Source organism: Girardinichthys multiradiatus, chromosome 5 (assembly GCF_021462225.1).
Source record: "Girardinichthys multiradiatus isolate DD_20200921_A chromosome 5, DD_fGirMul_XY1, whole genome shotgun sequence".
Taxonomy (NCBI): domain Eukaryota; kingdom Metazoa; phylum Chordata; class Actinopteri; order Cyprinodontiformes; family Goodeidae; genus Girardinichthys; species Girardinichthys multiradiatus.
In genome coordinates, this window is record NC_061798.1 from 34,478,736 (window position 1) to 34,622,914 (window position 144,179).

A 144,179-nucleotide genomic window follows, 5' to 3' on the forward strand; every position below is an offset into this window, starting at 1 on the left:
AAATATTTTGCACTAAATGTGCAGAGTGATGCACTCACAGCACCAGAGTTGGGATTTGATTACAGACTATCCGGGATTGTCACTTGGAAGTTACATGGAGGCAACCATTGCAATTTAAGTCTCTAGAAATCAAGGATTTGCTTCAAAAGACTACATTTTATGACAATGACAATGAATTTTTAGGATTATTAGTTTTTAAAGCATTAGAAGCTTAATTATTAATATATTTAATAAATTCTTTAAAACCCTTATACAGATACTTTTTAAAGTGGTGCGTTACTGGCTTCAGCTAGATATTTATGTGTTTTCTACTGTCAAATAGAATAGAAAAACAACATTTCATACACACACACAAAGAGTTCTTCAACACTTGATCAGTTCTGTGAGTCAGCTTCAGTGGCTAAAAGGTCATTATTAAATCAGAATGCAAATTCTCATCTTTTGAATCCACAATCTGTGAATTTATGGTCAGAGTCAATTTGGAGCTCTGAATCAGCACAGCATCATGGTTCCTGTTTAAGAGATTGGATCACATAAAATGCACCTAAAAAGGTCAAACCCGTGGGGAATTTCATTGATTTGCTCATTTACTCAGTCACTGGTTAACTGTACAACAGCAGCACATTTCCACCTTCAGTTACTCACACTTGATTACCAATATTGGAGAATCCCGGTATATATATATATATATATATATATATATAATACACTGTGTGGCTGAAAGTTGTTTGAGAGGTTTTTTGTTTTTTTTGAGAAACAGTTTGGTTTTTTTGTTGTTTTTGTTTTTTTCTATAGTAGCTTAACATGAATTAAGAATTTTTTGCAAGAATTTTTAAAAGGTTCAGGACTTCCAACGATCACAGACCACATTCACTCTCACAAAGCACACACAGCTTGCACAAAAACAAACATAAGCTCGCATATACTTAGTTTCCTCTTGATATTCAAGAAACGTAGACTTACATTTTAAACTGCCACGATGAGGTGAAATAACTTTGAAGAGCCGAATCCCAGACAGAAAACGACAGATCATGAATTCAGTAACAGGGGAATCTCGTCATTATTTTTTTTTTATCTCCTTAAGGAGATCCTATCTGCACAGCCACACCAGTGCGCGTTTATGCAGGGCACAGTGAAACTTTACCTGCTCAATCTCTTTTTTTACTTCATTTATCCATCTTAGACGCATGCATGTCACCTGCCCTTAACATTTTCCAGAATACCCAGCATCCAAAAGAGACTTTTGGATGCAACTATCAAAGCCATCCACATCCCCTTCACCCCCAACTCACCATTAGTAAACTATGGATTAATCCAAGCAGCCACCCGAGACAACCGATCAGTCACTCATCAGTCGCGCTCATCCAACATGCCACCCATCTTGAGTGGCACATCAGCTCACTTTGCGGGAGTGATTTCGCGCCACCCGCCAGTAAGAGGGGTCTTACCTTGAGCGCTTCAATATCCAAAGACGTGGAGCGGTCCATGACTGACTCTGTAGAGCTGCAAATCAAACAGAAAGTCCCAAAGGCGAAGATGATCAGAGGAAAACAGATTAGAAATGGAACCAGGGGGAAAAAAAGTTGTGGAAGCTCGCTAGAGTCCCAAACTCTGCTGCTGCAGCAGCAACATCCCCCCCCACCCCCCCCGGGTCACTGTCAGGACTAGGTTGTTGATATTCCAGTAGGGCGACGGATTTTCTCTGTTTCAAGACTCCAGGTGGGTTGCTTGGCAAAAATCGGGACTTCACATCATGGAAGTCCCCACCACCACACACATACACATTCCAACCTCCAGGTCTGTCCGTGCAGTGAACAGTGGGGACAAAAAAATGAATTGGAAGAAAGCGCAGCCCTGTGCGTAAAAATGTTCTCAAGCAACGGCTTTTGCGCACTTGGCGATCCCTGCTTTCAGTGGTTGTTATATCTGAATGAGAAACATTACCCCCCTCCCCTGCTTTCTCTGCTGGAATGATACCGGGATTCTGGTTCTCCCTTTTACAGTCTTTCAGCGGATAGATGCCGTTACATCCCGGCGCGTATCCCGGCTCATGTGACGTTGAGTCTGCTGTTGATGCCGCGGAATGGCAAATGGAGAAAGGACTGTCCGAGTCAGAGAGAGATGATTCAGTCTAGCCTGGGCGACTTCCATGCGGCAAACCGCCAGAGATATGAGCTCTCCCCCGAAAGAGAAGAGGAAGAGAGGGAAAGAGAGATGGAGAGAGAGAGCGAGAGAGAAAGAGAGAGAGGGGGGATAAACCTGATGAGAGAAATGCTGAAGCGATGAGAGCTGGTGGGAAACGGAAGCAGCGTGGCAAGGAAGGTTGTTGTATATTATTTCAATGACTGACTTACCAGTGTGTGTGTGTGAGAGAGAGAGAGAGTGCGTGTGTGAGTGTGTGTGTCTAAAAGCGAGAGAGAGAATAGAAAGACTCGGAGGGAGTGCGCTCTAATCAAGTAGATGAATCGACAATGCTGCTTTGCCACTAAAGTAAAGAGAGATTTAAATCCAGTCTGTTGGAAGAGGGTTGATGCAGAAAGTCAGATCTTACTTTAAAGCCTGCGTTGGTACAAAAAAAACTAATAAAAAAATAAAAAAAACCTGTAAATTACTGTTTTCCAAAACACGCAGTTTAGGCTGTAAAATGTATTTTTCACTGTGACCAAGTACTAATATTTTTGAAACAGAAAAGCAGGCAAGTAGATTGGTTATATTTATGAATATAAACTTCTCAATGTTTCATTCTTTTATCTCTGTCTGGGTGTAAACTGTCCCGATTCCTTAGCTGCATAATAAAGTGTCGCCGCCTGCCGACCATCAGGATTTTACGTTATCTTTAACACCTACTAATTGTGCGTGCAGGGGAAACAAGTTTGTACAATGAGTGACAAGCAAATAAGACCGATTGGAGCGGAAGGGGAAAATGAGTTGCAGGAAAATGGTGTGAGGAGGTAAATGCTGACAAAGGAAGCTGTGGAATACATTGCAAGAGGACAGCAGGTGTTTTAATGAGTGGGGGAGAAAGAAGGAGGGAGAATATCAAGAGAAGGAACAGGAGAGTGGAAACGAGAAAATGAGAACTGGGGTTGGTTAAAAAAAAGTATCTCTAGAAGGAGGTATTAGCTTCATTATACTTAAATATTTTGTACAGCACTTTGGTCAGCTGGTCAGCTGTAATGTTGTTTAAGTTCTTTAGAAAAAAAAAAGGGTATGGTATGCTATGGTATGATTCATGGCCCAGCCAACATGTGTATGTGGGCCACATGCAGGTCCTGTGGTTTTCTAAAGGGTTTTTAGTAATTTAGACAACATTGTGTAACACATTAAGGATCCACATGGGTCACACTTACTAACCTGCATTGTCCTGCATTAAACAAATATGGGCAAAGAACATGAGCCTATTATATATATTAATATATATATATATATATAATATATATATATATTATATATATATATATATATATATATATATTTTTTTTTTTTTTTTTTTGCTTTTTTGTTTTGTTTGTTTTTTTGTTGTTTTATGTTTAACTGATTTCACAATGTGCTTTAAAATGAGAATTAAGTTTACAGTTTGGAAGGGTACAACAGAACAGGATTTTATGCCACATGAGCGAGAGACCCTAATGAAGCATGGTCACAACTCATTGGTGGTTATTAATTTTATTTAAATTGCCAGTTAAAATAAGGACATTTTAAATATATTTTTTATCTACTCTGTGGTGTGCCTTTAATTATTTTTTTAGTAATTCCAAGAAACCTGATGCATGACCTAGAGAAGTATCCAGAAGTATCAAAAGTGCACCTATTTAAGACTGTAACAAGGACCTGGCAGTTGTTCCAGATGCATTGTCCTCTACATAAAAAAGTGCATTTTAGGATGGTCTTCATTAATTCTATTCATTCATTTGGATTCATTTTTTCCACATATCTCAAATGTGTTACTATAAATAGAACTGCAGTGGGCTACCATTAAAACAGGCCTAAACTGCATTAATATGGTTAAAACAAATGAAACTTTTAAAAGATTAAAATAATTGTATTTTAATTATTAGTAAATCCTCTGTCATCAATCATAAGGATACATTAAATTAACAGCATTATTTGGGGAACTTTTTAATTTTAGTTTTCAAATTTGCAATCTTAATTGAAATTTAGTAGTTCTGGGTCAGTAATGGTTAGTGTTACTAAATATGAAAAAGGAGCCCGCAGTAATTCACCCTTGCTATAGATCCCCATCCCAATATGTATAATTCTGGTATTGCGGCACAATTAACAAGTTGCATGTCAGATTCTTCTTTAATTTGAATATGCTTCTGATACAGATATCTACAGAAATCCATTTTGTTAAAATTATACAATAGGCTGAATTGTGAGAGGCCCCATAGGTTTGTTTCAGTTCAGACTACACGACATGAAGTAATAACTTTCCAGGACCAATATCTAGATTTGCCATTCAATTGTGCTAGTCTGTGTTCCATTTCCCCCATTTTAGATTATTTTTATAAATTACATAACCAAAATATTTAAAGTTACTATTGTCGTGTAATTTGATTTATCATCATGCAACAAAGATTGTGAGGAAATATCGACTCATTGATTTTTAGATATTTCCATTTTACTTCATAGATAATGTCACACCAACAGTCGTAATAATTCTCCAAACATGGGAGGGAGATCTTTGGATAGTTGCAGGGTTTTATATAGTAACATATTTAAATTTAGTTTTGAGGTCATGGACACCTATGTAACCATTTTATTGCACCTTTTAATTTCATTATACCCCCCACCCCCTTGTGTAGCCTTATTGTAAGGTCTGTCAAATCAGCCGTGCTTCCCATGATTATGTAGGGCATGATGCATATTTGCATTAAAAACATTTTTTAAATTTGTGTTGCATAGTAATCTAAGGGTGTATTCACACCAGGAAAGTCCTTTGGTCCGCTTGTTTGGTCCGGACCAAAAGCAAACTTTATTTTTTTCATTTGGTGGGGTTTGTTTTCACATTGTACTTTTTGCAAGTGAACTATTACTTTTAAACATAGCCACGCGGATGACGATCATTGTTCCCATTGGACAGAAATGACGGGGTTGGGACAGAGCACAGACCCAGAAATTGAGGAAAACAGCTGTAGACGTGCTGCGTGCAGCACCTCTGTTCTGCACATTTATGCCGTTATTAAAGCTGCAATATTATTGTGAGGGTGAAGAGCAGCTCATTCAACACATACTTTGAGACGTTCCATTTATAATGTTGGAACCCCGTCGGAGAATGCGTGCTGAACGCCAACGTTCTCTACGTGCCTTGTCCCACAACAAGCCAGTAGCGTTGCTAAGCAACACACAGCTTATCAGGTATGATTACCTTACAACACACACCTTTGCTACCGGCTGCGGTGGCTTTTTATGTCCAAAGAGACGTTTGTTTTTTGTAGTTGGTTCGGATCGGGGCCGGTTTGCATTCAGACCATAAGCCAACCGCACCAGAGTCCGTTTGGAAGCAGACCGAGACCACTTCAAAAAGTGGGTCTCAGTCCGGTTGTTTGGTCCGGACCAGGGTTCGCTTGAGTGTATTCACACCTGCACAAAAGGTCCGGCCCAACGGGGGAAACGAACTCTGGTCCGTTTAAAGCGGACCAAAAGTGGCAAGTCTGAATACACCCTAAGTTTCTGGGTAACTGAATTCTGATTTGGTTCAATTAGCTGTTAACCAAATCAAATAAATGTTTACAGAAATAAATACTTTAAATACGTCTCCTGTGTAAATAATCTATAAATTTGTTTTCTTTCTGAACTTAATTCCTGAAACAACCTAACTTTATGATGATATTCTAATCTGTACACTAATGTGTACACTACATATCAACAGAAATAAGAAAGGGGCTTCACTTAGGTTTCTGTTCTTCTTTGAAAATTTCAAAACGTGTTTTTGTTTGTTTATGTCCAACTACAGCTTTCATTGACAACTGTTGTTGCCTGAGTACAGGTCTTCAGCATCACCATAATGTCATGATGTTTGGGACTTGTTTTTGTGTTTTTATTACGAATCAGAAAAAGGCGGACCCAAGATTCAGCCAGACACAGTATTGAAAGTTTAAAAGGTTTATTCAGCCACAGGAAAACGTCACACAGGTAACACTCCTCACAGCTTCCAGGAATCACTGCTTTTGTCTTGAGTGGAACTTGAAACCCAGTGGGGAAACCTCAGTGGGCGGCAGGCGGTGATCTCCACAGCACAGGTAAGAAGTGACTCCAGGCTGAATAATCCGAGGGCTAGGCTGGCTCAATAATCCAAGGACAGAAACAGGGTCAACGATCGGAACAAGAGGTGTCAGGCAAGGGGCAAGCAGAGGCATACACTTTCACCCATCCATTAATCCATCCATCTATCCTTTCTGCTATGTCCTTGCAGGGTTGTAGAGGAGCCTGGTACAAATCAGAGGTCAATGGGTAAAATGCAAAACACAAATAATTACAATGAGGCTTTAATTTCCCAGTATAATACATAGACATGATGTTTGCTCAAATGGGTATTCATTCATTCAGTTGTTTTACATACTGGTTTAAGCTGCCTTCAGTCAACAGGGACCATGCTGTTTATACCCTGTCCAAGTCTTCCAGTCATTCACAGGACAAACACATTCATGGCCAATTGATGTAAACATCTAACTTGTGCAGATGTTTGCCTGAAACTATTTTCATATGCGGCCGAGTACTTTATATCCCCTTGTATGTTTGAGAATTGTGAATGTCTAAAGATTTTAGGCACTTGTTGTGTTTATACCTTGATAATTTTGTCTGTGAGTATTTGCGTTAACAAGTTTCTACTGCAGATAGCTTGGATATTCAAGCAGCACATTCTCAAAAGTAAACTACAAAAAAAACTAAAGCTATCTTTCTTTCTTTCTTTCTTTCTTTCTTTCTTTCTTTCTTTCTTTCTTTCTTTCTTTCTTTCTTTCTTTCTTTCTTAGACACAGACACAATTTGAGTCATACACCCTAACACACTGGAGAGTGCAGGAACATTTGTTGACACAGTTTTAATGAGTACTCCATTCTCTGCTCCTCCTTCCTCTTTTTGTCTAAGACTTTTCTTTCTTGCTTCTTGGTGCACAGCTCTTTCTCACATCTCTGCATTTGTTTCTTCACCTCTAATCTCCCTCTTCCATGATTTCCACTTCTTCCATTTCTCTTTGAGTCTACCCCACAAAACTGCACTGTTTTCCTGCTTCCTTCTCTTCTGTCAACCATGGCCCCATATTCCCCCTCCATCTCATCTATAAACCTTGTAGTGGTTATTTTTAATAAGGGATTGCATGACCTCAGAAATGGGCACACTGTACTGTGCTAGCAGGAAATTAAATCATCCATAAATTCTCTTTTTTCTGTTACAATATCATTATATTATATATTAACATCTGAAATGCTTTCTAGCCATAAAGAAATATAATTTTATGATGCTGTCTCATGACAACAAAATACTTTAACATGTTTCTTCATCTTTCTGTGTCTCCTTCTACTTTCTCTTAACTTCTTGAAGTCTTCCTATGGGCTGCTCTAATGCTAGGTGTACTAATTCTGAATTCAGACATCCCCAAGACTGCTTTCACACCATTATCTAACTTATCATGTAAGTTTCAAATCTAAAAATCATTGCATGTGGTTATCTAGGGATAAAAAATTCAATGCTCTATACACCTTCTGAGACCTCACCGAAGTGGTCAAACAAGTATTAGCTTAATTTATCAGAAGAGCATTTCTCATGTCGAGACCAGTGAATTTCCTGGTTAACAGCAGCTCAGATTAGAGAACAGGTCAATGCACACAGAGTTCTAGCAGCAGACACATCTCTAGAACAACTGTTAAGAGGAGACTGTGTGAATCAGGCCTTCATGGTAAAATAGCTGCTAGGAAACCACTGCTGAGGACAGGCAACAAGCAGAAGAGACTTGTTTGGGCTAAAGAACACAAGGAATGGACATTAGACCAGTGGAAATCTGTGCTTTGGTCTGATGAGTCCAAGTTTGAGATCTTTGGTTCCAACCACTGTGTCTTTGTGCGGCGCAGAAGAGGTGAACGGATGGACTCTACATGCCTGGTTGCCACCGTGAAGCATGAAGGAGGTGTGATGGTGCGGGGGTGCTTTGCTGGTGACACTGTTGGGGATTTATTCAAAATTGAAGGCATACTAAACCAGCATGGCTACCACAGCATCTTGCAGCAGCATGCTATTCCATCCGGTTTGCGTTTAGTTGGACCATCATTTATTTTTCAACAGGACAATGACCCCAAACACACCTCCAGGCTGTGTAAGGGCTATTTGACCGAGAAGGAGAATGATGGGGTGCTGCGCCAGATGACCTGGCCTCCACAGTCACCGGACCTGAACCCAATCGAGATGGTTTGGGTTGAGCTGGACCGCAGAGTGAAGGCAAAAGGGCCAACAAGTGCTAAGCATCCTTAGGAACTCCTTCAAGACTGTTGGAAAACCATTTCAGGTGACTACCTCTTGAAGCTCATCAACAGAATGCCAAGAGTCTGCGGAGTAGTAATCAAAGCAAAAGGTGGCTACTTTGAAGAACCTAGAATATAAGACATATTTTCAGTTGTTTCACACTTTGTTGTTCAGTATATAATTCCACATGTGTTAATTCATAGTTTTGATGCCTTCAGTGTGAAGCTACAATATTCATAGTCATGAAAATAAAAAAAAAACTCTTTGAATGAGAAGGTGTGTCCAAACCTTTGGTCTGTACTGTACATCTGCTTAGCTTGTTAGCTTCCACTGTTCCAAAGATATGCTTAGTATTGCAAAAAGCTCAACGTGATATGACACCTTACTACTATGGGTAAGAGAACTTTTACCATAAAAACCTTACAGAACTTCATTTCCAAAAAATCCGAATTAACCCTTTAAGTGCATTTTGTAGAGGTGGCACATTTTTTATGCCATTTCTAAGTTGCATCACTCGTGTCTCGAAATATTTTGACGTATCCATAAAAATCTGTGGCAACTCTTTTTAACTGGAGATCAACTTACGTGTGAAAAATTATCAGCTGCTTAAAAAGGCAATGCAGGAGTTTTATTAGCTTAAAACTCCATGATTGTGCAACATTGAAATGCAAGATATATATGCAATTGTGTGACAGGGATATGAGGAAAATATTTAAATAAATAATTAAAATAAAATAATAAATAAATAAAAGAACAAGGACTGAGTTGGGGCTTTGGAGAGCAGACAAAGAGTTCCCATCAAATCATTCCTTCAAATTTTTATCTGAACGTCCACTTTGATATTATAACTCACTGAACCTCTTTTTATTCAGCTGTTTGGTTCTAAATTTTTTTTGTTGTCTTTGAAATGATTGTCCTGTTTTAAGTGATAATTTGAACCACGTTCAGCTGTTAGCCAGATGGCCCCACATTTGCCCATAGAAGGTGTTGATGGCTGACTTGGTGACTTCCAGATGTCTAGGTCCTGTAGCAGCCAGTAAAAACAACAATGAATCAACACTTCTTCCACCACTCTGCTTGACAGTCTGTTTAAATAGTTTGTGTTGAGATGCTGTGCTTAGATTTTGGCAAACACATTGCTCTGCATTATAACTATCTTGATCTTATTTGTCATTAGGATGGATAAGACTATGAGTCTACAAATGCAAATTTGCAAACCACAAGCCATACTGTCAGGTTCAATTTAGGAAGAGAGGCTTTGTACTTTCCAATCTTTTAAAACAAGCTGAACTTGTTTAATTAAATTAGCCTGTGCTGATGCCGTGAACTCTCAGATTACTGTCTGACCTTGCTGGGATTTCTCATTTTGGCCCTTTAAGATCATTGCTAATATTTTTCCTCTGTACTACTGTCTTTGTTTTTAAGAGGTAGTCTTGTTTGTCAATAATCAGTTAGTCAAAGCCTTATAATTAGCAGCTCCTTGCTGCTTAACCTCCACAGCTGAACCACAGGATGACTGTGATTCAGTAGTACTTTTCCAATCAAAGGACTGGTGGTTTGATCTCTAACCATGCCACACGTTGAAGTGTCTTTGGGCAAGATACTGGATATACTATTGCCCCTGACAAGCTTGCAGTTGATTACTTGTAACATTGCTCCAATTAAAACTAAACTATATAATAGAAAGTGCTAAATGAGTGAGGGTGAATGAGAAATATAGTGTAAAGAGCTATTTTGAACCTTAATAACATTACAATCCACTGTAGGAATGGGGAATATTCTGCTGATTTCAACTTCTGGTTTTAGTATTCAGTATGACTGAATACTAAAACCAACAGAACTACATGTTAAAATGAAAGGACAAATGTATTTGATACATACTGCATTTGATACGTATCTATATGCACGAGACAACTAAAATTATTTTTATGAGTTTACATGTCTGTCTACAACAACAAGGTCTTCCAAAACTATTTATACCCCTTGAACTTTTAGTTTTTTTACTTTGACTTGGCCATTCTAACACATTTGATGTAAACTTTATTGTAGCACTGGCTGTTTGTTTAAGGTCGATGTCCTGCTGGAGTGTGAACTTCCACCCAGGTCTCAAGTCTTTTGCAGCTGCTACAAGGTCTTCTTCCAGAACTCTACAGTATTTAGCTCAGTCATTTTCCCAGGATCTCAGCCTCCATGTACCTGTTGTAGAAAACTATCCCCACAACATGATGCTGCTGCCACCATCTTTCAACTGTCCAGGTGGTGCATTCAGGATAATGTGAAGTATTGGTTGCCACACACAACTTTTGGCTTGTATGTGAGAAAGTTACGTTTTAGTCTCATCTGACCGGAACACCTTCTTGGCATATGGCAGGCTTCAAAATTGACTCCTTATGGCTTTTTTCTTTCTTCTTGCAAATCTTCCATGAGCCCAGATTAGTAGGGTTCACCACTCATAGAATCCCTGTCAGCAGATTCTCCCACCTGAGCTGTGGATCTCCACTGTTCCTCTAGATTACCATGTGTGTTTTGTTGCTTTCCTTGTTAATGATTTCCTTGCTCAGACTGTGGGTTTAGGTGGATGACCATGTCTTTGAGAGTTTGCAGTTGTGAACCTCTTCCAGTTCTGGATAATGGATTAAACAGTGCTCTGTGGTACTTTGAAAGCTTGAGATGTTGTTTTATAACCCAGCTCTGCCTAAAGGTTTCCACTGATTTATCTTTGACCTGTCCTGTTTGTTCCTTGATCTTATTGATACGTGCTTGTTCACTAACAATGTTTTAGGCAGTCAGGAAACAGCTGTTTTATTACTGAGATTAAATTACTTACAGGTGGATTTTATTCACAGCTTTAGTGACTTCTGGGGGCATATGATTGCATTAGATTTTAATTAGGGGTAATAGGGTAAGAGGGACTGAATGTAGAAGTGCACCCTACTTTTCAGATGTTTAGATATAATTTTTATTGAAAACTATGTATCATTTTCCTTCACATTCACAACTTTATGGTACTTGTTGCTGGTTTATCTCAGAAATTGTCAACAAAATTTAGGTTTTTGGTTGTGATATGATGAAATATAGAAACGTTCAAGCGATATGATTATTTTTGCCAGGACCTGTATAATTTAAATGTACAAAAACCCTTCAGTATTTACCTATTACTGTTTTCTCTTTATTGACAGCAAAAGTAGGTGCAGTCTGCAGTGCACCTTATATAACCATAAAACAATAAAAGAAACTTGAGCTGTACATTACAATAATGCAAGGCAAGCCCATTGGAATGATTTTACAGCAGGCCCAGAAACTCTGAGAATGTTTCCATTATTGAGCTGAGTGTATGCGGGTGAGTGAATGAACTGTGGTTTAACAAGACTGCAATATGTGGTGATTGTTTCACGGTGCGTTGCCTTTAATATTCCAGCATAGGTTTCATTTCATCAGTAACCATGGTGTGTGTGTGTTGTGAGATCTATGCAGAAGTGAAAGTGAAGGAGGGGGAGGCTGATGCTGAAAAGCACACAAATAAAAGCTTGTTTTACACAACAGGGAATGAATAAATATTAACTAGACATGACTAACTTTTTTGCCTTAAGAAATTGCTTAAAAATTTGAGAAAAAGACGATAGGATTTATGTTCAATGTAAATTAATTTAATTTAAAAGGCATATATTTACCATCTATAAACTTAATTTTTTTCACTATTGCAGAGCTAATGCACTACATTACATTAGTCAAAACGCGTGGGAGGGATTTTATCATGGGACTGGGTTCACATGTTACCACTACTGATTTCATATAATTCATTTCCTCTGCCCATTATCTCTGGTGTATGTGTCTGCAACACTAGTCAGCCTACCTATAAAACTTAATAGACGCAGCCCTACTGTCCTTGCTCCTGACACCTTATGCTTTCACATTTTTTGAGTTATTTTAACCTTGTTTTGCGAAATAGATTTTGTCTATTTGTGCGCTGACTCTGTTAAATCTGTGAGGAGATTACTCGAAGACTATCAAAACAAAAAAACTACAAAACCCATAAACTTCCGTAATCCAAGAATTTGGCGCCTATTGGTCGACTCGACACCCAATCATTTGGCGGAGACGTGTCTCGCAGTCAGCATCCTTCTGTCATGGCGTCTACTTGGTCTAACCTAGTTGTTAACCTGCACCTTCTGACTGTTTTATTCCTGCTGGCGTTATGTCTGCCTACCGGAGGAGGACAGAAGAAGAAAGAGGTAATGTTTAAACCGTCCAGGCATGTTTTACTAGCGAGTTTCCTCGTGTTGTTTGAATGGGATCTGCACTGGTGTAACCCTCCGCTGGTGTTAAGCTAGCAATCATTAGAATGCGCGTAGGAAGAGCTGGTGGTTGGTTTGTCTTTTAGAAACTAAATCACATTTGTGATATGAATGAAAGTAGCTCTACAGAAATGTGTTTCGAGCTACGTTTTGAAAAGCCAAATGAGACAAATAGGCTCAGCAAGCAGCCACAGTCAGTTAGGGCTATGTATGTGGATTTGCTAAAGCAGGCAACAATTCTTTAACTCATTTTGTCCGAAAGCAATACAAAATATGTACTAACTAAATGCAGATATTGTGTTCTCATTTGAAGTCTCCTTGGGCTCCATCAAACAAATGGAAAGACGAGTTTTACTTTGTAATCCGCGAATGCGGAAGAGGACTATAGGTAAGCGAAGTGCTCGGTCTCATTCAGGTCATTGTTGTTCAGCAAAAGAGACATTATTTTGGTTCTACCGCGTAGTGACAATAGGGCGATTTCATTGAAAATGAAAATAATAGAGGTTATTCATCCTTTATTTGCCACTGTTTCAAGAAGGTGTTCATCAACTGTGTTATTAATAATCTTAAGCTAAAAATATATATGTTTTTGCTGTGTAGTTAGTATTTGCCTGTTTGTTCTTAATCATATACACAGATGAGCTTGCTTTATTAAAGATAACAGCAACATTGGTCAATCAAATTTTAAATAAAAAGCAAACAAAGAACATTCACTCATCCTCATAACGCTTAAGCTGCAACTTGCAATAACTGAAATGATTATCCTTATTAATCAGTACTTTTTGTATTAATCTTGTCATTCCTTTGAAAGCACGAGATTTGCATGGTAGAATAATCTTCAGTAAACGTACCACAGTTTCATGGTATCATAGTTTTATGCCGAAATTTTAATTATTAGATCTAATATCTTTTATTCAAAAGAGAAAAGCAACAGTTATTCCTACTTTTGCTAATATATTGATTGTTACACTTTTAATAATATCTAGCATTTATTATTTTTTATGTTAGATAGGTAATAGAATTGGACTATAAAGACTGCTTCAATTCAAGTCAGTTTATTTATATAGCGCCAATTCACAAAACATGTCCTCTCAAGGCACTTCACAAAAGTCAGGTACATACATTCCAATTAATCCTAACCATTGAACAGTGCAGTCAGATTCAGTTATTTATTCAAATTGGATAAGACGTTTTTCTGTCTAAGGAAACACAGCAGATTGCATCGAGTCAGAGACTTGTAGCATTCACTCCTCTGGGATGAGCATGTAGAGACAGTGGACAGTCACTGGCATTGACTTTGCAGCAATCCCTCATACTGAGCATGCATGTAGCAACAGTGGAGTAGAAAAACTCCCTTTTAACAGGAAGAAACCTCCAGCAGAACCAGGCTCAGTGTGAGCGGCCATCTGCCACGACCGACTGGGGGTTTGAGAGATCAGAGCAGAGACACAAAGAGATGAAGCACTGAACCAGGAGTCCTTTCTATGGGAAGGAAAAGTAAATGTTAATGGATGGAGCTCCTTTAGTCGTTTCACCTAGAAAGAAAGAACAGATAAACTCTGAGCCAGTTTTCAAGGTTAGTCTGCAAGAGAGCACATATAGTTAGTCACAGTAAAAGCTCACTCAATTGCCATGTCTAGGAGAGAGAAAGAAACACTGAAAGACAGGGCCACGTGGATCATCGGTAGAGGGTGAGCATTAAGTTGTGGCCAGCAGAAGCTTGGACGATACCCCTCTCCAGAAAGGTGTCACAGGTAGACACAGAGTCAGGCCAGGTGTAGCTTCTAGGAAGAGAAAAGAGAGAGAACAAAGTTAAAAGTTGAAATAACATGAAATAATGCAGAATTAGAGAATAGTGTGAGAATGTAGCGAAGAGGGTGAAAGTGGTCATTATGTCCTCCAGCCGCCTAAGCCTATAGAAGCATAACTACAGAGATAGCTCAGGATAACCTAAGCCACTCTAACTATAAGCTTTATCAAAAAGGAAAGTTCTAGCCTCCTGAATAATTACCTTTTTCTTCAAGGGGGCTGCATTGTCTAATGCACCACGCAATGATGAAGTAACAGTATGAACAAGAGAATCAATTTGTGAAGGGGGCAGAAACAAAATTATTGCCCTCCACTGTGCTTTTCTGTGATAATGAAATCAAAAGTGGAACAGATTCTTTAAAGGTTATTACAGCATTGTCTGATAATGGTGTACTATAATGAAATTTTCTTTTAGGTGTGGAGGACTCTGTTAAATTAAACTCAAAGGTTATTAAAAAATGGTCAGACAGGGTTATGTGAAAATATTATGTCTTTACACTCAATGCCATATGTCAGCACAAGGTCCAGAGAATGAAGACAAAGGTGGGTGGGTTTTTTAATGTTTTGAGCAACGTTAATTGAGTCTAAGATAGCATTAAAGGCTATATTTAAGCTATCACTTTCAGTGTCAACATGAATGTTAAAATCCCCCACTATAATAACCTTATCTGTATTTAACACTAAATCAGATAAAAGGTCTGAAAACTGATCTAAAAATTGAGAGTAAGGGCCTGGTGGGCGGTACAAAACAACAAACAGAAGTGGTTTTAGTGCTTTGCAATTTGGATGAGGAAAACTAAGGATTAAATATTCAAAAGAGTTGTAGCTATTGATTGGTCTGGGACTAGTCAATAAATTGGACTGAAAGATGGTTGCTACTCCTCCTCGCCCAGTATTTCGAGGAATGTGAAAATTTAAATAATTAGTAGGAGTTGACTCATTTATAGTAACATCCTCTAGCTGCAGCCAGGTTTCTGTGAGGCAAAGTAAATCAATCTGATTGTCACAAATCAGGTCACTAACTAGCAAAGTCTTTGAAGAGAGAAATCTGATGTTCAGTAAGCCACATGTAATTGTTTTGTTTGTCTTTTTAGTCTGATTTGTGTTTATTTTTATTAGATTTTCCTGATTTCCTCGTTTGAGATTATTTTTTAATCAATTCAATTTTGGCCGTGGGCGAGACACTGTCTTAATAGGGTAATGGGTGGGTAGCAGTGTACAAGCTGCAGAGAGGAGTGTTAATCTACGACCCTGCTTCCTGGTCTGAACCCTGGGTTGTCAGAGGTTTGGAGAACTAATAAATATGGCCAGATTCCTAGAAAGAAGAGCTGCTCCATCCAAAGTGGGATGGATGCCGTCTCTCCGGATCAGACCAGGTTTTCCCCAAAATGTTCGCCAATTATCAATGTAGCCCACATTGTTTTCTGGACACCACCTAGACAACCAGCGGTTGAATGACAGCATGCGGCTAAACATGTTGTCGCTGGTCAGATCGGGGAGGGGACCAGAGAAAATTATGAAGTTCGACATTCTTTTGGCAAACTTACACACCAAAGCAACACTAACTTTGGTGACCTCTGATTGACGTAACCGGGTGTCATTACCGCCAGCGTGAATAACAGTCTTACTGTATTTACGCTTTTCCTTTGCCAGGAGTTTCAGGTAGGACTTGATGTCGCCCGTTCTGGCCCCTGGCAGACATTTGACTATGGTCGCTGGTGTCTCTAGTGCCACGTTTCTGACTATGGAGGTGCCTATTACCAGAGTTGGCTTCTCAGCGGGTGTGTCGCTGAGCGGGGAAAATCTGTTAGAAACGCAGACGGGTTGGTGGTGACCTGTGGGCTGGGATCTAGGACTATGCTTTCTACGTACCGTCACCCGGCCGTCCTGAGGCCCCGGCTGCGCGGGCTCTGCTGAAGGACTGCTATGGGGAGCTACCCTCGGTGGCTCCACGCTGACTAAGAGGCCTCGGCTATCTGCTGGTTTTTCAACAGCGCGGAGCCGGGCCTCCAATTCCGACACCCTCGCCTCCAAAGCTACAAAAATGCTACATTTATTACACGTTCCATTATTACTAAAGGAGGCAGAGGAGTAACTGAACATCTGACAGAGAGAGCAGGAGAGAGGAGGAGACTCAGAGAGAGAAACAGCGGAACGGGTAGCCATGGTGGAGCTAAAGCTAACGCTAAGCTAACGACCCTTTACCACTGCTAGAAAAAAACGTGTAAAACACGGAGAGTCTCCAAACATTAAAAGCAGCAACAGAAAGTATGTGTTTTAATGTGCTTATGTATTAGAACAAGTAAGAGGTACCACAGTAGAGAGAAATCAGATCAAACGAGAGAGCCTTCACACACCAAACAATCCACCAAGTGCAACAACGAAAACAGGAAGTGACGAATATGCCTTACCACGCCTGTCCAGCAGAGGAGCTGCGAGAGGACTGTGTTGTGCGAATTTGGTTCCCCCGAAATATTGTGTTCCCCTGGTCAAACAGCACTGGTGTTACACCATGGGGGCAGTACATCTATTTCACCATATAGTATTTTCACAGAGTTCTTAAAGGTTTAGGAATGAGCACTGTGAGGTTAGGGTGAGTTGATAGCAGACTGGTGAGGAGAATCCGCTAGTAGGAGGCAAAGACACCGTGATCACAGAGGAGAAACAGATTAATTCAGGGGAACTGAATTTTGCACAACGGCATCCCAAGTTCTCCTTTTCTTTATATTTATTGTGAGGCACATGAATGCTGCAAGAACAAGGGATGCATTCTTCATTGTGTGTTTGTTGTGGATGTGTCAGGTGGCACTGATAGATGGCGCATGCTGATGACATATCCTTTTGCCATACTTCATAACCGATTTAGTAGTAAATGACACTGTACAATGTGCACACATCAAACTTGATGTCGTACCAACGTTTATTAAATCCACGTCGCATAGTTATGGAATAGCCTTATAAGGTTTCTGAAATTGCGCACTGCAAGAAAGCCATAAAGCACAAATATAGACTCACACTAATTTAAAATTTGTTTATCCCAAATATTACACTTTTTGCTGTTCTGCTCTTTACAGAGTAAATTGAGTACAAGTTGATATTAGCTGGTTAATAAGTGTTCAGGTAGCCAGCCTGGAGTCACCTTTACTTCATTAAGAAAGATGGGTGGTACTCTTTTAGCTTACTCCCCATGAGTGTTAGTGCTTTTATCCACTGGAAATAGTTCCAGTACAAAACTTTTCTTTCTTTATGTACTGTTAAGTGTGGCATTAAAAACCTTTTAATGACTGACATATTAGGGCAATCAGTCTGTAATGCTTACCCACCACCAATTTCTTTCTTATTATTGGCTGTTAGCAGTAAATATAAAATAGTATAACACCGTGGAACTGTTATTTTAGCAACATCAATGCAGAAATAAGTTTGTTTATATTGGGCAAGGCAGAGTGAAACTTTTAGGAAACCTGCTGTGACTACCACTGACTGCTTGCATTCTGAATCCTGATAATCCTCATACATTATGCATGTTCTGCCCATTCTCATTTTCATTACAGACACGATAACCATTTTTCTTTGACACACTGTTTTTCTAAACAATGTCTGCTACTTTAGTGATTTTCCCCAGTTTCTAACTGTTGTGAGCGACTGCTGTTTAATGCTGCATTTCTGTTTGCTTTCTGTCTATCTTGTTTCCTGAGATCTGCAAAGCCTGACAGCATAAGTAAGTGATTGTGTTGAAGGTTTAGTCCCCTGAGTCTGTTGTGTGCTCAGCTTTAAAGCTTAATGCGCAAGCTTTCTACTGATACCAAAATATTCTGGGTGGAATTTACAATCTAGATTTTGGAATACCTGAGTGCAGCCGTAGACTTTCATTGTTTGAAACAAATACATTTTCATACAGAGCTCTTATAGTGGCTGCACACCATTTGTCAGCTGGCAAGCAGAGGGTTGCGCCAGGTATTTGGAGTTTGCACTTTGCATTTTAATCTGCACATCAGCTGGTTCATACCTTGGACGCCTTTTCATTTGGTTCGCGAGAGTGGCATACACCAACTTAAACGATGAGGCTGATGTAAACTTGCGAGACAGCCAAGTTCTCTTTGGACTCCAGAGTCAGTTCTGGGCCCATTATTGTTTTCTTTTTACGTTCTTCCATTGGCTGGCATTATCTTTTTCTGATGTCTCCTATCACATCCATGCACATGACATGCAACTGTATGTATCTTTTAAACCTTTCCAGCTGGATAGTCTGTCCATCTTTGTTTAATGTTTATCTTGGATCAACGACTGGCTCTTCCATAATTTTCTGGTTTAAAATATAGACACTTGCATTCTAAAATTAATCGGACACTTGCCTCTTTTTGCCCAGCAATCAAATCCAATGAAAAACATAGGAGTTACATTTCACTTCTCGTTTGGGTTTGACTCACACATTAGATCCATTTCTTGATGCTGTGTCTTTTATTTAAGAAACATTTTTTAAATACAAGACGTGGTTTTTCGAGCAGATCTAGAGTACATCATTCATGCACTTGTGTTACTGCAGTGCTCTTTTTATCAGACTGGACAAATCATACATTTTGTGTCTGCAAACTATTCAGAACGCAGCAGCCAGGCATCTTACTAGATCTGGTAAACACTCTCATATCACCCCGGTCTTATACCCTCTACACTGGCTCCCAGTGGATTTTAGAATCCGGTTTACAGTTCTGGTTCTCACCTACAGGGCTCTAAATGACTCCTGATTATTTGTCAGCTTTTAACAAAACACTCTGCTCCTTTTAGCCTTCAATTTCATGGCCAGAATCTCCTGTAACATTTTTAAAAACCAACTGAAAACTGTTTTGTTCTGCCAGGCTTATATATCATGAACGTGCTTTGTAAATGCTGGTTTTTATACTTCAAGAAGTATACTTATACAATACTTAAGTGTTACTCAATGGGTTTTATGTTGTACAGTGCTTTGTGACTTTGTTCATCCGTCCGTCCATCGTCTGCTGCCTTCAGCTAATTCGAGATGGGGCTACGGATGCAACAGGTGCAGTAGGGAACCCCAGACATCCCTCCCACAGTAACAGCGTCTTGCTCATTCTGGACTATCCCATAGTGTTCCCTGGCCAAATGGGATCTATAGTCCCTCCAGCGAGTTCTGGGTCTTCCTGGGGTCTCCGATCAGTGAGACGTGCCCAGAAAATCTCCAAAGAGAGGCACTCCGGGGGGCCTCCTGATCAGATGCCGAACCTCCTCAAATGACTTCTTTCGATTCAGAGAAGCTGTGGCAAATAGTTATGTAACAAGATCAGTTTACTCTGATAGACCATTCTTGCCCTCCTTCAGTTGAAAAATGCATTGCCCTCTTTTTTTTCTTTTTGTTTTCTATTTTCTCTTTACTTGTCTTGTTGTGGCGTTTCAGGCATACCATTTGAAGAAGCTGGTTGCATATGTAAGAATTATTATTATTGATTAGTTAATATTTATCAAGAATTATAATTTAAAATCATAATTTGAAAAATATTAATTTCTTAACCAGAAATCATTACTTACGAATCGAAATAAGAGATGACCTCTGGCATTGTAATTATGGGTCAAGGCACTTGATAATTACAATTATTAAATTCTCAGTAATGATAACTATTACAAGATGTCACTGTTTAATCAACCGTTTCACCGAATGTGTGGAACTTTGACCTTATTTTGACAGACAAATCACTCTTTCTCAAAATAAACACAACACTCTTTATCTACCTGAATATCTATTAAATCAACAGCACTGATACACCACGCTATTCCGATTCAATAATTTTCACCTAATCAAACATGCCAAATTCTACACAAAAGGGGTAAAGTATCTAACTAAACAGAATAAAACAGCATTGAGTGTGTATGACATCAAACCAGCAGTTATGGCAAAAGAAGACAGAATATGGTGCTGAACAAAGCTTTGGGTGCGGCCCCCTCCAGGCGCAAAGTGTCATAAAACCCCCAAAGTTGGGAGCTCAGTGAGCACACAAAGAGTCAAAACCTTTGGCAGCAACCAGTACAAACACGAAGGTGAAGACAAAGAAAATGGTTGAGTTTCACCATGAGGTTATTATAGCAGTTCGGTTTTACAGTGCGCCTGCGCTCAGGTTTTCACACAGTAAAACACAACTTGCGAAGCTCTGTGGCTTCAGGGTCCAGCAATAATCAAAATTCAATAACACATGGCATACACATACACTTCGAACACATTGGACTATAAGTGGCAATTCTAAATCGCCCTAAAATCCTACTCTATCCTGCCCAAGCTATTTTAATAGAAATAAAAAAAAACAGAACAGAATTATTTGGTGTTGTCTCCTCTGGAGCAGAGGGAGGGAAGGAGAGAGAGGGGGGAGTTGCTGCGTGTTCGCAATTAACTCCAAGAAGCGGTCAGCGTCGTCCTTGGCCTCCTTTGGAAAAAGGGAACAATATGACGGACAACAATCGACTGGAACAGAAACAAGGATGGCGATTCCGTCTCCTTGAAACCTCCGTGGGGTTTTTTGTCACGTGTTGAAATCCCGTCTTCGATCGGTAAAGTGAAGTTTCTGGCCTTCCTATTCCAGAAACTTCTTTCATGAATTTTTCTTCTCATTGGCCAACGGGGGAGAATGAATGAAAGTCCACGTGGGATTTTCTTCTCCAGAATGATGCGCCTCAGATGCTGGTCCGGTTTCCAGCGTGAAAGCGAGGATTAGAGAAACCTCAGATCACTATATAGTCCACTGTGACATCAGAGCTGCAACGCCCCCTTCTTATCAGCCGCGATGCATGGTGGGAGTTGTAGTAGCAGACTATCCTGGGGTACAAAATGGCCGATGACGCTGGAAAGCATAGTGACGTACAAATGGTCCAACACATACATATGCCAGGGCAGCTTTACTCCACCAAAAAGCTGTCTGGATATGGTGTCCTAATTGCTTGATTGACTTAATAAAATCAGGATTACGTCTGGTATCAAAGTAGACAGGTTACATTAATTAAATATGAATTTGTTTTTATGACCATCAGCCTTTTGAATCTTTTGTATGGGTGCAGTTGTGTGAATGTGTGTAGATAGAGTAGGTGTGTTTGTGTAGTTTGTGAGTGTTCTAGTTTGTCACCCGGAAATTGCGATTTTTTTACAGTTGTGAGAAGAGTTGAAACCTCGTAGCACTCAGCGCCCCCTAGCAGCAAGGGACAGAAAGCCTCGGCTCACGGAGGCTGCAGCTGTCCCAGGCAGACAAACACCCGGCACCGCCACAGAGTAGCCATACACTCGGCACAGAGGCAGGTCAACAGCCCTTATATCTTCCTATGAACACAAAACAGGAAAAATCACTGTAAGACCTCAAAGTGAAAAAAAATAAACAAAAAAAAACTCCTACTACCAGCTACACAAAATGATTTAGATGCTTTGAATTATTTGCATATTCCTGACCTATTGCAGTGTGATGGATCAAGCTGGTTGGGGTGAATAGAAGTTGTTTTTATCCCAAATCTTCCCCTAAAATCCACATAGGGGTCTTAAGAGGTCAGGTGAACAGAGCTGAACTTCACCATAGGACTGCAACTAATTATTTTGCTAGTCAAGTAAGCAAATGGTGCTTAATAGGAGATATTTTACAGAATTTAAACCAAATGATTTGGCTTTATTACTGCTCTGAGTGGGTTGTTCTTTCAGCAAATTACATGTTTTAGAGTCTGAACACTCCACTAATTATTACTCTTATTACTATGAGTTGAACATTATTTCAATAATTGATTAATCCAGTTAATCTTTTCAATTAGACCGATATTGTCTGTTTATTAGACAACTTACTGAACATTTACGCCATAACTCCATGTCAGTTGAAGCAAGGTTGCAGGTGGATCTGACTGTAAGAATGCTACACTGCTTAAAAGTGGAAAGATGACACTAAGATACTGTTGTTTTGGAACCACTTATTTGAATAAAGTCAGATGGATGTTTTTTGATGTACCATCTAAACAGCACCATTTTCCTTTGCTGACTGTGCAGATGGTGGGAGAGTATTTGAACAGATTATGAAGTGAGTTGAAAAAGGAATGTATGAAACAATGGCTGACAGGTCGACAGGCATATAAATGAGCAAAGAATTAGATATGTCAACAGAACAAAAAGCTGACTGAGTGAATGTATAAATGGGGAATAAATAGGCAGATTAACCACTGATGGAAAAGCATATAAATGGGAGAGCAAATGTATAAATAATTGAGAATGGCATGTTTGTCCTGCTTTATAGTGTTCAGCAATGGCACAAGAATTGGGTTTCTTAAATACTCAACCATATGACATGAGTGACAATTAGCATAGCAGTGTGATCTGGCATATAAGACAGAGTTAAGTGAAGTGGATTTTGCAGTTTAATATAAGCCATTGTTTGTCATTTTTATCTAACTTTGTCTTTGAAGCGGTTTTGGTCTGGAATTGTTTTTAAAGCACGCAGTTTTACTTTATGAGTAAGTCAGAATAATGCTTATTAAATGTAGGATTAGACATTAAAAGTTTAAAGTTCAGGGGAAATTATACATCTAAGAGATAACTCGGAGAAAGCTGTGAGTTATTACAAGTGGGACTTACAGAGAAAGAGACAGAAAGAGAAGATAGGAGGTCAATTTGAAATTACAGCTCATAGCATGCAGTGATGTATTGTTACTTTTAGTCACAAAGATAGTTTAACACTTTCTAGATTATCTATTGACACAAGTAGTTATCTGGAGCGATGCTTTCTATTATATTAACTGCAGAGTAAAGCTACACATTATAACTATGGTCCCGACCGTCATAGGTCAACTCGGGTATACCTGCGCATTACGTAATGGTTGACAGAAAATTTTTTAATCTCTTACCCAACTGAATCTGTATCTAGTTATGTGCTTCTCCAATAGCACTAAATAGAGGAAAGAAAGATGCCACACTCACCCCTTCACCTACAGATAAACATACTTTCAGTGAGGCATAGGGGAGATATTGAAGGGTTATAATGGGAGGAAATCTACTCTCACAGTTGCCTGCCTAGGGCCATGACAGAAAGGTGGAGGAGGCAGGGGAAGATCTTATTTAGCAGGAAATGGACAAAATGGTGATGCAGCACTTTGTATTCATCTCACCAATTTTTCATCTCTGCCCTTTTTGTCTGGTGCTGGCTAGTATATGCTTTAAGGCTAGTATATGCTTTAACTGTGTATATGTGTATACAATAATCTGAGATTGCTTCAGAAAGAGCTATTTCACCATTTTGGTACCCTTGATAATACTTAAGTCAAACCTGACCTTATTCATTCTACATTGGACAAACTGGAGATTGTATTTGAAATTTGCAATTTCTGTCCTCTTTTTTTCTTGCATTAGAAATGTGTTAAAATATAAAAAACAAATAATACAGACAGGAAGGCTCTGCTTAGGGGGGTAAAGGCTGCACAGAGGACTGTAGGGAGTCTTCCCACCACCTCTGACCTCCGCATCACAAAGCACTCCACCCATCCCGCACACAGACTGTTTCAGCCCCTCCCCTCAGTCAGGCGGCTGAGGAGCATTCAGAGTGAGACCACCAGGCTCAGAAACTGTTGAACTCGAGCTACACTCTGACCTGATGAAAATTTAACATTCATATATTTTAGATTTATTGCACACTAACTGAAATATTTCAGGTCTGTTATTGTCTTAATACGGATGATTGTGGCATACAGCTCATGAAAACCCAAAATTCCTATCTCACAAAATTAGCATATTTCATCCGACCAATAAAAGAAAAGTGTTTTTAATACAAATAACGTCAACCTTCAAATAATCATGTACAGTTATGCACTCAATACTTGGTCGGGAATCCTTTGGCAGAAATGACTGCTTCAATGCGGCGTGGCATGGAGGCAATCAGCCTGTGGCACTGCTGAGGTCTTATGGAGGCCCAGGATGCTTCAATAGCGGCCTTTAGCTCATCCAGAGTGTTGGGTCTTGAGTCTCTCAACGTTCTCTTCACAATATCCCACAGATTCTCTATGGGGTTCAGGTCAGGAGAGTTGGCAGGCCAATTGAGCACAGTGATACCATGGTCAGTAAACCATTTACCAGTGGTTTTGGCACTGTGAGCAGGTGCCAGGTTGTGCTGAAAAATGAAATCTTCATCTCCATAAAGCTTTTCAGCAAATGGAAGCATGAAGTGCTCCAAAATCTCCTGATAGCAGCTGCATTGACCCTGCCCTTGATAAAACACAGTGGACCAACACCAGCAGCTGACACGGCAACCCAGACCATCACTGACTGTGGGTACTTGACACTGGACTTCTGGCATTTTGGCATTTCCTTCTCCCCAGTCTTCCTCCAGACTCTGGCACCTTGATTTCCGAATGACATGCAGAATTTGCTTTCATCCGAAAAAAGTACTTTGGACCACTGAGCAACAGTCCAGTGCTGCTTCTCTGTAGCCCAGGTCAGGGGCTTCTGCCGCTGTTTCTGGTTCAAAAGTGGCTTGACCTGGGGAATGTGGCACCTGTAGCCCATTTCCTGCACACGCCTGTGCACGGTGGCTCTGGATGTTTCTACTCCAGACTCAGTCCACTGCTTCCGCAGGTCCCCCAAGGTCTGGAATCGGCCCTTCTCCACAATCTTCCTCAGGGTCCGGTCACCTCTTCTCGTTGTGCAGCGTTTTCTGCCACACTTTTTCCTTCCCACAGATTTCCCACTGAGGTGCCTTGATACAGCACTCTGGGAACAGCCTATTCGTTCCGAAATTTCTTTCTGCGTCTTACCCTCTTGCTTGAGGGTGTCAATAGTGGCCTTCTGGACAGCAGTCAGGTCGGCAGTCTTACCCATGATTGGGGTTTTGAGTGATGAACCAGGCTGGGAGTTTTAAAGGCCTCAGGAATCTTTTGCAGGTGTTTAGAGTTAACTCGTTGATTCAGATGATTAAGTTCATATCTTGTTTAGAGACCCTTTTAATGATATGCTAATTTTGTGAGATAGGAATTTGGGGTTTTCATGAGCTGTATGCCAAAATCATCCGTATTAAGACAAAAAAAGACCTGAAATATTTCAGTTAGTGTGCAATGAATCTAAAATACATGAATGTTAAATTTTCATCATGACATTATGGAAAATAATGAACTTTATCACAATATGCTAATATTTTGAGAAGGACCTGTATTCTAGGTTCTTCAAAGTACCTGTGTGTATATATATACACATATATATATATATATATATATATATATATATATATATATATATATATATATATATATATATATCCCAATGTGCTGCACTTATAGTCAAGATGTTGATGAATACAATCATAGGCTTATCCTAGGTTTTCAAAAGGATTTTCGTGGTGTTTTACAATGTTTACTTAATTTTAAAAAAAATTTGGCGAGGCTGAAAAAATTTGAGTTTTGTTTTGTTTTTGTTTAATCACAAATAAATCAGACATAGTAACATAGTTGGAATAGTGGTTCCAATGGAGCCACTATTGCAATTTTTATGTCTTACCTTTATATAGGTACCAAAAGTTTGCAATTAATTTAGTTTGTGTATTCCTGGTGGAAATTGCTTCTGAAACCCTATGGGCTTAAGAGATTAATGCGCCCCATTAACATGCATTTATGCATGTTGACGCAATGATTTCTCTTGCAGTGCCATACCAAAAATCAACATGGGCATCAACAGGGGCTTTGGCCTTGATCTTGATGCCCTGCAATTTTGTGTTGACTGCCTGAATCTTTTTCTACCTTTTTAGATTTTAAGATGCACTTCAAATGTTAAAATAAGTTATTTTCAAAACATAATCATTTAGTTTAAAGTATAATTTTAAAGTTTCTTTTCTATTCAAATAAGCTTAAATTGTAGAGCTTTAAGGTCTTTTTCCGGCCATCCCCTCTTTTTCAACTATATATGACTCAGGTCTGTGAAGATGCTAAATACAATTTAAAGACCTATTGCACTTTTGGAAAACTTACAAATTTGCATAGTATAAAGAACTTTATTTTTTTTTGGTGTACTTTTAATCAAAGTTCAAAAGGAATAAAGGTATTAAGAGTTTATTATTCAGATAGACCCTCATTCATCACCTCAGCTCAGCTAGAAATTGTAGGCACTGGTGTGTTTTTTTTGTCTCAAGGCTGACCACAGCACATAGAAAGGGGCAGTGTAAGCAATTCCTATACCTCAGCATGCAGAGTCAGGGGGGGGGGGCAAAAAGAGGAAACAAAGTTCTGGACTTTGATTCTGAAGCAGGGACAGTAATATCTGGAGAGCTATATATCCAGAGAGAGAGAGATTGCAAAGCAGTGTTCTTGGTACCACCCAGGGACCAGTCCAATAAGTGGATCGGAATAATAAAAGCCTGCTACCTCTGCACACGGAGGGCCAATAAACGTCTGTGGTTGACCCTTCAGGGCATAACCAAAGCTACTTGCAGACTTTAAACTGGAGCCTCTTAAGATGAACACTGTGTAAGCAGTTTTGGCTCTTGGTTGTTGCTCTGACAACTTCATGAGAGAAAAATCTACTGCTTAACAGTTTTTACTTTCTTAATATGCCTTTCAAACACTGGATTTTATGAAATAGATGGAAAGCTGTGATTTTGCTTTCTGAAAAAATATGACTTTGTAATATCCTTTTGATCATATTGGGTATAGTGAAAGTATGTATAGTAGTTTTGTCATATATCATATATATCTGTTCATTCATTTGCTTTACCTACTTCATACTTGCATGATTGCAAGGTTGGTACCTATCTCCAGGTTAGGGATGAAATTGTTACCAGCTTGAAATGTTACTATGGTACAATTTCTGATAGATTGTTGGTTTCACATTTTAAAATTTTAATTTGATGAAAACCCAATTTGACTACTATGCATTTAATACCTCTGACTGTCTAACAGATGCATGTTCACAAAGGCAAGCAAAAGGCAGTGAAAGTATACTTTAGTTCAGAATAATATGCAAGTTTGCCTAGTTGTTCTGTGCTGACTCTACTCCCTCTACTGCATATTTTAATGATGAAACAACAGTGAAAATATAATTTAAACAGCATAAGTAACAGCACCAGTCATACTCTCAGTTTATTATTATCACTGGGTGATTAATTACAATTACGGCATTTTTTTTCCACTGTAAACATAAATGATATGCGCACCAGTAGATGCCTGATCTGCATAGTATGGTCTATGCATTATCCCCACAGACCCTCATCGAATACTTTCTTGGGAACAATGGGTCCTTCTCTAGTTTTGTCTTTTCCCTGGTGTCTTATGGGAATATGCATGCTAGAGCTCGGTCTGTTTCATGGGTGAAAAGAGATGAATATTGTGCCCTATCCTTTCTTTCCAGCTTGTCAATAAAACCCAGATTGTGGCTAAAAATAGCAGTGTTTCACAATGGGAAGCGTTTCACTCTTCTCCCACTAAATTCAGGGGTGATCTGTTTGGATCTCTCTCATTAACCGTATTTATCTGAATTATTGATGCACGAGTGTCAGGCCTGCTTTCTCTGTGACTGATGGCCTCTGTTTCTGTGTCATTTTCTTCCGCTGTTATTCCTCCTCCGTTTTCCCTCCCCTTTCTATCATGTTTCTAACAAATTTTTTGAGTGGCAACAAGATTGTCATCTCTTTCTGCCTAACCAACCCTTTTTTCTTCATTGTCAGATTTTTTATATTTTTCCCTAGTGCTACCCCTTTCTTTGAACTCCTGTGACATTCTGATAATTATAGGGTGTCTTGAAATCAAGTGTCTTCCATGTTAATGGTACTTTCCTGAACCACTTTTGTAGCTAGATTCTTGGCCAGCCCTGTATAATCTGAGAGGAATGGGGACAGTGTCTTACTGTTGTAAACATTAAATACCCATTGCCATCAATCACAGTTGGATGCACCCTCTAATAATATATTTATTTTAGTTGTTTACTCAACCTGGTTTACCTACTTCTACATTATTGATTAGTTAGAGTAGATTTGAACAGTTTATCCATTATTAAATCTGATGTTACCTGCTCGTTCTCACTAAAAGCCATTCACGCTTTTCAAAATGTATCCTTATTTTACCCTTTGCTCACACAGTGCTAATTACTAAAGTTTAGACCATAGCAGTATAACAGTAATTGGTTTGTTACAATTCTGAAAAAACAACTGTTCATGCCATCTTAACACACCAATGAACACTGAATCATTTAACACATCTGAGAGAAGGCTAATCTGATATAAAGATTGATTTATAATGTTTATCTCAGCTAGGCCTGAACTCAGCAACAGTTTGGGATGCAGTGATGGTTAAATCTAATTCTAAATTGCTTCACTGCCTAAGTCTTTCAGAAAGGAGAACAGGAAAAATGTGGGCAACATATTTAAAATATGAAACCAAAGCTGTATCAGTGGTAAACATTTTCATGACAGGCTCTTTCAAGGAAACGTTACTCTGCAATTTATTCATGTTAGACATGTGGCCATGTTGGTACCTACTTGCAGCAGTCTTCATTCCCAGTTTCCAGTCCTAAACTTGAGAATAGCTGCCAGGCGTGGAGCCTTGGACTATCTAATGTTTGTTTGGGTCTTATGGCGATAGACTAGCTCTCTTGCCTCTGATTCACTTAATGTGTAATGTGATTAGCGTTTGTCGCAATTAATAAAATAAACGGTGTATTTCTGCATTGTCTTTTCCCTGGAATGTTTACATTTCAGTGTTCAACATTTTGATGGTGTTTTTAAATTTTTACTATCAAATTTGAGTTTTTATTTATATTTCTTGAAATGAACATCCCCAGGTAGCTTGGTATCTAATTTAGGTTGTGAACGTGAAGTATCAATGTTAATTTCTGCACTGTTGCATTGTTGAAACTCATCTAACCAGAAGAAATAGCTTATGGTTCTCCAACAAGTGAACTCTGTAATGCCTTTACAGATGATGCGATGCATAGTGTCAACAGCGCACTTTGCAGTGTTGCTTTACAAACAAATGTTTTATATGTCAAACAGGTGCCTGTTTGACATATAAAACAAGCCTTTAGTCTTTCTGCTTCGTTAGTTGACAGCCCAAAGACTGTGTAATCTTTGTGTATCCATATCTATATAGAAATGACTGAAATAATATTGCCATATGATGGTGAAAAGAAGGTGCAACAAAATAACGTAGAAAGAAAAATACAGTTTGCTTTCTGTACCTTTTTTATATATTTATTTTAATCAACAAAAGTTTTTTGCAACATTTCTTGTTGGTTAGACTGTCACCTAAACATAACTGCACTGAGTTATTGAAATATTTCAGCACATAGTCTTTTCAAAGCATTCATTTGTCGAAAGGATGTCAAGAAAAGACATTTCTGTTTGTAAGCATCAGGAAGCATTGGAGTAATATTATACAAGAAGCCAGAGAAAGAGGTGGTAGAGTGGATGGGGGTCAGAGTTTGACTGCAGTGATTATTGCTGTAGGAGAATTCATGTGAAGGTGAGACAGTTGAGAGGAAAAAGATAGAAAATGGCTCATCTTTCTCCAACAGATTGCATTGAGATTTATGAGAAGCTACAATTCTGTCTACGCTTGCATGTCTAACTTTGAGGTTATTTATGGCCCCAAAATAAGTTATATTATAACCACACACACACACACACACACACACACACACACACATATATACACACACACACTCACCAACGCTTTATGCTGAACCGAAGGCATAAAACTGTAGTCAGGATTAATGCTGAATCATCAGGTGTCAAATCTGGTCCATTTCATTCATCCTTACATTTTTTTTTCACATTGAGATTTTAATTTGCTTTCTTTACCTTTTTACATATTCATTTATGGGATTTAAAAAAGAAATCATCACAACAACTCTTGTGTTTTAAAAGGCAATTAGGACTGCAACTAACGATTGCTTTGCTAATCGATTAATCTGTCGACCAATTTTTCGAATAGTCTTTTAATCGGTTAGCAAAAGGTGCTTAGTAGGAGATTTTCAGAAAATGGCAAGTTTTTGATTCTGTATACTCCAGTTAACAATTATTTGATTACTAAATTAGTTGACGATTATTTCAATAGTCGATTAATCACTATCCAGTTAATCCGATTAACTGTTTCGGCCCTAAAGCCAATAGTCTTTTTTTTTTTTTTTTTTTTTATGGAAATTTTCTTTTTTAGTAGCCCAGCTACTACAATGATATTAAAACAGAATATTATTGAAATGTTTACATATTTCAGTAGCTTTTTTCACAAAGTGAAGCATATATAGATTAATTACATACAGACTGATGTTGTCAAGCCTTTATTTCTGTATTTATGATTGTCTGCTTACAACTAATAAAAGCACAATATTTAAGACAATATTAGATCAACCCAATAAAAACATGTTTAATACAGAAATGTGGGCTTAAAGTTTATGTTGTACCTGCTTAAAGGTTATTTTCAAAACATACTTTTAATTTGAACAAAACAAGCCTCTTTGGAATACATATTCTGTATTGAATACGGCTGTGCATGGGAGGTGTTAAAACAATGACAGCCAATCCAGTTTAATCTTCAAAAAGCCAGAGAGAATGAGAGAGAGAGGCTGCAAACCTGAATTGGGAGTACGACTGACATATAATATCTAATGAGGAGTTTGATTTATGTTGATTGTTGTAGCTATTAAATGAACTGTGCAACTAGTGGTCACTCCCTTTCCCAGCTGTTGATATTATCGATGAGCCAATTAGTCCTACCAGCTTAGCTAAGAGCATGATCTTTATGGTGCATCTAGCTCACCAGCTCTCTTGTGAGACTGATGCCAATTTACTGCTAAGGGTCAGACAGCTGGAGCTAACTGGGCTATTGGAAATACTCTTAGTTTTCTATGAAATTAACATGAAAATCAATTGGAAGAACAAGGGAAAGCTTAAACATATGTATTTTCCAGTCAATAAAATGATTGTAAGCATGTCAGTCTTGGATATTTTGACAAATATATTTAATCAAATCAATGGAAATGTGAAGTTGATGAACAATCTATCTGTGGGAGATAAGACATTTTGAGCCACTACCCTAATGTGTCACCTTGTGTCTCACTAAAAGCTCTTAGCCAGTAATAACTTAATTTTAAATTGGACATTTTTTTTAAAATCTGGAAGCTATTTTGTGTCTGCTGTCACTTAAATTGCAAAAAATGTTTTAATGCTACTTTAATTCTAAAAATGTATGAGAAAATACGTTTAAATTTTGTTTGCTTATTAGGCTGGGAAACCAAGTGAAATTGCTCTTGCATACCTGTGTCCGTCACCAAAAGTATCTACAAAATGATCAGCTTTATATGTTTTGTTTAGACCCAGCACCAGGCTGCACTACAGAAACAATGGTAGCTCTTCTGGCAAGCCTGGCATCCTGCCATTTTGCTTTCAAATGTACCACATGTACGTGCTGGCCACTTTATTTGGTACACCTGTTCAATTGCTGTTTAACAACTATAGCAAATCAGTCAATCGCAAGGTAGCATCACATGTCAAAAATGACTTTCTGAACTTTAAAGTGACCATCTGAATTGGAATGAAAGAGTATTTAAATGACTGAATATGGCATGCCCTTTGCCACTTCCAGTAGCAAAGGCATGTTTTCAGTTCACAGTGATACATATGGGATTTTTAGGGACTCATCAATTCACATTCCCTTGAATGTAATTCAAACATGCATCTGTGAGGTATGGTAGACAAACAAATCCCATCCATTAAATTCTTACCAACGAATTGCAGGATTGAAGAGTTTGAGGTTACAGGAGTAATCCGACCTGGGTGTTCTGACCTGCAAACCTGTTCGAAGGATAAGATTGGGATTTATTTTGTTTCAAGCAATATACAGGTCCTTCTCAAAATATTAGCATATCGTGATAAAGTTCATTATTTTCCATAATGTCATGATGAAAATTTAACATTCATATATTTTGGATTCATTGCACACTAACTGAAATATTTCAGGTCTTTTATTGTCTTAATACGGATGATTTTGGCATACAGCTCATGAAAACCCAAAATTCCTATCTCACAAAATTAGCATATTTCATCCGACCAATAAAAGAAAAGTGTTTTTAATACAAAAAACGTCAACCTTCAAATAATCATGTACAGTTATGCACTCAATACTTGGTCGGGAATCCTTTTGCAGAAATGACTGCTTCAATGCGGCGTGGCATGGAGGCAATCAGCCTGTGGCACTGCTGAGGTCTTATGGAGGCCCAGGATGCTTCGAAAGCGGCCTTTAGCTCATCCAGAGTGTTGGCTCTTGAGTCTCTCAACGTTCTCTTCACAATATCCCACAGATTCTCTATGGGGTTCAGGTCAGGAGAGTTGGCAGGCCAATTGAGCACAGTGATACCATGGTCAGTAAACCATTTACCAGTGGTTTTGGCACTGTGAGCAGGTGCCAGGTCGTGCTGAAAAATGAAATCTTCATCTCCATAAAGCTTTTCAGCAGATGGAAGCATGAAGTGCTCCAAAATCTCCTGATAGCTAGCTGCATTGACCCTGCCCTTGATAAAACACAGTGGACCTACACCAGCAGCTGACACGGCACCTCAGACCATCACTGACTGTGGGTACTTGACACTGGACTTCTGGCATTTTGGCATTTCCTTCTCCCCAGTCTTCCTCCAGACTCTGGCACCTTGATTTCCGAATGACATGCAGAATTTGCTTTCATCCGAAAAAAGTACTTTGGACCACTGAGCAACAGTCCAGTGCTGCTTCTCTGTAGCCCAGGTCAGGCGCTTCTGCCGCTGTTTCTGGTTCAAAAGTGGCTTGACCTGAGGAATGCGTCACCTGTAGCCCATTTCCTGCACACGCCTGTGCACGGTGGCTCTGGATGTTTCTACTCCAGACTCAGTCCACTGCTTCCGCAGGTCCTCCAAGGTCTGGAATCGGCCCTTCTCCACAATCTTCCTCTGGGTCCGGTCACCTCTTCTCGTTGTGCAGCGTTTTCTGCCACACTTTTTCCTTCCCACAGACTTCCCACTGAGGTGCCTTGATACAGCACTCTGGGAACAGCCTATTCATTCAGAAATTTCTTTCTGTGTCTTACCCTCTTGCTTGAGGGTGTCAATAGTGGCCTTCTGGACAGCAGTCAGGTCGGCAGTCTTACCCATGATTGGGGTTTTGAGTGATGAACCAGGCTGGGAGTTTTAAAGGCCTCAGGAATCTTTTGCAGGTGTTTAGAGTTAACTCGTTGATTCAGATGATTAGGTTCATAGCTCGTTTAGAGACCCTTTTAATGATATGCTAATTTTGTGAGATAGGAATTTTGGGTTTTCATGAGCTGTATGCCAAAATCATCCGTATTAACACAATAAAAGACCTGAAATATTTCAGTTAGTGTGCAATGAATCAAAAATATATTAATGTTAAATTTTCATCATGACATTATGGAAAATAATGAACTTTATCACAATATGCTAATATTTTGAGAAGGACCTGTATGTATGCTCCCTGCATTGAGGGCTTCCTATGCCTGGCATATTTGTTTACATAGTAGCTTAACTACCTTATGGATGAGGGCATTGGAGTGGAGGTGAATCATGGGAAGAAATCACGGAAATCAGGGCTTATATCAAGTCTCACTCTTGATTTGTTCCAATAAATTGCTTGCCATGCCATTGGAATGAGAGAATAAGGAGCCACTGGAGAGTTGCACACTCTCTCAAAGAGATAATTAGGAGGGTAGAGGCAGAGTGAAAGCAAATCAGATCAATGAATATAGTTTAGTGAACCCCTCAAGGTAGAAGAAAAGTAACACAATGCAATCAAAGTTAAGAATAGGACACCACACGAGCTGTAGCTGCAGTCGCTAATCGTACCCACCATGCTCCTCTTTTTAAACTATGTAGTTGTGCTTCTATGAATAGCAATTTTTTTTTCTTAAGGTAGCTAACAAAAGGCACTTCAGCTGACAATGCTGGAATATGTTTCTTTTCTACTAAAATGTAGGCAGTGGAAAGAAGATCAAGTATCCTTGTGACATTTTTGAAGTTTTCAGAAATATATATAAAGCTGCTGGTCCTGATTATCTAATGGATCTTCTGAGACTAATGGTGCTTACCTAGGCAGATGCACAAAACATATCTAAGTAGTTTATGAGGCTAATTAGGAACAGATTATATGCCCAGTTATTAGGCACTAATGCATTTGTTAGGCTCTGAAGGCTAATGAGGTAGCATACAACTCCAGTTACCTATATGGCTGGTATACTGGCATGTGCAATAAGCTTTTCACGATGATTTTGACTATTAAAAATAATTACTGCTGAAATATTGGTATACTCTGCATGTCTGAGCATTACACTCAGTTGGAGGAGAGAGAAAGAAAATGATAGCTTTGGAGTTATTAAAGGTTATGAAGTACACCTGGGTATTGAGGAAGAGAAAGACCAATTGTCTTGTCTCCAGACATGGTTTCAACTTCATGACCTTTACTATAGCCACACCTTTCACTTCTAAAGTTTTAGATTGTTTTCCAACATGTATAATATTGGAGTTGTTTTTTTTTTGTCTAAATCTGTTATTTTTGTTCTCATTGTCTGCTTGCTCACCAGTTCAATTAACGTGTGTCTTACCACCCACTGTCTACATGTGAATATTATCAAATTCTACATAGTTCAGAAAATAAAGCATAAAAAGGCTAGAACTGAAATACCAAGGAGGGCAGTTAGAGATTGTGCTGAAATGTTGGCCTGACTTTTTCCCATCCCATTGAGCTACAAAGAATGTGTCTACATTTGCCACAAAACTTGCAGCATTCTGGACTAATTGCTGAGTGCTCTAAAAAGACAGTCCACAGCGTTTAACTCCCACTATACCAGCATGTCGAGGTGGTTTGAGCAAACTATCCTGCAGTGCTCATCCAGACCTTTTTCAGGTATCTCTTGGCAAATAATTGTCACCTTAACATCTGAATGAAAATCCTTTTCATAAAGTGGGGGATGCTGGAGAGGAAGCATTTATAAAAAAAACTTTGCTTCTGACTCAAGGGAAGCTTCTTCTGTGACTCCAATGAAAAATAGTCTTGTTTAAACATAGGGAAGATACATAAGTTGGATACAAATGTATTTTTCTTGAGAGCCTAATCATTGACTGCTTGTCAGGAATTCAACCATTATATCCTAAATGATGTGCAATACTTCTCAACTTTGCCCAATTTAACTGACATGTTAAATGTCTGCATACTGTGAAGCCCTTCTAGTGCTGCTGATATAACAGAATTGTGTAGAAAATACCTGAGCAGAAAAAAACAAACTATGCCAAAATGATAATATGGTTCAACATAAATAGATTAAAACCCATCAAATCTGAATATCCTATGTCAAGAATAACACAATTGACATCTCATTGTGGATATTTTGTACAGTATTTTTCTCTTAAATACCTAGCCATTAGATATTGTCTTTGTTGACTAATTATACAACAGTCAATTTTTCACCATGTAGTTTTCACAATATTTTGAGTGGTGTAAAGTTGGTGTGCAAAGGTACGGTGAGCAATTATAAGCAGAGTTTGGTATCTGATTTTCATAATTCTTCTAAAAATTCTGTTTGCAGAACCATCTAAACTGATTAAAAATGTGTGGCCTATTTCCGATCCCCATTTTTGTTGAGCTCTGACCCACTGACACAGATTTTTTTTTGGCTGATTGCAATTTCAATTCAAGAACTATTTTTAACAGAATTCAGTTTTCCTTCTAACCTTCCTCCTATGAGCAGAGGTCAGGTCACACTGAATGTGAGATGTAAGGCATTTCAAAACAAGGTTTTACTATTTTAAAACCAAGACAAAACAATTAGAGATTATATTAAATAGTCTGTAGCCCCTCACATTAGCACCTGGCATTACTAACTGTAAAGGGCAGTTTCTGTATGTATCCTCTGGAGAATTAGACCCATACCTTAAGTCACTTGAGCTTTTTCAGGTGCATATGACTTACTTTCTTTTCTTTTATTTTCTTGTGACAGTATTCTTTTCGGATATGTAAATTTGACCATTGATTGTTTAAAATTCATTAGTGTGTTGATCGTTGTTTTTTCTGCTCTTTTATAGGGGTCAGATGGTGATGATGTTCTTCATTCACTGTAAATCAGTTTAAATGCTTCCACACCTTCGTATGCCTGCATAGCAGCAGTTTGAAGCCTCTAACATCATTCAGTATTCCTTTTTTTTCTATTTTCAAGTATGAACTCAAATCAAGCACGTTTAAATCTTTGTAAACGGATAACAGTACCGTTGTGAAAATGATAGGAATAGGCATATAAATGCCAAGTGTTATGAAGTATTAGAACTTAAATACTGGAATATAATTGTATCTGGAGTTGTAACACTTGTAAAGCTGTGTACTTTGTTTGTTTTGTTTTTTCTTGTTTTGCCTTCCATTTTTGGCCATTAGATGTAATAAGCAAAAGAAGAGTGTGGAACTCTCTTATACAACTTTAAAAACTAAACGCATGAAGCAAAACCAAAGAGCACAAATAATACATACAAACCAGAACTTGAGGACCTCCCACAATCATTAGTCTGCTGTTTGGGAACATGATTGTTTTTCAGTCATACACAACATTGCAGAAAAAAAGGTGGTTGAATTAAAGTTGAGACCGGCATTGCTGAACAAAGATAAGATATGTAGCTGGCTCTATGTTGAACTTAATTTCCCCCTTGAACAGGTATAACTCGACTAAATATACAGGTCCTTCTCAAAATATTAGCATATTGTGATAAAGTTCATTATTTTCCATAATGTCACGATGAAAATTTAACATTCATATATTTTAGATTCATTGCACACTAACTGAAATATTTCAGGTCTTTTATTGTCTTAATACGGATGATTTTGGCATACAGCTCATGAAAACCCAAAATTCCTATCTCACAAAATTAGCATATTTCATCCGACCAATAAAAGAAAAGTGATTTTAATACAAAAAACGTCAACCTTCAAATAATCATGTACAGTTATGCACTCAATACTTGGTCGGGAATCCTTTTGCAGAAATGACTGCTTCAATGCGGCGTGGCATGGAGGCAATCAGCCTGTGGCACTGCTGAGGTCTTATGGAGGCCCAGGATGCTTCGATAGCGGCCTTTAGCTCATCCAGAGTGTTGGGTCTTGAGTCTCTCAACGTTCTCTTCACAATATCCCACAGATTCTCTATGGGGTTCAGGTCAGGAGAGTTGGCAGGCCAATTGAGCACAGTGATACCATGGTCAGTAAACCATTTACCAGTGGTTTTGGCACTGTGAGCAGGTGCCAGGTCGTGCTGAAAAATGAAATCTTCATCTCCATAAAGCTTTTCAGCAGATGGAAGCATGAAGTGCTCCAAAATCTCCTGATAGCTAGCTGCATTGACCCTGCCCTTGATAAAACACAGTGGACCAACACCAGCAGCTGACACGGTACCCCAGACCATCACTGACTGTGGGTACTTGACACTGGACTTCTGGCATTTTGGCATTTCCTTCTCCCCAGTCTTCCTCCAGACTCTGGCACCTTGATTTCCGAATGACATGCAGAATTTGCTTTCATCCGAAAAAAGTACTTTGGACCACTGAGCAACAGTCCAGTGCTGCTTCTCTGTAGCCCAGGTCAGGTGCTTCTGCCGCTGTTTCTGGTACAAAAGTGGCTTGACCTGGGGAATGCGGCACCTGTAGCCCATTTCCTGCACACGCCTGTGCACGGTGGCTCTGGATGTTTCTACTCCAGACTCAGTCCACTGCTTCCGCAGGTCCCCCAAGGTCTGGAATCGGCCCTTCTCCACAATCTTCCTCAGGGTCCGGTCACCTCTTCTCGTTGTGCAGCGTTTTCTGCCACACTTTTTCCTTCCCACAGACTTCCCACTGAGGTGCCTTGATACAGCACTCTGGGAACAGCCTATTCGTACAGAAATGTCTTTCTGTGTCTTACCCTCTTGCTTGAGGGTGTCAATAGTGGCCTTCTGGACAGCAGTCAGGTCGGCAGTCTTACCCATGATTGGGGTTTTGAGTGATGAACCAGGCTGGGAGTTTTAAAGGCCTCAAGAATCTTTTGCAGGTGTTTAGAGTTAACTCGTTGATTCAGATGATTAGGTTCATAGCTCGTTTAGAGACCCTTTTAATGATATGCTAATTTTGTGAGATAGGAATTTTGGGTTTTCATGAGCTGTATGCCAAAATCATCCGTATTAAGACAATAAAAGACCTGAAATATTTCAGTTAGTGTGCAATGAATCTAAAATATATGAATGTTAAATTTTCATCATGACATTATGGAAAATAATGAACTTCATCACAATATGCTAATATTTTGAGAAGGACCTGTAACTGGTGTAAAGAAAAAAACAAAACTTAAGTACAAATCCAGCTGCTTGTGGTGTTCAAGTAGTCCTTTGCTAACAATTCAGCCTATACCAAACCAAACCATACCAAAGCCATAACAAATGCTTTAGGAATCTTTATAGCTGTAGATGTGGAACGTAACTTTGTCAAAGCGCCACATTTTAACACATATAGACAGGTATTAGAATTACATTGTGTTTTGTTTTCATGCTGCTCCTCAATAGATATATTTTCCAGATTATTGAAAAAGCTGTTTTAGCAGTTAAACAACTTCCTAACAATGACCAGCCAATGATGTCTTCCAGTCAGGCTTCCTTGGTCACCACAGTACGCAGACTGCCCTTGTCAAGGTGTTCAATGACATCCGTATAAATGCAGACTGTGGAAGAACCACAGTGTATTACTGGACCTTAGTGCAGCATTTGACACAATTGATCACTCCATTTTATTAGAATGGAGTGATCAATTCTATTAACAATCCAGAATGCTCCTGCCCGCGTCCTCACTAGAGGCTGACATTTTTTAGGGAATCCCACGGGATGGGAGACAGCATTAGTAAAGATCATGTGATCAGTAGGGTACAGGATAAGAAATGAACGGGAACGGGAGCTAAGCAATAGGTGGGTAAACAAACTAGGATCAATTGTCTTTGGAAATGTAAAACTGAAACTTTGTTATAAACTTTAAGAAAAAAAAACTTGGATCGACGCCGCCATTGTGTAGTTTTTTTCCAAGAAGCCTATACTATAATTTGAGTCAAACGAACTACATGACACACAAGCCAATAGTGCTTCTGATCGATGTTTTCCACCTGCGTTCAGAACGCAGCAATGGAGGGAGCAAACGCAGGTGGAGAACTGGACATGGTAAAATTGGATTTGCGATTTAAAGTCAGAAGTAAGGACTTATCTATTAAACTCATAGAGCTGACCGGAAAGTCGCAAATATTACCGAACTTCAGGAGAGTTGAATGTAGCGGTGTTAACACGCAGTCTGCTGCTTGTAAAACGTGTTTAGTCGTAATCAAGTACACCAGTGATTAAGGCACACTTATAAGGCAAATTCTGGATTGAATCAGCCCTGCATCTCTTCATTTGTCAAACCAAAAGTCCCATTACGTGTCAAGTCTCATCTGACCAACAAAATTGCTCACATGTGCACTAAAGATTTAAGAGCCTTTGCCACAGTAGAGGGGAAAGGCTTCATCAAGGGAAGATATTAAATAAATATGTTTTGAAATAAATTAATGGTACATCCAATTTTTTTTCTAATACATCATTAAATATTAAGTGTACCACTAATTACATCATGTCATCTTTAAAATTATACTTAATTATTCAGTGGCACATTTAATTGCATAATAGTCCATTTCATGATATAAAGGTACATTTATTGTTTCTAATGATGTATTAAATAAATAAATGGTACTTTTAATTTAATGCCATATTTAATGTTACATTTCTTTCATGTTACATTTACTTCATTTATGGGACATTCACAACATTTATTTATTTAATGATGATTTTATTGTTTTAATTTTGTCCAGTTTGACCCTCTATTTTTGAAGCCTGTATAGGAGGTCATGTCAGAATTTAAATCAGGTGTGCTGGAGCAGACACACATCTAAAACTTGCAGGGAAGCGGTCCCTGAGGACCAGGGCTGTGAACCATTGAGGTACAGTTTCTAAATTGTGTAGGTAATACCTTTTTGTACTTTTGTTCACCAAGTACAGTTATCTTGCTAGGTGAATTTTTTTTGTTTTTTTGTTTCAGCAATTTGAAACATAAAAGTAATGTCATTGTTCAAAGGAAACAATCACTTAATAATTGAGTAAAATACAACTATGTACATTTTGTTTATTCATCTAAGATAGCATGGTCTGTTTCCTTGTTTGATATTTTATTATTTCTTCATTATTATTCTTTTTACTTTAACTGGCCTTTACTACAGCTAAAAACAGGGACCTAACTGGCCCTTCAAAGAAATTGCCAAAAGACTTAATGAAGAAAACAAAAATGGGAGTGAAACAGGAGTGGGAGTCGTTCTAAATGGGAGTGGGATGGGAGTGGGAGTCAATTTACCAGAAGTGGGATGGGACAGGATTCTTTTTTATGCTGGCCTGGGATTGGGATGGGATAAGACATTTTTCTGTGGGAGCGGGATGGGACAGGAGAGAAAATTCTCTCCCGTGTCACCTTCTAGTCCTCACCAAAACTTAGAAAGTGAAGCACATCACCCCAGTTCTAAAGTCATTACATTGGCTCCCTGTATCTCAAAGAATAGACTTTAAAATACTTCTGTTATTCAATAAATCAATACATGTTCTTGCTCAGGGCTCCATTTATGTTTTTTTTTTTTCTTGTGATTCCCAGTCGTTTCCAACCCTGTTCCAAAAGCATTTTTCTTTGTTTCTGTTGGTACTCTGGAGAGCTTTAGACTGTTTTATTATCTATTACTTGGAGCACAGTTGTAGAACTTTAGTTGTTCTTTTGGGTGCTTTCTAAAGTATAGTGCATTTTATTTGACTGTTTTTTTCTTATTGAAAAAAGCCAATATTAAATTAATCTTTTTAAACCAATAAGCATTGTGTGTGAAGCAGGCCTGCATTTGATAATGTAACATTTTATGAGGCTGAATAAGAAAAAAGGAAATTAATTTTCAATGGTTTAATGCAGGAAAGATGCTTTCCATTAAAATGTAATTATTCAAATTTTGCAGTTTGTTGCTAGTTGCATGCTGCTGGGTTGAAAACATTTGACTGGTGGGTTGGTTGATTTATCCCATACAAGTGATGGCAGAGGAGTATAATTTTTCTTTCATTCTAAGACAAACAAAGCAGGTTATTGCATAATAGCTCTCACTGTCAGCCTTCCTGTCAGCAAATTTCTCTGTCGATATCCCATTGACATTTTGCCACTTTACTAAGTAGCTGTCTTTTTTGCATAGTGTCCCAAAGTTCAGGTAAAACGCAAATGATTGCCCATCTCTTTAATTGCCAACAGTTGTATCTCAATATATCGAATCAGTAGATGGTGTCTTTTCTCCTGAAGGAAAAATGCAAAATTTGTCTGTAGAGATTGAATAACAGAAACAGCAAGAGACGCCAAATGAAATAATTATTAAATGAAATATCAAATCTTGAATAATTTAATATGAGGCTGATGATAAAGAGTAAAGTTTATAATAGTAGTGGAAGTTTTGTGAAGAAGTAAAAACAGAACCAGGTGTTTTATAACCCTATCATGCATTCACTAGTCATGTCATATTGACTGTGCTGAACTGTGGTTTAATCCTGTTTTCACTTTAAATTTAATTGGATTGAAAGGAATTTCGCAGGTGTCTCTAAAGTGATTAGTGAGGAACCAACCCCATCCCCAATTCACGGCAAAGAAATTTAAAAGTTATGTTAACGGAACTCCTGGCTCCCTATTACAACAAGCACGAAATATTTGGTCAGGTGCTTTGAGGAGAGGAAAGGACAGAAATTTTTAAATGTCCTTTTTTTCCTTGGAGGTTTAGAGAGAAGCGGTTATCTGTAAGCAAGACATATTTTAGATAGTCTGCCAGCATTACAGAGAAAGACGACTGTTGGCACTAATGGGCAAAAGATATTAAATTAAATCAGCGGAGAATGACTGACGTAAAGACGCTCAGACAAAGGCAGGAAAAAAATGAATTTATTTCAAATAATTGTTATTTGACAGTTAAGCTGACAAATCCTCTCCTATTCCCTTAAGTGACAACTCTTGATATTTCTGGGCATCGCAGATTATGAGCTGACAGATGCAGACTTGACAGTATGAAACCTTGTTAGTTTGATTCACTGTGAGAGGGAAATAATACACTATCACTCATGGTGTGAGTGTTTAAATGCTGTATGGCCTGTTTAAATTGCCCTACATTGACTTTTCCCTTGCTACCTTTTTCAGAAAGATTGTTTTCCTAAGGATTTCAATGTATGTCAGTATGCATGAGTAAATTGATTCATTAATTTTAATTATTATTATTTTTTTGTTTCTTTGTGGACTTTTGACCCTCTTTGCTGCTCCTTTGTTCCTTTGGTATGAGGTGGTCCGTAGACTCTGGACTTAGACTAAACAGGGCATCTATCCTGGACACTGCTCGATAATGGAAAACATAATCACGATTATTTGGTCAATTTCAAAATAAAAACAACAGAGTTATTGCACCTAGAAAACAGTGAATTGCATTTTCCCTGAAGATAATGAACCTAGCAGTTTTTCAAATCTAGGCTAGTTTCCAAAAATATCAAATAGGGCAAACAATGTATAGTTCTTCCAGGATTTTGCAATGTTTTCACATGATTGTTGTCTAAAATTTCAGACTTTGTGGCACCTTTTTCAAAAATGCATGGTCAAAGTTGCAATTTGTTTCAAGCTTTATTTTTTGCATTTACATGGCCATTACAAAACTGACAGGATTTCGACATTGTTAATATTTAAAGTGCAAATAACATTTTCAGGTATTTTCTTAAAATAGCACCCTTAATAATGTTGGGATTATGAATCTGAGGATATTATTTAATATTAATATTTTATCAAATAATATTTCGGTCTGTTAAGGGTTGTCCTGTGAATACCAGCCCAGTAAGGCGGTGGCATTAGTACAAAATAGAAAGGTGTGAGACGAGCTCTGACATTATTGAACAGCAAAACTCTGCACACACATGGAATGAATTCACACAATTTCTTAAAATACAAGAATTTATTAACAAAAATAAGTCAACTCAAAGTTAAACATATTTCAATCAACAAACTCTTTACTATGCTAAAACAATTCAACTAACTACCAAGCAGTTAAAGAATAGGGAAGACTAATGGGCTATGTGCAATATAAACCAGTTGATTAAAGATGATTGGAAATAATGACCAAAAGGAGTGATGCAACATTACCATGCAATGTTATTTATGTTTGAGAACCAAGAATTATCTTGAAGAATCTGGAAGTGAAGTTAAGTTAGTCTTGGAACCAACTTAGGCAATAATCAGCATACCTCTAGACAGGGCCTGAAATTCACTTTTTAAAACAGGGGGGAATTCCCCCCCTACAAGCTTTGCAATGGGGGGATTTATACACTTTCGGGGGGATGTAACCTATGACCCTGACAAAATGTCCTACTCATACCTCAGATTAATTTGCAGCTTTAATTTGTCACTTTCTCCTTTCTGAGATGTCATCTTAGGTGGCTCTCTCTTGTCTCCACGCTGTTCCCTCTTCAGCTTTATTCATCTCTTTCCCATCTCTTTAGACAGGAGGTAAAGGAAGAAAAATATTTTAAGCATGGAAACTATCCATTCAACTGCTTGTGAGGTTAACTTTAGATCTTAACATTGTTTAGTCTTACCTCACAACGATACTATTCTAACTGTCCCTTTTTAATCTTCTTTACTTATCATCATAGCTTCATCTGTGGCTGTCTCTTATCTTTTGTCTACATTCTGTACTCTTTTCCTGTTTTTGTACTTCTGTCTGCATTTCTCTTCATTGTAACAACTTTGTTGAAATAAAATTTCTCTCATGACTTCTGGCTTAGCTGCTTAGGGGCTTCGGAGATTATCGGAACTATTTACATTTGTTGTAATTTGTTTTATTTTCTTCCACTTTGAGTTGCATCTTTCATCCTTTTGTTGCCTCCTTCTAATCGGTTTCCATTCTCTCTTCTTTCCATGGGCTCTCTCTTTCCAGAAAAAACAAAATATTTCAAAAATCTAAGCTGCAGAAACAGACTTTGGTGACTTGGCATCATAACCTATCCAACTATACACATTGCTCCAACTTTTTTGTTCATCAGCTAAATCAGTGTAATGATTCTTTTTGGTGGCTCATTCCTCCAGGCTCTGCTCGATCCTCTGTCCTCTCTGTTCTCTGTCTTCTCTGCATCATCTCTTTCCATTTGATTATAGCTCTTTTAAAATCAAACTGCTCTTGGGGTGGACCAAGTTCTGAAATCATCATCAGATTGGTGAGGTTTGTGTTATTAAGTGAATTTCTGAATCTTGTTTTTATCCTGTTTTGTGTGCTGATTCCACTTTCGCAAGACACTTGCAATTGGTATGACCAGCGCTATCTTAATTAGCTTCTCCATTTCAGTGAATACACCACTATGTTTACTCAGGACAGCCTCTGCAAACTCTTGAAAGGAAAATGAGGCATAACGGTCACTGGAAACCATAATTTGCTTCAGCAATGCAAACTCGACCCGAGCATCCGTTGCATTTACAATACTTGAGAAGTGTGCCAGTAGGTTGTCAAGTTTATCTGCACCATAGTGAGAAAAATTATCAGACTGTTTTGCCACAATGGTGTTTTTTGGCTCCAGAACTGTGAACCATGACAAAATATCCAGTGTGTCAGAGGGAAATCTTCTGTCAATTTATTTTATCAAGGATCCAACATACCTACTCTTCATGTCATCAAAGGCTGGTTTTTGAGTGTGACAGTCAAAAACTTTGTCTCCTTTAAACTTGTTACCCTGTAGAGACCTGAAGAATCCTGCTTCTGAAGGTCCAGGGTGGACTATTAGTTCTCTCAGTGCTGCTTTGGTACTTTCAACCATTGGCTGGGCTATGGAAAAGTCCAGATCTTCTCTTTGAAAATGTTTTGAGAGAAGGACCACATGCATCAGTATATCCTTCATCACGTGACAAAGGGCCACAAAGTTAAATTGTCTGACAGCTATCAATAGACCTTTGGCTTTGTCAGCATCCTGAGCATCAAAGGCCATGTGCTCCAGTACATCTCTCAGGGATTTCAATGATTTGCACACAACTGAAACAGCACTGTGAATTGACAACCACCTCACTGTATGTGGCTGAGTGAACTTCAGATGGGGTTCATCTAGTTGTTTCTGCAATTCATGCAGCTTGTTGCTTTTGATAGCAGAGTTACTGAAAAACACAAAAACTGATCTCAAATCCTGCTCAAACTTCTTCACCTGTAATTCGTTTTCGGCAATAAAGTAAGCAGTTTTTAGAAGCCCTTTTGTTTCCTCGTCACACTGTGACTGCGCTTCTTCAATAGCTTTAGCCATCACGATTTTTGCTGAATCTGCCTCGTGTTTTCTTTTCACTGCAGCTGTATGAGAAACGGCATCTGAGTGGTGGTGCAAAGTTGATGTTTTATAGCACTGGCTCGTAAAAGGCACAGCACCGCACATTTTACAAATAGAGCAGTTCATTTCACCATTATTATGTTCAAGCCATGGATATATTTGGAGCCAGTCAGCCTGAAACTTGTCTTTGGACGGCTTCATAAAGTTACCAGCGCTACCTGTATGAGAATCCAGAAGTTTTGGGTCACTCCCGACATCACTGGCTTCGGCGCTGCCTCCAGCCGTGAGTTTTTCTTGAGGTGTTTTTTTGGGAGCGGGTTCCCCTTCAGCTGATGTAACATTCGATTTGTCCCAGTCGGGCCAGGCGTGCGCGCCAAGTGACGGTGGTGCAAACGTCCACGTCCTTACATTTAGCTGATTCCATGCGGGAATGTCCCGCATTATAAGACCTATATTTGCGGGAATCAAAAATGTAATGCGCAATACCCGCAATCCTGCTGCAAATTGCAGGCCCTGCTAATTTTGTGAGATAGGAATTTTGGGTTTTCATGAGCTGTATGCCACAATCATCTGTATTAAGACAATAAAAGACCTGAAATATTTCAGTTAGTGTGCAATGAATCTAAAATATATGAATGTTAAATTTTCATCATGACATTATGGAAAATAATGAACTTTATCACAATATGCTAATATTTTGAGAAGGACCTGTATGTTTATGGTTTAACACAATACTGAAAGTCCTGAAAACATAAGGAGGCTGTGCATAACATAATTAACTACATTTAATGTTATTTTTGTTTTCTTTATGAGACGTTGGTGTACGCGTGTGTTTATCTGTCTTCTGGCCTTTATGCACTTTTATGTGAGAGACAAGTTTTTGTTCCTTGTTAAATGAAACCAATTTCCAGTAATCCCCCCTTTGAGAGAGGGGATTGGAGGAAACTATATAGGAGGCTGACAGCCAAAGTCAAGACCCATTCATTTACAATAGACTTGTGTTAAAACCGCCCAGAGGAAAGGATTGCTTATAGGACAAATACCATTGTATTTTTTTTTTTTTTTTTTTTAGAAAGCTTGCAGTTCAAATCCCTGGCTGGTTGTCATCATCCATGATCTACAAGAAACCCCATGGGAAGTTTTTTTCCTCATTTGTTTTGAGCAGGATCGTCTTCTCAGACTTTACACCTTTATTCCTAATTAGTGAATGCCGTATCTATTCAATTGTTAATGTAGTCCTGTTCATGTCTGAAACTGGCCTTCCTCTGCCGAATGTGACAATGGTCAGTGCTAATATCGGAGTAATTCATGAATACTTCAATTTTAAAGAAAAGTTAGGTAAACTGTACAAACGTTATGCAAGTGGAATAGTGTTCACCATCAGCATTATTATGAATGTAAGACTAACAGCAGTTTATGACATCAGATCATCTGAACATATTTAGTGATTTTCTAGTAGGACTTGGTAGCACCTTGCAGTTTTCCTTTACTATAGGGAAATCATTGGGATAAAGAAACATTTAAATTGATTATGTTGTAAACTGAATAAATGATAACAACTTGTATTATGATTGGGATTTTACTGTTTCAGGAGCTATTCTACTGCTTCATGGGAGCATAAAAAAACTGCATTAATGTTTCCAAACATTGTTAAATGCAACTATTGTCTACATGTTAATGGTATAGTTTTTCTGCTTATGTAACTACTGCAGTGGTAGTTTGTACTGTAGACTACAGTACAAAAAAACTACTACTACAATCTGTAGTAGTAGTTTTATAATGTGTTTGATGGTTACTTTTGTTTAAAACTATTGTTGATTGAAGTCTGTCAGATCTCGATTTGTTTTTGTCATGAAACACTCTTCCATTTAAATATCACAACATATTATAGCATGGTGATTTCATATAAAATTGATACTTGATATTTTGCATCATGCAATATGTCTTGTTCATGTGCAGTGCTCAGTCTCAGTGCCGATGCAAATTATTCTGAGTTTACACCCAGTAAGAGCCTTGGCTTTCTAAAAGTGTTGACGCCATGTCTCAGTTTACCTATTGATGCCTATTAAAGGCCACAGCATACGTTTTACCCACTTCCTAAGCATAATAATGGGCCGCAACAAGTACAGAATCCATTGTCTTATAGCCTTCTCTTTAATGTTGTCACGAAGAAGTCCATTTTGGCACATTCTTGACTCTTTTTCCAGGCGCAAAGTTTGGTGGTGTTGGTGCTTCTTAGTTAGTCTGTTAGAAATTGATGTTGCTGTTTCAGATGGGAAAACAAAGTATGTTGACAAATCTTACCTGCATTAGTTTAACAAACTATTATGTGATATTGTTAAAAATGTTTTTATTTCCAACTTTAAGAATCCAATAAAGAGCAGTAGTGAGGAAAAATATGTTTATGCATGGCACAGTGACTTTATGATTGTGTAAGAGGATGGCTAATGAAATGGCTGTCCTTCGACATGCCCTCCATGACCTCCTGCAGTGTACTCATCAGTGAAAGAATCAGTTGCCTTACATCTAATGTATCATCATCCTCCTCCTGGCTACCATTTTTCTCTCTTCCCAATTTACTCTTCTCTCTCTGCTTGTATTGCTCTTATCTGTTTTCTCTTGTATTGTCTTTTTTTTCCCTCTTTTGGTCACTCTTATTTCATTGAACATTTTTCTACTGTTGTTGCTTGAAATACTTAGCATCTGACAATGTTTATTGTTTTTTTGTACAAATGTTACCACATTTTTGTATTTTGACACAATTGTAAGTAATCAACCCATTATACTCTCTTGATATTAACATAAATATGAGAAGGTTTCTGAGAAAGATTATAGGTCCCCAAGCAATTATAGAGAATACTTTGGTAATAGTTGATTTTATAAGAAATTATTATGGACAATAAAAGAGGAAATAAATACAAGAAAAAAGAACAAATAGGGAACTGTTGAGAAATGTCAACGGCAGTTAAGTGCTGTTGATGCATTTTGCCTCCTAGAAATTTACCTTCAATATATGTGTGTGTGTTACAGAGAGGTTATGACATCCATAGAGTGACTAACACAGACCCAGAGGGATAATGCAGGGTATCTGCAGAGCATTTGTGCATCTTACTCACTCTGGCATCCTTACACACAGACATAAAAAGCACACTAAACACACACCTGGATTAGATGTGACTCATTTTAATGCCCTCAGTAGGGTAGGAAATGAATGTTTTTTGATGGTTCTAGATTGTTTGGAGTGTGTGTGCAGTTACGTAATGCAGGGAGCAATTATAGTGATGCGAAGGAGTCTGTTTATCTCAAGGCATTTCCCAAAATCTCTGTTCGGGACTCACCTAAATGTGTTGAAAATACTTAGGTTCATTAAAAAAAAACCTTGTGGATTTCCTTTTAAAATGGTCTAATAACAGGGATCAGGATTGTTTTTCCTTCCGATGACAATCCAAGTCATTCAAGAATAGACGTTGGCTAATTGTGGGTCATAGTCTGATGCTTCATTAAAGACGAGCAGTGTTTCTGCTGCTCTAACATGAGTTGATTCAGACACTGGAATAATGTTCTGACATGTCACCTAAAACATTTTGTTTCATTTTATTTGTTTCCTCTGTAAAACACTTTGTGTTACACATGGCTGTATAAAAAGAGATTTAAAAATAAAGTTTGATAAAATTGATATAGTTAGAGTGGCTTATGTTATCCTGAGCTATATCTAGTAATGCTTTTATAGGCTTAGACTGCTGGAGGACATAATGACCACTTTCACACTCTCTGCTACATTCTTATACTACTCTCCAATTTTGTGTTACTTGTTGTTATTTCAGCTTTTAACTCCATGTTCTCTCTGTTTTTTCTCTTTCTAGAAGCTATGTCTGACATGGCTGTGTGTTTAGTTCCTTCCTAGAGCGTGACATCGGCCAAGCTGCTGCTGCCAACAACTTAATGCTCACCTTTTACAGATGATACATTTGGCCCTGTCTTTCAGTGTATAACCTTGTCTCTCCTAGACATAGCTACTGGCTGAGCTTCTACTGTGACTAACTGTATGTGGTCTCTTTCATACTCTAGACTTGAAAACTGGCTGAGTTCATCTGCCTAGCTGCCTATTTCTGCTAGATAAAGCCACTAAAGGAGCTAAAACCATTAATGTCTTGCTTTTATTCTATAGAAAGTACTCCTGGATCAGTGATTCTGTGTTCTTTCTTTGTCTCTGCTCTGTTCTCTCAAAACCCCAGTTGGTTGTGGTAGATGAGCCTGGTTCTGGTGGAGGTTTCTTACTTTTAAAAGGGAGTTTTCCTCTCCACTGTTTAATTGGAATGTATTTAATTGGAATGTATGTACCTAACTTGAAATCTGTTTGATTCGACTGAATTTACTTTGTAAAGTGTCCTGAGATGACTTGTGTTGTGAATTGGCGCTATATAAAAAAACTGAATTGAATAAAAACTTCGCCTTGCTCCTTCTGACAGTGTATTAATGCAGAGCAGCTTGCTGAAGTGCTAGGCTAATGTTACCATCCTTACTCTTTATTTTGATGTCGCATTCATAATTTAGCCAGTAACAAATTTCAGTTTGGTTCTAGTTAATTGTGTGGACAAAACTTACATAAAATGTTGTCCTGCTTCATAAACTTAGGGATTTGGTTTTTAAGTCGTATAGTTGAGTGATTGTGTTTAGTCTGCACTAAGCGCAGCTCCCTCTTTTATGCCTAGAGCTGTGTGTGTTTACCTAGGCGTAACTGGCAGAGCAGGTCACATGACACAGACAGCGACACAGCTGCAGCCTCCCTCACCATAAGCCTAAATTAGATCACTGAAATCATTAGCCTTAGCTGTGATAGTTTTGCAGGATGTGCATACAAAGTGATTGTTAAAAACTGTCTGTATGAAACATGGACACACTTCTCCCTAGGCATGTGACTGACATAATCACAGAAGTCATTGAGCTTCATCAGTGACTTCCAATATCAAATACTGTGATCAGAACACAAATGCATTAACTTGAACCAACTGGCTGGCCCATCCCCCTTCAGTTTAAATATTTAATAAAACAACCAATTCAATAAGATTAGCTTAAATGTTTCTGCAATAACAAAAGTTGGAATTACTAAACTAAGTTAGTTATTTGTGATTGCCTAAGGTCTGACACAGACACAAGTAGATCGCAGCATGTTTAGACGAACTTGTACCATGAGGTGCTGATTTAGTAGGATTGGGACTTGAAGGACGCTGCTAATCTCCTCCAGCTGTTTGGTGTGCAGAAGCACATTAATGGCTATAGCTGTGGACTTCTCTTCAGACATTACAAGTATGTCAAAGTTCATTAGCTAAACATTTTTACTTAATTTTCCAAGGTCAAGTCCTCCCATGTGTGGACTACATGAGTCCACATGCATTTTGTTAACATTATATGACTGAGCTGAAGAGATCTCTAGGTAGTGCTCTTAATAACTTTTCAGTACCCAAAAAATTATGTTTATTAGCTTCGGTAGATAAATCAACAGTTAATGTCAGTTACGTTTCTTTGAAATAGTGTAGTGCCTAATTGTACGTTTTTTTTTTTTTCACATTTTATCTTGATTTTGGTTTTATTTATAAAGTTGGTTCCGTACCGAGTTTTGTTTGTACATCTGCACTTCAGCCATTTTTTTTTCTGTCGAAGGATTTGTTGTTGACATTGTAGTCGTTACTATGCAGTTACTGCATGGCGTCTGTTGTCTAAAACTGAAATTGTTTGGTCAAAATTAGATTCTAACAGAATGTTAAAAACTTCCTTCCACTCCTTACTTGGCAACTTTAGCCTTCAAGTAAAATACCTCACCTTTTAAACGTGCGTATCAAACCTCATTTCCTTTGACTTTAGTTAAATCTAGAGATAATTTGCCACTAAACTATTGATGCCCTCTTAGAACAATGCAGTAAAATATGGTAAGTTCACTTCAAATTCACTCTAAGATTGAGTTTACTTTCAGGAAACAGTGGGGTGCTTGCACCTAAGTTTGTCTTCAGTTTATGAAATGGATTAAGGCATCTGTTTTAGACTTGATGGTCTTTTTACTATAAACTGTTTAATTTATTTCTGTTTCCACTGACTTTTTAAAGCTTGTATTTTAGTAGTATTGACAAGTGGCCTTTTTGTTTATTTATGGTGTGCAACATTGTTTTACTAGACATTTAACATCATTTGGTATTTTATTTTATTTTTTTAATGTTTTTTCCCCGCGACCCACTATGGAATAAGCGGTAGAAAATGACTGACTGACTGTTTTTTGCTCTTTGTTTGTGAGAAAAGGTATGTGTATAAAGTGTGTGTATGAGAGAGAAAACACAAGTGAGACAGCACATCATTAGGATCTGTAGGATTGGTGTTCAGGACTGACGGGTCCCCCTGTAAGGCAAAAGGCATGAAGGCAAAAACGAGGTAGATAAATTAAAGGCAGAAAAGCAAAAATTTACAGAGTTCTTTGTAATTCACCTGGATGTGGACTCTGGTGTGTAGGGTTTTGAGTTGCACTCTTACATACTGACCTCTTCAGAATCTACTCCCTTGTTTTAAAGATGGCTAATAGGAGTGCACGTTATCCAAAAGACCCAAAAAACACATCATGCTGTTTTACTTCTATTTTCTATTTTCTGCCTTCCTTTGTTCCAAATTCTCCTTCAGCTTTATAGTTTGCCTGAGTTGATCTGGTCTCCAGGCAGTTTCCTGAAGAGATTTAGTGTACACTTCCCTTCAGCAACTCTTAAGGCCTGGTGCCTGCTGTTGACCTGTTTGAAAGTAAGAGTGTTCGATAAGCAGTCGAATGGAGGCACATTGCTGAATTATTTAACTACTGTCCGCTTGAACCAATACTAAAAACGTGTGAGCAAAAGCAGAAGCTGATATACTTTTTTCTTAGGTGATTTGATGCAACAAAAATCTATAAAGGTATTATTGTTTTACCTTCCATTAAACTCTTCTTATGTAGATTTAGGCTTATATTTGTGTGTTAGTTGATAGCAGCTGAGTAAAGAAGCGGTGAATGAAGCATGTCATGCAAGCCTTTACTCTGAGGTGACACTGTATGCAAAACATAATGTTAAGATACAAGGTCTAATTAAGAAGGCATAAAAAGAGCACAGGTATAGCTCTGTCTCATTCAAAAACATTGTCTACTTTTGTAGTTTAAACCCAATGTGTGCCTCCTGTTTCTAAAGGTACAGTTTTATCAAAAGAGGTTGAAAAACAAGTGTTTCATCACAGATCTGACTATTTCATCACTCTTCAGCCCACAAAGTGGAAAAGAGCATGTTGGCTGTATCTGAACAGGCTTCTCTCGAGAACCAGCACTGGCTGCATCATTCAGATTTGGAGATGTAGACTGTATAAGGACACTGAACCCAAGGAGCAGTACATGAATTTATCCCTCAAGTATTTCCTCTTCCAAATCTGTAGCATGAGTCTTTGTTTACATGTTTGCTGTAAGTTGTTTATCTGCAGAGTTGTATTCCAACTCTGATGTTGAACTCTTTTCCAAGATGGGTGGAATTGATTCAGCGGCAGCCCTTAGTATTTCATAAGCTTCTCATGTTCCTTCTTGAAGTTGCTTTCATTTGGGAGTGCTACATCAATACTATGGAGTATTACCATTAAATACTGGTTGGATGCAATATATGGTTGGATGTTATAGTTCAAGTGATGGCAGTTTTAATGCCAGTAATATATTTGGCCTGTTGTGTAGACTTTTACTGCTCTTGATGCCAATGCTTGATATATATTTTTAATAGCTGAGATGTCAAAACTCACAAGGAATGGTGGGGACATTGTGATCAAGAAAATGGAATTGAGTGTCAAACGAATTGGTGGCTGAAATACTATAGCCTATAAAATATTGTATCATAGTAGTCCTCTGTGATTGCAATACCGCACACGCTGTTATTGGAATAACTATTTGCGATTCAGTATATTGTGCAGATCTACTTAAAACGGTTTAATTAGTAAAACGTGCCAAAACAACACCACAAATGAGCAAAAAAGGGACACTTTTTTGTTTGTCTCAAAATATTGCTAAAATTGCAGCTCATCTTACTAGTAAAATTATAGAATCGTGTATAGACTTGACTTGTGAGCTGAGCTTTGCTCATTGTACACCTTGTACCTACCCAACTGCACATACAGTATGTGGGAATCTTAACTAAAAGTATTGTTTGTGTGCTTTTTCTGTGTTTAGAACCTGCTGTCTGAAAAGGTTGAACAGATGATGGAGTGGTCTTCTCGGCGGTCTGTCATCCGGATGAATGGGGACAAGTTCCGCCGTTTCGTCAAGGCCCCACCCAGGAACTACTCTGTTATCGTCATGTTCACCGCTCTGCAGCCTCAAAGGCAGTGTTCTGTTTGCAGGTATGCACGTACAAAAGTGGAGGCAACGCCAGAAACAACTGTCAAATCCCTTATTGTAGCGGCTGTTGCTTTCTTGAACAGTGAATACTGTACATTTTCAAGTGTTTCACACATACCTACAGCTGTGCTGGAAATCTGCTGATATTTGACATACTAATTTTGCACATATGGTAAATTCGTAAAATCATGTATGCCATAGATACTGCAGCAAGTGGCCTTATGTAACATTAACCTGTGGGTTACACTGACATTTTTAACAAAAAGTCTCCAGCTAGTCACACTGCCAAAGGTGAATAAATAAATACCACAAAATAAGGCCATTGAGACAAAGTTTTACCCACTTACATACTGTTGTAGAAAAATTCGTATCCAGAGACTGATGATTGTCACTCAGAATCAGCTTTATTTTAATCTCGCAAGAGAGAAGGATTTTACAGCATTGGAGATGTGCTCAGTAGTGCTGCCAAATCATTCTGACTAGACAAAGCAAAGGTTCTCCTTATAAGCTACAACAGTTTTCCATGTAACTCTCATGAGACCCAGAGAGATGAGGTCCCAGACATAATCTTAACAGTGTGGCATACATATTATCTCACACAGGTGCAAGGAGATGTCTGAGAAACCATTACTCTAAGACTAAATAAGAGAAGAATGGAACAACACTGAGGGGTTCTATTACTTTTGTCAGTTCCTGTAGAGTATCAAAGAGCAAATCAAGCAAGGCACTAAAAATTTCTATAACACTTACACAGAGACTTTAAAACACTTGAAATATGCAATATATGACAGTCTCTAGGTTTTATCTTTGATTTAAATATATTACCTTACCTGCTTTCAAATCTCCCTTTTTCCTGTTTATTATGAGTTGGTGGACTTTCACTCACTGGGCTAACTTAAAGGCACAGATAGCAATACACACTCATTCCAATGATTTAGAATCACCAGTTGACCTAAAATACGTAGAATGTTAAGCTCTCATACAACCTATGCCTTAATAGGGGATTTCATATAATCTGAAAAAAGAAGACTACAGATTTGAGTGGAAAACTATTGTGCTCTTTTCTGCATCAACCAGTGAAAGTGCTATGAGTGGTAAGAATTTAATTTCAGCACAATGGACCGTTCTTGGAGCTGAGAAAGCTCTGCAGCTGTCCAACGTCTTTAAAGCAGCTTCAGTTAACCACTGCCATAATGGAATTATTCAATTATTTTCCTCACATAATTCATTGGGATCTGTGCTCTGTGTCTGCTGGTTATACAATTCCAATGCTAAAATTCATCCTAATTACAGCATTCAATAACATGTATAATATCTAATCAGAGAAAATCACTCAGTCACACACACTAGAGAGTATGTGTTTGTACTAGGAAAAGGCATTTCAATGTGTGCTTAGAAGAAGAAATGGGAATAGCCATTCATAATATATACAATTTCACCTTTATATAAACAGTGCTTATGAGTGATGATTCTCACATCATTTAGGTGGTTCTGAACAAAATTCTAAATCTATGTGAAAATGTCTTTACTGATATGAACTTGATTTTAAAATGGGTTTCTAATCCAACAGTTAATGTGAGCAACTATTTTTAAGACTACTGCTGATTTGGTATTTTTTCTGAAAGAAAAAAACAGCATCTCCAGGATGAAAGCTTGACTTGAAGGTTGTCTATAAACCTCAGTTCTCCCATTGAAAACATCCTTCCTGATGGTGCGGAGTTGGCAGCTATACACATGTAAACCCTTTCATACCTTTTTCATTTTTTACAGCCGAAACTTAATAAAATAGAATGAGAGTTGCAGAAGACCCATTAAGTACAACTTTTTTTTCCAAATCCCCCCCCAAATAAATTCTAAGGACATAGAAAGTATACAGTATATTCATCTTGTCATTGTAGATTATTTTATTTCACAGTTGTCTTGAGATTCAAGTAAGTTTAATAAATAGTGTGTTCCAAATTGTGTCATTTCTTTTAAATTTCCATGTGAAAAGACTCTTGCACAAGGTAAGAATAAATAAATTGTCCTTTTTTTTTTAAATAAATACTTTTTGGATCTAAACTTCAATTTTCTTCTATATTTAATCAGTATAACATAGGTGATTTGATTGTGTTCCATTCACTTACTTACCAGGGATGATCAGGGCACTGTTCCTGTTTTAAAAAGTGTTCAGATAATGCACAGCTTGTGTTTGCACAGTGGGGCAGTGAAACATGCAGAAAAAGCTAACAGAGTTGTTCTCCTGCTTCATAAACTCGGCACATTGCCTTTAATGTTGTAATACATAACAAGTACTACGGGAGCTTTCAGCGCAAGTCTCTGCCGCATGGCTGCTGGTTAAGCATTAAACATGTCACATCAAACAGTTGGGGAGGGGAAGCAGCCTATGGGGTCTGACTTTTTTTTTTTTTTTTTTTTTATTCGAAAGCAAGTAGAAAACCCATAGCTGTTGGACTAATTCACAAAGACTACTTTATTTTGCATTATACAGTAGATTCAGTTTTATTTGTCAAATTCTAACATTCCATCCATGTTTGTCTCATCACTGAAATAATAGAGCCCCAGTATATAGATAAACTAAAAATCCTGGTGCTCTCCAACACAACACTGGGTAAACTGTGTCAATATTTGTTGCATTAAGCAGTGTTGTAGTGTTTGTTGATGCATTTAACGTCAAACATGGAATCACTATCGGAACCGTAGCTGTCTTTAGTGGAGAAACACCGTGGATATGACAGACCACAGGATAATAAATGAATGAAGGGACCAAAAGGAAAAATGTAATAAAAATGAAAACATACAGATATGTTTAGTTTGTTAAAGCCAATGAAACCAGTACAGTGAAGTTTAAAAACCAGAGATCAGATTCAAGTAAGAGGTTACAATGGTTATATATGACGGCAAAAAAATAATACATAAAGCCCAATGTTTAATGGAGATAAAACAAGGGGAAATAAAACAGCACTAACCAATCTGACTGTTTTAGATGGAAAACCAACGAGCCCAAAAGTCATGACATGCATGCTGCTGTTTCAGTTCTCCCGGATCATTACTTGAAAGGAGCATTTTCAAAATAACAGCAGTGTGGAGTTCAATCAGTGAAGTAGTTCATTCTGTCAAGCATTCCTCTCTGAAAAGCCAAGTAAAATGTGTCATTGCAGACTTAGTTCAGAGGAGAAGTGTAGGTAGAATAAAAAGGTATTGGAAAGTAAAAAAAAGGACATAAAGAGCTATAGAATATTACAGGTTCAATGAAAAATCTCAAATGCTTTAAAATGGCAGACAAAACCTAAAAGATGTGGAATAAGAGTCAAACACTGATCAGTCACAGAGTGGTCAAAGAACCTGCAAGTACTGTATTAATTATAGGATGCTTTTTTCAAGCCAAACTATCAAGAAGAAGCCCCTGCAAAGTCCTGTCGTTAAAAGAAAAAAATTGAAACATTTGCTTAAAAAGGAACAATTTGCTAAAGAACACATTGACAGTCCAAAGAAAAATTGTGCAAACGTTTGTGGACTGAAGAAACCAGATTGTTTCTTTTGCACCTAGGGTCCACAGAGAGTTTGTTTGATGACCCCCAAATGCTCGCTTTAAGCCAAAGTGGCTCAGAAATCATAGTATGGGAATTTTTTAATACTATGGTGATAAAAAGGTTTGACACCAACAGAGGTTTTGCCTAATGTAGAAGAGGAGTTCATGTTTATAAATGAGAGTAGTGTGCAGTGTTCCCAATCTATTTGTTTGTTATGCAAATAAAAATTATAATTTTAAGCTTTAATTAAGGATAAAGCTTAAAGGCTTTCAGTTAGTTACTTTTGAAGCTTCTTTAAAATGAAGATCTTTAACTACTTTGAAACAAAAAAATATTGCTCTGCAGTCCACCCTGCAGTAATGCTCCTGTTTAGTCATCTGTGATAAATCCACCTTTGCCACTAAACCTGACTGTTTTGCTGTTAGGATATCTAGCTCAGGTTGAGTGAACATGACAAACACAGAGAATTTATCTTCTTTTCAGGAGTATTATGTATATTTGTGTGTTTTTGTAAAGCAAACTTGCTAAGCACAATCTGGCTATTTAGTGTATACATTATATTTGACCATAGTTGCGTCTCCAAGGAGACATTAAACTAGTTTATGAAATCAGCACTGTTCTTGTCCATTTTGACCTGATTTCCCACTCTAATCAGCCACTCTTGTGCCTCATCAGTCTCTTGATTATATAAGGTATTTATCATGAATCATATAATTCATCATATGTCATCTCTTCTCTCCAGAAAGGTACAACAGGCTTACATGTTGTTAAACATTCTTGTTTCCTAAAGCATTCTTCTTTCCATGTTTGTAGATTTAAAACATTTATAAAATAGCTATTTATATGTAAAAAGGCATTACCTGCATTGTTATAGCAGCTTAAATATTGTTTAGTTTTGCTTGTACGCTATTGTTACTAACACTAAAATATATATTTTTCCCTATTGAAGATTATAAATTGACTTCTTGCATATATAGTTAAAACCAGATATTTACATACACTGTAAAAATCCATCTTTTTTTACTGTCTAACATTGAATCAGACTCTGCACTCACCGGCCACTTTATTAGGTACACCTTGCATGTTCAAGAAACCAGTCTGAGATGATTTGTGCATTATGACATGGCGCGTTATCCTGTTGAAAGTAACCATCAGAAGATGGGTACACTGTGGTCATAAAGGGATGGACATGGTCAGCAACAACACTCAGGTAGGCCATGGCGTTGACACAATGCTCAATTGGTACTAAGGGGCCCAAAGTGTGCCAAGAAAATATCCCGCACACCATTACACCACCACCAACATCAAATTCTGACCCTAACATCCAAATGTCACAGCAGAAATCAAGACTCATCAGACCAGGCAACGTTTTTCCAATCTTCTAATGTCCAATTTTGGTGAGCCTGTGTGAATTGTAGCCTCAGTTTCCTGTTCTTAGCTGACAGGAGTGGCACCTGGTGTGGTCTTCTGCTGCTGTAGCCCATCCGCCTCAAAGTTTGACGTGTTGTGCGTTCAGAGATGTTCTTCTGCAGGTCTTGGTTGTAACGAGTGGTTATTTGAGTTACGGTTGCCTTTCTATTAGCTCGAACCAGTCTGGCCATTCTCCTCTGACCTCTGGCATCAACAAGGCATTTGTGGCCACAGAACTGCCGCTCACTGGATATTTTCTCTCTCTCTCTCTCTGTTTTATATTTGTCACTCATTGGATGTTGTCAACAAAATTGTGAAGTGAAAGAGGAATTTTTAATGGCCCATATAGAGACAAAGGTAAAACTGCACATAAAAATATCTCCAGCAAGAAAATATCGTCTGTCTCTGCAAACGTACTTTGCCCACATTGCTCACATTTCAATTTCAGTTTATAAATGCAACTTGGGTTTGCTCCTCCCATGTTTCTGCATATTTAGATAAATTACAGCCATAGTTTATAGCTTCTCTCAAAGATACAAACCCCTTCCATTAGAGTACAGAAGTATAGCAAAACGTTCATGCAAAACAGATGTAAAATATTGAGGGGCACTATTTTGGTCAAGGCTGTAAAACATTTTTCTTTTTTTTTTTATCAAAGAGATATCTATATAAAAAAACACCCTTCTTTACATAAGTTGCATCTTGTCAGTGGATGACCCCTAAATGTGGCCCATGTGGTTTGCATTGACACTGCTCTTTATCTTTGTGGACTCAATACATTTAACCTAATCCTAAACTTTTCATAACTCGATAAGGTATTTATATCTGATCCAACATTATTGTTTTGCATACCCCTTTTTCACATAAAAAACACAAATGAAATGTTGTTCATTTTCCATATGCTTTGCTGTAATTCTGAATCCTTAGACCTAGCTAAACATGACAAACTAATACTGTGGTACGACAGCTGTCTCATTAGTGGTCTGAATATTTTGTTTTTTGATTTCCACGTGTTCTGTCTGGGATTTGCAAGCATACCATATGGAGAAGATGGATGCCTGAATGTGTCAGGGAAATGTTGCTCTACAAAAAGCACATATTAACATGGTACCCTAACTACATTGATGACTATGAAGTAGAAACTTGAAATTGTTTGACTTTCAGCCATTTGTAGTATGTGTATGTGTGGAGTAGGGTGTGTTCAGATTTGTCAGTTGGTGGTGCCGAGTAGGTAGGCGCCAAGTGTACAAAGGTTTTTACCCTTCTCATTCTAACAACAGCACATGGCAGGTAACCCTAACCTCTGAATGGCTCAGCAGCACCAGGCAGACAGACCAGGCACCCCCACAGGATATCCATATGTCTGACACAGATAGGCCCACACCGTAACACAGGAAGCAGCAAGCCCTAGGCCTAAGAGACACAGGTAGAAATGTTGTTCACCCAGAACCGATGAAGGGACAACTCGCACTCCCCACCCCTGACCTGTAGGGGATGCATCAGAGACTACAGCAGCTTGGACTCAAAATAACTAAAGGAAGGGAGCCACATTGCCATCCCGCCTGGTGAGATAGCCCTAGTAAGGGCAACAGAAAGTAATCCCCACCACAGCCTAGCCTAGTCTCAATGGTCTCCAGTCACCATTAGTTTATGTATGTGTGTCTGTGTTACTGTGTGTCACCTCTGAGGTTTTAAGACAATTTGTTTGACTTATTGAAATTGCTATTTAAGGTATTATATCTCAAACACATCTGGTTGTACTAACGAAGCCCTTGTTGCATCAGGTGTGCCTGAAACCATACCTGATTTTGAAATGCATGAATTTTTAAAACTCTATCCATGGGCTTGAATAATTTTGAGACTGCAGTAGCCATTGAAAGTAGAATTTAGTATTGAATTTGTATAAAGTGCTTGTAATAATAGATTTATTCAATGGTTTAAACAGTTTGAACTTTTTAGAATTTTGTCAATAAACCTAATTTAATTGTAGATACAACTATAAGGGGAGAGGAATTCTGTTGTCCTTCACACTGCTAGCCAGAGTTCTGCTTACATGTATTCTAACTTTTATTATGATTGACACTTCAAAGTGACCACCCTAACATCATCAGCAGCTAAAAGAATATAACATCACACCACGAATTTATGACATTTCCTGACAGACGAGTTCCCACTCAGCAAAGTCATCATGAAAAACTACCAAACTGAAAAGAAAGAACACAGTACATACATTTAGAAAGGAAAGTTTAACAACAATACATGCTTTAAAAGGTTAAAAAGGCATTTCTGATACACAGTGTAGTAATGCTGCCAAAGATGAATAATTTTATCTTGCTTCCTTTATCTTTTCTCATTTATATTTCTCTTTTCTGATCCTGTCCTTGTGTGCCCATTTCCTTTTGCGGTAGCTGTAGACATGGCCGATAATAATCTAAATGGTCTATTCTGTAGAACATGGAGCCTGATAGTAAGAAAAAACTTTAAACACAAAGCAAAACCGGTTTCCCACAAAAGCTTTCAAAGGCAGCAGGAAAATAATTGAGCAGTTTGTAAACAAGGCTCATTTTTTCCATCTGGTTGTGACAGTATTGGCTTCTGAAACAGTACTGGTCCTTTGTCACTAAAATACCCGCTCCCCCTAAAATAGAATAGTGATAGCTGCAAAACAAATTTCCTTGCAGACAAAACTGAAAAGAAGCCTGGAAACACACTAACGGCCATTTAGGATCATAGTTCTAATCCCAACAGCTGCCCCAACTATTGTGAGGAATTACTTACTTATCTGTAATTGTCCTTTTGTTTTCTAGACAAGCAAATGAAGAATACCAGGTACTGGCAAACTCCTGGCGTTATTCATCTGCATTTTCCAACAAGCTCTTCTTCACCGTTGTCGACTACGATGAAGGAGCTGATGTCTTTCAGCAGGTAGGCAGTTTTGTCAGCAGTTTAAATTCTTTGCATCCTAAAAACATTTAAACGGCAAAAGTTGTCTTTGTGTTGTTTTTGAGGCATACAACTAAATTTTGCTTTTGATCTTTCATTTTTTTTATATATTAAACATTTAGAATACTTTTTTCTTAAATACACTGATATTTTCTTCCATATCTTGTAGTGATTTAGATTCAGAGAAATTTTGTGACATGGTTATTTTTTTTGCTCGTTATTTAAGAACCCTTTATTTCCCTTTTCCATTTTAAAAATGTCTTGTTTTTTTGTGATTTCTTTTGTTTTTTTTCTGAAATGAACAAGTTTTTTTTGACACAGACGAGTTTCTATTACAGTTTAAATCAGACATGTGCATGTGTTTCATGTTTTTTCATTTTGTTTATATTCCTTCCTGCTCTTAAATATGTGTGTCTTTACATATTTAATTTTATTCTTTAAAACTTCACTTGAAAAATTACCTGAATTTCTATTGTTTTCACCTGAAACTGAATGTTTATATTAATAGGAATGTATTGAATAGTAGGTTTTGTTTTTTTTTGCCCCAAGTTTTTAAGGTGCGTTTATAAACGTTTGTGTAAATAGTACCTTGAAGAGAAGTTTGTCCAGTATGCTACATAACTTAAAGCCTACATACGGGTACAAATCGGAAAATATAATTGAAAAGTTAAGTTTCAGAAATCCTGCTTAAAGAGTTAAACTCATACAGATTGATTATGCAGAGGAATATATTTCAGACATTTATTTGTGTTAATTTAAAAAAGTTTCTCTAACAGCTTATGAAAACCTATCATACAATCTGTCAGAAAATTAGAGCATTATGTAAGACCACTTAAAGAAAGGCAGAAGACTGTTTACTTAACAGTTGTTCCAGCAGATAGTCGTTGACAACCTCCACTTGGAGGATAAGCCGGAAAAGCTAATTGCTAAAGAACCTGGTGGTTCAGATTGCTGAATCCAGGCATATTATTGGAAAGTTTACTGGAAGTAGAAATGTGATACAAAAAGGTGCTCATGCAGCAAGGACATCCACAGCGATGAGGAAAATATGCAGCAAAGCTGATTCAGAGTTTGGAGGAAATTCACAAGATGTGGACTGTGGCAGAAGTCAGTGCTTCAACACCCATCACACACAGACAGATCCAGGACATGGGCCACAACTGTCACATTTAATTGTGTTAGGCAGCTCCTGAACCACAGTCAAAATCAGAAGCTTCTTACTAGGGCTAAGGAGGAAATGACTGGACTTTTAATAACAGATGCCAAGCAATAGCAATTCCAAGATCAGTTTGACAAAAAACAAAGATCGGTAGTCAAGAACTTTACAACCAGTACATTTATTTAAATGCTTTATTTTTGCTATGTTAGCTATTTTTGTCAAATTAGTTTTTTTAATATCAGATGCTTATTTCCTTTCTTTTTCAGTTGAACATGAATAGTGCTCCAACTTTCATGCATTTCCCTGCAAAGGGAAAACCTAAAAGGGCTGATACGTTTGACCTGCAGAGGATCGGCTTCGCCTCGGAGCAGCTGGCCAAGTGGATTGCTGATCGCACAGATGTTCAGGTATAACCTAATCAATTACTTATACTAAAATTGCATATTCGCAATTGCAAGTAACCATGCTCTAATCTGGATGAAAGTCGTGCGATCCACAGTTTTAAATATTAACTATGGTAAATTCACAAGATCCCTATCTACTTCAAGTTTACATTGATAGTTGCCTAATTAAAAATACATTTTAAAGCAATACTGTCTGTATTGCTTTAAAGTGTCTTTTTAATTAGGTCTCCACATACACAGAAACCAACACAATCTCATTTATTGGTGCTGGTTACAAAAAAACGTTTGACTGAGTTTTATTTTAGAGGGATTTACATTCAGATTAGAGGGTTTAGGCATATTTTTCACTTCCTTAAATATAACTTAATAAATTAATATAATCAAGAATAAAAATATAATCTGGTTGGAATGGTTTCACTTTCTGTCAAAAATATAGGATGGGTAATGGCATAGCACACAACCTAGTGTATGGTCAAAAAGGCTTGATATGTACTAGCAGACTTTGCCCAAACATCTTGCTGACAGCCTGTTGATGAACTTCTTTCACAATTCTGCCACTTTAGTGTAAAATATTAAAAGACCTAACTACTGCTACATTTGATTTTTATTTTGAAGTTATTGCATAAATTAGGAACTGTAAATGTTAACATTGTTGTTATTTTCTCATGGTAGGTTCAGTTTGGAAATCCAAATTTCTACGTTTCACTAGGGGAACTTGTTCAAATCTATATCGTAAGACAACGTTCAGATCGTGTTATTAAACCCTTTCTTTAGGATTATAATTATAGAATAAATGGGATGTTTTATTCTGCATATACGGCTAAAGAAACATTACCATTAACTCACGAAACCTAAGTATGCCAGTTTATTACCCAGAACCGTTATTTATTTATTTTTTTTAGAAAAGGATTATGTTGTCTAACATTTGTTAGATATTGTTAAGCTCAAAATAGCTTTCCTTGAAAAGGTCAGCTAGAAAGCAGCAACATATCAATTATATACAGGTCCTTCTCAAAATATTAGCATATTGTGATCAAGTTTATTATTTTCCATAATGTCATGATGAAAATTTAACATTCATATATTTTAGATTCATTGCACACTAACTGAAATATTTCAGGTCTTTTATTGTCTTAATATGGATGATTTTGGCATACAGCTCATGAAAACCCAAAATTCCTATCTCACAAAATTAGCATATTTCATCCGACCAATAAAAGAAAAGTGTTTTTAATACAAAAAACGTCAACCTTCAAATAATCATGTACAGTTATGCAGTCAATACTTGGTCGGGAATCCTTTGGCAGAAATGACTGCTTCAATGCGGCGTGGCATGGAGGCAATCAGCCTGTGGCACTGCTGAGGTCTTATGGAGGCCCAGGATGCTTCGATAGCGGCCTTTAGCTCATCCAGAGTGTTGGGTCTTGAGTCTCTCAACGTTCTCTTCACAATATCCCACAGATTCTCTATGGGGTTCAGGTCAGGAGAGTTGGCAGGCCAATTGAGCACAGTGATACCATGGTCAGTAAACCATTTACCAGTGGTTTTGGCACTGTGAGCAGGTGCCAGGTCGTGCTGAAAAATGAAATCTTCATCTCCATAAAGCTTTTCAGCAGATGGAAGCATGAAGTGCTCCAAAATCTCCTGATAGCTAGCTGCATTGACCCTGCCCTTGATAAAACACAGTGGACCAACACCAGCAGCTGACACGGCACCCCAGACCATCACTGACTGTGGGTACTTGACACTGGACTTCTGGCATTTTGGCATTTCCTTCTCCCCAGTCTTCCTCCAGACTCTGGCACCTTGATTTCCGAATGACATGCAGAATTTGCTTTCATCCAAAAAAAGTACTTTGGACCACAGAGCAACAGTCCAGTGCTGCTTCTCTGTAGCCCAGGTCAGGCGCTTCTGCCGCTGTTTCTGGTTCAAAAGTGGCTTGACCTGGGGAATGCGGCACCTGTAGGCCATTTCCTGCACACGCCTGTGCACGGTGGCTCTGGATGTTTCTACTCCAGACTCAGTCCACTGCTTCCGCAGGTCCCCCAAGGTCTGGAATCGGCCCTTCTCCACAATCTTCCTCAGGGTCTGGTCAACTCTTCTCGTTGTGCAGCGTTTTCTGCCACACTTTTTCCTTCCCACAGACTTCCCACTGAGGTGCCTTGATACAGCACTCTGGGAACAGCCTATTCGTTCAGAAATTTCTTTCTGTGTCTTACCCTCTTTCTTGAGGGTGTCAATAGTGGCCTTCTGGACAGCAGTCAGGTCGGCAGTCTTACCCATGATTGGGGTTTTGAGTGATGAACCAGGCTGGGAGTTTTAAAGGCCTGAGGAATCTTTTGCAGGTGTTTAGAGTTAACTCGTTGATTCAGATGATTAGGTTCATAGCTCGTTTAGAGACCCTTTTAATGATATGCTAATTTTGTGAGATAGGAATTTTGGGTTTTCATAAGCTGTATGCCAAAATCATCTGTATTAAGACAATAAAAGACCTGAAATATTTCAGTTAGTGTGCAATTAATCTAAAATATATGAATGTTAAATTTTCATCATGACATTATGGAAAATAATGAACTTTATCACAATATGCTAATATTTTGAGAAGGACCTGTATTGATTACTGTCAGTGTCTTTACAGATAGTTACCCATACTGTGTAGAGTAATGCACCTCCAAACCCTAGATGCTGTATTTATAACCAGATCTCGCTCTGTTTTTTATTTTTGTTTCACAATGGGTAACCTATGAGAGGATCCTGTCCTTATATAAATGATAAAACAGCAATCTACTCCACATAGCACTTTCTATATTTGAGTAAAAGTATTTTGTGAATTTCAGTTTTTTTTATATAATGTATGCATTCATGCCACATCACTGGAATTAATTTTAGAAGTAACTTGACGGTTTCAAGAGTAAAACCTGTGCTGAACATTTTTTACTATGGAATTGTGAACATTTAACATTTAGTACATGTTTTAAATTCTCATTTAGCAGTCGGCAAACAAATAATCTATTAAAATAATCTAATGTCTTTCGCAGAGCCACTGTTTTGATTTTTCTCAGTAAGCAAAATGTTTTAATTTCACAAACTCGGTTCCATGTCACCTTTTCTGTTTTTTGAATTGTCACTATTTGAGTTATTGTTTTATTTTTTGATTTTACTGATATGTTAATCTCTTATCTTCCTCTTAGATCCGTGTTTTCCGTCCTCCAAATTATTCTGGGACTATTGCTTTGGCTCTGTTGGTTTCTCTGGTTGGAGGTTTATTGTATCTCAGGAGAAACAACTTGGAATTCATATATAACAAGACTGGATGGGCCATGGCTGCATTGGTATGATAATAGAGCGCACCCACACACACACTAGCTTCAGGTTTAAAGTCTTCTTATGCCCAAGAGAAAGTTAAATGTATACTGTGCAAAATATTACCTTTATTGAAGAAATGATGAAGCGTAATAATACTGTTCCTTATAATAGTTTGACCTCATCTTTAGACAAAGTTCTCATAGATTGTAAAAAGTATTGAATGTTATTTTGTGATTTTTCTGGATAAGTATGAAGATAAGAATACAAGTTATGAAGAAAAATAAATTTCCAGACATTAGTCCTCATTCTATAGTCTAAAAGAAAGTAAAATAGAATTTATGAAAATTTAAGGGCTTCAGATGGATTTGTTTCAAATGACACATTTATCTTTGATATCGCATATCACTTCTTGTTTTTGTCAAACTTATTAATTAGTTTTGTTTTTGAGATGCTGACAGTACCCACAAATAAAACATTCAATTTTGAAAAAGGGGTTTTAACTTATCATGTGCTTCCTGATGTGGTAAGCCATCAAAGCTCACAAATGGTACTTTAAATACTCTGTACTTATTATATAATTCAGTCATAAATCCAGATTTTATAAGTCCGAACATTATTCATTTTGAAATGGAGTTGATCTGGGATACAAAAGTGAAATAGCCTGTTGGTACTCTCCACACTTAGATGTTTATGATTGGGAAACATACTGAAAATAAAATGCCATAAGGTAAAAGTTTTGTACTGAAAAGTCCGTAGTGTTTTAAAAATTGCTGGACAATTTATGGAATTTTAAATAGAAAATTGTTTAGAATTTAAACCTAGAGTTTTTTTTATTTACACAAATAATAGAATTGCCTAATTTCATGTCCTTACTTATCTTAAATTCTCATTAAACCTCACCTCAGACTTGAGCTCTCTCAACAGTTGTTTTTGCTTTTCCTTGTTGTTTTCTGCATGTCTGTAACAGTGTGTGGTTTTTGCAATGACGTCTGGACAGATGTGGAATCACATTCGAGGTCCTCCCTACGCCCACAAAAATCCTCAGAATGGACAAGTGGTATGAAATAAATAATTCTTAATATAAATAATTTGTAAACCTATTTTAATAGGTTTTCTTCCTTAACCTAATCTTTGGTGCTTCAATCTCGTTCTCTTGCATTTTATCAATATTTATGTTTATAGTATATTTTGGTTTTTTTCTTTCCTCTCTTTCTGTATTTTTGTTTGGTTCTGTTTTGTCCACTGCATATTATTAGGCAAATGTTACTTACTGACAGTGTGTGCAAACCCTCACATAGAAGCGAATTGGCTGGTCATCATTTAAGTTTGTTCACTCATGTGTGAAATTAAAATGAAAATCTGGTGAAAACTGAAGAAAATGATTATTTGCGGGAAGTAGATACAAAGAGGGGGATTGAGGATGGATATTGATGGAGTAATGAGTGGGATGTGTTTAAAGAAAGAATCCTAACCAATACAGAGTGCTTTAGAAACACAACTAAAGGGATAATGTTTTGTCCAGTGCTATTTAGATATTTGCATACTCAGATGCACAAAAGCCCCTCCACTGTCAGTCATGGACAAGGTCAAATACACAAGTGAGCTGTAAAGTTTTTGTGGACACACTTGATGAACTTCACACAGAAACTGAAAGAAATTGGTATTCACAGTCAGCAGAACTCGATACAAACACACAGCAGAGGCATGCGCATACCATACACAAGTTTCAACCTCATTCCTGCCTCTTCACTTTTTCCATCCCAGCACTTCTTTCTTGCACTGTCAAAAGCAGTCTATTTATCAGAGGACGTTGCCTCTATCATTCTTCAAACTTTTTGATGATAGGTTACACAGTTATCCACTGTGGCTTTTAATTTAGCCTTCCCCCATTCTTCTCTTTCCTGTCATTCCTACACCCAGCCAAGTCTGGCTGTTTGCTGCTTTCCTGCTGAACCAGTTTTGTACTGTTTTGTATCATACCAACTTCTGCACTTCAGAGTTATGTATAACCGAAAGGAAATGTGACCATACTTTTAATTCCACATTAAATCAATCAAGTGCAAATACAAGTAGACATTTTTGGTTTTGTTTTATACAGCTGTCATTTTATAAAGATCAAATGTAAACATCTTTACAGTATCTTAACTTTATTTCTTGTTATTTGTATTGCACTGTTGAAACACTTGTAAAATCAAAGATTGGCTACAGCAAAATCATAAGCTAAGAAGGTATTAAAAATATATCTGTGGTTTACTATATAGTCTACAACTTCCTGGATACACAATGGTTGCAACTCCCACATGCTTGTTAACACTTTTTACATTGTGAATTCTGCATATCCTCTCTATTCTTCCTGTCTTTACTTGCTCCCTGAGTCTCTCTTCATCTCTTCTGTTTTTCTTGGTCTCAATTTCCGCTCCCTCTTTTGCATCTCCTGCCATTTTCGCATTATACTGCAATTGTTATACTGAATTGTGTTTTTAGCAGGTCTGAATAATTCTTGCTTGCTTGTCTGTCGTTTTTTATTTTAATTCCATGTTCCTCCCTCCAGATGACTGAACAGGGTGATGATGGCAGCAGTAAAGCTTAGTCAAGTGTTAAAACTGGCTTTTAGATATAAGCAGAAATTAATTCAGTAGTTATAAAAACTATAGCTATATATTTGTTGAATGCTTTGGTCAGCAGGTCATACAAGAATTCTTACCAAGCATGCAGAAACACATTTTGTTCAGACAGGTTTAGAAATGTCTGAATGAGTCTAGGATTACATAAGAACACATAATAAATTAAAGCACGTTATATGCACATTACAACTGTAACAAACATCAAATTATTGTTTAGAACGGCTTTGAAAATATAATATTGCGAAAACATATAGCCAAGTGTTTTCTTTGGGGGAAAAAAATGAATATTCTATAATTCTGTTCAACAAGTTGAACATATATTGGATATGCGGTGATTTTACAGTTAAATACATATTTACATACACTGCATAAAAAGACAAACTTTTCCTCTCACTGTCTAAAATTAAATTGGTCTAAACCTTTGGGTCAGTTGTAAAGCCAAATCCATCTTTCTTTACTAAATACCAGAGTAATCGTCAAACTTTTTACCTTCAAATTCTGAAGTTGCATTCATTTTCTTTGTATTTGGTAGGATCAACATAAAATGTTTATGTAAAATATTTTTTTGTAAGTCCTATATAGTATTCTTATTTGATTGTGTTTTTTTATTAATGTGTACGCCCTGATGATCAAAATTAACAAGCGTTTGAATTATATTATATAACTGTGTTTAATGAATTTATGACCTTGATTGATTCAGATGTTTTGTACTGTATTTCTAAAAATATATAGTTTATTTGGTTAACAGTGATGGGGACACTGAATATCCAACAATCAGAAAATAACCAAAGGAAAGATGAAACAAACCCAATTGAAATCAAAGTTCAATTGAACCTTAGTTTTTGTAGCATCTCTAATGGTATTGTGCATTAATTCAGTATTAAACGTGGACAGTTTTAGCTTGCGGAAGTTTACTGATGAAAGACCCAATTAGTGGATGTGAACTGATAGACTTGTGTCTTGTTTTAAAAGTAAAACTAGTCTGTAAAACTCATCACACTAGTCCCAGCTTTACATTTTGAGTTTCTTCGTCACTGCAGCCACCTTGATGACAGGGAGTGCACTGGTATGGTACATGCTAGCGAACTAAAAAAAAGCTATAGGTTAGCCATATTCAATCATTTCTCTCTTGTTCTGTCTGTCTTCTGATGGTGAATAGCTTCAACTGTGCAGACAATCTTGAAAAGATACTCATCTTATCCTTTCTGTACTCCTCCCTTGGCTTTTTTATATAATTGTCTCTCACCCACTTCTCTAATCCCTTCATCTTCCCAGACAGTGTAATTCCTTTAAAATGACGAGCAAGCGAAACCAGGTAGACTGTATTGAAAGGATTTGTCAACTGACAAATGGCACAACAAAGTAGATAAAACTACTGTGTGTCATGCTGTGCAGCCATGGAAATACCGCTTGCTCATTTTTTGCTTAGACACTCACAAAATGGGACATGGAGAGGTTAGCTGTAACAAAGCTATACACAAATGTGACAGGCAGAAATTTGTTACACAGTCAGCACTCACACACTCATTGGAGGAGGAGAGGAGGAAACAGTTGTGTGTTCTCTATGTGAACTTAACAAAATGATGATGCCACAAAATGTTTTTTGGTACGGATAGGTATTTCTTCAGCCAGCAGCCATTAGGTTGTCACTAACTGTAAATGTATCTGCAAAAAATCATACCCCAAGTCAAAAATGGCTGAAACCATTATTGTGTGGAGAAGCATAACTTACAACCATATGCATAACATTCTATTCATCCTTTTTTGTGTGAACTGCTGAAACTTCTGCTGACCCAAACTGCTGCCATTCTAGACAAAATAATAATTGTTAAAGAGTTTAAACCTCAAGAGGCACAATTAAAAAGTAATGTTGACTTTCCAAAGTAGATGGAGAGTACTTTGCTCTGCAAATGGAGCTGTGGTACTCTGTTTCAACATATTTGAATGTTTGTGTTACAATTCAGCTCAGCCTCAGCTCTGGATTATTGGTGTGAATATTAATGAGAACCAGATAGCAAAACCTGACCGAAGTTGACCTCATTTATTAAGTTTGCTGAAGAGATTAAATAAATGGAGAAGAACATGGCTGCTTTGTTGCAATCTGGTTTAAAAAAAAAACAAAAGGCACAATACATAAATAACAGAGATGCTTAACTATGTTTAAGGAAAATTGACTTAAACCTAAACTGAAGTAAATTTCTGGTCTCGTCTCTAGGTAACAATGTTTTAAAATGTGACGGCACCAAGCTCATATGAAATGTCACTTCTGCAAAGTACAAGTCTAGGAATTTAAGCAGCTGCAGTGACTACCTTGATGGGAAGAATACAGTCCTGACTTGATCCGAGGATTGGACCATCAAACCAGTTGTGAACAACGACCTTCAGTGTGTGAAAAAGTGGACATGGGTGGGCTTGACAGACTTCAGTAGCAGTCCAAATCAGAGAGAGGCAGTGGTACATATCAATTTAAAAATAACATAAGTATATCGGACAGAACATTCCGAATGCAAAAACACACAATCATAACAGTCGCTGTTAAATTGTAGATTTGTGTATCTAATTCTGTGTAAAAATGCATGGATTATATGTGAGTGCAGAAAGTAATTGTGTACCTCAGTAAATTGTGTGATCAAAAAGTTAATTCATTGCAGTGGTCAAATAAAAAGAAAAAAAAAAGAAAAGGGAAACACATAGATTCATAACATTTGTTATACATTCAGCTTCATCTTAAGTTTAATTATGGCCTACAGCTAACTAAAAATAACTTTTTTAGAGAATAATAATATTAAAACCTACTATAATAAAACTATTAAAATTTTTATTAGTTTTTTTTACATAAATGTCAACCCGCACAATCATGGGAAACTACGCTGACTTTCCAGTGAGGCACAGAACCCAAGTTGTTTGAGGTCCCAGTTACAGTCATTGATGATTTTGGGAAACCATGTCATCTACTGTTGTTGGTCCCATACGTTTTGTCAAGTCGAAAGCCAGCACAGAAATCTAGCATGACATTTTAAAGCACTTGCTTCTGTGTGCTGACGGGCTTTATGGAGATAGCTAGTTTCATTTTCCAGCACGACTTGATAACTGCCCACAGTGCCAACAGTACCAATACTGTACCAACCTGCTTGATGACCACGGGCTTGACTGGCAAAAAGTTATTGTATGGAGGAAGAACAGACAACAAATGCAACAGTGAAGGCAAGCTGAAAGACACTATTGGTCAACATTAATTTTTTTAACACCTCAGCAGAGACACTGGCTAATCACCTCCTTGCCATGCTGCACCAGTGCAGTCATTTATTTAAATGCAGCCCTAACCAAATACTAAGCGAATATCATGTACAGTTCAGGACAAACTTTTTCATTATGCTGACATTTCCGTATTAAAAATGTCTTTTTTAAAATCAATCTCTTTTGTAACATTTAAATTTTCTAAGAAACTGAATTTGGAATTTTCATTAACTGTACGCCATAATCGGCGAAAGCTTCAATTTGATTTTCTAATTTATTGAGACGCATATGGAAGGTTTACTCCAAGCCATTCTGAACTTGGCTATAACATCAGCACTGGCTGTGTGGACACTGTATAATGGTAGGTGGTTTTATACCAAGCTGTAACCCTAAGAACTGCGCTTCATATAAGTGTGAGCATGAGCCAAATAAAAATAGTGCTACAGTAAGAGTCCCTGTGTTTACTGGTTTGACTTCTATGTTTTGAGGTATGCTTTTTATTATTATTTTTTTTTTCATGGACTGCAAACATTTGTACATTGCAATTTTGATCACAGCACTGGTAAAGTGCACTTCTTGGTCTATGAGCCTCATTCACTGTCCCACATATGACTATTGTTTGTTTTCCACGATCATAGTTTTTCTAGTAATTTTCTGATAAATGTCATCTTAAAGAATAGTTGAAAAATTGCAGTGTTTTGTTGCTTAAACTCTGGATAGAGGTAGAATGGTCTTCCTTAACTTTAATTTATCAGAGTAACCTTTTAATTAAACCAGCGCTCTAGCTGTGCTAGAAACAATCGAACAATCAAATTTAGTAGTATAACTGAGCCTACTGAGGAAATAGTAGTCATCTCATTTCTCATGAGTGACATCTCAACGGAAATATAGATGAAAAAACACTTCAGACCGACTCCACTGAAATCTTAATAGAAAGCATTGCATTGCATAAACAGTCAGAAGATGATGATATTGTGAAATATCACCTGAATCCCTAAAGTAGACAATATTTTCTTCAAATTTAGTAAACCAACAGTTATTTCCCCTTTTCTTTTTTTTAAAAGAGCAAAATATGAATATTTAGATGTTTCCCTTACCTTTTTCCTTTTTTGCCAAGTAGATCATTCTCTTTGTGATCATAAGTTTTAACTTAACTGACACTCTTGTCCTCGACAACTTGGAAAACTCCGTTCTTATATCTTCCCATCATCATAGACGTTTGAACACAGCCATTATAAATCAACCCTTTGGAATAAATTATGTATGTTTCCACTATGTATTTCTTCTCCATAGTATTTACCCTCTCCTCACCGTTTTTTTCTGCTTTGTTGATTTTTCCATTTATCCCTTTTCCTGTCTGAGTGCTCCTGACCTTTATCAACCAAAACACACACAAAGCACAAATTCGGACACACTTTATACACAAAAACACCATAGAGGATGAATATGGCTTTTGTAAAGGTTATCGGCCCACACTTATACTAACACTGACATTACTATGGGTTGGTTTTAGATAAAAAATAATCAACTAAAAGAAGTAAAGGAGGGCAAATATCCCTTATTGCTAACATACCCTGTGTCAGCTTTGTTGAGTTAGATTTCAGTCTGTTGGAACCATGTAATCCGTGTAGGATGACATTCGTTGGAGCTTATGCTTCTGTCAGTGTGTTTTCATTTAAATGTATCCCGGCAGAATTTGACATACTGTAGGAGTCCCTGACAACCAATTGTCAGAGCTGGTAGGCAAGCTTTGGTAGATAGCTTTAACCTTACTCTTTTAAAAGCTTTTTATACAAACACTTTGGAGCAGTCATCTAATTCCCATTAAATCTTCACAAATGGGTTTCTTGTGTAGTTTTTATAAAAATATTTAAATGTTAGTGTCCTCAGAAAAGACCATGAACACAGAATTTTCAAGGTGCTGATCAAATGTCTGGAAATAAATGTATTCTTGACATTTTTATTTTTGAAACATACTAATAAAATTCTACCTATGCATGTTTTCCTCACAGCAGGTGATTGTGTTAGATTTCTTATGCCAGCTTGGGTCTTGATTAAACTAAGCTCTTAGAATACTAATCATGTTCACAACCGCCTCAAAGCCGCCTGTGAGGTTGTGTTCACCACAAAACCTCACAGCTAACAGGGTTGTCTGTGGGTTGCAAGCAAATCCATGCACATTACCTATGTACTTCAATTTGAGATTTCAAATTTTGAAAACAAATATTGTTCAAACATTTTTGCATATGGTAACTTTTAGATTGACTTTTAGTTGCATACTGGACTTTTTTTTAACATTTGTTTTATCCCAATTAACAAATGTTCTAACCTAAAATGTAAAAGCAGAAAAAGAAAATTATCCATCATATTAACTGGAATGGCTTTAAGGCATAAATGTACCCAACATATCTCTAGTATAGATCTAAGTAATGCCTTTAAACTGTTCTCAGCCTGTCTAAAATGAAGAGGCATCATGTTTCAATCTGTTTAGGAAAGTTCTACCCATTGCTGCATAATAGTTATATAACAAAAAAATGATCACCAAAAATACAGAAGGTTCATATTATCTTATTCTTTATCAAAAATGTCTTTAAGTAACAAACTACAAAACTCAAAAGAAAACACCAGCAAATAACTGATCCATATGGTGACATTCTTACTCGTGATATTATGTTGGTTATATTTCTCATAGCTTTGATTAGGGGGACAGAAGACAAAAACCCAAAATTATGTGTTTCAGAAAATTTGAATATTATGTAAGATCAATAAAAAAAATATTGAAACAGATGTCAGGCTTCTGAAAATTATGTTAATTTCTATGAACTCAATACTTAAGTGGGCCTCCTTAGGCATAAATTACTTCATCAATGCGGCGTAGCTTGGAGCCGATCATCCTGTAGCACTACTAGGGTGTAATGGAAGCCCAGATTGCTTTGGTATGGTATTGTTATAACTATCTGATGCCTGGACACTCTGTTCAGCTGGATAAATATTACATTAGCATGTAAAATGCAAGTTCATAACAATAATACAGAGCGCTGTCTGGTAAAACCTATGCTAAAAGATGGTCTTTTAGCTCATTTATTGTTGTCGCTGGATGTTGGCCATTTCATCCCTACAGCTTTTAAAATTTTTGGTTTTGTACCGGATTTGTTCGAACCCTTCTGCTACAGGATTTTTCACAATGAACATGTGTTAATTTGTAACCGTCAGGGTGACGCTTTACAACTTTAAATCACTGCTTTTGCAAACAGTGATTTATTTATGATCTGCTCAGAAGAAATATGTGTCTATAAATCCTATAAATATCTAATAGCAGGAGGTCTCTTTGACTTATTGTGATGTAATCAGGCAACACAATTTTATATTTCACAAGCCAGCTTTCCCCAATTAGGGATAAGAGCCAAAATAAATTGGAAATAGGATGTAATACATCTTTTCAGGAAATTACATTGTTAATTTTAAACAAGCGTTAGATTTATTATATTAATTTTTAATCTATCTCCTTTACTTTATGGAAATACAAAACACATTGCCACTGTTCAATGATTTTGAATATGTGGGTATGGCATGGTTTGTTTCCGGGACAAAATGAAAGGAGAAATGGGTGAAATGGCTTCATATCAGTATGAAATTGTGCTACAAATTAGTGAAACAGTTACAGGAAAGCTTTAGAAATGGTGATGGGTTTAAATTGCATATAATCTGGTGCTCCATCTTGGTAGATAAATAGAGATTGTAGCTGAAGTTTAATGCAAGACACATGCTAATGGAGCTGCATCAGCTCAAGCATTTACAGGTTTGACTAAAGCACAGAAAAACATAGTATATGGGCCAGATGCATCTTTGACCTTGAACTTTACATTTTGTTGATAATTTTGATTGAGGGCTTTCTTTTGTTTCCACAACGAAACCTTTCCTTCAAGTGGTCATTTTACCCTATCTTCTGATCGATTTGTCAAAGAAGTTGGATGCAGTCTTCATGTTCGTATGTTTTTGTTATTTTACCTTAATGCTATAAACTAATGTCAGTCGAAACCTACTCAGTATGTCTTTAATCTATTTTCAGCACCTACAGTTAAGCCCAAAATTGTTAACACCTGGCAGATACAGATTTAAAGTTTTTGTTCAACCAAGAACTTGTTTGTTTCTCATTGGAAATGCAATAACAATAAATAATGATATAAATTAAATAACAATATGAAAACAATATCAGTTTTGGAAAAAAACAAAAACATTGATTTTGGGAAAAGAAAAATTCACATTGAAACGCTAAAAACCTTATAATTGCTGACAGGATTTTTGTATGCTTCCACTGGTATTTTGATGATTTATCTTTGCTGATGAGATGAACCATTCTAAAACATTATTTCTTTAACACTGCAAACCTGTTGGTAAATTAAAAGATTAGTTTAAACCTAAATCTTCCAGGGATCTGAATAATTTTGGGCCTAACTGTACTTGTTAAAGTTTATTTATTTAAAACTCAATTTGGGATGATATTAATTTATAGAAGATTGTTTTAGTTTAGGTTTTAGTTAAATGTAGGAGCTAGCTGAGGAAACGGTAGCTGTTTTTACTTCCTGAACACCTGAATGTTCAACTTTCTAACTTCACACAGTCGCACGTCCCTCAAGTGAGCAAATCCGTAGCAAACAACAAACTCTATTAAAGCCTTTAGATGCTTATGTAAATACACTGAGACATGTACACTTGGTGCTCTGCACACTAATGAATAAAACTCCTGCGTTCTAATCCATCAGATTAATTGGAAGTGCCCGGCCATGGATTGAGGAATTTTTCATCCCAAAAGCAGAGTGTCTGCTTCCAACATCTCTGTGCATTTTCTATATATATAGGGGTTGGACAATGAAACTGAAACACCTGTCATTTTAGTGTGGGAGGTTTCATGGCTAAATTGGACCAGCCTGGTAGCCAGTCTTCATTGATTGCACATCAGTAAGAGCAGAGTGTGAAGGTTCAATTAGCAGGGTAAGAGCAATGTTTTGCTCAAAATATTGAAATGCACACAACATTATGGATGACATACCAGAGTTCAAAAGAGGACAAATTGTTGGTGCACATCTTGCTGGCGCATCTGTGACCAAGACAGCAAGTCTTTGTGATGTATCAAGAGCCACGGTATCCAGGGTAATGTCAGCATACCACCAAGAAGGACGAACCACATCCAACAGGATTAACTGTGGACGTAAGAGGAAGCTGTCTGAAAGGGATGTCCGGGTGCTAACCCGGATTGTATCCAAAAAATATAAAATCACGGTTGCCCAAATCACGGCAGAATTAAATGTGCACCTCAACTCTCCTGTTTCCACCAGAACCGTCCGTCGGGAGCTCCACAGGGTCAATATACATGGCCGGACATGTGCATCCAATGGTTCAAACATTGTATCCTGAAGGCGGTGCCATGTATCAGGATGACAATGCAGCAATACACACAGCAAGACTGGTGAAAGATTTGTTTGATGAACATGAAAGTGAAGTTGAACATCTCCCATGGCCTGCACAGTCACTACATCTAAATATTATTGAGCCACTTTGGGGTGTTTTGGAGGTGCGAGTCAGGAAACGTTTTCCTCCACCAGTATCACGTAGTGACCTGGCCACTATCCTGCAAGAAGAATGGCTTAAAATCCCTCTGACCACTGTGCAGGACTTGTATATGTCATTTCCAAGACGAATTGAAGAGCACAGGGTGCCAGTGGCGAATTTGCCAATCCTGGTGTTCTCTGGCAAATGCCAAGCGTCCTGCACGGTGTTGGGCTGTGAGCAGAACCCCCAATTGTGAATGTCGGGCCCTCATACCATCCTCATGGAGTTGATTTCTAACCGTTTGTGCAGACACATGCACATTTGTGGCCTGGTGGAGGTCATTTTGCAGGGCTCTGGCAGTGCTCCTCCTGTTCCTCCTTGCACAAAGGCGGAGGTAGCGCTCCTGCTGCTGGGTTGCTGCCCTCCTACGGCCTCCTCCACATCTCCTGGTACACTGGCCTGTCTCCTGGTAGCGCCTCCAGGCTCTGGACACTACGCTGACAGACACAGCAAACCTTCTTGCCACAGCTCGCATTGATGTGCCATCCTGGATGAGCTGCACTATCTGAGCCACTTGTGTGGGTTGTAGAGTCCGTCTCATGCTACCACAAGTGTGAAAGCACCACCAACATTCAAAAGCGACCAAAACATCAGACAGAAAGCATAGGTACTGAGAAGTGGTGTGTGGTACCCACCTGCAGAACCACTCCTTTATCGAGTGTGTCTTGCTAATCGCCAAGATTTCCCCCTGTTGCCTATTCCATTTGCAAAACAGCATGTGAAATTGATTGTCAATCAGTGTTGCTTCCTAAATGGACAGTTTGATTTCACAGAAGTTTGATCTACTTGGAGTTATATTGTGTTGTTTAAGTGTTCCGTTTATTTTTTTGAGCAGTATATATATACAGGGGTTGGACAATGAAACTGAAACACCTGGTTTTAGACCACAATAATTTATTAGTATGGTGTAGGGCCTCCTTTTGCGGCCAATACAGCATCAATTCGTCTTGGGAATGACATATACAAGTCCTGCACAGTGGTCAGAGGGATTTTAAGCCATTCTTCTTGCAGGATAGTGGCCAGGTCACTTCGTGATACTGGTGGAGAAAAAACGTTTCATGACTCGCCTAGATCTGGTGACTGTGCAGGCCATGGGAGATGTTCAACTTCACTTTCATGTTCATCAAACCAATCTTTCACCAGTCTTGCTGTGTGTATTGGTGCATTGTCATCCTGATACAGGGCACTGCCTTCAGGATACAATGTTTGAACCATTGGATGCACATGGTCCTCAAGAATGGTTTGGTAGTCCTTGGCAGTGACGCGCCCATCTAGCACAAGTATTGGGCCAAGGGAATGCCATGATATGGCAGCCCAAACCATCACTGATCCACCCCCATGCTTCACTCTGGACATGCAACAGTCTGTGTGGTACGCTTCTTTGGGACTTCTCCACACCGTAACTCTCCCGGATGTGGGGAAAACAGTAAAGGTGGATTCATCAGAGAACAATACATGTTTCACATTGTCCACAGCCCAAGATTTGCACTCCTTGCACCATTGAAACCGACGTTTGGCATTGGCATGAGTGATCAAAGGTTTGGCTATAGCAGCCCGGCTGTGTATATTGGCCCTGTGGAGCTCCCGACGGACAGTTCTGGTGGAAACAGGAGAGTTGAGGTGCACATTTAATTCTGCCGTGATTTAGTCAGCCGTGGTTTTATGTTTTTTGGATACAATCCGGGTTAGCACCCAAACATCCCTTTCAGACAGCTTCCTCTTGCATCCACAGTTAATCCTGTTGGATGTGGCTCGTCCTTCTTGGTGGTATGCTGACATTACCCTGGATACCGTGGCTCTTGATACATCACAAAGACTTGCTGTCTTGGTCACAGATGCACCAGCAAGACGTGCACCAACAATTTGTCCTCTTTTGAACTCTGGTATGTCATCCATAATGTTGTGTGCATTTCAATATTTTGAGCAAAACTGTGCTCTTACCCTGCTAATTGAACCTTCACACTCTGCTCTTACTAGTGCAATGTGCAATCAATGAAGACTGGCTACCAGGCTGGTCCAATTTAGCTATGAAACCTCCCACATTAAAATGACAGGTGTTCCAGGTATATAGTACAGACCAAACGTTTGGACACACCTCATTCAAAATTGTCTTTATTTTCATGACTATGAATATTGTAGCTTCACACTGAAGGCATCAAAATTATGAATTAGCACATGTGGAATTATATACTGAACAAAAAGTTTGAAACAACTGAAAATATGTCTTATATTCTAGGTTCTTCAAAGTAGCCACCTTTTGCTTTGATTACTACTCCATACACTCTTGGCATTCTTTTGATGAGCTTCAAGAGGTAGTCACCTGAAATGGTTTTCACTTCACAGGTGTGCCCTGTCAGGTTTAATAAGTGGGATTTCAAGCCCTATAAATGGGGTTGGGACCATCAGTTGTGTTGTGCAGGAGGTGTATACAGTACACAGCTGATAGTCCTACTGACTGTTAGAATTTGTATTATGGCAAGAAAAAAGCAGCTAAGTAAAGAAAAACGAGTGGCCATCATTACTTTAAGACATGAAGGTCAGTCAGTCCGAACAATTGGGAAAACTTTGAAAGTGTCCCCAAGTGCAGTCGCAAAAACCATCAAGTGCTACAAAGAAACTGGCTAACATGAGGACCGCCCCAGGAAAGGAAGACCAAGAGTCACCTCTGCTGCGGACAATAAGTTCATCCGAGTCACCAGCCTCAGAAATCGCAGGTTAACAGCAGCTCAGATTAGAGAACAGGTCAATGCCACACAGAGTTCTAGCAGCAGACACATCTCTAGAACAACTGTTAAGAGGAGACTGTGTGAATCAGGACTTCATGGTAAAATAGCTGCTAGGAAACCACTGCTGAGGACAGGCAACAAGCAGAAGAGACTTGTTTGGGCTAAAGAACCCAAGGAATTGGACATTAGACCATTGGAAATCTGTGCTTTGGTCTGATGAGTCCAAGTTTGAGATCTTTGGTTCCAACCAACGTGTCTTTGTGCAGCACAGAAGAGGTGAACGGATGGACTCTACATGCCTGGTTCCCACCGTGAAGCATGAATGAGGAGGTGTGATGGTGTGGGGGTGCTTTGCTGGTGACACTGTTGGGGATTTATTCAAAATTGAAGGCATACTGAACCAGCATGGCTACCACAGCATCTTGCAGCGGCATGCTATTCCATCCAGTTTGCGTTTAGTTGGACCATCATTTATTTTTCAACAGGACAATGACCCCAAACACACCTTCAGGATGTGTAAAGGTTATTTGACCAAGAAGGAGAGTGATGGGGTGCTGCGCCAGATGACCTGGCCTCCACAGTCACCGGACCTGAACCCAATCGAGATGGTTTGGGGTGAGCTGGACTGCAGAGTGAAGGCAAAAGGGCCAACAAGTGCTAAGCATCTCTGCGAACTCCTTCAAGACTGTTGGAAAACCATTTCAGGTGATTACCTCTTGAAGCTCATCAACAATGGCAAGAGTGTGTGGAGCAGTAATCAGAGAAAAAGGTGGCTACTTTGAAGAACCTAGAAAATAAGACATATTTTCAGTTGTTTCAGACTTTTGTTCAGTATATAATTCCACATGTGTTAATTCATAGTTTTGATGCCTTCAGTGTGAAGCTACAATATCCATAATCATGAAAATAAAGAAAACTCTTTGAATGAGACAGTGTGTCCAAACCTTTGGTCTGTACTGTATATATAACTATAGTGTGTACTGGTTTTCTACTCCTATGGACATAGTGTTATTGTCAGTCTAACTTGCTGTGATACCTAGAAACCTAAACATTTGTATTGTAATGTGTGTGTACAGTTGATTCAGCTCTGTCTCAACCTTGCATTCATTTAAACTGATGACATAAAGAGAAGTTGCTGTCTTGCTGCTTTTAAAAATGTATTAAACAGGCATCTCTAGGATTTTATAGTGTTTTATTGGATTTCGTATGACCTTGATAGTTCCGCTATATTTTAGAAGGTAAGGTAAGTTTATTTATATAGCGCTTTTCAGCAACGAGACACTCAAAGCATTGTACATACAATTACAATACAATCACAAAGAAAATAAACACAGATACAGACACAGAAAAACAAATCAAATGATAAAATCAAACAACAGAGGTAATTAACAAAAAAAGTAGAAGTTAGATTGCAACTACCAAAGTGTGAAGAAGGTTCACAGACAGCTAAGTACTGCTTTAGGCAATCTGAATGTACAATTTTTAAGTTATCTTACACCGTCTTGTAATTTTGTGGTCATGTTTGTCCAGAAATGTCACTACAAGGAATATTTTTAAATGGAACAAAATTAAAATGACATTTATTCTGTCAGTTAATGTCATGCATTTTATTTGAGGAATGCCAAAATGATAACCTTGTTAAGCCTTTTTTTGTCGTGATTTGGGATATCAGGATTAAACTCATATCTTACAATTGAATCAGAAAAGCTTTTTCCATATTGCTAGTAAAAGAACCTTTCCTTCTCAATCAGTTATAGACAGCCTTATTACACCCATTTCAATTGCTAGATTAGAGCACCAAGTTTGTTTTGGAAAGAATGATTTGTTTAATGTTTTTGTCTTTGTCTGCTTTCAATTGCAAATGTTCTTTATATCTCTCCACTGAAGCAGGACAGAATGCCTACTTCCTTTGTCGTCTCTATTCTACTCTCCATCCTTAAACTCTGTGGCAGTCAAGTGGAAAACCATACTGCCGTAATCTCAGATGCTAATAATTTTATGTTTGCTTCATTTCATTAACACCTCTGTTTTGTCACCCATGGTATTTCACCATGAATTTCCCCATTGCTTGCTGATGGATGTCTGTCAAATTGGCCCTTAGACTTTCACCAAAAGAGCTCAGTTGTGCAGCTTTAGTCCTAAAAATTGCACGGTATCTAAGGCTACGTTCACACACAAGGCAAATGTGACCCATACCAATTTTTTCATGGCCGTCTAAATGGCCCAATTCTGACTTACTTTTTTTATTTTCACCTCCAAAAAAAGCCGAATTGTGCCTTTTTCTTATACGCTACTAAATTGGATATGTATCAAATGGTTTTCAAAGCGTCCACTGTCTAAACTGTCATGTCGCTTTTCATCTGACTTTTTTTCATTGTCCTGGCTCTGACCACGCATCCACACAGAACTCTCCACAGAAGTAGTAGTCACTCCTCCACAAAAGGCCACTGTTAAGAGTTGTGCTCTTTTTTTTTTTTCTTACCTTTCTTCATCTTGGTATTATGTGGTCATAATATTATTGACTCCCATGTCTCACCAACTTAAACAATGATGCACAGAAATACATTTTAACTTCTGTAGATGGTGAGCTCTTGTGTGACGTCCACATTCTCCTTCTATGCATGTGGGTTGCTTTGGGGTCCTGAACCAATCGGACTGAGGTCTGATGGCGGTCACAGTCTAATCGTAGCTTGAACCACCACAAAACAAAAAAATAGCAAAAACAATAATAATAATCCTTTTTCAGCAAAAAATATGAATTGAGCATCAAGACCTGCTGTTTAAACGTAGCCTAAATCTTAGTGTAAAAATATGCGTCGTCGTCTTCTTCTGCTTTATCCGGGACCGGGTGGCGGGGCAGCAGACTCAGCAGAGACGCCCAGACACCTCCTCCAGCTCCTCCGGGGGGAGCCCAAGGCGTCCGAGAGACCTAGTCCCTCCAGCGTGTAAAAACGTGCTTGAGTCCTAAATAGTATTTTGGCAATGCATGTTTTTTAAATGTAATTACACAGTTGGTTCTTGCAAAGGTTAACAGTCTTGTGCTTAGGGAACCTTTAGCACCATGGTTATTCCAGCTGGTGTTGATCTATATATTTATTGACATTTGCTTTTTATAAAGAGAATGGGCTACCAGCTAAGAAGTGAGTTCAGGGGAGTGAATCTCAACAAATGACTAGAAGTCAGTTTAACTATCTTTTTGTATACTGCAAGCCTTAAAATTCACTATTTAAAAAACATATACGTTGCAAATCTTGCACAGCAAGTCTCTACTAAACAATGGGTGGTAAGTGATTTGATACAGCCTTCTATGTCAGTGTAAGATTCACTATTGAGTTCGGTTGACCTTGCTGCTCTCAGGAAAATTTGTCTTCGCATATCCACATGCACAGATTTATTCATGGACTGACCAATACACAGACTCGACAATAATGCTTCAAGGCATCTAGGTATACAGAAAACAGTCTCAAAGCACCAAGACACTTCCTTAACACTCAATTACATTTTTCTGTTTTCAGAATAGTAAACTAAAAGATATGATCTGAGCCTGAATGCCATTTGGCTGCAACTAAGTTTTCATAATCAGCTTAATTACCAAGTTTGTACAGACAAACAAGGAATTTGTCTCTGCTACACTTCGCTCTTAATAATATAATATCGTTTTAAATGTACATATATACACAATTGACTTTACAATGGAATATAATATGAGATCTGTCCAAGTATGCATGATGTTGTTCTGGAACTCTGACTGTCAAGTGCTAATCAAAGGTATCTTATATGAAGGACTAATTTTGTATTCTAAGCAAAACGGGATATCATTTAGCTTACAGACTACAGAAGTTTCCTAACCATAATGGTATTTAATGAGATTTTTTTTTTTCCATTTATTTTAATTTCTATACTCTGTAAGATTGAACTGCTTCTAAAAGTTAATTTCAATGTTTGTAGGGTTTTTAAACAAAAAACCTTTCATTTCCAAATGGAACGTCTGCCAATGCTCCGTTTGGTGCTTGTAAATTTCTACAGCACATTCATTTTACAAATTTCGCTCTGTAACTGAACAAGGTGCCAGTTGAACATAACACTGCCAAGCCTAACGTCTGTCTCTCTTTTTCTTTTTCTCTTTCCCACAGAGTTATATTCATGGCAGCAGCCAGGCTCAGTTTGTGGCCGAATCTCACATCATCCTTCTTCTGAGTATCCTTTCGTTGGCTTGTTTATTATCCCTGGTCTCCAAAATGCTAATCAGAGAGCAATTTTAAGGTCTCTGAAATATTTGAGGCTCATCTTGGCAATACTTCTTTATTCACCAACAAGTGATACAAAGCACGACAGAAGTTCCCTCTTATTTTATATACCATTCAAATTTTGTTTTTTTTACACAATACTAAAGCATTGCCATCATTGTACATTCTCTAAAAGGACTTCCCTTAACAAATGGACAATTTGCCCATCTTCAGTATTTCCTCTTTAGGTGATTTGTTCCAAAGTCATCAACTTGTGAAACCTCTGTGGGTGTTTGTGGACTTACAGGTCCTTCTCAAAATATTAGCATATTGTGATAAGTTCATTATTTTCCATAATGTCATGATGAAAATTTAACATTCATATATTTTAGATTCATTGCACACTAACTGAAATATTTCAGGTCTTTTATTGTCTTAATACGGATGATTTTGGCCTACAGCTCATGAAAACCCAAAATTCCTATCTCACAAAATTAGCATATTTCATCCGACCAATAAAAGAAAAGTGTTTTTAATACAAAAAACGTCAACCTTCAAATAATCATGTACAGTTATGCACTCAATACTTGGTCGGGAATCCTTTTGCAGAAATGACTGCTTCAATGTGGCGTGGCATGGAGGCTATCAGCCTGTGGCACTGCTGAGGTCTTATGGAGGCCCAGGATGCTTCGATAGCGGCCTTTAGCTCATCCAGAGTGTTGGGTCTTGAGTCTCTCAACGTTCTCTTCACAATATCCCACAGATTCTCTATGGGGTTCAGGTCAGGAGAGTTGGCAGGCCAATTGAGCACAGTGATACCATGGTCAGTAAACCATTTACCAGTGGTTTTGGCACTGTGAGCAGGTGCCAGGTCGTGCTGAAAAATGAAATCTTCATCTCCATAAAGCTTTTCAGCAGATGGAAGCATGAAGTGCTCCAAAATCTCCTGATAGCTAGCTGCATTGACCCTGCCCTTGATAAAACACAGTGGACCAACACCAGCAGCTGACACGGCACCCCAGACCATCACTGACTGTGGGTACTTGACACTGGACTTCTGGCATTTTGGCATTTCCTTCTCCCCAGTCTTCCTCCTGACTCTGGCACCTTGATTTCCGAATGACATGCAGAATTTGCTTTCATCTGAAAAAAGTACTTTGAACCACTGAGCAACAGTCCAGTGCTGCTTCTCTGTAGCCCAGGTCAGGAGCTTCTGCCGCTGTTTCTGGTTCAAAAGTGGCTTGACCTGGGGAATGCGGCACCTGTAGCCCATTTCCTGCACACGGCTGTGCACGGTGGCTCTGGATGTTTCTACTCCAGACTCAGTCCACTGCTTCCGCAGGTCTCCCAAGGTCTGGAATCGGCCCTTCTCCACAATCTTCCTCAGGGTCCGGTCACCTCTTCTCGTTGTGCAGCGTTTTCTGCCACACTTTTTCCTTCCCACAGACTTCCCACTGAGGTGCCTTGATACAGCACTCTGGGAACAGCCTATTCGTTCAGAAATTTCTTTCTGTGTCTTACCCTCTTGCTTGAGGGTGTCAATAGTGGCCTTCTGGACAGCAGTCAGGTCGGCAGTCTTACCCATGATTGGGGTTTTGAGTGATGAACCAGGCTGGGAGTTTTAAAGGCCTCAGGAATCTTTTGCAGGTTTTTAGAGTTAACTCATTGATTCAGATGATTAGGTTCATAGCTCGTTTAGAGACCCTTTTAATGATATGCTAATTTTGTGAGATAGGAATTTTGGGTTTTCATGAGCTGTATGCCAAAATCATCCGTATTAAGACAATAAAAGACCTGAAATATTTCAGTTAGTGTGCAATGAATCTAAAATATATTAATGTAAAATTTTCATCATTACATTATAGAAAATAATTAACTTTATCACAATATGCTAATATTTTGAGAAGGACCTGTATTTGGCAGAATAAATAATTTTTTGTCTGTCTGAATTTTTCTACTTTTTTTTTCTGTTTATATACCCATGTTTTCAAGCTCTGGTGTTTTCTGCTGTTTGTCAGTAATGATACCATTCACTCCTAACTATTGTATTCATCCCAATGGAAATAGCTGGTCTATTGTTGCACCTGCTGCAGGGATATATTTTTTTTCCTCAGGGTTTAGCCTTCTGATCATATCTCGATGGAACAGACATACTTCTACAAATGGTAACACATGTGTTGTAAAGACCATTTAGAGCATTATCTATTGAGAAAAGGCAGTTTTTCTTAAAAATGCTTAGCAACATCATCCATTTAGTCTCTGATTATTTTGTAGTAAATGTTTGCAAATTGGTAAAGATTATGTTACTTGGACAAATAATTTAGTGGACAGACAAGACCAAAGTGCAACTTTCTGGATTCAGTGAGGAGACTTAATTTTTGGATAAGGGAAATGCTGCTCTCAGGAGTCTAATTTCACAAAGGATTAGCCAAGCAAAACAAATGATTTTAGCTGCGCTGGGATTGTTTATCTGAGAAAAATTCTCACACTTCCCTCTCGTGTATGATTTGACAGCAGCTGAAAAGTAGTTCAAATTCTTAAATACAATTTTGACAAAAACATACAATTGCTGTTATTACTCTTATATCATTGATGTGATATGCATTTGCTTTCTAGAGTCCTAGACAGATAAACATTAGAAACTTCATAATTACAAAAGCTTTAACCTTGTATCGATCTTTCATGCCTAGATATGTTTTCTTTAGCCAGATCAAGATGATGCTTTGGTTTTGGAAATAAATATATCTGGATTTGTCTAAAGTTTCATTCACTATAGAAAATTAGTGAAAAAGGTTTTTCACCATAGTCTAACTACATAAAATAAATAAATAAAAAGTCAAACATTTTGGCTTCATGACAGTTTTGGTCTCTTAGGAATAGCATGGGAGCAAATTGTTAATTGTAAGTTGGAAAATAAAGTCTCAATTGTAATAAACATTTAAGGTGACCCTTAAAATTATTTTTATTCAACTAAGTTTCTGATTCTAATTGGCACTGGAATCTCTCAAAAAAATAAAACAATGTAAAAGTAGTATAATTTTGAAAAAAAAAATGTATCTGCTTTATTCTCATTTTCTAAAATAAATGCATGTCAAATGTTTAACATCCTCAATAATCGATGTATTTTGGTTGGTGACCATCTTTTTGCATGTTTCCACTAGTATTTTAATGATTTATCTTTGGTGATGAGCTGCAAGTCTGAGGTTGGAAAGGTTGGTGTCACCCTAATTTTTAGCTTCCTCCACAGATTCTGTATCAGATGCAACTCTGGACCTCAGCTGGGCCACTTTAAAACATTAATATTACTTTCAGTCAGTGAAACAAATTGATTGATTGAACATTCGAAAACTAGCTTAGATCTAAATCTGCTTGGAAAAGGAATAACTGTAGCTTAACTGTAGCCGTTTTTCAGCCAAGTTGTCGTTTTTCTCAAAACTCAAAATTTTAAAAGATGAAATTGGTTGTTGGTCGTTCTTTTTTACTTTATTTGATTTTTTAAATATGCATAGACATCTTAAAACCAGTCATCAGTGTTTTCCAATGTATGGTTAAAGTGAATGTTATTTACTTTTCTATTTCTTTCAGATATGCATTCCATCTGGTTTCATTTCCACCGCATCACTTATCAAAAAGAGTGCAGACCAATGACTGATGGTCTTTTGTGTAATATAACCAAAGGGCTATTTAAACATACTTGCCCTATGCTAAAGACATGGCAGTGTAATGGGGTCCCAACACATATTTTATACAAACTGTTGAAAAAAATCCACCATAGAACGAACCTCAGTCCTACTGCTCATCAGTCCAATAAGGACTTAATATTTTTTAATTTTGATCATTTTAAGCTCTTTTTCTATGCAATCATTTGGGAAGTTTATAAGATGTGATAACTGTGTAACATTTAAGACACATTTCTTTTTAAACCTAGATAACAAAAACATTTTTGTTTTTCTTAAAAATATGGAGATTGAAACAAACTCTGTCTACTGAGTGCACTGTGCTTTTCTTAGTTTATCACTGCAGTGTTGACATTACATTTTTTGTTTTTTGAAAAATGATGAAATTTGGAGTTCTTTGTGACATTTTATTTGTCAGACTGCTCTGCTGAGTACCGCTGCATATTTGTGATTAGTATACAATAGATCTGAAATGGGTTTATCATGCATTTTGCAGCTATACGATATTTTCCTTTCTTGATCAAACAAAAAAAAAAAAGAGATTATTTTCCTACTTCATAACATCCTTTCTGTCACTGGAAATCACAATGGAAAATAATTGCTGGTTTAATTTTTACAGTAAGGTTTATTTCTTAATAATAATAATAATAAATGTGCACCATAGCCTGCAGAAATAATTTACCCCGACCTAGTCTCAATAAATGATGGAGGTTATGCATAAATTCCTTAAAGCAGTTCTTTGAAATTGCTTCATGGTATGCTGTTCCCGTTACTCTGTCCACACCGTTTGTATCTCCTTGGACTTTTTCTAATTAGTTTCAAGGTTTCTTATGCATTTGCATTTATTCGCAAAGCTGTAAGTGCATCCATATGTCTAAATGTTCCTTCTGGGTCATTTTGTTTTTCCAGCTCCGACCTGTCTCATATGTGTCTTGTTTCCTTGACAACATTTTCCCAGATGCTGCTATCACCATGGGAATGGTTCTGCTCAACGAAGCTGCCACCTCTAAGGGAGATGTTGGCAAGAGAAGGAGTAAGTGTTTCTTTTTTTGTTGTTTTTTTTTTTCAACAAATTGGACCTTGGTCTTTCTTTTTTTTTGCCCAATATAATTACTATAAAGGTTTAGTCAGAAATAAAGGTGTGTGTTTGATTACTTGGTTGTTAAAACTAATGAGCAATTTAAAGGTAGGTGACTCATTTTGCAAGACATAATGAACATGTCTCTAAATGCATAAAACTAAATTCCTGATTCTTCAAGATTTTGAAATTATTAAAATGGAGTCATTGTATAAAACATATTCACAGTTTAAATGTTTTATTTATGGAAGGTACAAAGAAAGCAGTACTCTAAAAATTTAAATGTAGGGTACAAATAGAGTAGGGCCATGCAGATTTTTGGCATTTAAGTTTTCAGCTATTTGTGTTCATTACCAAGGTTTCAAAACCTAACTTCCTTTTTATTCATGGCAAAGTCCTAATTATACAAACCCAAACGGACAAATGAAAATACAATCAAATTACACACACATAATCCATTGAGCTCAATGAGCTGGCTAAATTAGATTATTTCTCACAGAACGTCAGGTGTGGGCATTTTCTCCTTTTAAGAGGCAGTTATATTATATTATTATATATCACAGAGCCAGAAAAAAAATTGCTGGGCAGCACCTTTATAGTACAACATGATGGGATATGGGTTAGATTTCCAACCCCAAAAAATGTCAAACTGACTAAAATGTAGCATTAAGATACCTGCTTAAGTCTGTTTAAAACAATAACCCATACGCTGGGTTCCAATTAAAGTAATATTTGAATTGAAATAAATAATTCATACTTGAAACAGAACCGTGTACATTCTTCTTTGTATAACTTTGCTAAAGCAAACATTACTGAAACACAGTTGCAACAAAAGTTAAAAGTAGATTTGAAAATACATCTTCTTAGCCTGTTCATAGTGACTTTTTGACCAGTTCTTTGATCATTGTGTAAATGTTGAACAGAACTACTCCTACTAACTACTTAGCAGTAATCGCCTGTTATCTTAACTGAACTAACTTGTTCAATAGTGTGCGTTAAAGTCAAAACCCAGCCCACTGACCTTAACACTATTACCCAACTACCCAACGTCTGTGGTATCAGCATAAACCCAGTGTTAGATTAGAGAAATTACCCAGCAGTGTTTTGTGTGTACATAATCACTAATAAGTTTATTTTTTTTATGCACGTAATACACTGCTGTTCCCAGTAGTTGGATTTTTGTATTGAAGACTGGGCAAAGTCGTTCAACTGTAGAAAATGTGATGTATCAGGTCAGTTTTATAAAATTATTTATTTTCTTTACGGTTAAAGTCCCATTTTATGCTTCCCCTACGCCCATTTCTGCCATTGTGAAGCGTCACTGCTCTCATGCTTTCAATGCATTTGTACTTTAATTTTGATATGTCAGGAAAAGAGGAAGAACCTACTTAGGGTGTTACTGGTCACTTTTGTGCTGTACGAGTTATGTTGTTGTATTTCAGATAACTAATGTGAGTGAAAACACTTTTATGATGAATCAGTTTGTTTAGGCACTTTTAAGAGCTCTATCAGCGCATTTCGGCCACTTAAAAAAATGCTTTGTGGACACGTGCCCCAAAGGTAAGATTACCCAAGAGTTCTTGTTGAGACGTTAAAACAGGGAAATTAAAATTAACTGCCTCAAGCATTTTTTTTTCTGCAGTATCAGGCAGAACTTGCACAGACTATAAATACGTTTTGGGTGTACAACTTTTCCAAATAATGTATAGTGGACAAATGATTCTTAGTGGTATCAGTCATCAGCCTTTATTAAATACACTTCTAATTATCTCTGCTGATTTTAAAGAAGATGAAAAGAGTGCATGAGTACAACCATGTTGGTGTCTATTGACACTTGCTACAACAAACAGTAGTCCCATAAAGATATGCATGTCCTGAAATTTTATAAGTTTTATAAACGCATGTAGTCCAGAGGAGTGAAATTTAGGACTAATGTTGGTGGGGTTTAAATCCCTGGCATACAGTTTACATACTGCTGAGTGGTGCCATACGACATCATCTGCTGCTACTTGCTCTAATAGTTCACAGGGGAGATACAGCATGTGTTAATGGAGTTGCTTAATTGGTAGATGCAGACTGTTATTAAAGGGGTATGTGGAACACTGGTGGAGAATAAATGGAAAATAGGTTAATTTAAGAAATTATAAGAATGTGAGTGAAAACAAAATCCATCAAGTAAAGGAAGGTGTCTCTCAAATAAATTGGAATATCATCAAAACATTTATTTATTTCAGTCATTTAATCCAAAAGGTGAAACTATTTTAGGTATGTTACACAAGAGTGATATATTTCAATTTTTTTTTTCTTTTGATAATTATGGCCTATAGCTGATAAATCCTGAAGTTCTGCTTTTCAGAAAGTTATATTTATTCGAACCAATAAAAAAGACCCAAAACACCCAAAAATGTCAGCTTACTTAAATTTAATTCAGTCCATGCACTCGATACTTATTAGAGGCTACTTTTACATGAAATACTTCATTAGTGCAGAGTGGCATGGAGGTGTTCAGCCTTTGGCTCTGCTGATCTGCTAAGGGAACCCTGGTTGCTTTAATTACGACCTTTGGTTTGCCTGCATTGTTGAGTATGAGTCTGGTTTCTGGCCACAGTTATCCCAGTTTCTTCTGCACCTTTTTTCATAACCAGGTTCTCCTTCCACTTCACTTTCCAATTACAGGTCCTTCTCAAAATATTAGCATATTGTGATAAAGTTCATTATTTTCCATAATGTCATGATGAAAATTTAACATTCGTATATTTTAGATTCATTGCACACTAACTGAAATATTTCAGGTCTTTTATTGTCTTAATACGGATGATTTTGGCATACAGCTCATGAAAACCCAAAATTCCTATCTCACAAAATTAGCATATTTCATCCGACCAATAAAAGAAAAGTGTTTTTAATACAAAAAACGTCAACCTTCAAATAATCATGTACAGTTATGCACTCAATACTTGGTCGGGAATCCTTTTGCAGAAATGACTGCTTCAATGCGGCGTGGCATGGAGGCAATCAACCTGTGGCACTGCTGAGGTCTTATGGAGGCCCAGGATGCTTCGATAGCGGCCTTTAGCTCATCCAGAGTGTTGGGTCTTGAGTCTCTCAATGTTCTCTTCACAATATCCCACAGATTCTCTTTGGGGTTCAGGTCAGGAGAGTTGGCAGGCCAATTGAGCACAGTGATGGCACCCCAGACCATCACTGACTGTGGGTATTTGACACTGGACTTCTGGCATTTTGGCATTTCCTTCTCCCCAGTCTTCCTCCAGACTCTGGCACCTTGATTTCTGAATGACATGCAGAATTTGCTTTCATCCGAAAAAAGTACTTTGGACCACTGAGCAACAGTCCAGTGCTGCTTCTCTGTAGCCCAGGTCTGGGGAATGTGGCACCTGTAGCCCATTTCCTGCACACGCCTGTGCACGGTGGCTCTGGATGTTTCTACTCCAGACTCAGTCCACTGCTTCCGCAGGTCCCCCAAGGTCTGGAATCGGCCCTTCTCCACAATCTTCCTCAGGGTCCAGTCACCTCTTCTCGTTGTGCAACCTTTTCTGCCACACTTTTTCCTTCCCACAGACTTCCCACTGAGGTGCCTTGATACAGCACTGAGTGCATAACTGTACATGATTATTTGAAGGTTGACGTTTTTTGTATTAAAAACACTTTTCTTTTATTGGTCGGATTAAATATGCTAATTTTGTGAGATAGGAATTTTGGGTTTTCATGAGCTGTATGCCAAAATCATCCGTATTAAGACAATAAAAGACCTGAAATATTTCAGTTAGTGTGCAATGAATCTAAAATATATGAATGTTAAATTTTCATCATGACATTATGGAAAATAATGAACTTTATCACAATATGCTAATATTTTGAGAAGGACCAGTATATACTTGAATTACCACCCAGCCTCTTTAGCAGTGCTCTTTATGAGGTTTACCCTCATTATGGAGGGTGTCGATGACTGTCTGCTTGGACATCTGTCAATTCAGCAGTCTTCCCATCATAATGTAGGTGAAACATTACTGTATATAAAAATCCTTATTTTAAACATTATTTTAAATTGGCCTTCCATAATATTTAAACAGACATTTTGGGTTTTGATTACCTGTAAGCCATAATCATCAAAACTTACAGAAAAACATGCTTGATATGCCTTCCTGTGTAATAAAGCTATATAAGTGTTAGGTTTTTCATTTGAACTACTGAAATACATTTTACTTTTGAGGATGTTCTAATTTATTGATGCAGCTGTAGATAAAAATAGATAACAGCTAAGGAAATACCTGATCGCTCTTCTTTTTGTTTGGCATGTTTTAGTATTTTATTTAGCTGACATGAAAATCTCTTACAGTTGTGTGTTAGGTGCATGTTGAAGGAAAATATGTACTTGAGAATATGTTGTTTAATTGTAATTATTGTGTCAATCAGATTAACCCACATTTTCCAGTGCTTTCTCTTTATTTGCCATTACACAATGACCTCACCCTCTTAGACATTAACCATCTCAGCCACAATGAATGTACAATCAGGTTACAGTTTGCAAAAATGTACACCCTGATATTGCGCTGATTGTTATTCAATATGTTGTGCTGTACTGGTATCTATTATAATATGTAAAAGTTCTGTGGTATTAGTTGCTGTAGTGGCTGACAGGGACATCATGCTGATTATTTATGCTTATGTATAAAAATGTGTTTATAGTTGGTCCACAGACAGGTTTTAATTGAAAAACAAAATTCCTAGTATTGACTTTAAAATTCTTAGTAGTTCTATGCCTTCATTTTACCTTTGTTTAAAGGCCATCTTAAATGCAAATATCAACAGTTTGAATCAAAATACGATGATAAGAAAAAGAAATAAAGATGCATATCTTATCTCTTTAGTAGTCCCCTGCTTTTCATGATTGCTGCACTCTAGTTAATGAAAATCCTAAAGCCTCTCCCTGGTCTTCTTTGATCTTCAAGTTGTTTTTGCACTGCTTTGAGGTGCATTTGGCCTCATTATCCTGCTGCAGCGTGAACACTTCTCCGAAAAGATGGCAAGCAGAAGGTGTACTGTGTCTCTGAATATGCGAGTGACACCTCACCTAAACCAGGCTAAAGATTATTCTGTGCAGGTGTTCGACTCCAGATTCACAAAATAGACCTAGACAGGAACATTTCCACTTCCTCTTTATATTCTAAGTTTCTTTTGACGTACTGAATTATTGATGTTTACACCGTACATTCTCTGAGGTCTCTAAAATGACACTTAACATTGAGACATTTAAAGGTAAGCTTCTAGTTATTGTGGATAAATAGTCATTTCTGTTTGCCATTCGAGATATGCAAGCATACACTCATGTACTTGCACATGTAGTTATCTTTATACAAAAGAATCCAAATGAAAGAAGAAACTCTGCTTCATAAGTTTTGAAATCCCAGTCTAAGTCCAAAATGGATAGTATAACCAATATGTGTAGTTAGAAGATCTTAAGGTATCTGTATTTACTGTATGTCCAAATTATCTGGCAATATTTTACACTATTGTATCTTGATCAATTTTAGATTTCTAATGTTATTGAAACATATTAGCCTACTTTTACTTAATTAGCCCTGGCTAATTCAAAATTTAATTTTTTGTATTCTAGTTGAGGTGACTTTTTTGTATCGGGAGCATTTTGTAAGGTAATGATGATTATTGAGACACCAGAGGGTAATCAGTAGATCAGGTATTGGTTAAGGAACTGTAATAAAGTTCAGGTTGAACAGCAACAGTAAAAGATCAACAAATGTTTCATCAAGAACATGTGTGATGCCAGTTTTAATAAATGGGGTTTGATATTATGCAGCTGTTTCAGTCTCTGCCACTACCACTGCTAAGATATTTGTTTTGTGTTCCCCGTCCCAGAATTTGCACCTTGCAATCTTGAAATATCTGGAAAACTGTTTTCTCAATAGTTATGAACTCTTCTTTTTAATTGTTTTTCCAAACATTTTTGCTAATGGGAAGTTTGGGTTGCAAATACCATCTAAAGCCATATTTTGAAGAACCTCAGCAGCTCATTTATGAACTTTAAAGACTGCCATGTCATGTGCTTTGCTGGCAGATAGGCTGACATTGGTGTGGCAGTCTGACAACAGGCGTAGTTACAAAGGTCAGGATTTAACAATGAGATCCTCCTTTTTTCAAAAACGTTTACTGTAGGGTGGCACATCTCATCTTCAATGTTATGAAAATGAAATGATTCACTTTGTTTTATTTATTCTTTTCAGCCACATCACTTTTAAAATGTGCACATTAAAACAGTGCACACAGTCAGTAAGTACTAACTGCAATTAAATATTGGAGACGGTTCCCATTTGTCATAATGAGACATGCTTTACCTAATATAATTATTGAATTTTCTAATGATCCTCTATATTACGATTTAGATTGAGCCAAGTCACAGTCAAAAGAGGGATTATCATCTTTGTCAGAGGGGGAAATTATTCAGCTTAAACAGCTTGTCACCTTGCCAAGGTCTTAAATCTCTTGACATTTTTAAATGCATACCATGTGTATATTTTTGAGCATTATCCACAGATAAATGCTTGTTTTAGTCTTCTCTAGCTAGTAAAGAGGAATATTCAACTTTGCACATGAAAATATTGTAACAATTACACTCATGGGCAAAATCCTAAATGGAAGCAATTCATGAAACATGAGGACTGTATGGAGAAACTATTTGAAAAATTTGAAGTTCCTAATTAAATCAGTTTAAGAGTTATGTTTTAGCTGCAGAATATTGGTAGAAAATGTAGTTTCATACACCAATATATTTTACGCCACATTATTGTTGTTACATTTGAGCTATGCAAACCACAAGAGCTTTGCATATGCCATCAGATTGACACCAAAATTTAATTTCAGTTTTCCAGACAAATCTTTTGTTCTGACACTAAAAGACACACTGACACATGTTCACACTCCCAGTTAGAAGGATATCTCACTGTTTAGTCTTCAGGAGAGGCACTCATCCTAATCCCTGATTAGCAATATCTGTTGGCGGTGACAGTTTAATTTAACACGGGGCGTCTTGGGGATTAGCCACCACAGGAGGCTGTGTGCATACACTCACACACTTATATACATTGAACTCTAAAATACCCACTGAGCAAATAAAATACCAGCTTTCAAAAAGCATTGTTTTACATTTTTAAATATATTTCACTATAAGAAATGGTATTTTGTTGGATAACGTATTTTCTGGAGTATATACAATGTGGTCTGTGACACGAACCTAGGTTGTAGAGTTTTTTTTGAGGACTTTGATTAGATTTTGATTGGGGACTTTAAAAGGGTAGAGACCTGTATACAACTGAGTTGTTTTAGTTAAGTTTCACTTTGAATCTGAATAACTTGAGATTGAAATGTTTTGCAATAAACTGAATGTAAATTAGGCATATTTGGGATGTAAAGATCCTTAAAGATAACTTATTTGTGAATTTGGTGTTGCATACAGGCGTGAACATTTTTATTTTTGGGCAACCCAGGTAAAATTGTGTAGAAGCCTTTATACTGGATAAAATATATTTTACTTAAAAATCAAAATTTCAGATAGAATGTTTTTCATGCCAGATTCACCTGGAGTGTTTCTTGTCAATAAGCATAAAAATCTTAGTTTCATCTGACCAAAGGATTCTATTTAAAACCAAACAAAATCTGTAGAGTTTAGCAAACGTTTCATTTATCATGTCATGTATATCTTAGAGAAACAGAATTTCCTGGCCATGAATGAATATGAATTTTAAAAAAAAGTTTTCAGTTTTCAAAATGTTATTGTCTGAGACTATATTGCAATAAAACAAATATAAATATTTTTCCACATGTACATAAAACTGAGCTCAACTGAATTGACTGGATTGCATTTGAATTGCTAACCATGTTCAGGGTCTGTACACAAATACAAACACCAGCTGTTTCCAGACATTTTATTTTAACAAGATCATCAATGTTAATTAGTTCAACTGTAAGAGCGTGTTATCATTCAGGTGTGCATGTGTATGTTGGTCTATGTCGTTGGGTAAATTTAGATGTTTGTTTATGTGAAGAGAGGAGTGTGTTCCACGTTGAAACCCTGCAAGCAGCCTCTATTTGAACAGAGATCAAAGAGGGTTGCATCAGTAGTTGTGCCACTGATGCAAGTGAAATGATTAAAAATGGATGCCTTTAGCCTGAAATACAGCATCCAGATTAATAGCCTGTATCAAAATATCACAGGTTATTGTTTAATAATTACTAGAATGTCTGCAGGTTCTGCATAGCGCTGTGTAAATGGAAAGGCTAAAAATGCTGTTAATATACATGCAGGTTTGTGATGTAGTTTATTTTTTAGGATTCATTTCAAATATATGTTTTGTACATAATTAAAACAAAACAAAGTCATTGAGGGTAATATATATTTAGGACCTAAAAAAACATTTGGCATGAATAGTGATATATTAGCCTTCACTATCACACCAAATCATGTCTCCCAGCATATTAGGTTAACTAAATTGAATCTAAAGTCCAAACACTATTACTTTACACCACAGTATAGCTGTGGGTAGCAGTATCTCCATCTTTTCTTGAAAGTCCATCTGTCAGTTTAATTTGTCAGAGCAGTTGGTAACTCCTGGCTAAGTGCTGCTTGTACTCCTCAGTAAAGTACAAACTTAACATACTGACTAATTTCAGTTCTTAAAAGGTCGCTTAGTATTAGCTATATGCTTAAAGCTGTTCATTTCAGCAACTAAATACAGTCTCTTTCTCTATCTAGAAACATTTCTGTAGCCTTACATCTTTTAAATACTGTTTTGTTACAGATTTTATTTTCCCTCCAAGTGATCAAAAAAACAGCGCAACAGTGTGTAAATTATTATTGAACTTATTTGGCCAAATTTGCTTTGCAAGTATACTCCTGTGTTGTGCACTTGAACAATATAAAAGTGCACAAAACACAATTTGTAGTTGTAAATGTTAGGGGACCAATGGTTCATGTATTAGAACAAAATATTCAGCACACGTGTCTTTCAACTGCAGTAAGATATGTAGCTCACTCTGCACTTTACTGAATCACTTCTCTGAAATGACGTCAAGCTAATCGTAAACATCTCAGATAGAGGAGAAAAATCAGCTGGTATAAAAAGCAAGTTGGAAGAATCTCCAACTCCAAGCACAGTCTTTTACAAAATGTTCCTTAACATTTGATTTAAAATGTACTTTTTTATGATTAAACTGTTTTTCTCTGCTTACAGTCATCTGCCTAGTCGGCCTTGGGCTGGTAGTGTTTTTCTTCAGCTTCCTGCTCTCCATCTTCAGGTCCAAGTACCACGGATACCCCTACAGGTAACTAAAGGAACAAATTTCTTCATTCCAACTCAGTACAGATGCAACATTCAAATTAAAATGCAGAGTTGTATAATTGGAATCATAAAAAGTCATAGCAGTGTTTCAAAACAATTGAACAGTTTTGCATTGAATATTTGCATTACACGTTTTCTTCCTATTACCCCTCTTCAACTGGCTTATTAGAAGTCATCGGCCGATAGATGTTTTCCAAAAGTGGAATATGTTTGAAATATGTGGACAGTCATTTTTTTGTGGCTTAGTGAGCCAGAACAGCAGCAGTTTGGTCCCACTTTTAACGAAAGGTCAGAGCCACAAAAAAAGATTTAATGTGTGACAGAAAATACGCTACAAGTCTGCAGAGTCTGTTTTCAATTCATCGCCATTTGAGCAGGATATTACAGTGCTGCACCCACAGCTCCCAATTGCTGAAACTAACTTGTAGAGTTGAGTGAGGCCAAGTGCATTCTAACGGGGCTCAATTATTTTTGCAGAGGCTTAAACCTTGTTTTTCAGTTGTTGTTTTTTTTTTTTATATATATATATTTTTATGGACTTATCCAAAGGTTTACTGAAGAAACCAACTATCAGCCATATTTTCTAGGGAATTTCTGCTCCCATTTCATACATTCACTCATATCCTCATGCTTTTCACAAAAAATATCACTGACAATGTCTTCCGAGCGACTCAAATGTTACAGTTTCAGACTGTAGTGTTAAAAACAGGTTGCTGGTGGTTTTTGTTTGTCATTTGTTTGTTTTACAAGGAACTGGATGCATTAACCTTGAACATTTTTTCTAAAAGAAAAATATACAACGGTTTTTGTTATGCAACTGGATGATCTGCTGGAAAAGAAGTATCCCCACAGCATAATGCTGCCACCATCTCTCACAATGAGAGAGGAGAGAGATCAATTCAATCTAATCATACAGATTTCAAGTTTGATTTCAATTAATCGTAACTATCAAACAATGCAGTCGGATTCAGTTTATTATTCAAATTGATTAAAAGGTTTTTCTATCCAAGGAAACCCAGCAGATTGCATCGAATTGGTGACTGGCAGTGTTCACTCCTCCTGGATTAGCATGTGGAGATAGTGGACAGTCACTGGGGTTGACTTTGCAGCAATCCCTCATACTGAGCATGCATGTAGTGACAGTGAAGAGGAAAAACTCCCTTTTAACAGGAAGAAATCTCCAGCAGAACCAGGCACACTGGGAGCGGCCATCTGCCACAACCAACCGGGGATTTGAGTGAACAGAGAAGAGACAGAAAATGAACACAGAAGCACTGATCCAGGAGTACTTTCTATGGGAAGGAAAAACATTAATGGTTATAGCATATTTAGTGGCTTCATCTTGGAGTGAACGACAGCTAAGCAGATAAACTCTGAGCCAGTTTTCAAGTCTAGAGTTTGAAAGAGAGCACATAATTTAGTCACAGTAAAAGCTCAGTCAGTAGCTATGTCTAGGAGAGACTGGGTTGAACACTGAGCACACAGGGCCAAGGGTATCATCGTTAGAAGGTTAGCATTAAGTTGTTGGCAGCAGCAGCTCAGCCTATACCCCCTTCCAGGTGCCACAGCTAAACACAGAACCAGGCCAGGTGTAGCTTCTAGGAAGAGAAAAGAGAGAACATAAAGTTAAAAGCTGAAATAACTGCAAATAATGCAGATTTGGAGAGTAGTATGAGAATGTAGCAGAGAGAGTGAAAGTGGTCAATATGTCCTCCAGCAGTCTAAGCCTATAGAAGCATTACTAGATATAGCTCAGGATAACATAAGCCACTCTAACTATATAAATTTTATCAGACTTTATTTTTAAATCACTTTTTATACAGCCATGTGTAAAACAAAGTGTTTTACAGAGGAAACAAATAAAATGGAACAAAATGGTTTAGGTGACATGTCAGAACATTATTCCAGTGTCTGAATCAACTCATTAGAGCAGCAGAAACACTGCTCGTCTTTAATGAAGCATCAGACTATGACTCACAATTAGTCAACGTCTATTCTTGAATGACTTGGATTGTCATCGGAAGGAAAAACAATCCTGATCCCTTTTATTAGACCATTTTAAAAGGAAATAATAAGCCTATAGCAGCATAACTACAGAGATAGCTCAGGATAACCTAAGCCACTCTAACTATAAGCTTTATCAAAAAGGAACGTTTTAAGCCTAGCCTTAAAAGTAGACAGGGTGTCTGCCTCACGGATTAAATTTGGGAGCTGGTTCCACAAGAGAGGAGCCTGATAACTAAAGGATCTGCCTCCCATTCTACTTCTAGAGACTCTAGGAACCACCAGTAAACCTACAGTCTGAGAACAAAGTGCTCTGTTAGGAACATATGGAACCATCAGATCTCTGATGTATGATGGAGCTAGATCATTAAGGGCTTTATATGTGAGGAGGATAATTTTAAATTCTATTCTGGGTTTAACAGGGAGCCAATGAAGGGAAGCTAAAATTGGGGAAATATGATCTCTCTTTTTAATTTTCATCAAAACTCTTGCTGCAGCATTTTGAATCAGCTGAAGGCTTTTAACTGCATTTTGTGAACATCCTGATAGCAAAGAATTACAATACTTCAGCCTTTAATTAACAAATGCATGGACTACTTTTTCAGTGTCACTCCTGGTTTTAAATGACATGTCCTGGTCAAAAATAACACCACGGTTTTTTACTTTATGACCAGAGGTCAATTTAATGCCTTCCAGGTTAGGCGATTAACTAAGCAGTTTCTTTTTCCAAGACTCTGGTCCAACGGCGACAACTTTTGTCTTGTCTGAATTTAGAAGCAGGAAATTTAAAGTCATCCAAGTTTTTATGTCTTCAAGACATGCTTGTAGTCTATGTCCTGATCAAAAATAACATCATGGTTTTTCTCTATCTCTTTCTCTCTCTGTCTCTCTCGATTGATAGATAGGTAGACAGGTAGGTAGGTATGGTAAGGCATCCACAGAGCCCTGATCTCAACATTGAATGTGTCTGGGATTACATGAAGGATGTGAGACATCCTTGTTCTACATCCACAGAAAATCTACTTTTGCCAGGCTCTGCTGAACTCAATGATCAACTTTCTTAGTTTCCCAACTATACCAGCACACACAGACTCAAAAATGTATTTATTTGTGAGATTAGAGTTGGATAAATAGGATATGAAGTATGTGACTCTTTTTTGCTGTTTTTCAGTATTGAGTTTAGATGCTGCACTTTACTGCTGCTTATACTAAATTGTGCCATTTTTAATGGTTATTTATGTATGATTGAAGCCCAAGCTTTCAATTTCGAAAGGTACATAGCCTTGAAATATTCAGTGCCAAGTCTGCTACTTCTCATTTTCTTCAATAAATGCAAGAGTATTTTCAGACATATGAGGAAATTTTCCTGATGTTTGGGAAACATTTATATTTTTGTTTTTAAGATTGTTTGTTTCCTCTTTTATGTCTGTCCTTTCTAACTATTCCATTTTTTGCAGCTTTCTTATTAAGTAAAATGCAGACTGAAGAGGACGTCAGAGGATGATGAAGAGGCAGTATAGGTTGAAGAAGAGTGAAGAACATATTTGGAAAAAAAACTGTCACTGTGGAGAGGGATTTGTGGGATTTCTCGTTTGTGTTTTACTACTTATAACCTGCTGTCATGAAACCTTTAGGTGTGAAAAATCATGTTTTGTTTCTTTGTAATGTTGGAAATAAAGATATTTGGCATGTCTGTGCTCTTTGTATATGTTTTTCTATGCAGGTAAAATTACTTTGCAAGTTAGTCAATGTGAAGGTAATCTAAGGATGTTTTACATTTTCAATGAATCCATTAAAGCATATTTCTAACACCTGCTCCACATTTAAAGCTCAATTCAAAAGCACTGAGGTTTTTTTTCAGGAGGGATGTTTATAAATTAGCAGGAAAATGTCTGTAAATTTAAATTTTATAACTACTTGACTGATTTTTGTTTCATTTTATTCATGCATGTTTGACAGACGTTTAAAAAAAATCAATAATTGTGACTTCTGGCATCAGTGAATCTTGGTCAAATAAAAATCTTTTGATACTGCCTCTAAAATGTGTCACTCAAACGGTAAAGATTGTAATGATTTTAAGAGCCTTTAAAATGTGCTGAAAGGAATTGGTATCCGGTATATATTTATTAACATTATCAGAGAATTGTTATTTGCTTGAACCAATATAAATTTTATCTTTTCATTCATCTTGTAATCAGAGTTTTTAGTCAAGATTCAAGAGTCTTGTCATTATGACACCATTATAAAATTTTGCTGCGACATTGGCTCAAAAAATATACATGCAGTACACAGACGTATATTAAAAACACATAAGTTAAAAAGACCTATAGAAAAACAAAGAGCCAGTATTCTTAGAGGGGACTTTGAAAATGTGGGAACATGAAAACATATGTACATGGAATGTGGTATGTACTATTTAGTATTATGTTTAGTGTCAGCCTGCAGGTGGACAGTACGTTTTTGTTTTTGTTGACAAGTAGTGATTTATTTTAAAATCACTTTGCGTAAATGAAGAAATAATTACCTTATGCTGATAAAAAGCCAGTTCTAAAGTGGTTAAAACTCAGGTTTTACATCTCAAACAAAAATGCTTGTCTGTGTATTTCACTCCCTGGTACGTCAACAGTGAATCATACATGCAAAATTAGTTTCGCTGAGTTTACTGAAGACTACACAAGTGTTAACATTCCTTTTAGAGGCATAGGTCATTGACAGAATACATGCATTTCTAATTCCTTTACTTGTGAACTGCCCTCTGAAACACTGAGTGGGCTGAGCATTGCAGCCATTTATGTAAGCTGCTCTGAGTGGGCAGACGAAGGAATGGGATTGTTGAACAAGTAGTTTGACAAATGGAATAAAATATTCCCTCGCATTCTTTTCTATTTTTGCTCCAAATCGTTGGAGGAGTGAACAATTGTCTGTGTGAATGCTGGTCTGAGATTATCTGCAAAAAGGACAACACTAATCCACAATGTCAGGTTTGCAAAATCATTTTGCCGGAGTGATGGCACAGTTCCAGAAACACCTTCCTCCTTTGTTTAAACTGGAAAAAGGTTCCTGATTTAGAGTAGAATAATTACTGGTCACTTGTTTCAGTCACATTGAGTTACAGTTCTGGTCAGAAGTGTACATGCATGAATGCTATATTCACTTCGGGCTTTTCCTGAATTATCTGAACTATTCACTATTCATACACATCCATCAATTTCTGGACACATGTCCTTTAGCAAGCTGCAGAGAAAACTGCACCAACAAGCTTCTGGCTTAATTCTGGCTGGATATTTATTAAAGTTTTTTATGGGAAATGGCAGTTAATTTAAAATGTTTAGTTTATTGTCAGAGACCTAATATTTAAGCATTGTTTATTCAATCCTGTCAAGGTCCGGGTAATTCAGTGATCTGTTAGAACGCCTACTTGTGTCCAAACTTCAACTTGCTCACTGTTGATTTGAGGTTATTGTAAGAAGTTGGTTCTCCTTTACTTTTCCAAATATTTTGTGTAATGCACCAATACCAATGACATCTAAACACACCTTCAGGATGATGCTGCCACTCCCATGTTTGATAGTTGCTGCTGTATTCTTAGGTCTGCAAGGCACATCTTGACTTCTCTAAATATATGTATTGTCGTTCTAGCCAAATAGCTCAACCTTTGTCTCCACTGACCATTAAAATTAATCTCTGGAAGACATTTGGCTTATTCATGTGTACATCTGCAATTTACTGCTGTGTGAGAAGATATTGAGTTTAGAGCTTTCTTGGTTGCCCATCCACAGCAGTTTGAAATCATTTCTACTGTGGACAGGGACTCTGTTCCAGGAAACTTCAGCTTATGATAGGCTTGAGCCGAGGTTTTTTCCAGGTTTTTCTTTAACATTCCAACATAATTTCTTTCATATGAAGGTGACCTTTTTGATCAGATGACTGAATCTTGAACATTGTTCCAACAGGACAATGATTCTAAACACAAATACAAACCAGTCAAGGAATGAATTTAGCTTCGGCGGTGCTCTCCTTAAAGCCTCAAATTCAACTACACAAACAATATATCCATAATAAAAACCCAACCATTTTAAATGAGCTTCACCAGTTCTGCCAAGATGATCTGATAAATTTTCAATCAGAATTATGCCAGAAGGTTCATGATTTCTACAAAAACTGATTTCACAACAACTTGCTAGAGGACATTTAAACAAGTATTAGTGGGTGTGTAAATATATACTTGAGGATGTATGTATAATGTAAACCTTTGAAAAATACACCTATTTCTTGTTTTAGAAAATTACAGAAGTTGTATGTTGTATATTCATTACACCTTGGAAAAAAGGCTCAAATGCATAAATGAAAGCCCCAAAATAATATGACTTCACTTCCCATGTACACTTCTGATCATAACTATAACATTTGGGTACATTTATTTAGGCAAACAAAATGCTAAAAACTACATCTGCTGCAGTAATATTAAATGAAACTCCAGGCCCATTTTGATAATCAGCACTGAGGGTGTGTTTTCCTGTCATTTTTCCCTCAGCTATTGGCCTTTTCTGGCAGTGAAGGACAACAGAACAAATGTCACATTAGTTGCAAATGGGGAGAAATCAATGTAGATATTTGAGAGAGGACAGTTGTAGAGTAAAACAAGCAACACTTAAAATAATCCCCAAGTTCCCATGCCTGCTCAAATTAGTCTTGAATATTTAATTATCTACCCTCCACCCCTCAATCTTACAAAGTACCCCACATGTTCTGTATATATTGTTTTCTTAATTGTTATTGCAGGCATTCGGTTTTTACATGTATAATTTTATTGATTTTTGAGCTCTTTTATTAGCACCGACCAAAACCTTATCAAGGAATAACGCCATTAGGGTTGCTACAGATTTATTATAAAATCCTTCATCTACCTCTGCTTATTGAATTTTGTCTTTTTTTTTTTTGGTTTCTTTCACTTGCTTCCACCACGTTCTATTTCCTTCCTATTTCAACTGGTGCTACTGGTTTTTTTTTTCTTCAGTTTTTTTTATATAACTGCATCTTTTATTAAAGCTTCTTTGTAACTGTGGAGCAAACACCAGCATTTTTACTGGTCACTGAAACCTTGACAAGTAGCGATCCTTATTCAATTTATTTGGCCTTATTAAACTTTTAAATTCTTCTTTCCTGAGGCTCTGTGTTTGAGCAACTCAGCAGATGTGTGTGTGTGTATTTTTGTTTAACTTTTCTCTGTAGCCTTGCTTTATGCTGCCATCATTGCTGATCTGACTCCAGGATTTGATGTTCCTGTCTTATCTATCCTCTTTTAGCTTACCACTGTGCAATGGTCAGCTTTAAAGAAACTTGTCTGTTGCCTCACAGTTCAGGGCATGATGCCACCAACCTCTCCTTTAATAATCCACAAACACTTTCTCTATAGGCAGCCAGACCACAGCCACCATATTTATCACTGGAGTGCTTCTTCTGCTGTTGTTGCTTTGTTGCATCAATGTTTTTTTTTTGTACACGTGAGTGTCTGTGTTTGAATGTTCATGCACGTGTCCGACTGCTGAATTACCATAGTAATTATAAGGGCATTTCTAAACAAATTATTGAACGTTATGCTTTAAATACCAAAAAGGGTTAAGGTCTTGGCCCTTGCAGAGGATAATTGTTTGAGCTTTTTTTGGGATTATTATCCTGTTTTAGTTATTTAATTAAGGTGAAGTTGGAAGACTTTTTCCACAGATTTTGTACAATGCGATAGTACCAAACATTTTAGTGGTCTTGTCTGACTATAAAACTTTCCTCTTAAAGGCATTCGGATTGTCTATGGTAAGCAGTTGCAAAATGCCAGGATAATGTTTTCAAACACACATTGAAATAGGTTTTTAGATGGATTACCTGCATTATACTCCCTAAATGGCCTCCCTGAAGCTCTGACATAAACCCTGTAGAAAATGTATAGATTTTGCTTAAAAGCAGGGTCCATGCCAGGAGACCAACCAATTTAAATGACTTTTACAGTTTCTGAGAAGTATGTCAAGACCTTGCTCATAGCTAGAGTGTGGTTTCTCTGTCACTAGCTGAAACACTTAACCAAATATAATGCATGCAGATATTTATCATTTTGAACCAGTAACAGATACAAAAAATATCACACACCTGTGCACCTGTTTAAAATTCATTAAGGTTGCATGCCGTGTCATCATTTCCACCCTGATATGGGATTGGTTCAAATGCAATGAATAAAGTCCAAGATGAATGGCATTTGAGCATAAGATGAATGTATGCAAACTTCTGGCTTGCACTGTATCCCACCCCCCACCCCTGATAAGAAGAGTTTTCATATTCTATCAGTTCTAAATTGATTTGATTTTTACTGAAGGAAAATGTGGCTGTTTTTATTTTATACACTGCTCAAAAAAATAAAGGGAACACTCAAATAACACATCGTAGATCTGAATGAATGAAATATTCGCATTGAATACTTTGTTCTGTACAAAGTTGAATGTGCTGACAACAAAATCACACAAAAACCATCAATGGAAATCAAATTTATTAAACAATGGAGGCCTGGATTTGGAGTCACACACAAAATTAAAGTGGAAAAACACACTACAGGCTGATCCAACTTTGATGTAATGTCCTTAAAACAAGTCAAAATGAGGCTCAGTATTGTGTGTGGCCTCCATGTGTCTGTATGACCTCCCTACAATGCCTGGGCATGCTCCTGGTGAGACGCCGGATGGTCTCCTGAAGGATCTCCTCCCAGACCTGGACTAAAGCATCTGCCAACTCCTGGACAGTCTGTGGTGCAACGTGACATTGGTGGATGGAGCGAGACATGATGTCCCAGATGTGCTCAATCGGATTCAGGTCTGGGGAACGGGCGAGCCAGTCCATAGCTTCAATGTCTTTATCTTGCAGGAACTGCTGACACACTCCAGCCACATGAGGTCTAGCATTGTCCTGCATTAGGAGGAACCCAGGGCCAATCGCACCAGCATATGGTCTCACAAGGGGTCTTGTGAGACCATATGCTAGAAAGGCCACCCCACACCATTACTGACCCACTGCCAAAGCGGTCATGCTGAAGGATGTTGCAGGCAGCAGATCGCTCTCCACGGTGTCTCCAGACTCTGTCACGTCTGTCACATGTGCTCAGTGTGAACCTGCTTTCATCTGTGAAGAGCACAGGGCGCCAGTGGCGAATTTGCCAATCCTGCTGTTCTCTGGCAAATGCCAAGCGTCCTGCACGGTGTTGAGCTGTGAGCACAGCCTCCATTTGTGGACTTTGGGCCCTCATTCCATCCTCATGGAGTCGGTTTCTAACTGTTTGTGCAGACACATGCACATTTGTGGCCTGCTGGAGGTCATTTTGCAGGGCTCTGGCAGTGCTCCTCCTGATCCTCCTTGCACAAAGGCGGAGGTAGTGGTCCTGCTGCTGGGTTGTTGCTCTCCTACGACCTCCTCCACGCCTCCTAGTGTACTGGACTGTCTCCTGGTAGCGCCTCCAGGCTCTGGACACTACGCTGACAGACACAGCAAACCTTCTTGCCACAGCTCGCATTGATGTGCCATCCTGAATGAGCTGCACTACCTGAGCCACTTGTATGGGTTGTAGAGTCTGTCTCATGCTACCATGAGTGTGAAAGCACCACCAACATTCAAAAGTGACCAAAACATCATCCAGAAAGCTTAGGTACTGAGAAGTGGTCTGTGGTCCCCACCTGCAGAACCACTCCTTTATTAAGTGTCTTGCTAATCACCAAAGATTTCCCCCTGTTGTCTACTCCATTTGAACAACATCATGTGAAATTGATTGTCAATCAGTGTTGCTTCCTAAGTGGACAGTTTGATTTCACAGAAGTTTGATCTACTTGGAGTTATATTGTTGTTTAAGTGTTCCCTTTATTTTTTTGAGCAGTGTATTTATTCTTATAAAATTCCTCAGGGAAACCCTCATCAGCCTAATGTTTCAATTCATCTTTAATGTGAAGCTTCATTGACTCAGGAAACCATCATCTTTCATGTGATGCTTCAGTCCTTCATGATTGAAAAATAATTTATATCTTTGCTATGTCTTCGAGGTCCTTTGAACATCCCCTTCAGCCCTGCTGCAGTAATCACAGTGGTGATGAGAAAAGACACTTCAGCATACTCATTGCAGGAACAATCATAATTCAGCAAAATGTTACCTTGTTTTTCATCCACAACACTTCCAACCAACCCCAGCCCATAGATAATCCTGCATCTGCCCAGAAACATTATTACATGGATTCACAGCGGTCGAAGCAGCATTACCCGAGGGGCAGAAAGTCACAGAGTCTGTTATGGAAACGAAAAAAGGAAGCACCAATAAAATATGTTTACTGATATTACTGGGTAATGCTCTGGCATGTCAACCTGGAAAACCCTAGAGTCAAAAAGAACCATCTATCTAACCTCATTACCTCTTGTGTTTATATCAAACTAATTTTAAGAAGAAATTTTATATATTTTGATTTAAAAAAAGACAAATCAGAAAGAGAGAGAAAAAATATACTTAAAATTTGATGGTGTGTGAGATCAACACAAAAGCAGAAAGAGTTGTTTTCAAAACAGTCATAGTCTAACATCACTAAGCAGATCAGTCACTGTTTTTGGTAGAAATTATATTTCTAAACTAATTTACCTGTTAGATTTAGAAGAATAATAGAAATCTAACACCCAACAGTCACGGCCTGCATGCCACTTGCTTTGTAACTCATTCATTAGTGATTAGTGAACCGTTGAAACAAGGCAGGATGGATCCATGCTTTCATGTTGTTGATGCCAAATTCTGACCCTACCATCGAAATGTCACAGCAGAAATCGAGACTCATCAGACCAGGCAACGTTTTTCCAATCTTCTATTGTCCAATTTTGGTGAGCCTGTGCGAATTGTAGCCTCAGTTCCCTGTTCTTAGCTAACAGGAGAGGCACCCGGTGTGGTCTTCTGCTGCTGTAGCCCATCTGTCTCAAGGTTCAACGGGTTTTGCATTCAGAGATGCTCTTCTGCATGCCTTGGTTGTAACAAGTGGTTTTAGAGTTACCGTTGCCTTTCTATCAGCTCGAACCAGTGTGGCCATTCTCCTCTGAACTCTGGCATCAACAAAGCATTTGCGCCCACAGAACTGCCACTCACTGGATATTTTCTCTTTTTCGGACCATTCTCTGTAAACCATAGAGATGGTAGTGCGTGAAAATCCCAGTAGATCAGCAGTTTCTGAAATACTCAGACCAGCCCGTCTGGCACCAACAACCATGCCACGTTCAAAGTCACTTAAATCACCTTTCTCCCCCATTCTGATGCTCAGTTTAAACTGCAGCAGATCGTCTTGACCACGTCTACATGCCTAAATGCATTGAGTTGCAGCCATGTGATTGGCTGATTAGAAATGTGCGTTAACAAGCAGTTGGACAGGTGTATCTAATAAAGTGGCTGGTAAGTGTATTTCTGCAGTGTCTTCAGTGATTCATGTCAATAAACATAAAAGCTATTATAAGTACTCTGAACTTTACGTTTTAAAACAGGCTGCATTTGTTTTTAACACAATTGCATTGTTCTATAGTTTTATATTCATTATTAACACTAACACACCCCATTAAATATTTATTTTAATAGCAGCGTCTTCCAACTCATTCACATTATAAAAAAACAAAAAAACATGCAGTTCTCTTTAATACATTTAATTTTTCGGGTAATAACCAAACTCATCCTAAGCACTCATAAGCAAATGTTTTAAAATACCAAAGTAAGGATAAATAAAGGAGGCACACAGTCAATTCTAAAACAGCCTTGATCGCTGATTGCAGGTGAGATCACCTGTGGCCCCAGGGGAGTTTGACTGAACAGGAGTTTGGTAACAGGGGTACACCACAGGGGACCATCTTTCATCTTCTCCCCTTTACTTCCTGAAATGACTGAAATCACCACTCTTTGATGCAGTCAAAACCAAGGAGATATTCTGCCAGCCAGTGTCACTTTCTGTGAGGCAGTCAGATGGGTTTTCTGCCACTGAGACAAAGAGGTCAGAAAGTTGCTACATACACTTTAGGTGAGAAGTTTAAAAACACCAATCATGACCACCGATGTCATATTGTATTTGAACTGTTCTTTTTCCAGTGTGGAATGAGTATACAACAAACAATTTTATTAATTTGTAAAACAATAATTGGGTTTGAATGTAATAATAATACTGTCTTATTAGGTCTGCATCAAAATGATACATACAGACTCAAATGTAGACATACATGTAACCAATTCTTGCTGCACTCCAAAGTCTCAGAGCAGACCAAACAACCCCTCCACTCTGCGTTGTGTGATTTTTTTTTTAAAGGAAGACAAAGAGTTTCTGGTTGATCAGGCATTTTATTTCCTGCGTGAGAACATAACAGGTTCATATCAGTGCAATCGGCTTCAGCTTCGCACAGCACACTACAACAGAGCTTCACATTAGCATTTAGCTTTAGCATGCAGAATGTCTTTCTATTTTAAACAAATTGAAAGTGCAAAAACTGGTGTCAAGTACACATCCAATATATGCACCCACCACACTCAATGTGTGTAAATTCATAAAGACATGTTTTATGGATCACTAATGTTTTTCTATGCTCTGTGCTGAAAAATGCAACTCACCTCTGGTACAGCTTTCGCAGACTGGCGCAGATTACCGGAGCCAGCAGCATATAACCACCATGCTTGACACTTGGTGGAGTGTTCATAGGTATTAATGCCTCTTATCTACTTTTCCAAGTATTGTTCTCATCACTGTGACCAACACATTTCTCCAGAAGGCATATGGCTTGTCATTGTGGGCAGCTAAAAGGTATTGTAACCCAGGGGCTTCTTTCTTTATCAGCCACTTGAACAGTCATATTGATATTACAGCACCTTCAAGTTCATGGGTGGCTTGAGTCTTGGTGGTTCTATAGTTCTTCTTCATTGTTACATTTTACCTTTTTGTATTTTCATTATAGGACATTCCAACAGTAGATTGGAAGATTACAACCAAGAGTAGTAATCCAAGTAGTAATCTTCCAAGAATACTACCAAGTGTAGTAATCTTCTAATCGGAAAGTTGTGTTGCACGTTTTATCAAATATTAGTAGGGGCATATGTATATGCTGTATTAGAGTCTGTATTTATAATTTTAACAAAATCCACAATACATTCCCTATTGTACACCCAGTTCTTTTTAAAATGAATCAAAGCCAATTGTTATGTAACTGTTTCATCCTGGAAAAGGAATGAACACCTCTCACTGTAAATGTATACTGTAACTGTGATTAGAACAGTTTTCATTCATTTCCACATTAAACTCAAGAGATGAGGACGACAGTTCAGAGACTGGGCCCCACCCAGCCTCTGAACTGTTAGAGCAAAAACTAGGTAATTTTAGGATTAAAGTAACATGTAAGAATGAGGTTTGGATATTCAAAGAGCAAAGGTTTCCATTCATCAAAGCAAATGTATTCACACATAATGTGCTGTACTTACATGTGTGGGTCGCCACGCCTCAGGGAGAGGCCAAGGTGGAATTACTTGCTACACCTGGCCCCAGCTTGGGTGGATGCAGACCCCTAGCTAATGTTCCCCACATTCCCATTGCTTCAGACAGATGAAGTATGTGATGGCCTCGCCATCTCTCAATCGTTCCTGGAAAGAGATGGGGACGAAGATGGGGCAGAGTGAGATGACTCAGAGCTTCTGCTGTTGGGCAATAAAGAGGACTCCACCGTCCTTGTTAGCTGTCGTGAAGCTGCAAAGCCTCCAGCAGCAGATGAAGACAGCAAGTAACTGGCGCTTTGTCCTCTGGACCTGGATATGCAAGACATGTCTCCGACCAACTGCACCCTGTTCGTCACCAGAAGCGATCACACTACATATAACACTTTCTCTTGAAGGAACGACTCTCAAACAGAGCTAAACCTTTAACATTTTTAGTCTAAATAAGGCAGATGAATGGTCACATAGATCATCGTTGGATCATCCCGGATCAAAGATAGCAGGTGTCCAATCTTTAATCTAAGTTTTCCTGCAGCATTCTAATCAACCCAGTTACAGACTGTTCTACAATCAAACCCAGTGTACTAAACTTTAGATCGTGCATGTCAAACCTTAGGTCATTTATCCTTATAATGCACGTCAATGAGGATTCTTATTGATATCCTAACATTAGTGAAAACATTAGAATTTACACTTTATCATTATGGTATGAGTGGGAAAAAAAGTAATAAGAAGAAAGGTTATCCTCAACATGAGTAAATGTGCGGCCCCCGCCTAGTCTTCATGGACATTCCTCCGGGGGGCTGGCATCCTCATGGGCCCATTTTAAAGGGGTCTGTATTTAGGAGGTATGTGCAGCTGCAAGCTGTGCTTCCTGAGAAACATTTACTAGATTTTGTAAACTTGATGTGACTGCTCCTGTTTTGGCAAATTCAGTCTTAATTGCAGCCTCTAATGGTGGGGCCCCCTACTGATTGGCCACTGGGAACAGTTGTCTTTTAAACAGGTATGTCAGGCAATCCCAGAGTCAGTATTTCTCCCCATAGTGAGACACGAAACGAACACTATGAAAGAGGACTTCCGGTTATGAATCTGATTAGCATGAGCGAGTGTCTCACCAGACCAACTCCTTTGCTGCAAAACGAGGAAGAGGTGAGCTTGTTTTGAATGACGAATGACGCTATGTCATCCCTATTTATAGGGTGAGGATCAGAGCCCCTCCTGACATAGACGTCACTAATGCCAGCCATTCAGGGCTAGCGTAATGACATTTAAGCTTCTGACAAGGTCACACAGGAGGCGTTCCCCATAGTGAAACACTCAGTCATGCTAATCAAATAACCGGGGTTATATTCATATGCACATGTTATTGGAGTAGAGGAATCTCATTTAAACGGTTTTTGTTTTTCAATGATTTCAGTTTTGTAACATGGTGAATTATCCTACTGGAAAAGCCATCAGAAGATTGGTACACTGTGTTCATAAATAGATAGACGAGGTCACTAACAAGGTAGGATGTGGTGTTTAAATGATGTTCAATTGGAACTAAGGAGGCCAAATTGTGGCACGAAAATGTCCCTCACACCCCTAAACCACCAGCCTGCACTGTTGATGCAAGTCAGGGTGATAGATCCATGCTTTAATGATGTTTACACCAAATTATGACCCTACCATCTGAAAGTTGCAGATTTAATCGATACTCATTGGACTAGGCAAGAGTTTTCCAATCGGTTATTGTCTAATTTTTGTGAACCTTAGTAAATCTCAGTTTCTTTTTCTTAGCTGACAGAAGTGACAGCGGTTTGCTTTTCTGCTGCTGATGCCCATCTGCTTCAATGTTTGATGTGGTGTGCTTTTCTTAGATGGTATTCCACATACTGTGGTTTTTACATGCGGTTAATTGCTCCACTGTTGTCTTTCTCTTGTTCCGAAATGATCTGCCTATTCTCCTCTTTTAACATTAACAAGGCATTTTTGTCCACACAATTGCCTCTAACTGGACATTTTCTCTTTTTCAGACCATTCTCTGTAATCCTGAGGGATAATTGTGCGTGAAAATCCCGGCAGATCAGCAATTTGTAAAATTCTCAGACAAGCCAACTACATCGTCCACCAAAAGCCTCACTTCTAGGTCTTGTTTAGTTGAGTTCAGGCAATATTTTAAAGGTATTTAGTAGAAAAAAGCTATAGTTTCATTAGTTAACTCACTGTGTTATTCTTTTTTTATTACAGGTTCATTTCTACTAGAACACTTGCTAAATGTTGAGTATAAACATTTAAACTTAGCAGAGATGAATGAAAAATGCTTGAAGATGGCATCAGATTCCTTAATAAAGTATTGTTTTAAAGTTGCTTGGTCTGCAAAAAATTCTACAAAGGAATTATTATGTCTGCTGGTCTGGCTGCTGTCAATGGATTTTACATATGTCTCTGTATGGGATGTTTTAAAGTGAAACTCTAAATGTATTCCATAAATGTTTTTCTGTTCCTCAATTCAGGACTTCTATATGGTTCGAGAGGAGGGGAGGGTACATGACATGCAGAATGTGCATTTATGCTCCTCCTGTTCCTGTCAGATCCCAGCTTTACTCATCCCATCTTCATCAGACAACATAAGATGCCTTTAAAAAAAACAGCAGTCAATTTCCTCAAGTCAGAAAGATTTCTCTTGCTGAAATCTCAAGAGCAGTTGCCACTCTATCTAGCCAAAAGCACCAAACGTCACAATGGAAGCTATTTGCTACATCTAGCCACGATGTTCACCTAATTATCAAATATGAGTACTATGAGTACTATTTAAATATGTATGTTTAAAGTAAATTCAAATTAGAAAAGAGCAAATCGGCAAACAACCTGATGAAAACAACAATGACATTTTTTCCTCTTTTTATGTTCAAGTTGGGAGATTTTTTTTAAAATCTCATTCAAAGGTTTGTTTAAGGTTTTATCTTCAGCAAAAAAAAACAGCAATTCTTTTTTATTTATATAGCGCCAATTCACAACACATGTTGTCTCAAGGCACTTCGCAAAGGGTTTGGAATATGCGAGGTTGTGGGGCAGGTAAGAATAAACTACTGAGTGTTAGAGTTTGGCCATTTTAGAATGGGCTATGTGTAGGGGTACTAAGTAAAATAATAAACTGATAAAGTTTGTCCATCTAGAGCCCACTGGTGGCCATTGTTATACTAAAAACCACAAGGATTGGGGTTACATCTCTCTGTCAAACTGATTATAACCATTGGAAAAGAGAAGGGGTCGCACAGGTAGCAGAAATGGAGGGTGTGTTTGCACCTCAACCATAACTGAGCCAGTTTACACTAAACCTGACTCCCCCTTACTCCATCCAACAGGGAGGGAGGAAGGCAGAGATAAAAATAATTGGCGAGTGTTGTTTCCTGTTGCATTGTGTAAAAGTTGGGTAACTTTGAAATGGGTTAAGTCAATTCAGTCGAATCATACAGATTTCAAGTCAGGTACATATATTCCAATTAAACCTAACTATCAAACAGTGCAATTAGATTCAGTTGTTTATTCAAACTGGTAAAAACGTTTTTCTATCTAAGGAAACCAAGCAGATTACATCGAGTCAGTGACTTGTAGCAGTCACTCCTCCTGGATGAGCATGTAGCAACAGTGGACAGTCACTGGGGTTCACTTTGCAGCAATCCCTCATACTGAGCATGCATGTAGCGACAGCGGAGAGGAAAAACTCCCTTTTAACAGGAAGAAACCTCCAGCAGAACCAGGCTCAGTGTGAACAGCCATCTGCCACGACCGACTGGGAGTTTGAGAGAACAGATCAGAGACAGAAAAAGAACACAGAAGTACTGATCCAGGCGTACTTTCTATGGGAAAGAAAGGTAAATAATAATGGATGTAGCTCTTAGTGGTTTCATCTAGGAAGAAAAAAACAGATAAACTCTGAACCAGTTTTCAAGTTTAGAGTATAAAAGAGAGCACATACAGTTAGTCACAGTAGAAGCTCAGTCAGTAGCTATGTCTAGGAGAAAAATAGGATTAAACACTGAAAGACAGGGCCAAGTGTATCAGCGGTAGAAGGTGAGCATTAAGTTGTTGGCAGCAGAAGCTTGGACGATGCCCCCCTCCAGAAAGGTGTCACAGGTAGATAGAGTCTGGCCAGGTGTAACGTCTAGGAAGATAAAAGAGAGCGTACATAAAGTTAAAAGTTGAAATAACAGCACATAATGCAAAATTGGAGAGTAGTATGTGAATGTAGCAGAGAGAGTATAAGTGGTCATTATGTCCCCCAGCAGCCTAAGACTATAGCAGCATCACTACAGGATCTGCCTCCCATTCTACTTCTAGAGACTCAAGGAACCACCAGTAAACCTGCAGTCTGAGAACAAAGTGCTCTGTTAGGAACATATGTAACAATCAGATCTCTGATGTATAATGGAGCTTGATGGTTAAGGGCTTTATATGTGAGAAGGAGAATTTTAAATTCTATTCTGGATTTAACAGGGAGCCAACCTGTTTAATATGGGATTTAAATAACATGTCCTGATCAAAAATAACATTAAGGTTTTTTACTTCATTACCAGACGTATATTTAATGCCATCTAGGTTAAGTGATTGACTAAGCAGTTTCTTTTTCAAAGACTCCAGTCCAAAGACGACAGCTTCTGTCTTGTTTGAATTTAGAAACAGAAAGTCATCCAAGTTTTGATGTCTTCAATACATGCTTGTAGTCTATCTAACTGGTTGGGCTCATCAGGTTTTATGGATAAGTAAAGCTGAGTATTGTTGGTACCCCAGCCATGGGAAAGGCCAGTGAGCACTTTTCTGGAACTTTCAAAATAAATGGCATTAACCTACTCCCAGCACAGCCAGGAACAGGGAATAACAGCGGATTCCTGCGATGTCACTGTCCGAATAAAAACCTGCTTTTGCACAAAACAGACCTCTTCCATGCAGGTCCCCAGCAGAACTGGACGGAGGGACACAGCGCGCTAATGTCTCTTTGCTGTTAAACAGACATAACTCTTCAAACTGGATCCAATAGTATCATACGATCACGCGATCATATGCACTAAGTTAAATAGGAATGAATTGCTGTTTGTGTATCAGGTATTCATTCATGAACGGGGGTAATTAAGGTACAAGCGTGCCTTGACTTTCTCTTTGATGTCTATATAAGCAAACTGTGTTCCAGAGAGTCCCCAGCAGAGACCCTGTCTCTACAACGCAGAGTGGAGCAGTTTTTCCCGGTCTGAAGGACAACAGGGCCGCATGACCGTGGCTACAGCAGTAACGTGCACTTCAGCTGGCCCAGCAGAACAAGCTGCCCCACCCCACAGCTCCGGACGTTAGCTGCAAGTTTGTTCACTGTGGATGCCTTCATCAACTTCGTCGCCCCGGACAACTTTTCCTCAGCACGGTTCACGTAAGAGGTAGTGTTTTGGGCAGAGAGAAGTAGTTTAGAATGAAATAATATAAACATTGTTTGTTTTATGACGTTTGGTTTTGTTTGTGTTGAAAACTTAGCACTATATGCTCAGTTTGTGTTCTGTGTTTGTGTTTTTTTAAGTTAAAGTTAAGACAAACTTTATTTAAAGGGTGATTTTAAACACAGAAGATCGGCCATAACGCGCCGTCCGTGCTTATGCATTTTAACCCATTATTAGTGGTATTTTAATGGTATGTGTTTGATTCTGATGATAAGCTACAAGTTTCTTTTGTTAGCCCCAACTGCTAACAGCTGAGAACATGTGCTTGCCTACTAAAGATCATTTACCCAAAAAGGTTGTTAGTTTTCAATCTAGGAAATAATGTTTCCCTAAATATTATTTTACAAAATTTGATAACTAAGTAAACACCATTAAGCATAATCTCTCCAGAAAGATTTGGTTCTTATTCAAAATAATATTTCCTTAAATATTATTTTACTATTTCCTTAATACTGCCACCTTAACGTGGTGGAGGGGTTTCAGTGCCCGAATGATCCTAAAGGCTTGAATGCCCCTGGTAGGGTCTCCCATGGCAAACAGGCACTAGGTGACAGGTCAGACAAAGAGCGGTTTAAGACACCCTCATGAGGACTAAACAAAAGAGGCACGTGACGTCGCCCGACACGACGGAGCAGGGGTCCCACCCTAGAGCCAGGCCTGGGGTCGGGACCCGTCAGAGAGGGGCTGGTGGCTGGGTTGCTCCTCGCGGGACCCGGCCGGGCCAAGCCCGAAGGAGAGACGCGAGGCCATCCCCCAGTGGGCCCACCACCTGCATGGGGAACCGTGAGGGACCGGTGCAAAGAGAATTGGGCGGCAGACGAAGGTGGAGACCTCGGTGGCCCAATCCTCTGATGCTTTGGCTGGCTCTAGGGACATGGAATGTCACCTCACTGGGGAGGAAGGAGTCTGAACTTGTGCGGGAGGTCGAGAGATATTGACTAGAAATAGTCGGGGTCACCTCCACGCACAGCATGGGCTCTGGAATCCCATCTCCTCTAGAGGGGCTGGACTGTCTTCTACTCTGGAGCGCCCCACGGGGAGAGGCGGCGGGCTGGTGTGGGTTTGCTTGTTGCCCCCCAGCTCAGCCATCTCACATTTGGGTTTACCCCAGTGGATGAGAGGGTCGCATCCTTGCGCCTTCTGGTTGGGGACAGATCTCTGACTGTCATTTCGGCCTACGGGCTGGGCAGTACTGCGGAGTACTCGGCCTTCTTGGCGTCCCTGTCGGGGGTGCTGGATAGTGCCCCTCCTGGGGACTCCTGGGGGACTTCAACGCCCACGTTGGAAACGACACCTCAGGTGGTAAAAACAGGGAAAAAGAAAACCCACACTTCCAAGCCCCAACAACATCAGATATCTGATTGTTCCATATATTCTAAAGAGGACTTTGTTCTTAAACTGCAGGTTTACTGTTGATCCTTAGATTCTCTAATGGTAGAACGGGAGGCCGGTCCTTTGGTTATCAGGCTCCACTAATGTAGAACCAACTCCCAGTTTTAGTAAGAAAGGCAGACACCCTATCTATTTTTAAGAATAAACTTAAAACTTTCCTTTTTGACTCAACGTGTTACACAGCCGACACACAAAAGAGGACATAGTTTTTGGCTTAATCATCAATAAGGGTCTGAACATTTCCAAGGTAACAAATGTTGCCCTATCAGACCACTTTTCTGTTATCTTTGAAAGCATAATTTTCATTGACTCAATTAGCTAAATAGATATAAGAAAACACTTTTTTAAGGACAGTGCAACTGAAACCTTTAACCAAGTTTACTCTTCCATTTCCACTTTATCCTGTAACTCAGTAAATGACCTAGTAGATAACTTGCATTGTAAAATTTCAGACATTGATTCCAATGCTACCATTAAGGTGAATGTTGTCTCTGGTAAGAAGAAACCTCCATGGAGAAATGCTCTACAGGTAAGAATTGAAAAAAGGAGCGCCGAAAAGCCAAACGGACGTGGTGAAAGACCGGACTGAAGGTTCACTATGACATCTATGAAGAGATTTACAACTGAAAAATGTAAGAGAATCTTTCTTTTTTGAAATCAACAAAAACATTAATAATGCTCGTGCCCTGTTTGCCACGGTCGACACTTTAACAATCACACCTGTATCTGTAGTATATGAACTCCACTCTAACAAGGCCTGCAATGAATTTGCTAACTTCTTTACAATGTAAATTGGGAAGATTAGAGGAATTGTCTCTACATCATTATCAAGTCCAGCACCAATGCTTTCTCCAATCAAAACAAATTTCGACAAAATGAAACAATTCTACCAAATCAACTACAAAAACAAAGACGAAATTATCCATCAACCAAAGCTCCTTATCTTGCTATCTCAATATTTTACCCACAGCTTTCTTTCAGAAGGTTTTGCCTGTTATAGCATCTGATTTGATTCAAATAATAAACTGATCCATGTTGTCGGGTGTTGCCCCAGGCCCTAAAACTAGCAATTATCAAACCACTGTTAAAAAAAAAATAATCTGGACAAGTTACTATTGCAAAATTACAGTCCCATCTCAAATCCCCCATTTATCAGCAAAGTTAATGAAAAAGCTGTGTTACAACAGTTAATACCTAAAGTAATGTTCCCCCATTACCCAGATGCTAGGAATTCTAACTGCAGTTAAGATAGTAACTGCTTATAAACATTAAAGATAATCTCACTTAAAACATTCTGAACTACGTATCCATTTAAATTTTTGCAGAATGAAGAAATCCAAATTCACAGCAATGGACAAATGGCAGAAGCTTCCTGACAAGAGAGTTACGTCAGTTCTGAGTGGCTACAAAAACTTAATGTGCCTAATTGGTTAAATTACATACATAAATGTCTGGAACTTTTACACACAAGCAAACCTGTGCAATAACTTGCATACTTATATGTTATTATGTCATGTTATGTGATGGGTAAAAATTTTTAGTTTCTTTTGTAAGTCACTGTCTGGCTCATCTGGATCTTGGATCTTTTCCCCTGGTCTTTCATTTAAAAAAGGTGTAAGAAAACACAAATCACTACTCATGAAATTCTCATCTGCTCCTAATTACCCAGATAATAGTGAAAGATTAATAAATGAATTAAAGTGTATATGCAGGATCCTAACATCCCCCACCCTTATGCCCCCCGGGGGGAAGGGGGGGGAGGAGGACTCTCCAAACCTAAACACAAACGAACGTCTCCCTCTTTAACTTCAAAGGAAAATAAACTAAATAAGTCAGTGTCCATCCTGTGAAGAAGCAACAAGCTAATTTTCTTTCAAAGACAAACTGTCAAAACATACATTTCTACTGCAACCGGAGGAAGATCAACACCAACAATAACAAAAGTGCCTTTTTAAGTTGTGCAGTTGCTGGGAATTGATAACAGAGCCCTTTAAAGTGTAGTCTTCAAAGAGAGGTTTAATTATTGCATGAAAAATCTGAGTCTCTGTTCTCATTTTCCTGCATCTCTCTTTTTTCCCCTCTTTTTGTCTATTTCCAAATTATATTTGAGTTTTCCCTGATGAGAAATCAGGATAGATTTGGATTGAATCAAGTATAAAATAAATTATCAGTAGGAGCCATACATGAAATTAATGTACTTTGTCAGATGTTCATTTGTTTGGGTTTAGAAATGGTTTCTTATTGTTTGTTTATCATTATGTAGGTTAATTGATGAGGACAGAGATTTTGTAATTGGGCATATTAACCCACCTGCACCAGGGAGGAGAGAGGGTGACTGCAGCGACATATTTTTTTTGTTGACTGCCACCTATTGAGATTAATGCGATGATTTTATTGTTATATTAAATTATATTAAGTTATATTTTGGATATGTTATCCTAAGTTGTTTATTACTTACTTTAAAAAGTTTTTCAATCTTTTTTAACCAGGCCTTCAGAAAAGACTGCACGATTACATGTAGTTCTCTGTATGTGTCACTTTACCTCCTAAAATTGGGGGTTTAAGTTTCAACAATTCTCCATTATTAATGTAATAGCATTAGGAAATGAGGGTTTTACTCTTTTAAACAATATTTCCCTAGCCTTAATCAGTTACAGATAAAATTGCAGAGATATGTGATGTTATGGGTCTGTTTCTCTTCTAAAGGCCATGGGACCCTTGTTAGAGTGCAAAAACCACAGGAATTAAATAAGTCAAGGGCCATCCTATGAAGGAACAACAGACTGTAAAAAAGACAAACTGTCCTCTGCATGAGTTGTGGCAGACTCCAAACAAGACTTTTTTGGAATTTCTTGTGGTAACAAAAATTTGTTTTTTGTTACCACTTTTGTATACAGGCCAAATGTGTAGAGTGACCAACCAATAGTTATCTTGTCAATAAAATCTCCCACCCGAGCTGTGGATCTAATAGGCACCTCTAGAGTCACCAGGTCACTTGTCTTGACTGCTTCTCAGGTTATTGTTCTTATTGCTTGGCCTGTCAGTGTAGGTGGACGGCTATCTATTGCTAGGTTTGTAGTTGTGCCTACCATTTCGCTTTTGCCTATAATGTATTGAACCGCACTCCAGGAGAGGTTGAACCCTGCTTTAAACCTCGTTACGTGATCTCTGATGTATCTGGTTTGCTCCTTGATCTTCATGCTTCTGTTTGTGTTGGCCTATCACGTAAAATTTCAATAAAACATATTAAGGTTTGTGGTTTTAACATGTTGCATTATGTGTAAAATATTGAGGCTGTTAATGCCCTTCCAAATCACTGTATATCATACAGCAAAGTTTCACAAAGAAATGATCAACTTACTATAGTAGCTGCATCATGCTCTCAATTTGTAGGGATCAACTTCATTCCAGTGGCTATATATAAGCAACCCCCAGTCTCTCTTCTCCCTCTATTGTGTTTTTACCTCCTCTCCTACTTGTCTACTTCATTTTACAAAAAAAAAAATCCCCTCAGCTCTTGGAAACACCTTTAGTTTTTTATTCTATACCATCTCTCTCCTTGGGTTTCCCTAGAGACGAATTCTTAACAAATCCCCACACACCTGAGTGTGTGAGACAGCTGAGGTTGCAGAGAAAAAAGAAGGATAGTGTCTGTGCATCTGCAGCACAGTTATATGTAGAGGGAAATATTCTGCCAGGAACAACTGAATCTCATGTGAGCCATTGCTTAAAAGAACAGCTTTACTTTACACTGCTGAAAAAAATTAAAGGAACACTTTCAAAACACATCAGATTGTAATTGGAAAATCAATTATGTAGCATTTCCATACTGTTATGGAATGGATAATGTGTTAGAAACTAAAGGATGCCACATCATTTGATGAAAATGAAAATTATTAACCTGCACTGATGTGGGTTAGTAAAACTGATGTGGCCAGCTCGTCCAGTTTGCTGAAATGTCAAAACAGCAACTCATAATGGTACTCAGTGGTTTGTATGGCCCCCATGTGCTTGTATGCATGCCCTCTAACTTTGGACCATGCTCCTTTAGAGATGACTGGCATCATTGAACTCCTGGACAGTCTGAGACCCAAACTGGTTGTGCTGAATGGACGTACACATGATGTCCAAGACATGCTCTATTGGATTTAGGTCAGTGTAGCTTGGATGCCAGTCAATGGAATCAATTCCTTCATATATATCTTAGCTGCCACTCCTGTCAGCTAAGAACAGGAAACTGAGGCTACAATTCGCACATAGAAGATTGGAAAAACGTTGCCTGGTCTGAGAGTCTCAATTTCTGCTGTGACATTCGGATGGTAGGGTCAGAATTTGGCATCAACAACATGAAAGCATGGATCCATCCTGCCTTGTTTCAACGGTTTAGGCTGGTGGTGGTGGTGTAATGGTGTGGTGGATATTTTCTTGGCACACTTTGGGCCACTTAGTACCAATTGAGCAACTTGTCAACGCCACAGCCTACCTGAGTATTATTGCTGACCATGTCCATCCCTTTATGACCACAGTGTACCCATCGTCTGATGGGTACTTCCAGCAGGATAACTTGCCATGTCATAAAGCACGAATCATTTCAGACTGGTTGGTTGAACATGACAACGAGTTCACTGTACTCAAATGGCCTCCACAGTCACCAGATCTCAATCCAATAGAGCACTTTTGGGATGTGATGGAACGGGAGATTCGCATCATGGATGTGCAGCTGACAAATCTGCAGCATCTGTTTGATGCTATCATGTCAATATGGACCAAACTCTCTCAGGAATGTTTCCAGTACCTTCTTGAATCTACGCCACAAAGTATTAAGGCAGTTCAGAAGGCAAAAGGGGATCCAACTCGATACTATCAAGGTGTACCTAATAAAGTGGCCGGTGAGTGTATATATATATATATATATATATATATATATATATATATATATATACATACATATATATATTATGGTGTGACGGTCAGGACATTATTCAAATATCTGAATATATGGAATGAAAGTCTGAATATACACTACAGACACACCTTGGACACACCTTCTCATTCAAAGAGTTGTCTTTATTTTCATGACTATGAATATTGTAGCTTCACACTGAAGGCATTAAAACTATGAATTAACACACGTGGAATTATATACTGAACAAAACAGTGTGAAACAACTGAAAATATGTCTTATATTCTAGGTTCTTCAAAGTAGCCACCTTTTGCTTTGATTACTGCTCCGCACACTCTTGGCATTCTGTTGATGAGCTTCAAGAGATAGTCACCTGAAATGGTTTTCACTTCACAGGTGTGCCCTGTCAGGTTTAATAAGTGGGATTTCAAGCCATATAAATGGGGTTGGGACCATCAGTTGTGCTGCGCAGGAGGTGGATACAGTACACAACTAATAGTCAATTCAATTCAATTCAGTTTTATTTATATAGCGCCAATTCACAACACATGTTGTCTCAAGGCACTACACAACAGGTACATACATTCCAATTAATCCTAACACAGTCCTACTGAATAAACTTAGAATTTGTATTATGGCAAGAAAAAAGCAGCTAAGTAAAGAAAAACGAGTGGCTATCATTACTTTAAGACATGATGGTCAGTCAGTCTGAACAATTGGGAAAACTTTGAAAGTGTCCCCAAATGCAGTCGCAAAAACCATCAAGCGCTACAAAGAAACTGGCTCACATGAGGACCGCCCCTGGAAAGGAAGACCAAGAGTCACTTCTGCTGCGGACGATAAGTTCATCCGAGTCACCAGCCTCAGAAATCGCAGGTTAACAGCAGCTCAGATTAGAGAACAGATCAATGCCACACAGAGTTCTAGCAGCAGACACATCTCTAGAACAACTGTTAAGAGGAGACTGTGTGAATCAGGACTTCATGGTAAAAAAGCTGCTAGGAAACCACTGCTGAGGACAGGCAACAAGCAGAAGAGACTTGTTTGGGCTAAAGAACACAAGGAATGGACATTAGACCAGTGGAAATCTGTGCTTTGGCCTGATGAGTCCAAGTTTGAGATCTTTGGTTCCAACCACTGTGTCTTTGTGCGGCGCAGAAGAGTTGAACGGATGGACTCTACATGCCTGGTTCCCACCGTGAAGCATGGAGGAGGAGGTGTGATGGTGAGGGGGTGCTCTGCTGGTGACACTGTTGGGGATTTATTCAAAATTGAAGGCATACTGAACCAGCATGGCTACCACAGCATCTTGCAGCGGCATGCTATTCCATCCGGTTTGCGTTTAGTTGGACCATCATTTATTTTTCAACAGGTCAATGACCCCAAACACACCTCCAGGCTGTGTAAGGGCTATTTGACCAAGAAGGAGAGTGATGGGGTGCTGCGCCAGATGACCTGGCCTCCACAGTCACCGGACCTGAACCCAATTGAGATGGTTTGGGGTGAGCTGGACCACAGAGTGAAGTCAAAAGGGCCAACAAGTGCTAAGCATCTCTGGGAGCTCCTTCAAGACCGCTGGAAAACCATTTCAGGTGATTACCTCTTGAAGCTCATCAACAGAATCCCAAGAGTGTGCGGAGCAGAAATCAAAGCAAAAGGTGGCTACTTTGAAGAACCTAGAATATAAGACATATTTTCAGTTCTTTCTTTTTTTTTTTGTTCAGTTCAGTATATAATTCCACATGTGTTAATTCATAGTTTTGATGCCTTCAGTGTGAAGCTACAATATTCATAGTCATGAAAATAAAGAAAACTCTTTGAATGAGAAGGTGTGTCCAAACCTTTGGTCTGTATTGTATTGTATATATGTATATAAAAATAGCAAAACTGTGGTAATTTCCTATGTAAATGTCCTTTTAAAACTTGTACAGGCCACCCTGCCCGCAGAATGTGCTTCAGCAGGCATGTTTCTAACAGATGTAGTTGTGGTGACTCTACTACTTTGAAAGAAAAGATTAAAAGTTTTCACTATCTTTTGTTATGACACCTTCAGTTAATCAGACTTAAACAGCAGATTGAATGTTTCACTTGACAATCGGCTTTACCGCCTTTTTTCTTTGGAGGATTATTGCTGCTCTCCTGTGATAAAAGTGAAACAAAAGCAAGAGTTGGGTTGTGTAACCATTTGGCATCTTTTTACCTCTACAAGTAAACCCCGCTCACCCCAGGAAGGAGAAAAACGCATATCTAATGATTTTAAAACATAAAAAATAATAAATCAGATGAATCACTTTTTTTCTTTAAAGCTGTTTTTTCTATTGTAATGCTTTTTATTATAATATTTTATATACATATCAAAAATGAAAGCTATAAATCAAACATGTTTCATTTTCAGACTGACTATATTTACTCTCTGTGTCACAGTTTCTGTTACAGTATTTTCACAGATCTTTTTGCTCATGTTTACAAAGATAACACAAATCAGAAGCAGAACTTCACAGGAGACAACACTAATTAGGAGCCACATACAGATTTGATGAGATCAATCAAAAGCAAAAAGCCAAACAGTTATTTTAGAAATATGTGCTACATTTATGAGGCTTGGTGTCATCATTAGTTTAAGTGTAGCATATTCTTTCTTCTTTTTTTGCATTCTCACAGCTGAATTTGGATACAAATAACTGTATCATTTGTGACACATGCCAATGAGCAGCTGAGTATGTGCAGAAAAGAGAAGCAGTGTTCACTGACTTAAAGGTAAAAGTTACACAAAAGTCTTTTCTCTAAATTAACATTCAGAGGCAGTTCATGTGAAAATTTTCTGCTGAAGTAGATTTTACCGACAAGCTCACATAGATTTCACATACAACATATTGATAAAAGTTTTTGCTTGTCTGCCTTCACACTCAACTTTTCTCTGAAGGGTTTTGAAAAGATTTAGGAGTGTGCTTTTGGAAATTCTTTGACCATTCTTCCAGATCTGCATTTTTGAGGTCAGATGTTGATGTTGAACAAGGTTTAAGCTCGCAGTCTCCACTAACTTATTCTTATTGGATATGATGCTTCTAAATTTGATATTCTGGTTGGGTTTTGTTGTACTTTGAGACTTAATTTTTTTAAATATATTTTTGAGATACTATTTGGAGCCTATTTATTTTTTATTTATTATTCCCTCTGGACAGATAATAATGGACTTGCTATTTTTTAAGCGTCAGGGTTTTTCTCAAATGCATTCCCTTTTTTTCTGTCCGTTTCAAGTATTTTTTTTTCCCTTTTATGGTCTCCCTAACCTGTCACAAAGCCCCATGCCTTCTCATTGAAGGTTTTCTTTGTTAATATTCTGAGAATCCCGTCAGGTTCGACCTCAGGGCAAGCCTTTAAAAAGATTTCATTTTGACTGGTAGCTTCCAATAATGCCTTCATAAAGTTGTAAAGTATGGCCAGATAAAAATAAAAAAAAATACAGTACCTCAGTAATGTGCCATATAAAATACAAGTAAGAAATAACACATAAAAACAGGCACATCTATATGTCACACCTTCTTGAACCAAAGAGCAAGAGAAGATGAATAAATGTGATGAATATGTATATAAATCAAATGCAATAAAGTTGTTTCTTTGTAGTAAAAATAGTGTGTGGCTCCTGACACTTCATAAAATTTGTTGGATGATAAGGCCTATATATATATATATATATATATATACATATATATATATATATATATATATATATATATATATATATATATATATATATGTATATATACACATATATGTGTATATATGTGTATATGTATATACCAAGACGAGAAAGCGTATCTTGGTTGAAGTAATTGTCTTTCAGTCCTCATGCAAGCCAAAGGATAATGTATATATATATATATATATATGTATATATATATATATATACATATGTGTATATGTGCATATATATATATATATATATATATATATATATATATATATATATATATATATATATATATATACATTTGCCTTTGGCTTGCATGAGGACTGAAAGACAATTACTTCAACCAAGATACGCTTTCTCGTCTTGGTATATACATATACACATATATACACATATATGTGTATATATACATACATATATATATATATATATATATATATATACATATATGTATATATATATATATATATATATGTATATATATATATATATACATTTGCCTTTGGCTTACATGAGGACTGAAAGACAATTACTTCAACAAAGATACGCTTTCTCGTCTTGGTTTCTGTCTTAGGGCCATCCTAAAAGCCATCCAATCCTTAACAAAATTGCTAACTGAAGAATTGTATTTTGTTCTTATCATGCATCCACCTTATTCCTTCATGAATGTCTAGACTGCCATACTTACAGAGCAAATACAAATACAACTTTGTAGAAGCATTGACCTTTATGGTGTAAATGGGATAATATATTCATAGCTGCACCTTTTAAAGACTGGAAGCATGGGAGGAAAGAAGGACTGCACTACACACAGAGAATAAAAGAGACTGGTAAAACCTCTGAATTCCAAAATGCACAGCATTAACCCATTTTAATGACAGTTTACAGAAAGGAAGAGATTATTGTCCCCTTGATGGCGCAGTAGAGCAAATTAAGTATCTTGATGCCTCGGCCCATGTGTCGAGCAATTGGATTGAAAGCCCCAGTGCTTCAAGAGGCTTCCTCTTACCATCACTATTCATCGGATCTGCTGAACTCAGAGTACTCTTCTGTTCATCAGAACTATTTCAACGAGTAGTTTATAACATAAGCTTGCTCCATTTTATTGCTGTTTTCCCTTCATCTCCTCTCTCTAACCTGCATAAAATATGTCCGAATAGTCCCTATAAATGTCCTAAATTATGTCTCCATTATCCATGCTGCTACGCTAAAGCTGCATCTTTGCTAATGCTAATACAGTAGCATCCATTAGGTCTGCAGCACACTGACAGCACTTACATGTATGAATGGTACTTAAAGGTAGTAAATGTAGTATGTGGTTCAAGGGGGTACTAAATTGTGCCAATATTTTCTTTGTTGTTAGCTGAGCAGCTAATCCTAGATGTGACATCATCATGCCTGCTGTCTGTTCATTTGCCAAATTCTGAGTCCACCTCCATCGAATGCTGCCATCTTGATAGTCCATCACTCCATTTAATCAGTCACTGTGATGGCTAGTTAACACATCATTAAAAACCAATTGTTCAAAATGGTACTGATTTCTGGGGCGCAGTGTTGGTTGTGTAGGGATTAAGCGCGCAACCATGTATAGAGGCCATTGTCCTCGATGCGGCCGTCCCATGTTCGAGTCCCAGACCCGACGACCTTTGCCAAATGTCTGCCCCTCATTCCGTGAATGATATTTTTAAACATTATTCTTTTTAAAATAGTGTTTTATTTTCCCTTATATTTTGCATTGTAATCTGGTTGTTCGAACACCTATCAATTGTGGTTTCTGTTAACGTTTAAAGCTAATTTGGCCATATTCCCATTTCCTCAAAACAAACCTTGGTTCTTAAACATACATATTCACAATAAACTGTAATGCCACTGGTCTGTTTTATTGGGTATTGATCTGAATTTTACTTTTATTTCTCCCTTTTGCTATTTTTCCCCATAGTTTATTAGTTTTCTTTATTCTTTTTGTTTTTACACTAGTTTAGTTGAATCTTACTACCCTAGTTATTGAGTTTCTTGACTAAAGTATTTTAACTGGAAGTTGAAGTATTCAGTTAATAAAATTATTGTATTTTGGGAAGAAGGTGTTGTGTTTATTCTGTATTTGTGTGCAGGGCATGCTGTTTAAGCATGTTGGTGCACAAATTCACTCCATCTGTTGTTCTATAATACCTCACCTCACCAGACAGGTATTCATAAAACAAGATCTGACAGAGGCAGAGAGCAGTTGGGCTATTCAATTCAAATTCAATTCAAAAATACTTTATTAATCCCAAAGGGAAATTAAATGTTGTTATAACTCATTTTATGAAGGTTTCCTCAAAGAGCCGTTATAGATGCTGATGGCTGTGGGCAGGAAGGATCTCCTGTAGCGCTCCGTCTTACAGCAGATCTGAAGAAGCCTCTGACTGAAGACACTCTGTTGTTGTAGGACAGTCTCATGAAGAGGATGCTCAGGGTTCTCCATAATGTTCCTCATTTTATGAAGAATCCGTCTTTCCACAATGATCTCCAGAGGTTCCAGAGGAGTCCCCAGAACAGAGCCAGCCTTTTTTATCAGCTTGTTGAGCTTTTTTAAGTCCCTGGCTCTGATGCTGCTTCCCCAGCAGATGATGGCAGAAGAGATCACACTCCCCACAACAGACTTGTAGAAGATATGCAGCATCTTGCTGCAAACACCAAAGGGCCTAAGCTTCCTCAAGAAGTACAGTCTGCTCTGTCCCTTCTTGTAGATGGCTTCACAGTTGCATCTCCACTCTAGTCTGCTGTCCAGGTGAACACCGAGGTATTTATACTCCAACACCTCCACTTCTTCTCCCATGATAGAAATAGTTTTTGACTTATTCCTGTTTCTCTTAAAATCTACAATCATCTCCTTTGTTTTAGTCACGTTCAAGATGAGTTGATTGTTTCCACACCATGCCACAAAGCGGTCCACCACCTTCCTGTACTCAGCTTCTTGTCCATCTCTGATCCACCCCACGACTGCAGAATCATCCGACTATTTCTGCAGATGACAGGAGTCTGTCTTGTACTGGAAGTCTGAGGTGTACACAGTGAAAAGAAATGGTGAGAGTACAGTCCCCTGTGGTGCTCCTGTGCTGCTGACTACCTGGTTAGACTCACAACCCTTCAGTCTCACAAACTGTGGTCTGTTTGTCAGGTAGATTGTTGAGGCTTCCAACTGAGTCTTCTGGAGTATCTGACGAAGCAAATCAGGTTGGATTGTATTAAATGCACTGGAGAAATCAAAGAACAGGATCCTCATTTCTACTGGCTTTGTCCAGATGACAGTGGATTTGTTGAAGCAGGTGTATGATGGCATCTTCAACACCAACTCCACAGCGATAAGCAAACTGAAGGGGGTCCTGATGGTTTACTGTTTGCTTACTCAGGTGGGCCAACAGGAGTCTCTCTAGGACCTTCATGATGTGAGATGTCAGGGCAACAGGTCTATAGTCATTGAGGACTGATGGGTGAGTTTTCTTTGGTACCGGAACAAGACAGGAGGTCTTCCACAACACCGGAACCTTCTTCTGGGCCAGGCTAAGGTTGAAGAGGTGCTGCAGAATCCCACAGAGCTGCTCTGCACAGGCCTTCAGGACTCTAGGGCTGACACGATCTGGACCTGCAGCCTTATTCCTATTCAGTCTCTCCAGTTGCATCTTCACTTGACTTCTTGAGACACACAGGTGGAAGGGGGAAGCAAAGGAAGTATCAGCATCTTCTGATATGGTTGAAGGCAAACATGTAGAAGCAGAAGGGTCTAGGGCTGAGGTGGAAGATAAAAAATGTGAGGTGTTACTGGACAGCTGTAGGTCTTGTGGGTCAAAGGAGGGTGTAATGTCTGTTTGGCTGTGAGCAGGAGAGGAGGATGCGAAGCTTGTTTCTGAACTGAACCTATTGAAGAATGTGTTCAGTTCACTGGCTCTGTCCAGACCTCCATCGGTCTGATCATCCTTCTGCTTGAAGCCTGTGATCATTAACTGCACCACTACAGACAGAGAAGCTATGAATAATCTGAAAGGTTCTGAGGGATTTTATTGCTTGTATAGGAATAGGGTGGTTGCCTTTTGTTGAAAAAGGTTGGACACAGACTTGTTTACCTTAACATAGACTTAGAGCACAATCAAAGCCATAATGACACACATCACTAGTTTTGGGTTCATTGCTATGAGATATGAAAATAGTGGGCTGCTCAACTGTTGCAAGACTATTCCATTATATTTATTTGTTTATCTATATGGGGCCATGTACAAAAAACATTTAGCTCCAAGAGCAACGATGTACTGGACCAGTTTATAGCTTTTTCCAGCTAATTTCCATCTGCACTTTCAGTCCAGGGGTAAGGTTTACAAAATGAAAGCTACTTTTCACCCAGTTGAATATAAATCTTTGTCAAAACATCTGAAATAACCACAAATAGCAGCAACTTTTAACTGCTGAAGCCACATCCATGTAAAGCATCAGCTACTACTTCAGTTTGCTGTCTGATGCCCCATAAGGACCTCATCACAATGCTTTTCATGGCTCTACTCAAATACTTTAAGACAATACAGTAAACAAGTATGTAATAAAAAACAAAGGTGAAATATAAGTGTTACAGCTGTAATGTGACATTATTAAACCACAGTAAATACATAATTTACATTCCACCCTCCACAGCCCTATGTCCATGGTTTCATGCGTCAGTCATTGCCTGGTCTGCTCCAGGAAACGACACACTTTTCTGTTTGTAGTCATATGTGTCAAGCAGTCAGGTAAGGTAAGGTAAGGTAAGGTGTAAGGTGTAAGGTGTAAGGTGTAAGGTGTAAGTTAAGTTAAGTTAAGTTAAGTTAAGTTAAGGTAAGGTAAGGTAAGGTAAGGTTATTTATATAGCGCTTTTCAGCAACGAGACACTCAAAGCGCTGTACATACAATTACAATACAATCACAAAGCAAATAAACACAGATACAGACACAGAAAAACAAATCAAATGATAAAATCAAACAACAGAGGTAATTAAAAAAATAAAATAAAGAGAATAGAATGATGGACAAGAAAATGAAAGGAAAATTAGACTGAAAACACAACTAATCATGCCTGGATGGCACTGTCAAAGGCCACTCTAAACAAATAAGTTTTTAATCTTGATTTAAAGCAACTTAGGGTTTCGGGGCTTTAACATTTTTCTGGCAGTTTATTCCAGATTAGTGGAGCATAAGAACTAAAAGCTGCTTCTCCATGTTTGGTTCTGGTTCTGGGTATGCAGAGTAGATTTGAGCCAGAAGACCTGAGATGTCTGGATGGTTGATACACTGACAACAAGTCTGTAATGTATTTTGGTGCTAAGCCATTCAGTGATTTATGGACTAACAGAAGTATTTTAAACTCTATTCTCTGAGCTACAGGGAGCCAGTGTAGGGACTTTAGAACCGGGGTGATGTGCTCCACTTTCTTAGTTCTAATGAGGATGCGGGCAGCAGCGTTCTGGATCAACTGCAGCTGTCTGATCGACTTTTTAGGCGGACCTGTGAAGACACCGTTGCAGTAATCAATTCTACTAAAGATGAACGCATGAATTAGTTATTCAAGTTCCTGCTGAGACATTAGTCCTTTAATCCTGGAGATGTTTTTTAAGTGATAGAAGGCCGACTTTGTTACTACCTTTATGTGCCTCTGAAGGTTCTGGTCTGAGTCCATCACTACACCCAGGTTTCGAGCCTGACTGTTGGTTTCTAGCTGTATTAATTGAAGCTGTGTGCTAACTTTTAAACGCTCTTCCTTTGGTCCAAAGATTATTACTTCAGTTTTGTTTTGATTCAGCTGAAGTAAATTTTGGCCCATCCATGTATTGATTTATTCTAAGCATTTACCCAGCGCTTGAATGGGTTCATGGTCACCTGGTGACATTGTAACATATAGCTTTGTGTTGTCTACATAGTTATGATAACTTACGTTGTTTAGTAAAATCTGAGTTAGGGGGAGCATGTAGATATTGAATAGAAGCGGCCCTAAGATGGACCCTTGGGGAACGCCACATGTGATTTTTGTGGTCTCTGATGCAAAGTTACCTACTAACACAAAAAAGTCCCTGTCCTTCAAGTAGGATTTAAAACAATTGAGTGCTGTACCAGAAAGACCGACCCAGTATGCCAGGCGCTCTAATAAAATGGAGTGATCAACAGTGTCGAATGCTGCACTAAGGTCCAATAATACCAGCACTGTGGTTCTTCTACAGTCTGCATTTAAACGGATGTCACTGAACACCTTGACAAGAGCAGTCTCTGTACTGTGGTGAGCAGGAAGCCCGACTGGAAGACATCGAAGTGGTTGGTCGTTGTTAGGAAGTTGTTTAACTGCTGAAACACAGCTTTTTCAATAATCTTACTGATGAAGGGGAGGTTTGATATAGGCCTGTAGTTCTGTAGTAGCAGCTTGTCCAAGTTGCTCTTTTTCAATAGAGGTTTGATAATTGCTGTTTTCAGGGCCTGGGGGAAAACACCTGACAAAAGGGACGTGTTTATTATTTGTGTTAAATCAGATGTTATTACAGGCCAAGCTTTCTTAAGGAAAGCTGTGGGTAAAACATCGAGACAGCAGGAAGAAGAGCTTAGTTGCTGTATGATTTCTTTTAAGATTTTGCTGTTTATTTGGTGAAATTGGGAAATTTTGTCATCAGTTCTAGTTGGAGACAACATTGGTACTGGAGTTGAAGTGGATGTGCTGACTGCTTCTCTGATCTTTTGGGTTTTTTCAGTAAAGAAGTTAGCAAATTCATTGCAGGCCCTGGTAGAGTGGATGCAACAATTACAGATGGGTTTGTTAACCTGTTGACCGTGGCAAATAATGCACGAGCATTGTTGATGTTTTTGCTGATGATCTCAGAAAAGAAGGATTCCCTTGCATTTTTCAGTTGCAGGTTATATCTGTATAGTCTCTCTTTATAGATAATATAGTGAACTTGGAGTCCAGTCTTTCGTCACCTGCGTTCAGCTTTTTGACACTCCTTTTTTTCACTTCTGACTGGTGGAGCACTTCTCCACGAAGACATTTTCTTCCCAGAAACGACTTTCACTTTAATTGGAGCAATTGAATCAATGATGTCCGAGATTTTAGAATGAAAGTTATCTACCAGCTCATCTATAGTGTTACAGGGCAAAGTGGAGGTAGAAGAGTAAATCTGGTTAAAAGTTTCAGCAGCACCGTCCTTAAAGATGCGTTTTCTTATCATGTGTCTTTGGCAAACTGAGTAATTGGAGATGATGCTTTCAAAAATAACAGAAAAGTGGTCAGATAGAGCAACATCAGTTACAGACACCTTGGAAATGTTTAGACCCTTAGTGTTGATCAAGTCCAAAATATGTCTCTGTTTGTGCATTTGCTGTTTAACATGTTGAGTCAAACCAAAATCTCTAAGAGTGTCACATAGATCTATTGCACTTCTGTCATCAGGATTGTCCATGTGAATGTTGAAGTCTCCCACAATAATTAAACAGTCATAATCAACACATATCACAGATAAAAGCTGATCAAAATCACTGAAAAAGTTTGTTTTGGACTTAGAAGGCCTGTAAATATTCAAGAACATGGTTCGGACCGGGCTCTTTACCCGGAGAGCCAAATATTCAAAAGAGTCAAATTTGCCCAGAAATACTTTTTTTACACTTTAATAAATCTTTAAACAAAGTGGCCACCCCTCCACCTTTTCTTTGCTGTCTGCTCTCACAAAGAAAACTGTAGTTCGGAGGTGTCGCCTCTATCAGAATGGGAGCTTCATTAAATTCATGTTTCTGTTAAAAACATAACATCAAGATCGTGGTCAGTAATGAAGTCATTGATTAAAAATTATTTTCCTGACAGAGATCTAATGTTCAGTAAAGCCAGTTTATATGACTTAGTTGCTGATATTAACTCTGTGTCTGGTTGTACCTGACAGTTTATGGCTTTTGTTGATTGTTTATTACTGTCTCTTATCCTTTTGGCTTTGTTCTTTCTGTCACGTATAAGCACAGAGATTTTACAACTATCTCCTATTAGGGGCCCAAGTTTTTCCTGGACATGCTCATTTCTGATAGAGTTACCACTGGGACCAGACTGTATCACAGAGAAGTGATTTGAAGGTCCTGATTAGGAGGAGATAGATTAGGAGGTGGTGGAGGTCTGCGGCATTTGGAAGATGTTGGTTTAGTAGCAGGGCCTCGGCCAGGGGGGGTTCTGAATGGAGGTGTCAGAGCCATTTGGGTCCCGATTTTAAGAGCTCCTTTCATGTTATCAGAATCCATTAAAGCAAAAAGTGCTTGGGGAGATGGGAGAGTTCTGTGCGGTCTGGGTCGGGGTCTGGGGTGAAGGGGGTTTACCGGGGCTGTCGGTCTGGGTTTGGGGGGAGGGGGGTATAATGGGAGGGGTCCACTTCTCCTGTGGATTTCGACGGGGAGACCTTTTGTGATGACCTCTCTTTCTCAGCCAACTGGCTGATTGTTTCTGCTGGAGGTGTTGGAGGCAGCGTTATCATTGTTGTTGATACTCCATGTTCTCTGCTGAAGGTCGAAGCTGCTGGCGGATTATTTACTGAATAGAAGAGATTAGATGTGAGACGTCTGGCTCCTGGCTTGTTCAAACAGAAACCATCTTGCTTACAGAGTTGTCTTTTTTCCCAAAAAATATTAAAGTTGTTGATGAAGTTCACAGATGTAGCAGCACATGTTTTTTTCAACCACTTATTAATCATCAGAAGTCTCGAAAAAACCTCATCTCCACAGAAAATCGGTGCAAAGGGTCCGCTGAGAAACACCTTGATATTGAGACCTCCAACAATATTCAGAAGACGAGCGAAATCCTCCTTCAGTCTTTCTGATTTTTTCTTAGCCACGTCATCCATGGCTCCATAGTGTATAATAAGGTTTTCTAGAGACGGGCGCTTTTCTGTGATTGCAAGAATATTCTCTGAGATATCAGAGACCACGTTACTGGTACCAATCATAACTTCTGTGTTTTTCTTGTTGCAGAAGTTTTTAATCCCATCCACAGCTGTGTTGCCCACTATTAGGGTTCTTGGTCCGGTGTTACCAGATTATTTAACTGAATACGTAAATAGAAATGTTCTTAAATTAAAGATGAAGAAGTCATTTATTTTGTAATTTCTGCAGTTCTGGTAAAATAGTAGCAATAAATTGATTTTGTTCGTCCATGCACTTCTCAACATATTTACTACTTGTGCTGATTACTGTGGATGTGACTGCCCTGTCTAAACTCTCTGATATCTACACTACTTGCAGAAGTTTGTACACACTTGCACTTCTGATTCCTGAATGTTTAATAGTTTATTCCTTTCAGTAAAAATCCGCACCCTCATGTTCTGGAGTCATACAACTTGTTTTCTCACTCTCATTCATATTATCAGCATCTGAATGGTTAGTCAAACTATCTACTGTATAGGTTATGCCACTATTTCTCAGCACCTTTATTAACTAGTAACGCATTGTTCAACAGAATCTAATTATGAGGAACTATAACAAGCCAATGAAATTCCTGTAAAAGCTCAATAATTAAAATTGCAGAATAAATAAAATAGAAGTCAAAGAAAAAATATAAAATAATAAATGTACAAACAATGTAGATTTCACACTATTTGCAGTATAGGAACTCAAAGTTATGTCCAAAATGGGGACTGAAGAATTACGAACCTATTAAATCCTAGATTCCCCATTCTATAAACCATATTAGCCATTTTAAAGAGAATCATATATATTAATTTTTTTAGTCAGTCCCTAATAGTTGTTAGTGCTACAAGGTCATTTTCATAGCAACAACCAGCCAAGGCCATGGCTTAGCACACAGCTTTTTTTAATTTTACTTCACAAACATGCCATAGCTGGAGACATTTATAGAGCGTTGGAAATGTGTGCAGAGAGCCCCAGGTAGTTCTAGTTTAAAAAGACTTTCTAAATAAAAAAAATAAAAATTCCTAAAAAACTTTATTTACAGCAGCAAAAACATTACTGTTACAGTCATTCTTCCTGGGGTACTTGTGAAAATTGTAGGCTCTGTGGCAGTCAATTTTCAGATATGTGCACCATTCAGGAGCAAAGAATCATCAGCAATGGAAGCTTCAGGGAATTATTTGAATTAAAAAAGAAAAACTAATTATGCCTTCATCTTGTATTAGCATTTGAACTTTCTCTTAGGTTTTTTTTTGTTATATTAAAATACTTAAAACTGTAGCTCTTAGTATTAAACAACAAACGGCATGGGCAGAGCAGGGGGATATTCCCATTAACTGCACAGTGTTACGGTCAGGCATGCAGTAGGAATAGACAGGATCTATGCTGTTGCTTCGATGTGTGTGTGTGTGTGTGTGTGTGTGTGTGTGTGTGCGTGTGTTGTGATGGGTAACATCACAGGCCAAGAATGCCTGGGCCATTTATTTAAAGAGCCACTATAAATGTTGAAGCTGTGATAATAACTGCGGGGCTGAGGGATGACATTTTGACAAACACTGCTTATTAAAGAAATGGTTTTATCAATGTGTTTATTGCGTCATCCAAGCTGAAGATTGTGTGTGGGCTCATGCATGTAGAAGTGGAAATGCATGTGCTGAAGTGTGACAGAGTTATCTTGGGCCGTATGTGTACGCATCATGCCACCAGACCTTTGAATTGCTCGACCTGGGGAGCGAGAAAGACAATAACTGCTAAATGTGCTTGTTTTCTCTCATTTATTTTCTGAAGAGAGAAGATGGTGGGGGAGGAGATGGAAATAGCAATTTTACAGCTAAACACAAAAGATAAAATGAGAGAGGAGGGGAGGAATGAGGGGGAAGGAGATGGCCAAGTGAAGCACAATAACGTTATACATCTTGTGCTTCTCTCTGTCTGCAACTTTTCTGCTATTGGCTTCTCATTCAGGGAAGCATTAATTGTTCATACATACAAGCAGCCAGTCACGTCCACAGACACAGCGCTTTGGATCTTCTATTAACTGGAATGGCAGCTTAACTACAAACCCATTGCTGTCAGTTCTATAAGTGAGAATGTCATGTTTTTTTAAGTTTCTCCTCTACCGTGTGTGTGAAATTATGGCCAGCAAAACAGAATTAGTGTTATTACAGGCACATTATTCAAGTATGATTACAATTACACTGCCAAATTGTGCCTTGTTTTTGTGTGGGCATTAACATTAAATTGTTTACACATCTATCTGAATAGCTGATAACCAATGTGTGTTGTGACTGTCACAATTTCCCCAGATGGGATGGCTATTTGACACTGCCTGACAGTGTGATGTGTATTGGTCCCATCATCTATCAACCTCTCAGCCAATCTTTCTTTCCCAGCATTTGTTTTCTTTTCCACTTAAAAAATATAATTGTCCTTTTACACGTCTACATTAATTTGAGTAACTACCAGATCTACGGTGGAACATGAAAGGAACTCATTTTTGCATCTCGTATATGAAGGTGCTGTAGTCTACAGCTGTGGACCAATGCACCTTCATAAAAAGGCTGCAAGATCTGGCAGGGATGTCTGGTTTAACTTTAGAATAGTTCACATCTTACCTTTCAAATAGAACCTTCAGTGTTTATGACAACCACATCTTGTCTGAATCTATCACTGGATAGATTCACTTGTCATTTCAAATGTTCCACAACGTTCTGTCTTTGACCAATCCTGTTTCTGCTGTGGTGGGATTGTAAACAAATTTAATATGATCCCAATATTTATGCATGTGACATCAAGCTGTGCTATTACTTTATGTACTCTAAACTGTTTGTCAGACATCAGGAAATAGATAAGCGACAGCTACCTTCAGTTAAACTTTAACAAACCAAAGTGGCCAATTATTGCTCCTGAAGCATCACTTCACATCTTGGACAACAGATTTTAAAACATATTAAGCAGATTCAGCTGTCCAGTCTAGCCTGATGAACTAATGTGCCGTGTTTGTCTCTAGGCTGTCTCTATACAAGTGGTCCCAAAGTGGGTCTTTCACTTGAAAAATATTTTTAAACGATAAAGGCTGATGTTCCCTCCCATGGCCCAGCCATAGAAGGGAACAAGGACTGAACTACACACAGAGAACAAAGAGGATGTTAAAAACTCTGAATCCCACAATGCACTGTACTAACCCACATTCATGACAGCTCCCAGGAAGGAGTAGTTTCACACCTAGAATCCCTGTGACGCACAGCTGAGTTCTTCCTCTGTGCCTGCAGCTATCCACAGGCTATAATTGGGGAGGAAACACATGTAAACATCTTGATGTCGCTGGCTGAGTAAAAGACTGCATCTTGTTACTAATTTTTATGTAGTAACAGTAAATAGTTTTCCTTATTATGTTTTTTGTATTTCTTAGCAGTTTAGTTTAAATTTACTAGCCTAGTTAAAGAGTTTCTGAACTAAAGTATTTTAACTGGAAGCTGAAGCATTTTGTTAAGAATTTCTTGTATTTTTGCAGAAAAGATCATGTTTGTTCTGTATATTTGTGCAGGGGTTGCTGTTTGAGAATATCAGAATGTCACTCCTTCATCTATTGTTCTATAATAAAACACTTCACCAGGAATTCATAAAAGAATTACTGACAGTGACTGAGAACTCTGATCAAAATAACTAACTGTTAATAATTGCCTTTGGAACTTATTAACAGTTATTTGTTGCCAAACCAAACCTCTTGTTGCAGAAAAGTGTCAAAACATAAACTTCAGATGATCATTTTCTTGTTTACATTATTGGAATGTATTTTTTACTGGTAAAAACAAGCCCTTGATAGTCTCCAGATCGTACAAAATTCTCAAGTGAGACTCCTAACTGGAATCAATGGGTGGGCATACACAGCTCCTGTATTGATGTCTCTATGCTGGTTATTAGTTACTCTCAGAGTCCACTTTAAGCTATGATTATTAAGGCTTCGCATGATCAAGCTCCTAACTGCATCTTAAACCTTCTAAAGCCGTACAAATAAACTCAGGCCCTTGGGTCAGCTTACCGAAGGCTACTGTTACATATCATTGCTTTTTATGTGATATTGACCATTTCTATTATTTTAAAAGTTGGCAATGGAGTTTTTATTAGCTAAAGGATTTAGATATTTTTAGAACATACTTCTACTTTAATTTTATAATAGTTTTTTTCCTTTTTTGATTTATTGTCAAGAACTTTATGATTTTTATTTTTTAATGTCACAATTTAGTTAGAGTTCACTTTTTAAGAGGGATAAAGTTGTTAGGGTTTGCTCAAACTGCTTGTTACATATTACTTTTGAAAAAATACAACTGTAGATGTTAGTATGTCATGTAAAACAAGACAGACTGGCTGTTAAAGCCTAACCTCATTAGGCTACTGAGAAAAAGTGAAAACAGTAACACCAAACTGCTGGTGTTTTTCTCTTTTTCTTTTTAAATCAACAGTTTTCTATGTATCAACTTCTAGCTACAATTAATATATGTTCTAATGTGCCATGTGACATAAACCTGGCAAGATTTGTAAAATCTTACAGTTTTTTTGATACACCTCATTGTGACCTTTTCCACAGACATCTTTTCATGAGGTATTTGTACTACAACTTGTTTCAGCACAAAGAAAAATGAAAAGCGGCAGTTTCACCACCCACTTCATTAATTAGATTTGCTATCTCTATCAGACTGTAAGAAGAATGTGGCAACAAATTGTTGGGAGTTCAGCTGCTGACACAGATAATAAAGGAGGTTGTGTGATTCAGACAGCAATCTGAGTAAGACATTAAGGAAAAGACATTGGATTAACACCCCTGTTTATGGGTCAGATACATCTGAAATGTTAGAATCTTCTCATAAAAAACTGAACCATTTCTCTAAATATTATTTTCCACATTTGGATGAGCTAGTGTGATGCATGCTTTATTTAAAAAAAGCAATTTTTATGCTACACACTATTCTCTCAGAAATTGTAAACTGTTGCCTGAGCCCAGAATTATAACCAATGGCTATTATTTTACTGTAATAAAAACGTTTATTATTCATTGTGGCCTCTCAAGGCCCTGTCAAGAGGAGTCCAGATTATCTGGGCCTGAAAGCTGAAGATAAAAAATAAGATTTATGACTAAAAGGAAGTCAGATCTTGTGGATCAGTTCCTTTTTAAAGAGTTGTTTAACAGACTGTCATTTTTATATTTATTTGTTTTTAAGAGGTCAGCCTGCTGTAACCCATTTAATCCAGGAAATAATCACTGGACTGAATGATAAAGATGAAGATTTAAAACGTGACCCATTTTTCCCCTTACACTGCTGAGGCACTCGTGAAGGTGGTGTGGACAACTCGCATGACTTTTGCATTATTTGGACATTAAAGAAGCAACACATATGTACTCTGGTGTGCTCCTTCCCATGTGCCTGTTCTCCTTTTCATTCAGTAGAGTAGCGAATAAGGGCTTATTTGTACGTATGAGCATTGAAAAAATAAAGAATGGAGGTTAACAACTGTGACTCAGCTCCCATTGTTCACAACTGTGCGTGGTGTACCCAGACAGTTAAGATGGTCTCTGGTTTCTCTTGTTTGTCCTGTATCCAGACATATAAAACCTGATGCTCTCTCTCCACAGTCATCTCCAAATGATACCTTTGATGGACCAGAACCCATTATTTCCCAGTTTTGCGCCATTTTGGCTCTCTCTTGCTATCTAGAGAGCCTTGTCCGTCATGTGTTTGAGAATGAACCACATCCCAGGGGCCCCCTTGGTTGTCAGAGTTCACGATTCAACTTCAACGATTTCTACTCTGCTCTTGGTTGCAAATCCTGACTCACTTCTACAACTGGTCATCCACCATGGATGTGCAGGTTGGTGTGTGTGTGTGTGTATGTGTGTCTCTACCTCCTCTGATTGCAGGGTGTGACTGGCAGGTGTGTCCTCAGCAGGAGCTCCTTAAGCCCACTCAGGAAGAGCTAATAGAGGAATGAATTCCCAGAGGCTGATGCCATATTGCTTTGCCATGAGTGGTATTAAGACCTTCTACCCCTCAGTTTCTGTGCTTACCTATTTGTTAAATCCTTGATAGTCAATATTTACTGTTAACTTTCAATATATAGCAGGGGTAACTGGCATTTGTGCACAAACATAATTAACAAAAATAAAAATCTCTTACATTGAAGCCACACAGTTTTATAGTACTTACGTTTGAATACATTATTAGAATGTGCTAACCATAGAGGAAATAACTGAAATGAAATAAATGAAGTGTGGAGTTTAGCTTTCAGTATCTGTGAGTTTGGATAGGAAATCTTCTCTTTAAAGCCATATGTAGAGATTTAAACCAATAATGTTAGAATGTTTTACAGTGTTAATGGTCTAAGATAAAAAAAAAATAAGCAATCCCAAACCCTCAGGACTGTGCATCATTAACCACTGGGTGAGAAGGGATTGTAATTCAGTTGTAGAGTGTAACTGCTGTTAATTAATCACAGGGCTAAGACATAATCACAAGTTATGTCTTATATTAGTTTATACGTTCTATTGGTTGTAATCCCAACTAGAGCGCTCTCTCTCCTCTCTGCTCTGAGCTAGCAAACATCGATGTCTGTAATGTTAGACCTTAGTCCTTTACTTAAGTTTTAAAATGATTATTGTTTTGTTG

General features: G+C 38.0%; 2 protein-coding genes across 2 annotated transcripts in view; one reads left to right on the top strand and one right to left on the bottom strand.

Moving 5' to 3' along the window:
* The window catches only part of LOC124869050 (zeta-sarcoglycan), a 520,530-nt gene extending 517,761 nt beyond the window's left edge, over positions 1-2,769 (bottom strand). The window contains exon 1 of the mRNA XM_047366758.1: positions 1,449-2,769. Coding sequence (XP_047222714.1) covers positions 1,449-1,487 — 39 coding nt within the window. The 5' untranslated portion in view covers positions 1,488-2,769. The remainder of the gene's footprint in view (positions 1-1,448) is intronic.
* A 9,768-nt stretch (positions 2,770-12,537) lies between these two features.
* On the top strand, positions 12,538-103,556 carry tusc3 (tumor suppressor candidate 3). Its single transcript, XM_047366837.1, has 10 exons — positions 12,538-12,689; positions 54,160-54,329; positions 62,078-62,195; positions 63,639-63,779; positions 66,968-67,108; positions 68,050-68,139; positions 85,413-85,476; positions 90,141-90,215; positions 99,524-99,614; positions 103,093-103,556. Exons 1-10 carry the CDS (start codon positions 12,585-12,587, stop codon positions 103,106-103,108), a joined length of 1,011 nt encoding a protein of 336 aa, XP_047222793.1. The 5' UTR covers positions 12,538-12,584; the 3' UTR covers positions 103,109-103,556.
* The last annotated feature ends 40,623 nt before the right edge of the window (positions 103,557-144,179 follow it).

Bases quoted from the DNA above. Each gene is read 5' to 3' on its own strand.
- tusc3 (XM_047366837.1), top strand. From the start codon at position 12,585: ATGGCGTCTACTTGGTCTAACCTAGTTGTTAACCTGCACCTTCTGACT. The intron at 54,330-62,077 runs GTATGCACGTAC...TTTGTTTTCTAG, and splicing joins AGGCAGTGTTCTGTTTGCAG to ACAAGCAAATGAAGAATACC. The intron at 67,109-68,049 runs GTATGATAATAG...TGTCTGTAACAG, and splicing joins GATGGGCCATGGCTGCATTG to TGTGTGGTTTTTGCAATGAC.